The sequence below is a fragment of the Mytilus edulis genome, chromosome 7 (genome assembly GCF_963676685.1).
Source record: "Mytilus edulis chromosome 7, xbMytEdul2.2, whole genome shotgun sequence".
In the NCBI taxonomy this organism is placed as follows: domain Eukaryota; kingdom Metazoa; phylum Mollusca; class Bivalvia; order Mytilida; family Mytilidae; genus Mytilus; species Mytilus edulis.
Genome location: NC_092350.1, coordinates 90466688 through 90610866, shown reverse-complemented (window position 1 = coordinate 90610866; position 144179 = coordinate 90466688). Strand labels below are relative to the sequence as shown.

At 32.4% G+C, this 144179-nt stretch overlaps 1 protein-coding gene and 1 long non-coding RNA gene across 2 annotated transcripts; both read right to left on the bottom strand.

Moving 5' to 3' along the window:
• Positions 1-44192: 44192 nt before the first annotated feature.
• On the bottom strand, positions 44193-46507 carry LOC139529671 (uncharacterized). Its single transcript, XR_011665868.1, has 3 exons — positions 46353-46507; positions 45199-45265; positions 44193-44758 (listed from the first exon to the last, which is right to left on the bottom strand). It is a non-coding gene; the product is annotated as an uncharacterized lncRNA (long non-coding RNA).
• Positions 46508-76392: 29885 nt separating this feature from the next.
• Positions 76393-125149, bottom strand: LOC139482468 (uncharacterized). Its single transcript, XM_071266373.1, has 10 exons — positions 125126-125149; positions 110167-110406; positions 105668-106189; positions 100425-100531; positions 99604-100057; positions 95879-96651; positions 94918-94948; positions 86803-87074; positions 85410-85437; positions 76393-78073 (listed from the first exon to the last, which is right to left on the bottom strand). Exons 1-10 carry the CDS (start codon positions 125142-125144, stop codon positions 77688-77690), a joined length of 2832 nt encoding a protein of 943 aa, XP_071122474.1. The 5' UTR covers positions 125145-125149; the 3' UTR covers positions 76393-77687.
• Between the last annotated feature and the right edge of the window lie 19030 nt (positions 125150-144179).

Sequence of the window (144179 nt, the reverse complement as noted above, 5' to 3'; positions counted from 1 at the left end):
AAGGAGGTGTGGTATGATTGTCAATGAGACAAATAAACAGTACTTAGTTTAAAAATAAGGAGATGTGGTATGATTATCAATGAGACAGATAAACAGTACTTAGTATAAAAATAAGAAGATGGGGTATGATTGTCAATGAGACAGATAAACAGTACTTAGTATAAAAATAAGGAGATGTGGTATGATTGTCAACGAGACAGATACACAGTACTTAGTATAAAAATAAGGAGATGTGGTATGATTGTCAACGAGACAGATACACAGTACTTAGTATAGAAATAAGGAGATGTGGTATGATGGCCAAGGAGACAGATACACAGTTTTTAGTATAATAAAAAGGGATGGGCCAGGGGTATGATTATCAATGAGACAGATAAGCAGTACTTGTTAAAAAATAAGGAGATGTGGTATGATTGTCAAAGAGACAGATACACAGTGCTTAGGACAAAAAAGGGAGATGTAGTATGATTGTCAATAATACAGGGAAACAGTACTTAGTATAAAATAAGGAGATGTGGTATGATTGTCAATAATACAGGGAAACACTACCTAGTATAAAAATAAGGAGATGTGGTATGATTATCAACGAGACAGATAAACAGTACTTAGTATAAAAATAAGGACATTGGGTATGATTGTCAATGAGACAGATAAACAGTTCCTAGTATAAAAATAAGGAGATGTGGTATGATTGTCAATGAGACAGATATACAGTACTTAGTATAAGAATAAGGAGATGTGATATGATTGTCAATGAGACAGATAAACAGTACTTAGTATAAAAATAAGGAGATGTGGTATGATTGTCAATGAGACAAATAAACAGTACTTAGTTTAAAAATAAGGAGATGTGGTATGATTATCAATGAGACAGATAAACAGTACTTAGTTTAAAAATAAGGAGATAAGGTATGATTGTCAATGACACAGATAAACAGTACTTAGTATAAAAATAAGGAGATGTAGTATGATTATCAACGAGACAGATAAACAGTACTTAGTATAAAAATAAGGACATTGGGTATGATTGTCAATGAGACAGATAAACAGTTCCTAGTATAAAAATAAGGAGATGTGGTATGATTGTCAATGAGACAGATATACAGTACTTAGTATAAGAATAAGGAGATGTGATATGATTGTCAATGAGACAGATCAACAGTACTTAGTATCAAAATAAGGAGATGTGGTATGATTGTCAATGAGACAGATAAACAGTACTTAGTATAAAAATAAGGAGATGTGGTATGATTGTCAATGAGACAGATAAACAGTACTTAGTATCAAAATAAGGAGATGTGGTATGATTGTAAATGAGACAAATAAACAGTACTTAGTTTAAAAATAAGGAGATGTGGTATGATTATCAATGAGACAGATAAACAGTACTTAGTTTAAAAATAAGGAGATGGGGTATGATTGTCAATGAGACAGATAAACAGTACTTAGTTTAAAAATAAGGAGGTGTGATATGATGGTCAATGAGACAGATAAACAGTACTTAGTATAAAAATAAGGAGATGTGCTATGATTGTTAATGAGACAAATAAGCAGTACTGAGTATAAAAATAAGGAGATGTGGTATGATTGTTAAAGAGACAGATAAACAGTACTTAGTATAAGAATAAGGAGATGTGGTATGATTGTCAATGAGACAGATATACAGTACTTAGTATAAAAATAAGGAGATGTGGATTGCTTGTCAATGAGACAGATAAACAGTTCTTATTATACAAATAAGGAGATGTGGTATGATTGTCAATAAGCCAGATAAACAGTACTTAGTTTAAAATAAGGAGATGTGATATGATGGTCAATGAGACAGATAAACAGTTCTTATTATACAAATAAGGAGATGTGGTATGATTGTCAATGAGACAGATATACAGTACTTAGTATAAAAATAAGGAGATGTGGATTGATTGTCAATGAGACAGATAAACAGTTCTTATTATACAAATAAGGAGATGCGGTATGATTGTCAATAAGCCAGATAAACAGTACTTAGTTTAAAATAAGGACATGTGATATGATGGTCAATGAGAAAGATAAACAGTACTTAGTATAAGAATAAGGAGATGTAGTATGATTGTCAATGAGAAAGATAAACAGTACTTGGCAAAAAATAAGGAGATGTGGTATGATTGCCAATGAGACAGATAAACAGTACTTGGTATACAAATAAGGAGATGTGGTATGATTGTCAATGAGACAGATAAACAGTACTTAGTATAAGAACAAGGCGATGTGGTATGATTGTCAATGAGACAGATAAACATTACTTAGTATAAAAATAAGGAGATGTGGTACGATTGTCATTGAGAAAGATAAACAGTACTTGGTATACAAATAAGGAGGTGTGGTATGATTGCCAATGAGACAGATAAACAGTACTTAGTATAAAAATAAGGAGATGTGGTATGATTATCAATGAGACAGATAAACAGTACTTGTTAAAAAATAAGGAGATGTGGTATGATTATCAACGAGACAAATAAATAGTACTTAGTATAAAACTAAGGAGATGGGAAATGATTGTCAATGAGACAGATACACAGTTCCTAGTATAAAAATAAGGAGATGGGGTATAATGGCCAATGAAACAAATAAACAGTACTTAGTATAAAAATAAAGAGATGGGGTATGATTATCAATGAGACAGATAAACAGTACTTAGTATAAAAAAGGAGATGTGATATGATGGTCAATGAGACAGATAAACAGTACTTAGTATAAAAATAAGGAGATGGGGTACTATTATCAATGAGACAGATAAACAGTACTTAGTATAAAAAAAGGAGATGTGATATGATGGTCAATGAGAGAGATAAACAGTACTTCGTATAAAAATAAGGAGATGAGGTATGATTGTCAAGGAGACAGGTTAACAGTACTTAGTATAAAAATAAGGAGATGTGATATGATGGTCAATGAGACAGATAAACAGTACTTAGTATAAAAATAAGGAGATGGGGCATGATTATCAATGAGACAGATAAACAGTACTTAGTTTAAAAAAAGGAGATGTGATATGATGGTCAATGAGACAGATAAACAGTACTTAGTATAAAAATAAGGAGATGTGGTATGATTGTCAATAAGCCAGATAAACAGTACTTAGTTTAAAAATAAGGAGATGTGATATGATGGTCAATGAGACAGATAAACAGTACTTAGTATAAAAATAAGGAGATGCGGTATGATTATCAATGAGACAGATAAACAGTACTTAGTATAAAAATAAGGAGATGTGGTATGATCATTAATGAGACAGATAAACAGTACTTAGTATAAAAATAAGGATATGCGGTATGATTATCAATGAGACAGATAAACAGTACTTAGTATAAAAAAAGGAGATGTGATATGATGGTCAATGAGACAGATAAACAGTACTTAGTATAAGAATAAGGAGATGTGGTATGATTGTCAATGAGACAGATATACAGTACTTAGTATAAAAATAAGGAGATGTGGATTGCTTGTCAATGAGACAGATAAACAGTTCTTATTATACAAATAAGGAGATGTGGTATGATTGTCAATAAGCCAGATAAACAGTACTTAGTTTAAAATAAGGAGATGTGATATGATGGTCAATGAGACAGATAAACAGTTCTTATTATACAAATAAGGAGATGTGGTATGATTGTCAATGAGACAGATATACAGTACTTAGTATAAAAATAAGGAGATGTGGATTGATTGTCAATGAGACAGATAAACAGTTCTTATTATACAAATAAGGAGATGCGGTATGATTGTCAATAAGCCAGATAAACAGTACTTAGTTTAAAATAAGGACATGTGATATGATGGTCAATGAGAAAGATAAACAGTACTTAGTATAAGAATAAGGAGATGTAGTATGATTGTCAATGAGAAAGATAAACAGTACTTGGCAAAAAATAAGGAGATGTGGTATGATTGCCAATGAGACAGATAAACAGTACTTGGTATACAAATAAGGAGATGTGGTATGATTGTCAATGAGACAGATAAACAGTACTTAGTATAAGAACAAGGCGATGTGGTATGATTGTCAATGAGACAGATAAACATTACTTAGTATAAAAATAAGGAGATGTGGTACGATTGTCAATGAGAAAGATAAACAGTACTTGGTATACAAATAAGGAGGTGTGGTATGATTGCCAATGAGACAGATAAACAGTACTTAGTATAAAAATAAGGAGATGTGGTATGATTATCAATGAGACAGATAAACAGTACTTGTTAAAAAATAAGGAGATGTGGTATGATTATCAACGAGACAAATAAATAGTACTTAGTATAAAACTAAGGAGATGGGAAATGATTGTCAATGAGACAGATACACAGTTCCTAGTATAAAAATAAGGAGATGGGGTATAATGGCCAATGAAACAAATAAACAGTACTTAGTATAAAAATAAAGAGATGGGGTATGATTATCAATGAGACAGATAAACAGTACTTAGTATAAAAAAGGAGATGTGATATGATGGTCAATGAGACAGATAAACAGTACTTAGTATAAAAATAAGGAGATGGGGTACTATTATCAATGAGACAGATAAACAGTACTTAGTATAAAAAAAGGAGATGTGATATGATGGTCAATGAGAGAGATAAACAGTACTTCGTATAAAAATAAGGAGATGAGGTATGATTGTCAAGGAGACAGGTTAACAGTACTTAGTATAAAAATAAGGATATGTGATATGATGGTCAATGAGACAGATAAACAGTACTTAGTATAAAAATAAGGAGATGGGGCATGATTATCAATGAGACAGATAAACAGTACTTAGTTTAAAAAAAGGAGATGTGATATGATGGTCAATGAGACAGATAAACAGTACTTAGTATAAAAATAAGGAGATGTGGTATGATTGTCAATAAGCCAGATAAACAGTACTTAGTTTAAAAATAAGGAGATGTGATATGATGGTCAATGAGACAGATAAACAGTACTTAGTATAAAAATAAGGAGATGCGGTATGATTATCAATGAGACAGATAAACAGTACTTAGTATAAAAATAAGGAGATGTGGTATGATCATTAATGAGACAGATAAACAGTACTTAGTATAAAAATAAGGATATGCGGTATGATTATCAATGAGACAGATAAACAGTACTTAGTATAAAAAAAGGAGATGTGATATGATGGTCAATGAGACAGATAAACAGTACTTAGTATAAAAATAAGGAGATGTGATATGATGGTCAATGAGACAGATAAACAGTACTTAGTATAAAAATAAGGAGATGGGGTATGATTATCAATGAGCCAGATAAACAGTACTTAGTTTAAAAAAAGGAGATGTGATATGATGGTCAATGAGACAGATAAACAGTACTTAGTATAAAAATAAGGAGATGTGGTATGATTGTCAATAAGCCAGATAAACAGTACTTAGTTTAAAAATAAGGAGATGTGATATGATGGTCAATGAGACAGATAAACAGTACTTAGTATAAAAATAAGGAGATGCGGTATGATTATCAATGAGACAGATAAACAGTACTTAGTATAAAAATAAGGAGATGTGGTATGATCATTAATGAGACAGATAAACAGTACTTAGTATAAAAATAAGGATATGCGGTATGATTATCAATGAGACAGATAAACAGTACTTAGTATAAAAAAAGGAGATGTGATATGATGGTCAATGAAACAAATAAACAGTACTTAGTATACAAATAAGGAGATGTAGTATGATTTTCATGAGACAGATAAACAGTACTTAGTATAAAAATAAGGAGATGCGGTATGATTATCAATGAGACAGATAAACAGAACTTAGTATAAAAATAAGGAGATGCGGTATGATTATCAATGAGACAGATAAACAGTACTTAGTATAAAAATAAGGACATTGGGTATGATTGTCAATGAGACAGATAAACAGTTCCTAGTATAAAAATAAGGAGATGCGGTATGATTATCAATGAGACAGATAAACAGTACTTAGTATAAAAATAAGGAGATGCGGTATGATTATCAATGAGACAGATAAACAGAACTTAGTATAAAAATAAGGAGATGTAATATGATTGTCAATGAGACAGATAAACAGTACTTAGTATAAATTAAGGAGATGTGGTATGATTTTCATGAGACAGATAAACAGGTACTTGGTAAAAAATAATAAGGAGATGTGGTATGATTTTCATGAGACAGATAAACAGGTACTTGGTAAAAAAATAATAAGGAGATGTGGTATGATTGTCAATGAGACAGATAAACAGTACTTAGTGTAAAAATAAGGAGATGTGGTATACTATCCACCCAAGTTAAAATAAAGTGGATGTAAATAGTTATAGGCAACCGCATGGCCTTCACAAATGAGAATACACATACCGTATAGTCGGCTATAAAAGGCCTAGACATAAAGGATGTGATTGAACAATTTAAACGAGCCTAATTTATAACAAAATCATTTAGAAAAAAAAAACAAATATGAAAAACATGACGGAACCAACGACAACCATCAAACTACAGGTTCTTGCCTTTGGATAGGCACACGATGAATCTGGTGCGGTTTAACTTGTTTGTGAGCACTTAACCCCTTGACCTTATATATATAAATAACAGTACTAATTGCATCGAAAACAGACGATTACATGATTCAATCAGTCAAGTGTTTAGATTCAAATTAACACAATGGGATTTTTTTTTTTTTTTAAATGGGTGTATTTAAATTTTCGAACTTATGCTTTCAAAATAACGATTTTTTTGTTTTATGAATGAGTTATTAAAATCCAAAAGAGACCTAATGTACAACTGACCAATGAATATGTAAAAATAAGGAGATGTGATATGATTGGTAATGAAGCAACTATCCACCCTAGCCCAAGTTCAAATGAAGTGGATGTAAGCAATTATAGGCAACCGTACGGCATTCAAGATTTAGAAAAAAATCCTACCGTATATATGAAAAAGAGGATATGGTATGAGACAACTCTTCACAAGAGACCAAATGACATAGACATTAATAACTATATACGACCTTCAACAATGAGCAAAGCCAATACCGTATAGTCGGTTATAAAGGGCCCGATATGATTTTCAATGAGACAGATAAATAGTACCTAATATAAAAATAAGGAGATGGGGTATAATGGCCAATGAGACTGATAACAGTACTTAGTATAAAAATAAGGAGATGTGGTATGATTGTCAATGAGACAGATAAACAGTACTTAGTATAAAAATAAGGAGATGTGATATGATTGTCAATGAGACAGATAAACAGTACTTAGTATAAAATTAAGGAGATGTGATATGATTGTCAATGAGACAGATAAACAGTACTTAGTATAAAAATCAGGAGATTTGGTATGATTGTCAATGAGTCAAATAAACAGTACTTAGTTTAAAAATAAGGAGATGTGGTATGATTATCAATGAGACAGATAAACAGTACTTAGTATAAAAATAAGGAGATGGGGTATGATTGTCAATGAGACAGATAAACAGTACTTAGTATAAAAATAAGGAGATGTAGTATGATTGTCAATGAGACAGATAAACAGTACTTGGTAAAAAATACGGAGATGTGGTATGATTGTCAATGAGACAGATAAACAGTACTTAGTATAAAAATAAGGAGATGTGGTATGATTGTCAATGAGACAAATAAACAGTACTTAATATAAAAAAATAAGGAGATGTGGTATGATTATCAATGAGACAGATAAACCGTACTTGTTAAAAAATAAGGAGATGTGGTATGATTGTAAAAGAGACAGATAAACAGTGCTTAGGACAAAAAAAGAGAGATGTGGTATGATTGTCAATAATACAGGGAAACAGTACTTAGTATAAAATAAGGAAATGTGGTATGATTGTCAATAATACAGGGAAATAGTACCTAGTATAAAAATAAGGAGATGTGGTATGATTATCGACGAGACAGATAAATAGTACTTAGTATAAAAATAAGGAGATGGGGTATGATTGTCAATGAAACAGATAAACAGTTCCTAGTATAAAAATAAGGAGATGGGGTATAATGGCCAATGAGACAAATAAACAGTACTTAGTATAAAAAAAAGAGATGGGGTATGATTATCAATGAGACAGATAAACAGTACTTAGTATAAAAAAAGGAGATGTGATATGAGGGTCAATGAGACAGATAAACAGTACTTAGTATAAAAATAAGGAGATGGGGTACGATTATCAATGAGACAGATAAACAGTACTTAGTATAAAAAAAGGAGATGTGATATGATGGTCAATGAGACAGATAAACAGTACTTAGTATAAAAATAAGGAGATGTGGTATAATTGTCAAGGAGACAGATAAACAGTACTTAGTATAAAAATAAGGAGATGGGTATGATCATTAATGAGAAAGATAAACAGTACTTAGTATAAAAATAAGGATATGTGATATGATGGTCAATGAGACAGATAAACAGTACTTAGTATAAATTAAGGAGATGTGGTATGATTTTCATGAGACAGATAAACAGTACTTAGTATTAAAATAAGGAGTTGTGGTATGATTGTTAATGAGACAGATAAACAGTACTTAGTGTAAAAATAAGGAGATGTGGTATACTATCCACCCAAGTTAAAATAGAGTGGATGTAAGCAGTTATAGGTAACCGTATGGCCTTCACAAATGAGAAAAACACATACCGTATAGTCGGCTATAAAAGGCCTAGACATAAAGGATGTGACTGAACAATTTAAACGAGCCTAATTTATAACAAAATTATATAGAAAAAAAAACAAATGTGAAAAACATGAAGGAACCAACGACAACCATCAAACTACAGGCTCTTGGCTTTGGATAGGTACACGATGAATCTGGTGGGGTTTAACTTTTTTGTGAGCACTTGACCCCTTGACCTTATATATATATAAATAACAGTACTAATTGCATCGATACAGACGATTACATGATTCAATCAGTCAAGTGTTTAGATTCAAATTAACACCGTGGGATTTTTATTTTTTTTTAAAATGGGTGTATTTAAATTTTCGAACTTATGCTTTCAAAATAACGATTTTTTTTGTTTTATAAATGAGTTATTAAAATCCTAAAGAGACCTAATGTACAACTGACCAATGAATATGTAAAAATAAGGAGATGTGATATGATTGGTAATAAAACAACTATCCACCCTGGCCCAAGTTCAAATGAAGTGGATGTAAGCAATTATAGGCAACCGTACGGCATTCAAGATTTAGAAAAAAATCCTACCGTATATATGAAAAAGAGGATATGGTATGAGACAACTCTTCACAAGAGACCAAATGACATAGACATTAATAACTATATACGACCTTCAACAATGAGCAAAGCCCATACCGTATAGTCCGTTATAAAGGGCCCGACATGATGGAAAATATAAAATGTATTTGTACTCGCTACGAAACGGGAGAAAAGCTCGGTGAGCTTCGCTTTTCGTCCTGTTTCTAAAGATCATACAAATAAATTTTATATTTTCCGACAATATACCTTTATTGTATATTTATGGAGTAAATACTTCATCTGTTGATATACACTGTGTAACTTTTGTGTACATTTAAAAATATTGTAAAAAATATATGAACATATATGTTATAAACGTGCATAATGTAAAATAAAATAAAAAAAGCTACAAAGAGTTAATTCTCAAAGAATACTTGTAATACTTCCGCCGCTTTTTTTGCTAAATGGGTGTAAGTATTGTACTCAGTGCAATTTGGGTACTGTGACGGTTCTCAGCAGTAAGTAGGGATTGTCATTTCCAATATACTGGTGCATACATGAAAACTCCACTGGGAAAGGAGGGTATATTGGACATAAACTAAGCCTTGCAACAGGCCACCAGTGGGCCCCTCAAAGAGTTGTTGCAAGGGTTCTTAACGTACACAGGGCATGTCATTTTTCTCTTCAAGAGGCATCAGGTTGACTAGACGTACTTATAGGTGTGTATTTATAAATGCCGGATGGGAAAAGACCAAAAATGAACATTAAAGTGACTTTTGGAGGGAAGAAAATTTAAACAGTCTTGCATCGTAACAGTAATGTCCAAACCGGTGTGAACGTGTACAGATAAGTAAACAAACACAATGTTTAAATGTGTTACAACACACTAGGACAATGACTCAGGAATAAAATTAAAGTGTGGACGTGTACAGAAAAGTAAACAAACACAACGTTTAATTATGTAATACATGTTAATGTGCTGCTAATAACGGGCATATAGTTCCCATTTCGAGTCGTCCCGTCTTTGCTCTAGCTTATGAATAGTGTTTACTTGTTGGTATAGAAGTAGCAAATACCAAAGTAGTTTGTGTTTGAACCAATCAAAGATGGACCTGATATCTCCCTGTACTACGCGGGACGAGCACGACGGCTTTTATGCGGTTGAATATGAAAAAAAGCTGGACTTCAGTTCTTGACCAAAAATCCAGATCTATAGGACAAGGTAGCCGGAGAAACCATGAACAGAAGGTATAGTTACGTAGAAGTTGGGTATACGTCAATACAGCAATCCAACGGCCCGCTTGTGAAAGTTTCTGTACAATAAAAATATTTTTCCCCTTTGCACCGTAGACCCGCGGTCCCCCTTTAAAATTTCTTCCGCTGGTCTCGTAGCATTGTTTTTTCTCCCAGACTTCCACGACCCACCACCCCACCTGTGAAAATTTCATCCCGGTAACATTTTTTTCTTTGCATCGTAGACCCGCGTCGTCCGTTAAAATTTCTTACGATGCACTTCTTGGAAGATTTTGTTCTTGCTGACTTCCACGACCCGTCGCCCGCCAGTGAACATTTCTTCTTGTAAGGTTGGTTAAGACTCTCGTAAGACAGATTAGTCTTAACCCTACTGATGACAAGTCGTTGCATCAGTAATCCTGATCAGTACGAGAGGAACTGCAGGTTCAGACATTTGGTTTATGTGCTTGGCTGATAATCCAATGGTGCGAAGCTACCATCTGAGGGATTATGACTGAACGCCTGTAAGTCAGAATCTCGCCAAAAAATGTAACGATACTTTAAGCATCTCAGCTTTGTGAGACAACGATACACAGGCTAAGAACCTATCTAGACGTCTCCGCTGGTTAAACCAAAGTAAAAGACCTTTGGCCGCGGCTGACGTGAGGGTGATGTGTTGGTGTGTATTGCTAAGATTAGTACGACATGAGAACGGGTGCTTTGGACTTTATTCTTTTTCGAAAAAAATCTTTTTTGGCAGTGGCTTTTTTCACAGAGATACCACATATAGACAATAATAGTGCATTGACTTGACATATATGCACTATTATTGTCTTTATACTGCAATCTAAATAAACACATTTTCAACTGTTGTTTAATATGCTTACCCTTCCGGAGCACTTGAGATCACCCCTAGTTTTTGGTGGGGTTCGTGTTGTTTATTCTTTAGTTTTCTATGTTGTGTCGTGTGTGCTATTGTTTTTCTGTTTGTCTTTTTCATTTTTAGCCATGGCGTTGTCAGTTTGTTTTAGATTTATGAGTTTGACTGTCCCTTTGGTATCTTTCGTCCCTCTTTTAATGTTATCAAAGGACATTATTAGTATCTTAAAGGAAATTTTGTTTAAATTTTGTACCTGTTTATCCGTATTTTACTTATACATGGACTTAGTTTTTCTTCCAGTTAACATTACATACAGTCTACAGTTAAAGATTTAAAACATTTATTTGATTCATACCCTATCCTGGATTTTTACCACACTTGGACAGAAGCTTCTGACAATCAAAAGATAGTATCGAAAGGAATATTGTTATTAATTGTTTTCCTCATTTTTGTTGAGCCTGCGATTAACAACAAGAACAGCAAAAGTAGGCGAGACACTGGGTTCCGCGGAACCCTTGCAATTTTATATACTCATGGCTGACGTGTTACTGAAGAGTCCTAATATTTTTGTTTCCCAAATGTGTCATTGTACCCCTAATGTACTTAATATTTTCATTGAGAATTTAGACACCACAACAGGTGCCACATGTATTGCAGATGATGGTTGCTCTTTCCGGAGCAGTTGATCGTATTCTTTGTTTTATGGACGTCGTGTTTTCCATGCTGTAGTTCAATGTTGATGATGTTTGTTTCTTAGTTACTGCTTAAGACATGTTAGATATACTTCTTTTGCCGTATTAAATATATCCAAAAAAAGTACATAAAAAAGATTTTTACCAAATATTATGATAGTAGCATAATAATAACACCTTTTCCAATACTAGCCTTCGATATTAGACTGATTTAAGTATGAAGTCCGCCATTTTTGATTTTACCGGAAGTTCGACATTTTTTTCAAATGCCTCCCTATCTGAAATAACAAAGTAAAAGTTGAGGAAGGCAAGGACATATTATTATGTTAGTTATACGTTTTTGAGGAAGGTATATGCCAAATTTCATGCTTGTAACAGGCCTAGGATGTGCAAAATTTTTCACAAAGCCGCCGTACTAGTAAGACTAACTCTTGGTTCACTTTCTATTCATTTTACATTTGAAACCCTGTATTTTTTAAACTTCATTTAAGAAAGTTTTCTGACTCTTGTTTATCCGACTTTGTTTGAATGCATTTATTGTACATTTGTGAATAAATATACAGTTTTCATTTGATCTATTGTCTGTTGTTTAGCCATAACCTGATATCAGGTATCCAGATGGTCGAATAGGGACGAAGTACTGGCCACTACACGTCCCGGGAGGTGTCGTCACCGACACCCTTCCATTACATTACATACAGACATTGTTTCTTCGTGAAATAACCGGTTAATTCAACACAATTCATGACAGGATATAAATCAATAAGAATTCCCCCAATAACAGTTTGCCTGTTATTTTCTGAAATAACTTGTTTAAGTTAAATGTATATACCTTTGAATATATACGGAATTTGTTGCAATTAGTGAATAAATTGATTACAACTACTCAGAATTGTTATAAATACATACACATATATAATATATAGGTAAGTGAACAGTTTTTTCTCAGTTAGTAAATGTTCTTAAAATGGAAGAGAGTGAAATTATAACTGTGGGGAAGACATTTCAGACTTATCATGAATTAGAAAAAGCAACCAGGCGTTAAATTTCATACAATTGTATGAAAGAAATTCGGAATCTATAGCAGCCGCAGAGAAAAGAAGAACCGGGAGCACAAAAATTAAAAAAGATTTAAAGTACAACAGAATAAATTTTCCCTGCATTCATGGTGGAAAAAAAACCTAACTAATTCGACAGGAAAAAGGCCTAATACAAGGTATTTGTTTTAAATTGTAGTTTTTAATCGAATTTGCCGCGTATTATTTAAGTTTTTTCTAATGTCGATGACTTCAGGTTTTTGTATTGTAAATCGTTCATAATATTAAAAATATGTCTAATTTCAGTACTTTCCAAATGGAATGTCCTTTCCACATTAAACTTGGCGTAACTAAAGATGAACAAAACCTGATTGTGAGGGAATCACACAGTTCTATTTGAGCATCTGCCCAGACAAAGGAAACTAGACGGTGTCAAACACATGCTTAAAATGAAGACAAGTACAAAAACTCCTCCAATATGATCTATCGTCAATTGGGAAAGTAGTGACGCTAAAAGACCTGCACAATATACACAAGCCTAAGATGCATCAATCAAATGTAGGCACATTAGCAACATTACTGACTGAGATGAGAAACGTGCCTGGTTAGTGTTTTTCCGGGGTTGAAATCTGTGCCAAAACAATCATATTGGATATGTAAAATTTGTTCTAAATCTTAATTAGTTACATGCATGAATCTTTTATAATTGGTTTAAATTGATATTATTATTAACTTCTTTAATTTTCATAAACTCGAGCTTTAATTTTAGTAGTTTTATATATTTTAAAATTTCAGTTTCTGATTTACATTTTACTAAAAGATTATTTTAAAATATCATATGGGTATATTTTTAAATTATTCAAATTTTATTTTTTAAATTTTCATTTCAATTTAATAATAGTATTCATTTCTATCATGTTTTTCTTTTACAGGGACTGTACAGTTTTATTTTCCATCATTGTGCATTTAATTTTGCAATGTTTATTATCTATCATTATTTAACATGTTTAATAAATACAATTTGAAAATATTATTCTTCATACTCTTCACTCGTTCTACATGAAATCCCCATATTATCGATAATTTCCGTATATATTTCACGTTTCATTCTCGATCCGATGGCATTTTGATAGAAAACCGGATGTGGGTACGCGTAGCCAAGACCGGCAAATTTGACTATTCGTACCCGCATGCGGGTACGCGCAGACACTGCCTAATGTAAAACCTCTAATAGTGTCTCATACCTGTGGATGAGTAACCTAACTTGATGTGAATAATCAGTTCTTAATTTTTTTTTTATTTTCAAATACAAAGATTTTATATTGTATGCACACTTTTGATTCTATCCGCATTATAAATGAAGGTTCAGACAAGCATTTTAAAAAACAATCCTTATTAACAAACAAACAAAAATGTGACAAACATCAGCGCCGCCTTGTGTCTAAAAACTCTTTCACGTTTCAAATGCACTTTTTTAATTTACAATTTTGTTTCCATAAACAATTTTACCTTGAAGAAAATAAAATCGCTTAGTCAAATGATAAATTTAACATTTTTTCTGTACTTGTTCAGAACATTTCGTCTTAATGCGAAGAAGAGATATTGAAACCCGGAAACTTAAACATTGCTTTGTCAAAAATGTAAAAAATATTTTTAAAATGAGCTAAAATGAGTATGTTATTTCTTCACATGAGTCAGATAATACAAGAAATATTTAAAACTTACCCCTAAAGAAGACGTCTTCTTGGTTAAAAAGAATTGTTTGCAGTTTGTCGATAGCAGCAACGCGGAAGTTTTGTCAAAACGAGACACTGAATATCGGGATTAAGACGAGTCGGACCTAAAAATCTCGGACCACTTTTAAAGAAACTGGGATTAGATTGAAAGACAAATCGGACCAGTTTGAAACAATGATATGACCCATTAAAGGACGCTTTAAAAAATGACAAAGGCGTAACCAAATACTTTACGTTGTAAGAGTTATCTCCCCTAACACTGTTTTTCTTGTGGCTACTACTCCTTCGCAACTATACAAGATTACGACAAATTTATTTTTCCAAATTGCTCGTTACATCTTCAGAATTCGGAGTTTAATTTTGATCGAAGCTATCCGGAGACTCCATATGAGAGTTATTCCCCCTTATGCATTTGATATAACTGAAATGCTTTTCTAACTGGTAAACTTTAAGTGATAGAGACTTATGGTTTTTTGATTTGAGATCCTTGGTCCAAAAAAAATGAAAATTAGGTCAAGGTCAAAGGTCAAGGTCATATTCCAAATTTTGATTTTGGCTTATTTTCGCTTAATTTCAAACACGGTATAACATATCGACAAATTATTTTTACTAAATTGTTAGTTGCGACATTTCGTTACTTATATATTTTGGTTGAACTGGTATGTAGACAAGTAATGGGAATTTTTACCCATCCTTTAATTAGAATTACGCGTAAAGTGATATAAGTCATTAACCATACATATTAACGACATAGGGTCTTTAGATTTGAGGTCCTTTGTTTGTGGCCTTGAAATCTAGGTCAAGGTCATAGGCTTATTGGACGTTCTAGATTTTGACCTTTGCTTCAAATTCATATTAATATATCATAAAGCCATAAGAACTAACATTTTAAACTGATTTTTCATATTTTAATATCAAAATAAATCTTTCATCATGTAAATGGTGGGAAGACCTTCAATTGTTCTCTGAACAATTGGTTTTTCATTTAATTCTAAATTCCATTTTAAACCGTAGAAAACCATGAAAAAACGTTGATGACGTCACGGTCACATGCCTAAACTATGTCTATCGGCTGATAACAAAATAAGGTCAGCCAAGACGCGTTACATCCCAAATTAAATAATAATGAATAACTGCAAAATTTCAAGAATTGGGTAAAAATATACTGAATACAGAAAAGAACAATGTTCCGTCAGAATACAGTTATCAAGTTATTACAGAATAGCCATTATTGTTAAAGATAAAGAATAACGAGCGAAAAAAAATAAAGAAAACAGAAATGAACCGGGATCCCAATCAACTGTTGACCCACATATAATGACACAGATAAACAAATCAAAAACTTTACAATTACTTGACCAGGTCTTAGCTCGGGCAACTAAATTATAGGGCTCTCAAAATATTAAAAAAGCAATGTCACAAAAAAACTTACGCTGTCACATAAACATATCATTTTACGCTGTCACAGAAATATGTAACTTTACGCTGTTACAGAAATATGTAAATTGAAGCTGTCACAAAAGCATGTAACTTAACGCTGTCACAGAAATATTCAACTGTACCCTGTCGCATAAATATAAACTTTACCCTCTCACAGAAATATCTGATAGTGATGAGGTCTTGTATTATCAATATTAATCCTATCATTGAACTGACTATCAATCTGTCAAAATATCAAGAAAGTTACAGACACAGCAATTGCGTAAGGTTCATTGCCTTAGAAATGACGATTCTAAATCGAATAATAATCATATTATAGATGAACAGTTCATTTTATGAAAATACAGAGATTTATTAATTGCCAACGAGATAAATATTCAGTGTTCAGAAGAAATTAATGTAAGTATAGGCAACAGTATGGCCTCCAACAATAAGAAAAACACCGACCGTATAGTCGGCTATATAGGGTATAAACATAGAAAATATGACAAAATTAAACGAGCAAACTCTCGGCCTAATTTATAAAAAATTAAATAACGAAAAACAAGTGTAAGCAAAATGAACCAACGACAACCAACCAGACTCCTGCTTTGGGACAGGCACATACAGAATGTGACGGGGTTTTACATGTTTGTGACCATTCAACCCTCCCCTAACCTATACATATGAATTACATCACATATTACATCAAAGACAGAACCATAAAGTGATTCGATCAGTCAAGTGTTAAGGTTCAAATCAACATCGGGGAATGGTTTCATAAACTTTTATAACTATATTTTTCATCAAATATGATCAGTTATTGTCATTTTGGTGTTTATCCAATTTTTTGTTTCATGGTTAAACTGAAATAGATAGGGAAAAACAATCAACCAACAGCAAATTAAGATATACTAGAAGATGCCCGCGAATTGCTGTACAAATGGGCAATAGGTAGAACCAATAACAGTGTGGACACAGTAATAAGGTGAACAAGGTAAGTATTTAGACACGGGCAATGCATTTAATTATATTTCTTTAAAGAGATGAACATGAGAATATAGAAAAAAAGATGTGGTATGTTTGCCAATGAGACAACTATCCACAAAAGACCAAAATGACACAGACATTAACAAACTATAGGTCACCGTACGGCCTTTAACAATGAGCAAAGCCCGTACCACATAGTCAGCTATAAAAGGCCCCGATAAGAGACAATGTAAAACAATTCAAACAAGAAAACTAACGGCCTTATTTATGTAAAAAAAATGAGCGAAAAACAAATATGTAACACATAAACAAACGACAACCTCTGAATTACAGGCTCCTGACTTGGAACAGGCACATATATACAGAATGTGGTGGGGTTAAACATGTTAGCGGGATCCCAACCCCCCGTGTCTATTTTACTGTTATGTTAGAATACAAGCAGGAAGTTAAAACTTGATTTCTTCAATTCACAGAAACCTGTGTCTGAAACAGTTTGATACACATTATTGAAGATCCAATAAAATATTAGAGACATGGTTAAAACACAGGTTCGTACAGGTTACCGGAAACACAGATGTATTTTGTGGGGCCCTATTCAATGTTTTGATAAAAGGGTGAAAATTTGTTTACGACAGTGGTTTGATAGAATTCGAAATATTTGTAATGTGTCGTTCTCTGTTTGTTTGCAATCGGGGTTCCAGTCGTTTTTTGGCTAATTGTTTCGTTAAACATTTGGGTAGAGGGAGGATTAATAAAGGCAACCGTGATATACCGCTGTTCAAAACTCATAAATCCATGGACAAAAACAAAATCGGGGTAACAAACTAAAACTGAGGAAAACACATTAAATATAAAAGGAGAACAACGACACAACATTAAAATGTAACACACACAGAAACGGACTAAGCATTAGACAAAAAAAATCCTATGAGAATAACAAATATAACATCAAAACCAAATACATGAATTTGGGATAGATAAGTACGGTGACACGTCTTATAGTATTGTGAATTCACACTCAAAAATAAGAGAAAACAAACGACACAACGGAATCACAACTTTATAATGTAACACGCACAGAAACGAACTATAATATAACAATGGCCATATTACTGACTTGGTACAGGACATTTTTAAAGGAAAAAAATGGTGGGTTGAACCTGGTTTTGTTGCATGCCAAACCTCCCTCTTTTGTGGCCATGTGAAATATAACATTAAAATGACAACACAACATTACAGGACTACAATGTAAATAAATAGGAGAACTCAATTGACAAAGAAACACACGAATAATAGCTAACAAAAGGCAACAAGTTTAAAATTTTAATACGCCAGAAGTGCATTTTGTCCACACAAGACTTACTAGTGACGCCCAGATAAAAAAGGTTGAAAGCCGAAAGAAATACAAAGTTGAACAGCATCGAGGACCAAAAGTTCAAAAAAGTTGTGCCAAAATCGGCCAGGGTTTTCTGTTAGGTACAAGAACATCCCTATTATTTAGAATAATTTATACTTTTGCAAACAGTAAATTTTATAAAATGACCATACAAAATATGTACATGATAAAACTCAAGTATTAACTAATTACAGGAAACAACCGAAATACATGACATAACCCGACAAAATGCATCACAAAAAAGACACATCCGAATAAGTTAAAACCTCAACGCCAAGTGACGTCATATTTGAAATTATAAAAAGTGAGAAAAAAAAATGACGTCACATTTAAATTTGTAAAACAGTTCATCAAAAAAGGAAAAAATGACGTTACATTTGAATGAATAAGATACAATACACATACAGAAGGGAATGGTACTAATATGTCGTTCTCCGTTTGTTTTTAATCGACCATTGCTAATACTTTCGTTATTTTAAATAATTGCATCTTTTAGTAAAACATTGTGTAAAGAGGGGACTAAACATAAAAAGGGGAGATGGTCCAAATATGTCGTTCTCTGTTTGTTGTAATCTACGATCCAGCCGTCTTTTTTGTCAGGACGTCAGGTGCCTGTGTTTACATATTACAAGGAGGAATAGATCATTTCGACACGTTCAACGCCCATTTCATTTTTAGACAGTTCTGCACATGAGTAAAATGGGTAAATGTCGTTTAATTTAGCAAAATTATTCACTTGCAATGGAATACAGGATACTTATTGAACCAAAAGAGCGACGAAAGGTACCAGAGGGAGAGTTAAACTCTTCTTTCTCTTCTTCCAGGTAAGGAACCAAATTCAAATTTTGAATGTATGAGGTCCCGGATATTGATAAAAAATAAACAGTCAACGCCATGGCTAAAAATAAGAAGACAAACAGACAAACAACAGCACAGAAGACACAACATAACACAACCATCACAAACTGGGGCTCCGGACGGGTAAGCAGACCCTGCTCCACGTGTGGCACCCGTCGTGTTGCTTATGTTATTACAAATCCGGTATAAATAGTCTAATTCGGTAGTTTACATTCGTGAAAAGGAAAGGGTATTGTAGTTACGACATAAGGAACATATCCGATATCATCTGTGAAACAAACTGTCTTTTTTTCTATCCTTTCTATATATACTTTCACTTGGATTTCGTGGACAGAACGCCGACTGAACATGCGCGAAAGCGTAAATGACACGGATCGATAACAGTCTCCGAATTTGAAATATGTTCTCAAAAAAATATTTTTTCAAAGACACATTTAGGAATAACACAACACTACATTTATACGTCATATCACAAATATTTCCGACTTTGTTTGATTTTAGAGGAGTTGAGGCTCAAAGAATTTGGTCTCTTTCCTTTAGTAGTATAGATGTAAACAATTATAAATACATATATTGATGTCAACCGATTTATTCGATTATAGACAAGTGTCAACTACGTTTTTTTATAATCATTTGAGAATGAATAAGAACATAAATAAGGAAAACAATAAATTGACGTTAAATTATTTCAGAATGAAATGTAGAATGGAACGTCGATGCGGATTTTCTTGATTATGATCCCATCACTAGGCCTCAAATATCTGATACTAAATCAGTTCTTGTTTCTGTTGAACAGGACGTTATGACGTACATGGAATCTTTACACCATAAGTTCCGACTGTTGAAGTTTAAAATCATCCCGTCTAATATTTTACAGACGGCATTACGAGTTGGTTTACACTTATAGTATATCGATCTGTTTCTCAGATAAAACCGGATACTTGTCGTAACCATAATCTCGTCCTCAATTTTAGGAGTAAAACATACCGAATGAGAATTATCATAGGGTTTGTTCTTACGCGAAGAGGACGTCCATTTTTGGAGCAGGATATACACACCCTTCACGAGTACTACAGAACTCCGCTGTTTGTGGTGGGGTTCACGTTGATTGGTCGTTAGTATTCCATTTGTTAATCGTATGCTTTTGCTTTTTTGTTTTAGCCCACCTATGCTTATGCATATATATTTATGTTCAAATTTGATAAGTATAGACACTTATTCAGGATTATTTATTTGATAGGAAAGTAAGGCATGTTTATGTCATGTGTCTTTAGGCTTATAAAAAGGTTCACACTATAGTGTGTGATAACATTATGTGAGGGAATTCGACGTTTGATGTACCACTGTTCACTCCAGTGCAATTTATGACAATACCACTGTATCAATCAGAATGATTTTTTTTGCAGTGTTTTAAAAAATGATTTTGCTTTGTTGTCGCGTATTTTTTGTGAAACATTCAATGTTTTAAAAAGGCGAATTTTCTGTATAAAGTCAATGATTATGTTGACTTTTGAAGGCCAAACGTTCTACAGCCTTAAATACCCTAATGAAAGATCCAAAAACTATACCAATACATAACGACATGTTTATGAAACAAATCTATTGGTTAACAAATTTTTACTCGTTATTGCAAAATAATGAACTTAATATATCTGACATTTTCTCCCTACCCAGTTTACCCCTATACATTTTTATGATGTGGACTGGTCATTGTTATTGAATCGTAGGCAATTTGATTGGATTAAGTTGTTATTAGTTTACCTTCAAACTTGTTTATGCTTTTCATACATGACTATTGATTAATTAGAACGTGCATGAATGTGTACGGTAACTAAAATGACCTTCAAACTGGACACTGGACGAGTCAATATTATGTTTTATCAATGAAAGTTAAGGTATGAAAGGTAAGAATTGCCACTTATTCGATTTTCACAAAATTTTCGGAATATACAGTTGAAAGGTTATTTTTTAAAAGCCTATTGTGAAGAGTAAAGAGAAAGTTTACAAATAATACGTTTTGTTCCATTAAACAAGTCATTTTCGTAAGAGAAATACCGAAATATATTTTACAAACGACTACGGCAGGTAAAATTATTATTTATCATAATAAAAAAAAAACATTTTTCAGTCTCATTGGAATATGTTGATTACAATTAATCCCAAACTTAATAAGCAAGTAACTAAAGTCAAAATATGTCCGATCGGCCTATTTCTGCACATCAAAAGTCAATACGATCGTTTTAAAGTCAATTTCGTCTACCTCACAAAATCTTGTTAGGCACTATAAACGACATGTATTGTAAGTTTGTTTATAATTAGTTTCATGTGATAGACATTGCCTCAATCTCATTCATGTGGTGGTTTAATTTAAATGAACAATGTAATAACATAACATCTGCTCACATGTCGGCGTTTTATCTAAAAATAAATATTATCATTCAAAATTTATTTCGAAAACATGTTCATAGTGTGAAATACTTGTAAAGACATTTGATTGCGCACGACTAAATATCATTTATTGTATTTTGAATACTGCAATTTTCTACGGCGAACTCTCGTAAAAATTATTCCCTAAACGAAATGATTTTTCTTTTCTTTGTCATGTTCCTTTCGAGAGAAGATGATGGTTCCTTTTTTAGGGGAAAATGAAGCTCCTTACGTTTATAACATAAACAGCACCAATGTATCTGCAACAGATGCGCATTTGGACAATCAATGTTCCTTTCAGTTATGCTCGACGCCAAAATATTTGAAAGTCTAAAGTTTATCTAAAATATATGTGCGATAAACAACACAATAAAAACATAAAAAAGTAAAGTTATGGAAATTCTTTGTTTCCTTTACTATGCTTTGTCTGCAAACCTTTATATAGTTTAATGAACGGATATGTTATATTTATTACCGGGAAATAATTAAATCAGGAATGTCGATATGAAAAAAACTCTAACCTCTTTTATTGAAATAAAGATTTGGTTATTAACTGATGCGTTTTAAACATGCTAGAAAGACTTGCTCTAGCATTATCATATTACAAACAGGATATGACAGCATATATTTTACCATGGTGTTTAAAGACCGAAAATATAAAAACGATATATGCTAACTTATTCATGATTTATTGATTAAACTTATTAATCTATCATTTTGGTATGCTCCTAAAACATTTTCTCATTGGTACAAATACTGATTTTATCTGTGCACGTTCAAGATTTTATAAAACCAGTTGATTGTTGATAGATCCCTTCATTCATAACGCATCATTGTAAATATTACGGAATTTGATGTGACTGTCATCAAAGTGAGCGGGTTAGCGCTATAGGACCAGGTTTAATCCATTTTCTACATTTGAAAATGCCTGTATCAAGTCAGGAATATGACAGTTTTTGTCCATTCGTTTTTGATGCGTTTTGTTTTTTAATTTTTCCATGTCATTATGGACTTTCCGAATTGTTCAGTATTTTTGTGATTTTACTTTTTTTTCAAATGGAAAAAAAATTAAAAAGAATTGGAAACTACTGATTCTATTTTAAACAAATAAAATGCGTGTTGGAAGCTTTGGTCTTTTTCATAACCATATTTGTTTTAACTCGAAAAGTCGGCCATGTATTTCATATAAACGTTTGTTTAAGTTATCATCATATCGCAATATATGTTTATACATTGAATGGTATCAGAAGACGACTTGTACCATTATCTATAAATTTGTTTATATTTGTATATTGTATCGTATTACTGCGTCATCTATTATCTTATTTGTTTTGTAGGTACATTATATGGGTTTATTAAAGTTCATTTTCATATTCCATGTTTATAGGTAGTGTGTGATAAGATACATTTTGTACAGAAGACAGACAGATCATACGATATGTGTCCGAATTATTCAAGGTTTAATTTATATCATTATTTATTTGTCAATTTGATGTGTGTACTAAAGTTTACTTATTAAGTAATCTATACACAAGGGCAAAATAAAATATGCATAAACCACTTCCTACGGATTTAATATAAAGAAAAACTATTTCCAAACACAACCATTCAAATAGCGAAACAAAAACTTGTTTATAACTTGAAATATATGTTTGAAACATTAGAATACAATGTATAACCGATACTATCATGTCACTGATTGGACATTCTGATATTTTAATCAATACCTGATGGGTTGATACTTTACCACGTTATCAAGTTTCAACTTCATATTCTCGTCTGAACATCATATTAGAGTCTTATCATAGCGTGAATTCTCGTGAATGTTCTTTGGGGTTGACGTACACAACGCGTTGAACGTATCTAAAATAACTCTAAAAAAGTAATTGTTATATTCACAAATATTTCAGACGTTCAAACAAAAATAATAAAAACAGTGAAATCTGTTTTGAAATAAGAGCATAACAATGGTCATTTAGACGGATGGTTTTTTAATACAGGTTCAATTTATATGAAATGTACTACAGATGGATCTAAATTGAGTGGTTTTTTTTTAACACGGGGTTTTAATTTATACATTGGTATATTAAGCAGGTTTGACTGTAGTCGTAATTGACACTGGAAATAAATGTATATGCTCAATACTTTGTATTTGCATTGATTGCCTTAAGTATACTGTGTGACAAATCTTTTTGCGTGACTGTGTTCAAGTCAGCACCTATTTGTTGACCTGAAATATGAAGTGTTTATAAATGTCAGACCACCAATTACTCCCTCCTATTTAGCACGTATGTAAATGTAGCCCTTTTTTGACACAAAATAGTGCTTTTGATGTCCCATTACTTCAATTAACCCACAAATTTGCAGAAATGAACTATACTTAGACCATTTTGAGCCAAAATTACTTATCAATGAGTTTGAATTAAAATTGATGATTAATACATTCCATAGTATACTTATTTTCGATTTCCAGAAAACTAGAGGGTTATTTTTGGAGTACGTCTTTTTAAAGGTCAGTTTTTTTTTTTAAGGGGCTTTAAAATTTGTTGAAAATTGGTATTCAGAAACCTGATACATGTACAAATCAGGATAAACCTGGTTTTTATGAAGTTAAACTTCATGTATCATATTTAGAAAGTTGTGAAAATTGCCAAATTTGGTTGAACTGATAGGACTATTTAATTTGTGGTCTGACACCTTATAATTTCATGTCATAAAATAGTGAATTATTCTCGATAAATACGCAGTCCTGAATATCAATCGCTTATTTTTTATATATACTTCATTCATAAGGATATTTTATTATATTCTGGTACATCACTAAAAGTGACTAGTTAGATATTTTTTTCAAGTAAATCATGTTTAATTCATAGTTTTTCACATTCGTTAGTGGATACATGGAATACCGGTACCTTATCCTGGCCTCGTTAACCGTTAGTAGTGTGTATTACATTCTGTTAGTATTTGTTAGTTTAATTAGTCTGTAATACATACATTTATAAATCATAATATATCCAACTAATTGTTAATCAAGATACATGAATAAATGTTTTATAATATTTCAGTTTAAAGACTTTTTTGAAATTTGTAAATTAGATTACCTTCACGTTTTTTAACACATCTGTTCACTTCAAAATACAAATAAGATTTATGTCATTATAATGTCGGTCTTTGTTTTTATATCCAAAGACTATATCTATTAAGTTTTTATCTTACACAAGTTTATGATAATCATTTTTTTTTAATTCTATTCCACATGTCTTTTAAAAATTCACAATCGATAAGAAAATGTTGATAATTGTCTGTTCATATACACAAAGCACACTCTGAGGTATTAGATATTTTCCATTTGAAAAGATTTACTGTGTTCGGTACTACAAAGCTAAATAATTTCCAATTATAAACTTTAATAAAATTGAGAATGGAAATGGGGAATGTGCCAAAGAGACAACAACCCGACCATAGAGCAGACAACAGCAGAGAGTCACCAACAGGTCTTCAATGCAACGAGAAATACCCGCACCCGGAGGTGTCCTTCAGCTGGCCCCTAAACAAATATATATACTAGTTCAGTGATAATGAACGCCATATTAAACTCCAAATTGTACATTAGAAACTAAAAGTTGAAATAATACAAGACTAACAAAGGCCAGAGGCTCCTGACTTGGGACAGGCGCAAACATGTGGCGGGGTTAAACATGTTTGTGAGATCTCAACCCTCCCCCTATACCTCTAGCCAATGCGGAAAAGTAAACACATAAAAATACGCACATTAAAATTCAGTTCGAGAGAAGTCTGAGTCTGATATCAGAAGATGTAACCAAAGAAAATAAACCAAAATGACAATAATACATAAATAACATCAGACTACTATCAGTTAACTGACATGCCAGCTCCAAACTTCAGTTTAACTGATTGAAAAATGATGTCTTCATCATTTGAATATCATGCACAATCCTCCCCGTGAGGGGTTTAATATCATACAATCATAACATATATGAGAAGAACATTACCCGTGTCATGTCAACAACTGGTTAAATAAATGTGTTTAGTTCCTATGCAAATATCCTTTGTATAAGCTTGTTTATGTATATTTCTTTGTTTGTAAAGGATAAGGAGTTTCTAATTTGTAATGGTTTTACGACTAATATTCTTCGCCATTTAATTATTCCAATATTTGGAGTTATTTTGTTTTTTTTATAAAATATTGATAGACGATTTTGTTATCAAGATCTGCTAAATTTATTTCTATTTCATTCATTCTGATTATTTTTTCGTTAATACTCACTCGGGTTTTAACAAATTTATTTGTTTTCAGGATATCTATCCTGCATTTTGGAATAGCTTTTTTAGTATTGATAATTCGGCTATCCTGTTGTGTTTTATTTCCAACTTACGCAGTATTGTCTTTTTGTTGATTTGACCGTTATCGTCAATAAGTTCATTGATATAGATTATATTGCTTCTGATCCAATGGAGCATCAATAATGGTTTATTTTTTAATTTTTTGTTTCGATTTCCCATATAATTTCTTTGCGTATTTTTCTAAAGGTAGTGGGTGATTTAGTTTGACCTCCACCTTTCCGTATCCAGCATTTTACAATATCAAGAAAAAATTCTTACAATTCAGTTGTAAAATTAAGTGGTTTTAATTTTTTTAAGTTCTAAATTCATTTTGGAGATAAAGAAGTTTTCTCCGTATTTATCAAAAAAGAATCTCGGAATAATTGACCAATTTTCATGTTTTGACTTCCATTAATCTTGATACCCATTTCATGTTAAGTGTATTAAAGAAACTGTCGATATCAATCATATCGAGTTCTCTTGTACTGTAATCTGCTGTGAGAGTTTGCCTTTTACTTAGTTTTTCAAGCGTTCCAAATGATCTTAAAAAATTCTTTTTCTAGATTGTCACTAAACGTTTTATTTATGACTGTCATACTTGCTATGTATGTTAATTGTGGAATAATAAGTGATTCGATTATACGAATTGTACCGATGATAGTAAGATGTCATTTTTCCAAAGATTTTATGAGTTTTTTTGGCTTTTTCAAACTTATTTTCTCAATTTAGTTCTGCGCATTCCGCTTTATTTGTGCCAAAATACAATTCTAACACTTTAACCATGTTAACGGGTTCATCTGTGAATTTTATATCATCTTCTTTATCTTTACATGTTTTTTAGTTTTTCTATCCAAATGCCTTCTGTTTTGTTTTTATTTAATTTAACACCAGAAAATGTGCCGAATATTTCAATAACGTTTAACAAATCGAGAACTCTAGATTTCCTGACGTCAGAATATATTTGCATAGTAATTTCCGAAACACAACTCCAATATGGCCTTGAAAAACTGACCAATCGACTCAATAAACTACAATGCATTGTTGGCTTCTACAAGTTTACTTCACTTGAAAACACGTCGAATAAGTGGGAAAAGTGTCAGCTAATATAGTATCTTGGACTCTCAAAATAAATGTTTTTGTTCTGCGAATATGTTTATTGTAAAATATATAACATAATCCTCAATTTGCATGCTCAAATTCAAAAAATATTGATTACTGGCTTCACTTTTCGACTTTCTGTTTCGCCTTGTAAAAGTAGTTGAACAGGTTTGTACCATTGTTATGCATTGAACATGTGCAATCATTTCACGCCGTGAAACAGTGAAAGGAGAAGGTCCGGTAAAGGCCGATTTTGGCCTCAAATTTCAAATTCATCTGACGAAAGATTTTAGACACTTTTTAATCACTTGAGGGTCTATTTCAGTTGCTAAGTTTATGTGAAAGATTTTAACTGATTTACTCATTAAAAATGCTCCGATTCTAGCTTTCATATGCAAAATCTATCAAATATGCCCAAAAATGTCACTTTTCAGATGTTTTTTTTTTTTTATCAAAAATGAAAGTGGCCGCATCCGTGTTCATCCTAAACCTTTATATACGTTATGTATGATCATCAAATACAACTTACATTTCAATATTAAGAATGAACACGAATGCAACCACTTTCATTTAAGACGGAAACCGTCTAAAATTTAACTAAAATGCTAAAATTGTGAAGATTTCATTAATTTAGCATGACTTAATGAAGCTAGTACCCGATATATGTGCATTGTATTGTCAAAACAGCCCATATTTATGTAGCAGAAGCACTTTACTTTCCTATGAATAACTAAAGGAATACATTTTAACATTATTGTAAAACTGCAATATGTTCGGGCCAAAAGGGGGTCTTACTGAACCTACTCCTTTCAGATGAAGTGACCAGTGTCCAGTATGTACATTATTTTTAGCTTTTTAAAGCCGGTATAATGTAATTTTAAAAACATTTCTGCCTCGAAAAACACAAAAACCTGCACTGAAACACTTCTATCAATAGTGGATGTGTAAACTTTTTTATCAGGACCTGAACTAAAAGTAAGAACATCATAATATTTAGTATGCTAAAAATAAGTGTTATAAAAGCGGGAAGAAATTGTACTCGATATTCGAATGATGAAGACATAATCTTTTAATGAGTTAATTAAGGTCTGGAGCTTGTATTTCAGTATAACTGCTAGTAAACTAGTCATTTGTTAATGTATGTATTATTGTCATTTTTGTCTAGTTTATTTTGTGACTTATTATGACATGGGACTCGGACTTCTCTTAAACTGACTTTTATTGTGCATATTGTTGTGTGTTTTTTTTTCTACATTTGCTAGAGGTAAAAAAAACAGCCCATATTTATGTAGCAGAAGCACTTTACTTTCCAATGAATAACTAAACGAATACATTTTAACATGTTTGTAAAACTGCTATATTTTGGGACCAAAAAGGGGTCTAACTGAACCTACTCCTTTCAGATGAAGTGACAAGTGTCCAGTATGTAAATTTTTTTGAGCTTTTTGAAACCTGCAAAATGTCCTTTTAAAAACATTTCTGCCTCGAAAAACACGAAAACCTGCACTGAAACACTTCTATCAATAGTTTATTTTGTGACCTATTCTGACATAGTTCTCGGACTTCTCTTAAAATGACTTTTACTGTGCATATTGTTGTGTGTTTGCTTTTTCTACATTTGCTAGAGGTACATGTATAGGGGAGGGTTGAGAACATGTTTCTCCCCGCCGCATTTTTGCGCCTAGCCCAGGTCAGGAGCCTCTGGCCTTTGTTAGTCTTGTATGATTTCAATTTAGTTTTTTTGTGTTTAATTCGGAGTTTAGTATGACATCCGTTATCACTTAACTAGTTTACCTATTTCTGTTGGGGCCAGCTGAAAGACTCCTCCCGGTGCGTGAGTTTCTCGCTGTATAAGATCCATTGGTGGCCTTAGGCTGTTGTCTGCTCCATATGGTCGGGTTGTTGTTTTTTTACGCCTTCCCCACTTAATTCCATTTCTCAATTTTATACGTTAATAGCTTAACCTATTTTGTAAAGTTTAATTCATCGATAAAGTCCGTATGTTGCTTATTTTATCACAAATTTTTTTATCGTTCGTATGCTGTCCCATTGACGTATGTGCTATATTTCCAATTATTCCTATTAAGTTTTCTAAAACGTGCTTTGTATATAGAAAGAAGAAGATGAGGTATGAATGCCAAATGAGACATCTTTCCATTCCAGACACAATCTAGTATAGTAAGCAATCATGGGTTCAATGCTGAAGCTATGAAGGCACTAAAAATTACTTGTGTAAAACAATCCAAACAAAAATAAAACAATGGACTAATTTCATATACAAAAGGAGAAGAAATTTATCCAATAAATAAAAGAAATATATAAATTGGATGAATTATTAAAGCCGCAATGTTCGATAGTTTTGTACATAAAGGTCCATTTTAAAGTATCAAATGTACTTGAGAAATCTAGAAACAGAATAGCACTTTCAACATTAAATTGTCGGCGTAATCTATGATGTCTTGTATTTATTGTCATTTATTTTTTACTTTGATACTGTTAACATGGTTAATATATTTCCATGATTGGGTAATGTTTGCATTTTCCTTTGAATACAGTTTTTCGTAAAATTTCTTTTCAATTTGAAGTATTTCACTTTGATCTGTAACAATATTTCCATGGTCATCTTTAATATTTTTTTTATATATTTTTTTTCTAGGCCTGAAATGTAAGCTGTATTTTTTCGCCCTTTTCTACTCAATCTTGTTTCGACCTTTTTTGGGCGCCTTTAGCTTTATATTCATAATATTTTTTTAACCGATTTTCAATTTGATTTATTTTTTGCAAAATGTCGTTGTTTTCATTCTTCTGATATTTTTCAGTGAAGCTTGTTTTTCCATTTGCTTTATTTCATTATTTTTATTGTAAGCTCTACTTTTGCAATAATTTATTGTAAACGATTTAATACTAAGTTTACTCGCGTCCCAAAGAAAGATGCACATCCGTAGTTGTGTCTTCTTGCATGATGGTTTTGTATTTTTCATTATTAATTTCTATTTCTTACAGTTATTAAATTTCCAGTATCCTGAAACTCTACTTTCGGCTGTTACGCTTTGTAATTTAAGAGAAACGCCTTGGTGGTCTGTCCTTTTTTTTTTTATTAATGCGGGTATTATGTAGCTTAATTTTCTATTAAGCACAACAATCTGTATTAATTAAAAAGTAATCAATTCGACTTGCTTGACTGAAGTTTTGTCTTTTCCAAGTAAACTGTATTTTTTGGGGATACATATATATAAATACTAGCATCAATCCAACAGATAGGAATTGTTGCACGAATATTCAATATTTATAAATGTGAACGTTGAGTTAATTACAGACATAAACATCACAACAAAATAATTAAAGGAAGACAAATCAAACTTTAAATCATTATTTTAGTACTAGAAAGTAGGGAAATATTACAGCACAAACTTTTCTTCATACTTTTTAAAATTTGATTGCCGTGATAGATTACAAAAAAAGATGAACTAGCATAGTGTCAACCAAAATGCATGTGCCAAAAGTTACCAAAGATATCAGAATTATAATTAAGTCCGCCAGACGCTCGTTAGTCAGGAATATGACAGTTGTTGTCCATTCGTTTGATGTGTTTTATCCTTTGAATTTGCCATTCGATTATGGACTTTCCGTTTGGATTTTTCATTGCAGTTAAGTATTTTTGAGATTTTACTTTTTTCATTGTTCTTGACCTGGAGTGATACTATAAGAAACTAGACACATTGTGTATTATCATATACACTGATAAGAAACACAATCATCTGATTGTTAAGAAATACTTTGCGTCCCTTTATCAGCATGAAATGACAGATTTACAGCTTTAGTTTACAATTTTTTAATTGTAAGAAGATCTGAAATTTTAATTTCAAAGGGATTGGAGGCAAGACTAGAGTCAAATTATAAAAATCAAATGCCCACCTACGAAAGATCCAATTAACCCCCTAAGATCAGTTTTTTTTTTTTAATTTAAATGGACAGCTTTATACATGTTATAAGCAAATTATAGGTGCTGAGATTGGAGCAGTACCGAACCCTAAAATGTGTGATGTTTTATGTACATAATTTTGAAGATGAAAAACATATCTTTTGCTGATATTTTTTCAATTTCTCTGGAAGGTTTTGTTAAGATATTATATTAATAAAACAACGGCAACATTTAGGAAATTCAGGAATTATTAGAGAAAGCAAATAATCAGCACCCGTTTCTACAGAAATTATATTTCTCGAAGGAAGTTAATATTTTCAAAGAAACCAAATTCTAATGAAAACCTACTTGATGTAAAAAGCACACTTTAAATCAACAAAGCATTCATTTATCTTGTCGTACAAGATGCCATAGTCGACACGTGTTTAGAGGTTTTATAAAGAGCGAAGTCATCACAGGCACATCAAAACTACAAATGATGATGATGATTTACAACATAGTTTGTTAGTTCTGATTGAAATTTATCAATGGAGGATATAAGGAGATTGAAATTCAAAAGTACATAAATGAGGCATTAGCAAGTGACAGATCTGATTTAGTAAGAAAAAAGGTCAAAACATACACAAAGAAAATTCCTTAGTATTGGCAAAGAAATTCAATCCGTGCGTTCACATATTCAAACATAGCATTATTAAACATTGGGATCTACTCAAACATGACGAGGTTTGCATTTTTTTCCTATTCAAACCAATAATAGCTTATACAAAGCATTAACATATTGCCAATGTTTTAACGTCGACAAAATTCAAATAATATTATAGGTGAATCACGTATGATGGCGGGCCTAAACAATGCCTAAACCCATTCACAAATGTAATACATTTATTTAAAGTATATAAAAAAAAAACGCAGACACACGAAATTACTGTAGGATTGGTGTAAGCAATTACAAGTCGTGTAATACTGGTATCTTTTTTTAATCGTGATATAGTAATATTATAGTAGTCTTCCGAATAATATTTTTTGTTCATTTGGAATTTTGATGGATGTGGAAATGCGTGGACGTTAGTTGTCATTTATATACCACGACTTTCAATGCAAAGTGAAAGGGAACCCAGAATGATCTATAATTATAAAATACGGACACAACTCATCACATGATGCGAGATCAATCCGAATTCAAATTTTGAATGTATGAGGTCCCGGATATTGATAGAAAAAAAACAGTCAACGCCATGGCTAAAAATAAGAAGACAAACAGACAAACAACAGCACAGAAGACACAACTTAACACAACCATCACAAATTGGGGCTCCGGACGGGTAAGCAGACCCTGCTCCACGTGTGGCACCCGTCGTGTTGCTTATGTTATTACAAATCCGGTATAAATAGTCTAATTCGGTAGTTTACATTCGTGAAAAGGAAAGGGTATTGTAGTTACGACATAAGGAACATATCCGATATCATCTGTGAAACTAACTGTCTTATTTTCTATCCTTTCTATATATACTTTCACTTGGATTTCGTGGACAGAACGCCGACTGAACATGCGCGAAAGCGTAAATGACACGGATCGATAACAGTCTCCGAATTTGAATATTTAAAAAAAAAAATGTTTTCAGTGGAAAAAGATATTTTTTCAAAGACACATTTAGGAATTACACAACACTACATTTATACGTCATATCACAAATATTTCCGACTTTGTTTGATATAAGAGGAGTTGAGGCTCAAAGAAATCGGTCTCTTTCCTATAGTAGTATAGTTGTATTTTAATTTTGCCATGTCATTATGGACTTCACGAATTGATTCAGTATTTTTGTGATTTTACTTTATTTTTAAATGGAAAAAAAAAAAAAAAAAAAAATTTCTTTAAAAAAAAAAGTTTATATAAAATATTAGAGCGATAAAAAAAAATTAAATTTTTTTCCATTTAAAAAAAAAGTAAAATCACAAAAATACTGAATCAATTCGGAAAGTCCATAATGACATGGCAAAATTAAAATACAAAACGCATCAAATTCCGTTCAATTTACAATGATGCGTTATGATTGAAGGCATCTATCAACAATCAACTGGTTTTATAAAATATTGAACGTGCACAGATCAAATCAGTATTTGTACCAATGAGAAAATGTTTAAAGAGCATACCAAAATGATAAATTAATAAGTTTAATCAATAATTTTTTTTTTAAACTATTGATTCTATTTTAAACAAATAAAATGCGTGTTAAAAGCTTTGGTCTTTTTCATAACCATATTTGTTTAAACTCGGCCATGTATTTCATATAAACGTTTGTTTAAGTTATCATCATATCGCAATATATGTTTATACATTGAATGGTATCAGAAGACGACTTGTACCATTATCTATAAATTTGTTTATATTTGTATATTGTATCGTATTACTGCGTCATCTATTATCTTATTTGTTTTGTAGGTACATTATATGGGTTTATTAAAGTTCATTTTCATATTCCATGTTTATAGGTAGTGTGTGATAAGATACATTTTGTACAGAAGACAGACAGATCATACGATATGTGTCCGAATTATTCAAGGTTTAATTATATCATCATTGATTTGTCAATTTGATGTGTGTACTAAAGTTTATGTATTAAGTAATCGATACACAAGGGCAAAATGAAATGTTCATAAACCACTTCTTATGGATTTAATAAAGATAAACTATTTCCAAACACAACCATTCCAATAGCGAAACGAAAACTTGTTTATAACTTGAAATATATATGTTTGAAACATTATAATACAATGTATAACCGATACTATCATGTCACTGATTGGACATTGTGATATTTTAATCAATACTTGATGGATTTATACTTTCCCACGTTATCAAGTTTCAACTTGATATTCTCGTCTAAACATCATATTACAGTCTTATTATAGCGTGAATTTTCGTGCAATGTTCTTCGGAGTTGACGTACACAACGCGTTGAACGTATCTAAAATAACTCTAACAAAGTAATTGTTATATTCACAAATATTTCAGACGTTCAACAAATAACAAAAACAGTGAAATCAGTTTTGAATTAAGATAATAACAATGGTCACTTAAGACGGATGGTCTTTTAATACAGGTTCAATTTTTATGAAATGTACTTCAGATGAATCTAAATTGAGTGGTTTTTTTAAGACAGTGTTTTAATTTATACTTTGGTATATTAAGCAGGTTTGACTGAAGTTGTAATTGACACTCGAAATAAATGTATAATGCTCAATACTTTGTATTTGCATTGATTGTTTTAAGTATACTTTGTGACAACTCCTTTTGCGTGACTGTGTTCAAGTCAGCACCTATTTGTTGACCTGATATATGAAGTGTTTATAGGTGTTAGACCACCAATTACTCCCTCCGATTTAGCACGTATGTAAATGTAGCCCTTCTTTGACACAAAATAGTGTTTTTGATGTCCTATTACTTCAACTAACCAACAAATTTGCAGAAATCAAACTTTTGTGGAAAAAGTATATAAAGCAAACTATATTTAGACCATTTTGAGCCAAAATTAACTTGTCTCTGAGTTTGCATTAAATATTGAGGATTAATACTTTCCACAGTATACTTATTTAAGATTTCCAAAAAACTAGAGGGTTATTTTTGGAGTACGTCTTTTTAGGGGCAATTTTTTTTTCTGAAGGCTTTAATTTTTGTTGAAAATTGGCATTCAGAAAGCTGAGACATGTACAATTCAGGATAAACCTATGAAGTTAAACTTCATGTATTATATTTAGAAAGCAATGAAAATTTCAAAATTTGGTTGAACTGGAAGGAATATTTAATTGGTGGTCTGACACCTTATAGTTTCTTGTCATAAAATAGTGAATTCTTTAAAAGAGGATCGAAATATACCAAAGGGACAGTCAAACTCAGAAATCTAAAATAAACTGACAACGCCATGGCTAAAAATGAAAAAGACAAACAGACAAACAATAGTACACATGACACAACATAGAAAACTATGGAATAAACAACACGTACCCCACCAAAAACTAGGGTTGATCTCAGGTGCTCCGGAAGAGTAAGCAGATCCTGCTCCACATGTGGCACCCGTCGTGTTGCTTATGTGATAAAAAATCCGGTAAATTGTCTAATTCGGTAGGTCACATTCATGAAAGGGAAGGGGATTGTAGTTACGACGTAAGGAACATATCCGATATCATTTGTGAAACGGTTATTCCATAAGGGTCAACCAACTCGTCGATTGCGTCCGTAAAATTTACGAAGGGATGATTTCAACTTCACCATACAATTGAGATAAATTCAATTATTTGCTAAGCCAATATCACGTATAAGTCAAAGATACTGCTATATTTTATTATATCAATGCGATGTTTGTTTTATATCATAGCAATGTTTTTATATCAAAAGTTTATGAATGCGATTCTTTTTTAATATAACTGCTATAGTTTTTTTTTTTATATCAAAAGTTTATGAATGCGATTCTTTTTTAATATAACTGCTATAGTTTTCTAATATAAAATGAATACGATGACACGTCACAATGCATGTCAAGAAAACCGCAAACATAATTCACAGACTTAGTTCATGACCGGCTTAATGTTGGAAGATCAATATCACTTAAAGTTCGTATCTGTAACAAAACTAACGCTTACATGAACTTATCATTTCGAAAATGTTGCTTGACCCTATTGATAGTTAAAAGTGTTAGCAACCTGTTCAGTCTATTGTGATGATGCAATGGCGGAATTTAAATGCGGTTGTAAATAGTCTACCGACCTATAAGATTCTAATATAGGTCCAGTGGCGGATCCAGGTGTTGGGGGTTGGGGGTTGGGGGTTGGAAACCTCTTTTGTTTTTGGCAGATCAATGCATTTGAATGGGGACACATGGTTGGATCCCCCCCCCCTTATCCTTGGTTTGGAACCCCTTTTTGAAAACGACTGGAACCGCTCTTAGCCTATAGCTTAGAACCACACGGGTAATATCGAAATAGACAAAAAAATATCATTATCATTACTTAAAAGAAAACAAAGACAACAAACATTCATTCAAACAATCCAATCCAATACAGCTCCAAATAACAATGAATATTCAAACGATAAAATAGATATTCCAAACAAATTAAAATGTACAAATGCTGATGTCCCGAACTTTGAAGATACCAACTGAGTAGTCTCATACTATAAATTGAATAACTTCAGACACAACGAAATCAAAAATCTTGTCAAACAGAAAATGTAATTTTTTTTTTTTTTTTTTTTTGAAACAATTAAATCATTTTTATTGCACTAAATGCTTTTTAACAATTTACCTAAATTACAGCATTAGGCTAAGTATCCCTGTATATCAATTATTATATATCCAGGGAGAATATATAATAAAATATTAAATTAATGTTAGTATTTTACAATTAAACATAATACATTATATAAATAAACATCAATACTGTTACAAATAGATTCATTCATTTTTTTTTTGTGTGTCTGTTTGCAAATCGGGAAAAGTTACGGATCTACCCGTACCGTTTTGTTATTATATTAGGTGTGTTTACTTTCTCACAGGTTACCTGTGTATTGGAGTTAGCCTAACTTATTCTTTTTATATTATGATATTAAGGATTTATTTTTCCTAGTTTACATGCATGATCGTGTTTATTTATCGAAAAAAAAAACATATAGGTAAGTGAATAATTATGTTAAACTCAAATCATAAGGTTATTTGTGATGCGTTTTTTTTTTTTGGCACCTCGTAACATATTATTTAGACTAGGCCAAGGTAATTAGCATATATGTTGACTTGTCAACCGGTAATACTTTTACTTACAGGTTATAATATGTTGACGTCTTTATTAACATTTTTCCGGTTTCAATGTTTCTTATCGCATTTAATTTTATTATGTCGTATATTTCCTTTTTGAAAATTTTAAAGATTTCTGTCTTTGTTTCTTTTTTGTTTGAAACAAAATGTGCCTTATATATGGAGAAAAATATAACTGTTATCAGGGTGTTTATATCGGAATATTTTATATCTGCTATTTTATAGCCAGTTATTAAATTTTCTATCTTTAGAATGTGTCTATCTATTTGAAGATAAAGCAATAGCTTATATATTTCTTGCCAGTAAGTATTATTATACGGGCATATAATAAAAAAATGTTTATAGTTGTCAATTTCTTTGCAAAAATTACAAGAATTGTTTTCTAATACTTTCCACTAACTAGCAATTCATTGCATGGACGGATGAAGTGGAGTAATTTCCATTTAAACATTTTAAATTTGTTGGTACAGTACAGCCTGTGACTTCCTCTTAGTTATGTCCACCCTCTTGCATGGTCAACATCCAATGGTGAACATTTATTGGGGTATTCAATCTTGAGATGTTGGCCATTTATTGGGGGTCATAAATCATGGGCAGATTTTTTATCTAATTATGTTACCTGTTAAAATCAATCAGGGTTGAAGTTTCAGCTGGTATGTTTCATTAAAATTTACCTGTACAGGTAACTTGGGCATGTTGGGTCTCTTTTAAAATTGACATTTCACCTTTTTTTGAAATTGTAGAATAAAGTATTGTTTTACTCTGTTAATTTATTATTATTTTATGTCTTTAATGTTATTTAATTTTTTTATTTTTTAATTGTTTTTTTTTTTCATTGTTGTTTGTTTTGTTTCTTACTGTTTTGTTTCTTATTCTTTTAATTTCTTCTTAGTAAGAATCTTGAGTCGAAATGGCAAAACTTTTAATAATTGTTTTTTAAATAAAAGGTTTATATAAATGTACATGATGTACATTGTATTCAATTGTTTGTTAACATTATTAAATGAGTTATTACTATTAATAATAACTAATAATCATGCAAGTGATATTTTAAATAAAAAAAATGAAAGTAATTAAACAATTTGGTTTCTTAACAAGATAAGATGATTCAATATCAATCCTTTTACAATAGATTTTGATAACGTCTAATATTATTCAGGAAAACTACAAGTACCATTAAAATGTATATGGTTTAGGAAAAAACTAATTTTGTTTATCTAAATTTTCTTCAAATCTCAAAACAAGAGTTTTGCACAAAGAATCACTGCAAAGACTTATTTTCCAAATGTCCACCTAGTTATCATGAAATTTTGATAAATGTTCATTAAAAAATGCTAATCATAATAAAAAATGTTCTTATATATCTGAATCAAGTGAATCTTATGAAAAGAAATTATTTAAAGAAATTGTCTTGAAACTTATTATATATGTTATCTTCAGTTTGGTTAATTTCTTTCAAAATTTGTCGGACTCTCCAGAAAAAATAAAGTGCACTTCTAAAGATAGTGACACTTTAATGGTCTATTAATTAAATCATTTTTTTTTCAGTGTATTATATTGTCGATAGTGCTGGACTGGCATGATACATATTCTTGGTATACATTTACAAAGAATATTTCAATCAACCTAGGCCTTTTAGACATGTTAGATAAAGTTAATAATTGCAGTGACTTGAATGAATTAAGACTTTTAAAGTCCTTAATAAAAAATGAATTTTAAAGAAAAATCTAAAAATAAAAACTTATGATAAAAACTGTAAAGTTAACTTGATTGTGTCAATTAAGGTAGAGAATTTTTGGTCATAATTTAGAAATAGAAAATAGTGGACAATATAAAATTCATAGAAAGGATAGAATGTGTAAACTGTGTCTCTTGTAGGTCAATGAAGAACAACTATTCCTTGATTGTAAAATTAACAAAACAACTTTGAGATATAAATCTATTTGAAAATTATTTACCTTCTCATTAAAATGTCTCTAACCCAAGAACAAAAAGTAAAAGAAATGCTTAACCTCTAAAACATGAATCATGTTTAAAATATCATATGACAATAAAAATATTATCAAATTTTGCTGTACTGAATATTTCTAATACTTATAAATATTTTATTCAATAAAGATATAATGAATTGCCTAAATTTTATTTAGCGCAAGTCCTAAAGACAATCTTAATCATATGTTAAGATCAGTCTATCTACAATAATAAACAATTTTGATTTTAGAAAATTAATTTGAGAAACACCTTGTCAATAGAAAGGCAGGAATTGTAAATGTTTGCAGTATATTTGAAAATGAGATTCATTTATTCTTCACTACAATGACTACCAAAAAATAGACTTAATATAAAAAATAACTTTAAATTGATCAAAAATTATTTAAAAGGTATAATATCAAAACTAATAGTCAGGAGACAATTATTTTTTAATTAAGCTGTTTGTTCAACTAGTTTTATTGTTTCATTTTATTTTTGAATTTCTTGTCATAATCACAGTTATTAAATTTGACAAACACATACATGTATATTTTACCTGAGACACCTGACCTGTACATGCTGTAAGTTATATAATTTTAACACTTCAATGCATTCAAGATTTCCCTTTATCCTTGACTAGTTTTTGAGTAATACCTTGTGTATTAAAAAAGCAACAGGAGTATGATGATGAACATATAGGGCCACCATGGTGAACATATTTTTTATGGCCACCATTAATAAGATAAAGTCACAGGTAGTACTGTATCTAGGTAATTAAATATAAAATCAAGAGTGCTTTTAAATTCTATATTTAAATTTTCTTCAAAGACTCTTTCCCACTTTAGATAACCTACAGGTTTTTCTTGTTTATGCGGGACAAATAGTATTGAATATATTTCTTTATTAGTCATTTCTGGATGAATATTATGATTGAGTAGTATTTGCAGATGTTTTGAATTCTTTATATTTACTTTGTTTTAAATGAGCTTTCTTGCTTTAAAATATTCTGCCAATGTTTTGGAATAGCTTTCTTTAATAAGGATAATTCTCGAATCCAATTACGTTGATCTTTAATTTTGGTTAATATTTTATTTTCTGATATATAACCTTTTTCATCAAGTATGTCATTTACATACAAAATATTCTGTTCAATCCATTTAGTAAATAATAAGTATTTTCCTTTTGTTTGTATGTTATGATTACCCCATAAAATCTGCTTTCTTATGTCTAGAAATGTGTGTGGGGTCTTTATCTGTCCTCCCTTAACATTAATCCAAGTTTTAATCAATTGCTGATAGAACTCAAGAAGGGATTTAAATATGTTTTTGTCTAACATATTAACATTTTTAATGTTCATTTGAAATATCATTAGGTTTTTAACAAATTTGTTTAAGTAAACTCTGGGTATGATTGACCAATTTTCACCAGAATTTTGTTTAATTTTTAAAATCCAGCGTAATTAAAGTGCTTTGAGATACAAATCTATATCATTTTTAACCCACCTTCTAAATAGTCTTTACAAAGGGTTGCACGTTTAATTTTATCTTTTTTCCCATTCCATATAAAATTATATACTAGAGTTTTAAACTTTTGTAATATTTCCTTTGGGATGTACATGTTTGATGCAATATAGGTCAAATTTGGAAGAATTAATGATTTTACTACTATTATTTTACCTATTAATGTTAAATTTCTTTTCTTCCAGTTTGATATAATTTTTTCACGTTTTTTTTAGCTGTTTATCAGTGTTAAGTTTTTGACAGTCTGATGGTTATAACCAAAGTGAACGCCAAGACTTTTAATGTTATCTGTTTTCCAATTTATGCTTTCAAATTTATCTCTGCTATGTTTTCCTAACCAAAATCCCTCTGTTTTATTTCTGTTAAGTTGTAATCCAGATAAACTTCCAAAAGTTTCAATTATATTCATTGCTAAACTAACATCTTTTGGTGATTTAAGAAATAGTGTTGTATTATCTGCAAGTTGACATATTTTTAATGAGCAGTTTCTACCATCTAATTTCACCTCTAAGCCTTTGAGATTATTATTTTGTCTTAGGTTAATTGCCATAATTTCAACTACTGATACGAAGGCTAACGAAGAAATTAGACATCCTTGTCGAATTCCGCGAAAAATATTAAAACTGCTGGACAACCAACCATTGTTGAGTATACAACCTTTTATGTCTGTGTACATTGTTTGAATCCATCTTATGAAACTACTTTTAAAGCCAAATTTTACCAAGGTTTCTGACATAAAGTTCCATTCAAGGGAGTCAAATGCCTTGGAAAAATCAACAAAAAGTATGGCTCCATCTACTTTAAATTTCTCTGAGTAATCAATTATATCTTGTATTTGTCTAATATTGAAGCCTATGTATCTATTTTTTATATAACCTTTTTGGTCAGTATGAATTAGTTTTGGTAAAACTTGTTTTAATCTTTGAACAAGTGCATAAGCATCATAATTTAACAGAGTTATTGGACGATCATTATTTAAAGAAAGCGGATTTTCTTTTTTATATATTAGTGATATTGCTCCGATTTTTTGTGAAGTTGACAATTCTCCTTTTCGCGGGTATGTTAATGCTGTATTTTCGAAAAAATGAAAAAGTGTGACTTAAATTTCAACTTTTAATAAAAAGACTTTTTGACTCATTTATAGTGTAATTTGTTATATTTTTTTGTCTTGCTAGTATATTGACAATATAAATTTTCGTTTTCACAAATTACATTCTCAAATTATCACGTGGTTATCACGTGACACTCAAAATCTATTTATAAACGTGAAAACAGTAAACTCAAAAGTGCTAGCGTGTAGACACTCTTGTTTTTCTAAATATTGTTATCTGTGGATAGCTTATATACTAAAGTATTAGAAAAGTGCTACTCGCCTATTTGAATAAAAAGATTTATTAAATAAACGGAGATTTTCGACTGAATTGCGCCAAAAATACTATGACCTTCAGATATTACAACGTCTAACACTTAAACGGTATAAACAACATGAACCGAGTAGCAGTTTTCGTTAAATATTAATATTCAGCTTTCTGTACGTTAACTTGAATCGAAAATTCATCATTTCTACACGCTAGCACTTTTGAGTCAAAAGTAACGTGTTTCACAAGTTTTCAGGTCCGTCATTGTTTACAAACGCACAAGTGACTTTCAAAGGGAAGTAATTCTGTAATACGAAATAAAATTCAGTCATCGGGAAATTGTTGAGCGCTGATCTTTATTTAAATGTAATTTTGTTGCATCTTCTCCATAACCAACTTATTTAAAAGAAACAAACTATTCAAATATATATTTTACTCGGTTTATTAATGATTATAATTACACATCGGCTTCAGCCTTGGGGTACCGTATGATGAAGCCCCTTGTCTTTCAGTTTGGTATTTTTTTGGCAAAAAAATTATGTATTGATTTTTTCTACGGACACTGTAGCTTTATCTACCAATAAAACATGACCTCCGTGTGTTCGTACAACAGTGTGGGAAGTGTTGTTAAACACCATTCAATCAATCAGATAGTTCTTTGAATTGTGTTTTGTTCTATTTTATCAGATGAAGTGCCTCTCATGTTTGGGTTTGCCTCTTGTAACAGTGTAAACTGTCAGAGTGTACAATAAAATCTTGAATCTTGCTCATTCTTCATAAATCATACAGACCCATACACTACATCATTCAGTAGTTGGTCTCAGTGGCAATCACACCATATGTATAATGGCAGCTTGGAATATATATTGCTATATTCAATGTCCTGCTTATTTTTTTCTCTCAATAAATTTAATTACCACATACTGATAGAAAACATAGTATAAAGATAGATGTTGATTTCATAAAAAAAAATAAACATGATGGTCATTAATATGGGACTATTAAATCAATTTATACCAAATATGATAGTCCAAGAGCTAAAGGAAATTTAATCATTTTCAAATCATGCAACATTTTTTTCACTCATACCCTTACACCATGTACACATTCAATGAACATTCTGTGTCTCATTCAAGCATACTTAAAACTCCAGAATATGTATTTATTCTACATTGTTCTATGTATGTTTATATGTACCATTATCTCTGTAACTAAAATTTGTATTTAGTTTATGAGAATAAAATATTCTAAAACTGCAGAATATTTTCTTTTACAGCTAATTTCCTACAGCTTGCAGAGTAAAACTTTGGTTGGCTTGCTTGTTTTGTTTGTATAAACATTTACCCAAGCTTAAAGCACTTAAGATTGTCATATATTCAAACAATAAATATAGGCAGACTTAAACCTGTAAATATTATAGTAAAATTCAATTGGATGTTATTTAAATTATTATTGTACATAATATACAAACAAAGCAAGCAAGGTAACCAAAGTCTTGCTCTACATGCATTAGGAAATTAGCTGTAACCTGTGCCTTTTTACTTTGTAAGGTACAGGAAACATAAATATAGGTATATCTTTATAGGGTGTAAAGTTTTTGAAAGAATATATAATAATAATTTTGCAGGGTAAAGAAAAGATGCTATTTGAATAAAAATAATAGATAAAAATTATTTATATCAATATAAGATCATCTATTATAATTGCAATGCTAACCACCAATGAGGTCTTTATTTTTTAAGGATAAACAGCATAAAACTAGCAGACATCAGTTGAAAAGTTAAAGTTATAATATTTATCATCTTTTTAAGCTTCATGTAATTAGATAATTGAGTTAATATTGATAATTGCTCTTCAATTTAAAGCATTATTTGGTACTTTCTGAAAAGGGGGAGTGAATGTTTTTGTAGGGGAATATATGATTAGTGTCTGACAGAAAACACTACAGGGTAATCTCAAAGTTGTTTCATTTAAGCCAAGTAATTTAAAAATATACATTCACTGATTGATTGATTTTAAATTGTGTTTTAAATGTGCCATTGAACATGACTTATTTTACTTCATATGGTATGTTTTCCAATGTGTCACAACTTACCATCATAACCAAATAACATAGAATTTTTTGTTTTTGTTATTAAACATGTTTCACAATCATTGAAATTAGGGAATGGGTGATCCTTTTGATGAATCTATTTGCTAATTTGTATGTGAAAACATTTCATCATTCCAAACACTTTTGCTTTTGTTTCACATTATTATTAATAAACAATATTAATAATTTTGATTTTAATATTCCATGGAGCACAGCTAAATATATACTTTTAATATCTGCTGAATGAAATCACAATTTGTACACAGTGACACATTTATGAAGTAAAAGTTCTGTGAAACATCCTCTCCTCAGTGATCATAACTAGGACACATACTATATATTCCACTTTCTTATAAATTTTTCCTTTGTTTGATCATGAACTAACACATGTTCCAGAATCATTGCAGTTAGTTATTCATTCTTTCAACATATTTCCTCAAAATTTTCCTGTTGTTGAACCTGCTTTTTCATATAGTAATTTTTTTTCTCACTTTTTTTCAAGACAGACAATTATAACTTCTAATTTGTTTTCCTTTTAGCACAGTTAAAACACTCTTGATAGCATTCATTTTGTCACACATATGTATCAGTAAAGAGTTGTCTTTTCAGGAAAATTTAGTTAATCTCATGTACAGCCTTCTAATATAAAATAATATCCTTGTTTGGGTTTCATTTGTTGAAATTCCTCAGAATGACAAGTGCAGTCCTTGTGGTTTATTCAATTGAACAAATGTGCTATTGTATTTGAAATAGCCATTGTTTCTCATTCTTCTTAAAATCCTGCAAAAAAATGATATTATTATACACAATATAATTAATTTATAAGTCCCATTGCTATATATATATAATGCATAATATCTATTACTTCAATCATTGTACTTGATTTATATGCTCTTAATGTGCCCTGTTATTAATATTTTGAACATAAAAATTATCTTATTTTTATTATGATACAAAAAGAGAACTTCAATATAATCAAATTTTAGTAAGCTTTATAGCCTAATTTAAGCCTTGAGTATAAGCAGTGGTTGGTAAAACCAATAGTAAACTAACATGTTTGTAATAAAATTATTGCCATGTTTGTTTACTTTCTTAACACATAAAGATAATAGACAGATTAATCTAAACTCATAAGCAATTAATCTTAAATAGCTTTCATATCACTTCATGTGACTATAAAATAAGTGTCAGTAACAATATTATAATATTTAAATGCTTACATGATAATGCAGACTTCCTACATGTCAAGTCACTTGGAAGCAGTAAAAAAACCATTGAATACAAATTCTGCAAAAGATAAATATAAAATTGCATAATCAAAATTTTAAAAGCAAAAGTTTTTTTAAAAACATGTAGGAAATAGGCAATAAAGGAGATATTTAAAATAAACAAAACTGTTAGGTATTTAATCTGTATGATATTGAAATATTTACATCAATGTAGATTGACAACTTTTAAAGTCACTTATTTGGATTAAAACATTTTAATAGTTATCAAGCAAATCCTACAAGTAATCAATAGTCTTTAGACTATGTCAATTGAATGAAAGTGGTGATCAATTAAACATTTTCATATCTATTACTAAAAATTAAATTGGATAATATATTAACTGAGATGAGCAAATTCTCTCATTTTGTAAAATCTCAGTAGCCTGTTAACTGAAATATGACTTAATAGTACATTTATTTGTTTGTACATGCATTTATAAATTCTTTGTCTTTGTGTGACTGGTATTTTCTCATAAACTTAGAAATGACAATGGATACATAAATACTTTTTGTGAAACAAATCCAAGTTTTATATTTATAAAATTCATGCTTAAATCACAATGAAAAAAAAATGATTCTGAATTGAAACAATGTCATTCTCTGTTTTTAAAACATTTAAAAAACAGCAACACTGTTCATTTGTGTGGATGGTGTATAAAAGAATAAAAAATGACTTAAGCCTAAGGAGAGGTAGACTGGGTATATATATATATATATATATATATATATGATAATTTAGGGGGTGCACCCCTTACTGCCAAAGTTAAGGAGCTATGTATACATAAATGAATAGTTTTAATTCATTGCATACACTAAACCAAGGCCAAGGGTGAATAAAAAAGGGGGGGGGGGTAATTATCATGTAACAGTTAGGTTGGAAAAATCAAGTCTAATATAACTAATATTAAAACAATCTTTCTCCGAGCATCGAATTTTTTTCATTTAGCTAACGTTATTAATTCATTGATTGATTCATAGGTCATCGGTTTTCGTCGTCAGTTATCGATAATAAATGAAGAATTATGAATGTTTTGATTCATTTCAACAAATTCAATAAGAAGAAATGGGTACCGGTGATAAAGAGTTACAATTCATAACGTATTTACCTCAAAATGTATGCAAAATCCACTTTTCCATTGTGATTTCCATGTGCCGACTTCTATGACAAGGTGCTCAACAGCTGATGATAATGAGTGTGACGTGACAAGCTAAACATTGACGTTGATGGATCTTAGTTTTTGGCGTTTTTCTTACTTAAAACTGTAAGTGTTCAAGGGAACAATGGTCATGTATAAAGATATTGTTAATGTCGCAAAGCTCTTGTCGAAAATCAACAAGTTGATAAATCTTTGACTTCGGTGTAGCCAAAAAATCACCACTCCATAGCAAATTCTCCCAACGTCCGATTTAGCCAATCAAAATTCGTATAGTTTCGAAAATGACGTAATAGATGAGATTTCGATGCAATCAACAAAAATCGTCAAAAATGATCTGAAACCGCATTAACCTACCCGCGTTTTTTATGGCAAAAATTGAATACTGATACAATGAAATCTTTTATTTTTTCCGAAATTTTCTGTAAAATTCAACTTCAAGTCCATCTACACCAGGAGCTTTATTTAGTTGCATTTTGAATATTGCATCTGTGCATTCCTGCACTGTGAATTTCCTTCACATTTATCACTTTCACTATCACTTAATTTTGGACCTTTTTTAATATCGTTAAAGTACTTTATGGTATCTTTCCTATCTGGTTTAGTAGAGGAATATAAATTTTTATAATAGTTAACTTCAAGGTTAAGTATTTTTTCTTGATCAGTAATTATATTATTGTTTACATCATATAATCTAGTAATGTTTTTTTTTGCACTGGCTGGTTTTTCAAGACCTAAGAAGTAAGAAGTATTTTTTGCTCCCTCTTCAATCCATTTTACCCTTGATCTTATTTGATTGCCGTTTATTTTTGCATTGTATAAATTTCCTAACTCTTGTTCTACTTTCTCTATTTTTTCAATCAAGTAGGTATTTGTTTCGTTAACTCTGATGTATTTATTATTAACATAGGAAAAAAAAAAGGAAAGCAGTTCTGTTTGGATATCAAATAATTTTCCCGCTGGTAAATCGATATCTCTATGAAAATAATCAGCTCGCCGCGTGAGCGGTCTTTTACATCGCGATGACTGTGAGGGCATTCCGATGCATTGTTGCTACAGAGATTTGACTTTCGTTTTTGACTGGTAATCGATCGTATAAATACGCGACATTTCTTAGTGCAAAATAACAATCCGTATCGCTTGTTAAAAAAATCATTTCTTCAATGAATACTAAAAAAAATGTTTAGAAAACAAATAAACAAGATGTAAATGTCTGTTGACGTAAGAAATGTGTATATATCTTTTCTATATTTATACATTTAGATCATTCAGTGCTGTGTATTTGTTATTTTATTGACTTAATCGTTCTTGTACCATCAAAAATGTCGTCACCGTCAAAGCTTTAGAAGTGTGCTAGTTCATATTGGACTTTACAAAAGATTCAGTACCCAAGTGACATCTTTGGAGAACCGGAAAGCAGTTATTTATAAGGGGAAATGTTAAAGATTTATAGATACTAGAACATACCCGCGAAATCGCGGGCATATACAGCTTGTGAACTGTTGTAGGAGGATTCTTAGTAAAAGATATTATGTATGGATAATTTCACAAAAGGTATCAAAAGCCCTCTCCCTAAAGTCCGATTTTTGATTCCTTTCTGTTAAATTCAATTATTTTCGTGTTTCTGGCCTCAGACAACAATTATTCTAACTTCTCCTTTACTACAATGCTTTTTTGGTAAAAGTCAAATCAAATTAAAAATTTGCACCGTTTCAAACATGAAATAAATGTAACTGCTTATATATAGACCATTATAAGTCTAATAAAATATGCTTCTTGAACAATCAATCGTTGCTTTTTCTTTTGAGAGCCTTATTAACATGCCAATGGTAGGATATGAATCTTGTATATATGACTAAGACCGACTAAGGCTAATTTTAGGGGTGGTCGGAGGGGTCCTGATCCCGAAATCCCGGGCTTAAAACAATGAAATCCCGAGATGCAGAATTGAAAGAAATTCATATCCCGAAATCGAAATATGTATTCCCGGATCCCGTTAGGATCAATCCCCAAATCCCGAGCTTAAAAACATCAAATCCCGACGCCTCGAAAAAGGTCCTGCCTCCCACTAATCTCTACCTTACTTTCATTTTTGTCCAATCACTTTTTTCCCTATCAACAATAAATTTGTGCGCCCCTTTTATGGGCATTATGTTTCTAGTCTGTGCATCTGTGCGTTTGTTCGGTCGGTCGTCTGTCCGTCCGTCCGCCTTTCCCGCTTCAAGTTAAAGTTGTTGGTGGAGGTCGACTTTCTATACTAACATAGAAAGTCCCTGACAGAATACAGAAAATCTATATATTAAAGTATTACAATCGTAGTTTACATATAGAAAAACGCGAAAAATAATTGTCCTCTCTAAGGAGGTATAATAGTTGGGGATCTTGCGATCTAAACACCATGATATAGAAAACGCTCTGAATCGCTTATTTATTTTTCATTTTTGTTATCTATCATACGATTTGTTGTACTTGTGTCACTGACATGTTTTACTTATTTTAATAGATATGCAACTGGTATGACCCCTTAAATAGTAAACATTTCAAAGAAAACGGTAGACAGAATACAGAGAGTCTCTATATATTAAAGTAGTATAATCGTACTTTACATGTAGATAAACGCGATAAATAGTTGGCCTCTATAAGGAGGTATAATAGTTGTGGTTCTTGCGATCTAAACACCATGATATAGAGAACGCTCCAATTGGCTTATTTATTTTTAAATTTTGTAATCTAATGTACGATTGGTTGTATTTGTACATGTTTCAAACCGGAAGTCTTATCTATGACTAAAATTTAGTCTGATGACGGAATCATATCCGGACTCCTTTTTGTCGTTTTTTCTCCCAAAATAATTCAATCTGAATAATCATAAGAATGGATGACAAATGCGACTATGCATGTTACCTATAGGACACGGAGGCATGATGATTGATTTATTGTGGAAGGAAGAGAAGCGACACACAAAATGAGGTCTTCTCGTTTAATAGTATAGATAAGAAGATGGTGCATGAGTTCGAATGAGACAACTTTCCATCAATGTAATAATTTGTTTCAAGTTAACAATTACAGATCAAAGTAGAGCCTTAAACACGGAGCCTTGGCTCACAGCGAACACCACGCTAGATAGGACCCAAAAAATACTAGTGTGAAACCATTCAAACAGGAAAATCAACGGTCTTATTTGTATAAAAAAAAGAAAATTCAAAATTACAGGTCAGATTTACTCGAATCAATCAGAACAAAGACAGTATGATTTATCTCTGTCCCAAGTTAGTTTCATTGTTATCAATAAAGAAAGTCTTCCATGCGTGTGTTGCGAGCGTATCAAGTATATATTATTTCGGTGCGTTCATTATAAAATTTGCTAAATGTTATATATGTGAACAATAATTTTGATACTTAGCTATTTGATTACGACAGTGTTTATTAAACCCCATCGGTACTAGCATTTTCAAATTTTGAAAATGGTGGATTGAACCTGGTTTTATAGCGCTAAACCTCTCACGTGTGTGACAGTCTCGTCAAATTCTGTCATAGATTTAAAACGATGCGTGAAGAAAACAGACATGATAGGTAAAATTGTCAAAATATGGGTACAGCAGTCAAATATTAATACTAATAAGTACTAATATTGATATAACAAAAACACCGCTATAATATTTTAAAAGTATCGCATTGATATTAGAACTAATAGCATTTGTATATTTATGTATATACGAAAAACACCGCACTTCAAATTTTACACGGACATAAACGTTTGCTTCTAACTAACATCTGAATGTATATTTAGACTCAATTGTTGTTTATATTAGAACAATAAGTTTAAAAGTTAGTATTTTCTTAATTTTTCGTTGCCGAAAACAACATTTTCCGCATTAAATTTCTGCATATTTACAATATATATTAGACAATATCGCTATGTGATTTAAGAAAAGTTTTTATCGATTCGCTTCTTCCATAGACTGAGGATGCACAAAATGAAGGAAAAAAAAGTAAAATTGTTAATCCCGCATTGCACGAAAAATGTGTTGCATGTCAGTAAATGACACGTGTCGTCCTTGGTTGATTGTAACCACGTAGTAGTCCATCATGCATTGTTACTCATTTAGTGGATCAGTGAAAAAACAGGTAAAAATAAATTGCATCACACGTAAATAAAAAATTACAATTGCGAGGACATACGTATACTAATTCATGCATTTTCATATAAGGTAGTGTTCCTGACCTGTTTAAGGCTGGTATAATTTAATTTTTTGATTTAAGAAATAAAATGGTATCATCTGCTAACTGAGAAATTTTCAAATTATGTTTTGAATGGTCAAGTTTGAATTCAAAACCTCTTTTGTTATAATCATTCCTAAATTTACATGCCAAGATTTCAACTGCGATCACAAAGATCATATACAGTCCTTGGATGGTGTAAACTCTCAACTAACACCATACGCCATTACACCATACACATTGTACCATTACACCATACACCTTGTACCATTACACCATACACCTTGTACCATTACATCATACACGTTACACCTTTGTACCATACACCTTACACATTACACCATACACCATTCCCCATTCTATCTACATGATCCGAAATTACCCATAATGCAATTAGATTTCAAATATTAAGATTATTATTATTATTTATGTTTACAATTCGAAAAAATGAAATAAAAAGAACTTCTTTTTCAACCAATGAAATTTAGTACGCCATCATTCACACCATTCCCGATCGCACGTTACATAATCACACCATTCCTCAAACACCATTACACCATTCCCCTTACATCATACACCATAGCACCATATGCCATACACCATTAAACAATACACGTTTTTTGGGAAGTTTACACAATCCAAGGCCTGTAAGAGCAGGGGTATTCTTGACGTACCCATATGTTTAGACTAATAGTTGCAGAAATCCATCCATTATAGAACATTGGGCTATTTATATCATACTATAAGGTCTTGATCCAGTTAAAGGATGAATTATTAAAGCCGCAATGTGCGAGAGTTTGGTAAATAAAGGTCCATTTTAAAGTATCAAATGTATTTTAGAAGTCTAGAAATAAATTGTAATTTCAACATTAAATTTGTCGGCGTAATCTATGAAGTCTTGTATTTATTGTATTTTATGTTTTAATACGGTACTGATTACATGGTTAATATATTTCCATGATTGGGTAATGTTTTCATTTTCCTTTGAATATTCTTTTCAATTTGAAATATTCTACTTTGATCTGCAACATTATTTCCATGGTCATCTTTTAGTTTTATTATTATTTTTTTTTCTTCTAGGTTGTATTTTTTCGTTCTTTTATGCTCAATCTTGTTTCGATCTTAATTGGGCGCCTTTAGCTTTATATTCATAGTATTTTTCTAACTGATTTTTAATTTGATTTATTTTTTGAAAAATGTCGTTGTTTTCATTTTTCTGATATTTTTCAGTTAAGCTTGTTAAAAAATTTTCCATTTGCTTTATTTCATTATTTTTATTGTAAGGTCTACTTTTGCAATAATTTATTGTACACAGTTTAATGCCAAGTTAAATCGCGTCCCAAAGAAAGATGCACATCCGTAGTTGTGTCTTGCGTGATGGTTTTGTATTTTGCATTTTTTATTACTATTTCTTACAGTTAATACATTTCCAGTATCCTAAAACTCTACTTTCGACTGTTACGTTTTGTAATTTAAGAGAAACGCCTTGGTGGTCTGTACTTTTTTTATTAATGCGGGTCTTATGTCACCTGATTTTATAGTAAGCACAAAATCTTCATTAATTTAAAAAGTAATCAATTCGACTAGCTTGACTGAAGTTTTGTCTTTTCCAGGTAAACTGCATTTTTTTGGGGATACATATATATAAATACTAGCTGCAATCCAACAGATATGAATTGTTGCACGAATATTCAATATTTATAAAATTTAATGTGAATGTTTAGTTAATTACAGACATAAACATTACAACAAAATAATTGAAGGTAGACAAATTAAACCTTTAATATTTTTTTTAATACTAGAAAGTAGGGAAATATTACAGCACAAACTTTTCTTCATACTTATTAAAATTTGATTGCCGTGATTGATTTAAAAAATGATGAAATTAGCATAGTGTCAATCAAAATGCATGTACCAATAGTTATCAAAGATACCAGGATTATAGTTTAGTCAGCCAGACGCGCGTTAGTCAGGAATATGACAGTTGTTGTCCATTCGTTTGATGTGTTATCCTTTGATTTTGCCATTTGATTAGGGACTTTCCGTTTGGATTTTTCATTATAGTTAAGTATTTTTGAGATTTTACTTTTTATCATTGTTCCTGTCCTGGAGTGATACTATAAGAAACTAGACACATTGTGTATTGTCATCTCTACTGATAAGAAACCCATGTTTTTGTTTAAACATCTGATTGTTAAGTAATATTTTGTGTCCCTTTATTAGCATGATGTGACAGATTTAAGCTTTAACATGTTTAGTTTACAATCTTATAATTGTAAGAAGATCTGTAATTTTAATTTTTACAAGAATAGAAGCAATACTCAATAATAATTTCAAAGGGATTGGAGGCAGGACTAGAGTCAAATTATAAAAATCAAATGCCCACCAACGAAAGATCTAATTAACTCCCTCAGATCAGTTTTTTTTTTATTTTAATGGACAACTTTATATTTGTTATAAGCAAGTTACAGGTGTCGAGATTCGAGCAGTACCGAACCCTACAATGTGTGATATTCTTATATACATAGTTGAACATGGAAAACATATCTTTTGTTGATAATTTTTTATTTCTCTGGAAAGTATCGTTCAGATATTGTACTAATAATACAACGGCGACATTTAGGAAATTAAGGAATCATTAGAGTTAGCAACACACTTTAAATCAATCTACATCGTTCAAGCTGCCATAGTCGACACGTGGTTGAAGGTTTTATAAAGAGCGAGGTCATCACAGATACATCAGAACTACAAAGGATGCTGAGGATTCACAACAAATTTTGTTACAGTTCAGATTGAACTTAATCTAAAGAGGATGCAAGGAGATTGATATCCAACAGTACATAAATAAGGCATAAGCAAGTGACAGGTCTGATGTAATAAGAAGCAAGGTCAAAACATACACACTAGTTTGGCAGCGAAATTCAATCAGAGCATTTACAAATTAAAACAATGCATCATTGGGTTATACTCAAACATGAAGAGGTTTGCATTTTGTTTTATCAGTCAAACCAATAATAGCTTATACAAAGCATACATCTATTGTCAATTTATTAACGTCGACAACTTCAAATTATATTATAGGTGAATCCCTTGTTATGGCAGGCCTAAAAATTACCTAAACCCATTCCCAAATGTAATACATTTAACTAAAGTATATAAAACAAAAACCGCCGACAGACGAAATTACTGTAGGATTGGTGTAGGCTATTACACGTCTTGTAATACTGACATCTTCTTTATGATCATAGTGTTATATTAAACACATGTAATAGTCTTCCGAATAAGTTTTTTTTTCATTCGGAATGCTGATGGATTATTGAATGCGTGGATGTTAGTCGTCACTTATATACAACAATGGCGAATGCATTGTAACACCTGTTTATAAATACAGGTTTAGTTACATTGGTAATTCTGTTTTACTTTGTTGCATTTAAAACATGCGTCTGGTTTCAAAATTTTCATTGCATATTATATCAAATAGTTTCATCTATTATATTTATTGTCATTTTCTGCATCAAAATGCGACTCTAAACACAACGCATAATGCTGTCTCAATATACTCTAATACACAAACGGTTTCAGTACATAATATAAAAAATGGGATTTTTCAACAGATGTTGACAACAACTGAGCATAGCCAATCTTGATATTTAGTTGAATCTTGTTCAAACAACCTTAATCCCAAATATATATGATGAAATCATTCGATTGAAAACGTATGGGTGAAAACAAGTCAATGTCATCTCACTGTTTGGTTGGTTATTGTCTTCTTCATGCTATTAGCGTTTACCTTAAAGTTTAAAGTCGAATACAAGAGAAGATCTACATGAACTTGTTTTGACATTTGTATATAATCACAAAATCAACACAATACGTAGATTTAGATAAGGTATGAACGTGTAGTACAGCAACATTTGCAAATATGCAGATATTTATAAAACTTTTGGGGATTTTATTAAAAACATTGATGACTACATGGAGTATCTACGCTATTTATTTTCTTAAATAACGTTATCAAAATTCTGGAGGGACTTGTGAACAAATGTTAAAAAAAGATATTTATTTACAAATGTCTGTATGACTCGTTGATTTATATCATAGTATTCACTTTCAATACATGTTTAGCACCCTTCTCACGTCAAATACAATAAAAAATAATCTATAAGGAAGTATCATATTGTAAAAATGCAACAGTAGTATACCGCTGTTCAAAACCCATAAATCCATGGACAAAAAACAAAATCGGGGTAACAAACTAAAACTGAGAGAAACGCATTAAATATAAGAGAATAACACCCACACAAAATTAAAATGTAACACACACACACAGAAACGAACTAAACATTAGACAAAATCCTTTGAGAATAACAAATATAACGTCAAAACCAAATAGTTTTACATGAATTTGGAATAGATAGGTACCGTGACACGTCTTATAGTAATGTGAATTCACACTCAAAAATAGGAGAAAACAAAAGACACAACGGAAACACAACGTTAAAATGTAGCACACACAGAAAGAAATGTAACATTTTTAGTATGCTAGATTCAAATGTTAAGCAAATGTTTGAATCGATTTATAAAATGTGTTCTATGCGAGCTAGATGCGAGCTAGATGTTTTGTGTAAAAACATGAAAAAAGTGTTAATATTAATTAAAATAACAATGAACATAACTTTCAAAAGGCACAAAGTTTTCCGAATATTATAGTTGAATCATTCAAATCTTTGAAATATCATTTTTCATCTTTTTATTTCCTAAAAATTCTTATAGATTTAAAAACATAACAAAAGTTTACCTTCTTTATATAACTAATTCGCCATAAAAAGTCAATGTGAATAGCTCAGCAGTCAACAGAAAAATAACTGTTATCGTATATAGTGCATGATATATGGTGTTATCTGTTCGGAAACAAGGACATCTTTCGATAAATGTAACACTGTCAAATTATTGCGCAATGAGTCGTTTAAGATTATTAGTATAATATGTTACTTTATTCTTTGATATCTGATTTGTAAATATCAAAACACTCTAACGCTGCTTAAGCACTTAAAAATAATATCAAATCATTTTTATAACTTTAAGGGATTTTTGTAAAATATGTCGTTTATAAGGCAATGAGACATCAGCCTTATCACAACAACAATCATCGGAAAACTTTTCACATTAAAACTTCTCCCTAATTTATAAACCAAAATATGTTTAAAAATATCCAACAGAAACCAGACACATGCCGATCTCATATCGACTCAAAATAAACACAAAACATTGCCTAGACATGGGTCTACACTGGTAATGTTGTACCGCGTGTGTGCATCCTTTTCGGATTCTACTTATGTATGTATAATCGTTATGATAAGATTACAACAATGGCATAATGAATGTCTAATTGGATGTAAGTACCATAACCGAACGTGCAAGACCCTTGTGGGTAGTCATAGCCAATATTAGAAATGTTCAATATTAATGAATGTCGTTGAATTTTTAGATGATATCATTTATATTTCCTTTAATTTTTACTTGAATAGAGACGGAGAAGTATGGTTCTAAATTCAAACTATAGAATACCACGGGATATGCAGATACTATGCTCGGTGAAAATATGAAAAAAATACATATTCTAATAATTGTTTCTCTGTAAACTTGTATTTAGTTTTTTAGATAATAAAGTATCTATCTATCTATCTAAAAATAGAGAAAAATATCAGTCAGTGGTGTAAGTAAGGTATAAAGGCTCTGATGTTTATTTTCTTTTTATTCTGGTCATCATCAAAACGCACACATTGCTAAATTTGACAATGTCAAGGCTTAAGGTTTGAGTATACCTAGTACTGACATACAATTTCTTACAGATATAATTTAAATATAAGTATCGTTTACCGTATAACAGTGTATGTTTTTTTTTTCTCATTATAATACTGTGTAAAATTAATCTTAATTTAACAATTTCGGACGATTAGACAGGAGTATTATCCACAATTGTACATTTTTAATGTTTGTTACGTCGAATTATACACCTATTTGTTCATTGGATATCAACCCCTTCTTAATAAAATTGAGAAAGGAAATGGTGAATATGTCAAAGCGACAACCACCCGACCATAGAGCAAACAACAGCCGAAGGCAACCAATGGGTCTTCAATGTAGCGAGAATTCCCGCACCCGTAGGTGTCCTTCAGCTGGCCCCTAAAATATGCATAATAGTACAGTGATAATGGACGTCATACTAAACTCCGAATTATACACAAGAAACTAAAATTTAAAATCATACAAGACTAACAAAGGCCAGAGGCTCCTGACTTGGGACAGGCGCAAAATTGCGGCGGGGTTAAACATGTTTATGAGATCTCAACCCTCCCCCTATACCTCTAGCCAATGTAGAAAAGTAAAAGAATAACAATACGCACATTAAAATTCAGTTCAAGAGAAGTCCGAAGCTATCATTGCAATCTTTGTCCAACTATATTCTTTAATTCAATACACATAGAAAATTCAGTGTTTGTACCAAGTCAGGAAAATGTCCATTGTTATATTATAGTTCGTTTCTGTATATGTTACATTATAATGTTGTGTTTCTGTTGTGTCGTTGTTCTCCTCTTATATTTGATGCATTTCCCTCAGTTTTAGTTTGTAACTCGGATTTGGTTTTTTTCTAAATCGATTTATGAGTTTTGAACAGCGGTATACTACTGTTGCTATTACTGTTTTATCCATTGTTTCACTTTGGTTTAAATCACTATGTTATACATGCAATAATGCATGTACATATGAAAGTTGTTTTCTATCTGTTTCAGCTGTTACTTTGCACATTTATTAAAGAATTTTACACACATACTTTTTTTCTTGGCGCTCGGTATTTATGTTGTATTTTCTTCCTCTTTGCATTTTTAGCTAACCAAACTTTTGACATTTTGTAGTATTTATAAAAAGAGTAAAAATCAAGACATCGTCAACTAGTATGATAACCGCTAAACCGCTATATTGAGATAGAGTACCCTCATTGTCGTCCAGACAATGTTAATGCATATACATTGATATATTTATCAAAATGCAGCATCGCTTGATTAACTTTGTATTTGGGGTGTATTTCTAATAAGTATGAAAAGAAATAAAGAAATTTGTGATTGAAGATATTGTACATTTTATGAATTTTATCTAATACAAACATAGTTTGTTAAAATCTAATTACTACTCGTGAATTCAAACTTGAAACATTGTGAAACACATGCGAAGTACAGTTGCATCCATGTGCAGTGCATCATGTCCAGTGCACATTTTGAAATTGTATCGTCTACATCGCAATATCTACATTGGTATTACGATATCTTGTCAACATAGTTGACGTTGTAAAACCAGTTGCATACTATTTACACCGTTGACACTGTTAACACCACGAGGTACACAATGAAGTAACGGTAATATGTTTACATCGTTTTCATCGCGATATTGACAATGTTTAAACGTCGCTTGTATTGTAATGAGTCTTATATACTGTGTACCTCGTTGAGATCTAAATATCGCTATGATGTCAATGCAGTTACGAAGAAATAGGAAGATGTTGTATGTTTTAGACAACCGTTTATTTAATCACAATTTGTAACAAAGTAAACAATAATAGTTCAATGTACGGATTTCAATACGAAGCATTTGCTCACATCCATCAGCAAGCTATAAAGGGGCCAAAAGGACAAGTGTAAAACAATTCAAACAGAAAAACCAACAGTCTTAAAAACTAAAAATCGAGGTACACTTTTAAAGCTACAACAATAAACAACAACCACTGAACAACAAGCTCCAGACTTATAACAAATGCATACACATTTAGCGGCTTTAAAAGTAACGGTATCATGTTATTATCGTTTAAATTATCGTAACTCTTATATAATGTTGATATCGTTAATAGCATGATCCCCTGGATGTATATAATGTAGGATCATTATCCTATTTACATTATTCACATCGCAGGGTGTATGATTTGGTACTAACATCATTTATACTGCACTCGTTCTATTTGAGCAGTCAAAATGCGTTGACCGTATATTTCTTTGTCATATACAGTCATTGACATGATATCCCTTTTCCTCATGAATATTTAAATAGAAATTGCCGAAATTATAACTAATTATTCATACGACCTATCCAACCTGTCCTTGTGGAAGTTTCCAAATAAATAAACCAAATGATAAAATTTACACATTAAACAACAATTGATTTTTTTTTGTAGATTCCAGTATGAAAACAATAATAGTGCATTGACTTGACATATCAACGATATAAGGATTCGGCCCGAAACGGGAAAAAAGCTCTGCAGAGCTTCGGATTTCCCCATTTCTAAGCCTGATCCTTATATCGTTGATATGTCAAGTCAATGCATTATTATTGTCTATATATCTATATGGTGTATACTCTGTTAACATCAATTATTTTGTGACAGTTAAATGTTTTCATGGTTTGTTAAAAATTCCCGCTCGTATGGCTATCAGTGTCCCCTCATTTTCTTTTACACCAGTAATGTTAACCTTTGGTAAATGATTCTTTACAGAGTTTGTCAGAGTTTCCAAAATTTGATAATCACCTATAGACCAGCTACATTCTTCTGGTGAGGAAATAAGTTCCCCAACAGCAAAATGACATTTTTGTGTTATATCATATCAAAATGTGTAGATTTGTATAAAAATATATAGATAAAACGTAACAAATACATAGCAGAAGTTTTACGGTACTTTTCTATCTCAAATTCATGTATTTGGTTTTGATGTTATATTGGTTATTCTAATCGGATTTTGTCTAATGCTTAGTCCGTTGCTATGTGTGTTAAATTTGAATGTTGTGTCGTCGCTCTCCTCTTATATTTAATGCGTTTTCCTCAGCTTTAGTTTGTTTCGCCGATTTTGTTTTTTGTCCATAGATTTACGATTTTTGAACAGCGGTATACTACTGTTGCTTTTATTTTTTACATGTCAAGGTTATTCTAACTTCACAAACTTTAGTTGTCTTCACAGTGAAGATTATCCATAGTAGTAATTACCAAAACATGGATAATAAACTACTGTGTCCCGACATTTTTCCTGCATTAGAGCATTAAAGTATGAATAGAAACCAAAGATTTTATTATCATTTTATGATGTATTCACCATCACCTTTAAAATATATATTGTTTTTTCTCTGATGATTTTTTTTTGAGAAATTGACACCGGCAATTTGCTATATAAGCAGTCAAATTTGCTCAAAATTCAAAATCATTTTTTTACCAATAATAACCCAATTTGACTGCTAATATGGACTTTTCCATGCACAAGAATGATAACTGCTGAAATAGTTGGATCAGACATTCATACAAAGTAACCTTCTCTTGCTATATTGTAACAAGAATAGCAGGAAAAAACAACTCTTACAGAATACATTATAAAATCATATGTGATACAATATCAGGGAAGCTAATATAAAAAAAAATGTAAGGTAAACATATGCTTTTTACTATAAGCCTTCAGTACATTTTAACTTTCTAGCACAAACTAAAAACAGGGCATATGAGAAAAGTATATACATAAGAGAAATGTTAATCACAATTTAACCAAAAGTATATGCAGGTCTGACTGACATTGTTTTATATAACAATGCCTTGCTATGGAATACTTTTAGTTATAGAAGTAAAGTTTAATGAACAATTAGCAGGAAGGTGATGTAGTTGTAGAAACATTGTACATCAGCTCAAAGGAAGATCGTATAGACGAATTATTGATCCTGATGAACAGACAAGACAAAATGGATAATCCATATTTGATGAGAGATTCAAGGGAGATAATAAAATAGAAACTTCATAAATTATTGGCGCTGTTATTTCAGAAACTATGTCAATAGCATACAATTATAATGATTTACTGTAAATCAACAAATTGTAGAGAGTGAACCATTAAAATTACAAATCTAAAAAGACTAAGTAGACAATCGTGTGAATGTAAACAACATGCATAGGCACTGTTAAAACACATATGTAGAAATGAAACTGTTGCTGCAAATGGCCGATCTAAAAAAAAACAATATAAGTTTGTTTACAGTTCAAGCTTTCATTAGGAAACCGAACTCATAAAAGAAATGTTGACAAGTATGACTTGTCTTCTGATTCTTTTTATTTTACTCAGATAACAATGTCAAACTACAAATATTAACCTTTATAAGGAAACCAAACACATACAAGATTTTTAGGAGGGTCTAGAACGAAAAGGTGTCAATTGGGGGGTGAGTGATATACAGAAAAGTTTGACCATTTAAGAAATGATGGTCTATGACAGACATTTGAGTCCCTAATATTTGTACTTTGTCATTTTGTTGTTGTTAGAGATTTTTTAATAACACACAACATCCAATCTGTTTTTTTTTGTTAGATGTGTTCTGTTTTGTATCAGCTGATGTTTATAGTTTGTTCTTATGTTGTACTGTTCAACTCCTATGTGAAACTATTTTCTATTTGATGTATCGTTACATTGAAGCAATAGCTACCAATCCATGCAATCAAAAAAGAAAAAAATAGCCTTATTTCCATATTAATATAATGTTTTATTACCATTTTACCATACATTCAAGTTATCTGCCTTTCATAGACATAGGCTTCAATCACAATTGAATATGTATCAAAAAGTTCAAAGCTCCAGATATAAAGTTCTAGTGAAGGAGATAGTTTATCATCACATTTGATTGCCATATACTTAAATGATTGTTTATAATACTTGTATTTAATTATCATGATTATGTTGATTGCCTAGTAAAAGTGATCTGAGTGCCGTGATATGGGATGCATATCAGGATATGTTATCATTCTGTCTTTGTCCAAAATTGTTATGAGGTCGGGAGGTCTCTAAGGATTTGCTGAAGTACCGCAGCTTTAGCAAGTTCCAAAATGATTGTCAGATGTCAGTATAAAAATAAGTTGTAGTATGATTGCATATGAGACATTTTTCCAATATCCAAATGATGTATCAGTTAACAACAAGAGGTCATCGTTCAGGGTTCAACAATGAGAACATCCATACTGACTATCAAAGTAAACAGGCCTTGACTTAGATCTGTATATACCAGTATAGTTGTCTGATCTGTTAATTTATCGACTGGGTCCTTATCCCGAGTGTGATATATTGAACGATTGAATCCAACTAGCGGGTGATATACGCGTAATGCTTCGTTGATTTTGGAGAAGATATGATTACGTCAGGGCTTGTTTATTAGCGTATCCCTTCTCAAGAATTGAACATCTGTACACTACTGTTGTAGTACAGTGGTGAACGATATCAAAGGAACATTCAAACTCACAAGTCGAAAATAAACTGACAACGCCATGAATAAAAAAGAATGACAGACAAAGAGTAGTACACACAAAACAACATAGAAAACTAATGACTGATCTGCTTACCCATCAGGAGCTCCTGATATGAATCCTAGTAAATAGTGGGGTTCGTGGTGCTTAGTATATAGCCAACTATGTTATGTGTTGTGTTCTGTTGTTATTTGTTTATTCTTTTGCCAGTTGTTGCCAGTCAGTACAGCAATTTCTAGAGATCTCAAAACTGAGAACCGATTTATCCTTGGATTGATGAGACTTTAACATCATTGAAATAAGGCTGCCTCAACATGTAAAACGAAATACCTGAACCAGATGATTTTTCGAAGAACATCATCCATTGAAGAAGAACATGAGACATTAAAGTGTTTTATACACCTGGTCAATGTTTTAAATGGCAGATGAAACGTCGAAAAGAAAATCCAAGGTCCATTTAAATATATTTATGATGCAATTATTTTGTAACAGTGGTTTTTGATGAGACTCATCAAAGTGAGAAGGTTAGCGCTATAAAGTCAGGTTTAATCCACCATTTTCTACATTTGAAATGTACCATTTTCTACGTTTTAAAATGCCTGTACCAAGTCAGGAATATGACAGTTCTTGTCCATTCGTTGTTGATGCGTTTTGTTATTTGATTTTACCATGTGATTATTGACTTTCCGAGTTGATTTTCCTTTAAGTTCAGTATTTTTGTGATTTTACTTTTTGATTATATTACAATAAGCGTTAAATTCACATGTTGCACCTCGCATTATTCTTTTTATCAAGTTTTATAACATTCTGAAATAGATAAGAAGCCATAAAACATTCGATATTATGTTTAATGCCAACACCATACATATGACGTCACATAATCTAGGTCTCAAATAAGATAATAATAAATTGAGGAATGTTTGTTTAATGAACATTTTACACTCAAATAATGATATTTTCACGTGGTTCGTAGTAAAACGGGAAAATATTGTATTGACTGACGTTATGAGTTATGTTTGTATGATACAATCAGAGGGGTTGATTTGATCTCGTTTGTTACTTCCATCGTTAAAGCTTCCAAACGAACCAAAAACATCTAATAAATAGAATCCGGTTTCGGCAGAGATATTAATTGAACTATGTACACATTTTAAAGATTCAAATGATTTATTCATAATTAGAGATTTGACAATTATACTACTTAGTTTTTACTGGTTTTCTGAGATATGATGAAATCAGTTCATTACGATTTGAAAATGTCGTTGTTTATTTGAAAATGTATATCAACAACAGCAAAACCGATCGGTATCGGCAAGAACAAGAAATTCTAATTTCGAATGGTTTATCCATAGCTTCTCCATATGTTATGTTCATTATTTAGTTCTCTATTTTGGCTTTTTAAATATTGTTTGATTCAAGCGTCACTGATGAGTCTTTTTTTATGACCAAACGCAAGTATGACGTATACAATTTTTATCCTGGTATCTATGATAAGTTTATTCATAAGATATATATAATTGGTCAATTTTCATTTCCTCTCAAATGCAGATTTGCAGATCGGGCAAAAATTAAAAACGTATAGATAAAGATAAAAAGCTTAGCTATACGGCTTTATTAGATTGAGTTAAGTGACTTCCACCAGATTGTAATATAGTACAGATTCGGCAAACTGACATTGTTTATCATCTTAATGACGTGGTATATTGTTCTTGTATTTGTGTTTTTCTATTATCATTATTATGACCAAAAAATTTTGATAAACATTTGGTAACCATAGTATGTACCTTTCATGTTAAAAAAAAGGGCTTTCAGCTTCCAGTTTTATGTAGTCTTTGTGCTTTTCCGGTCTATTTTAATGTTGCATTTTGTAAACTGTTGTTTGCCTTTGGGTCGCATTAATTTTTTGCCATGACATTGTCAGCTTGTCTTCGACTTATGAGTTTGAAAGACTTTTGTATCCTTTAACTTGTTTCTGTGGTTCTTAATTGTTGGACTGTGTCGTTGCTTCTTTCATTTCATGACACAATAAATAAGAACAAGAACCTTTGTTTACTTTTGATTTTATCTTTAAAGGTAGTAGAATGCACACACATAGTATAAATATATACAAATATAAGACAGTTCGTACACGCATATAGTGCTGCAATAATCACATGAACAACAAAAAACACAACTGTATCATGTCATATTTAATTTGTAAATAACAAAGTTTATATGCATCTTAAATACAACAGTGGTATTAATGTATAGTATACTGTTTGAAGGCAAAACGTATTAGCATTGAAAAAGGATGACAAAGTGGTGACAAATCTGGCATAAGATTTTATAGTACAGGTTTGGGGTAATTGAGTACAAGGAATAATATATCAAGCATGAAGTCAGAATATTATTATTGTTGCAAAATCATATCCGACAAAAAACGTCCTCATGGGTTTGTTCAGCTGTTTTTATAATGGTTATTTGGTTACCATACCAAATATTTTATGATTATTTAATTATTTGACAATCTAGGACTGTATTTTTGATTATTTGATATCTTTTTTAGAAAAATAATTAATGATTCTGTGATTATATTAGTAATATGATCACTCGAGCACCCCAATGAGGGGCCTAGCAAAATATAATCACCATTGCATATAATTTAATATAGTTAAAATGTTAAAAGGGCAAATCAAACATAACGTTGTATAGCATTGCGCTTAAACACAAACACATATCACATGGTTTAGATAGGCGTACATGGTAGAGGCTCAAAATTTGATTCGTTGTAAGTCTATAAAAAGTAAAATCACAAAAATACTGAACTTAGAGGAAAATCAACAAATAACAAAACGCACCAAAAACGAACGGACAAGAACCGCCACACTCCTGACTTGGTACAGGCATTTTCAAACGTAGAAAAGGGTGGATCAAACCTGGCTCAAATGTTTTCTGATATGTTATCAAACACTTTCAAATGTTTCATTATATAATATAACCAAACAATTATCACTAATCTATTTGGAATTAAAATCATTTTTTCTGATGAATAAAAAAGAATTCCATTTGATAGAACAGATGCATTATGTCAAAACATTGTTTGTTTAGCAATAACTGTATTTACATAATATGATCATATCGTTGCATTTTTGTTCAACACCTTATTGATGAAGAGACATTTTTTTTACAAGTTTAGATCTTGCATTATCTTCTTACAATCATTGGAATACTACTGTTGTGGTTGGCAACAGTGGAAGCCTGGTATCTTTGATGAGCGTTACATGACAAATACCAGTCAATTTTAAGTAACTAAGATCTCAGACAGTTTGGCTTATAAATCAATGGGAATGTATTCCTCATTATATAAGTTTTCAATCATATACAAAGAATACGTTCTTACCCACTTGACGTATCAACATTTTTGTAACTTTGATATCGTTAAAGAGAAATGAAAAAAACAGATTTTAAGCTTACAACAGTTGGAACAATTTTACATTAGAAACGTCTTCGAGTGTAACAAAAACTTTGGAACTTGTAAGCGTTTAACACTGGAAAGGTTTTAACAAATTATGTTCTTTACTGTTCCTACATTGATAACAAATGTATCAATTCATAGATGTTCGAAAGTTATTATGTTTCATTGTAAGTGATACATGTTTGTTAATAAACAGCAAGATCAAATATGATTTTTGATCTAGATGTAGTAAATAGGTTTTTAATGTAAGAACATATTTACGAACAATATATTTCTCATATATATGCAGTCCATGCTGTCATATTTGATATTTTATTGTTTCATAATTTATCAAGTCAAATAAATATAAAAATACGTTCGAGGAACTGTTGCACAACTACACCCCATCAATCAAATGCACTCTGTGTTAAAAGTCAAAAGAACATGCAGAAGTACCACAGTATTATAATTTCAGTAGAAACTTAAAAGTCAAAAGAACATGCAGAAGTACCACAGTATTATAATTTCAGTAGAAACTTTCTCGACTTGTGTTTTAATAAATCATGTAGCCATACCTCCATTTGAAGTAGATACTACTGTTGTACTTGAACTAGTTTCCTGTGAATGATATATCAAATCATTAGCGATATCTTCGTATCCATAATTGCGTAATCCATCAACAAACACACTGTAAGAAGGTTCTCTCCTTTTAATCACTATATCCAGCAATGCTTTGTTCTGATCATCTTGTCGAGGATAATGTTCAATATCACGTCTGTCGTCTGCAGATATCACCAGATGTGTCATCATATGGTCTAAAATCTTGCTGATTTGTATGTCCTGTATGATTTTGTCTGCATTATCTCTGATTCTATCTGTAATTATACAGATTCAATATTCACTAGAACTTAAGCGTATGACTGTTTTACATATGTTACACTTGTCTAGTAAAGGAGGATATATATTCCGTTTAAACTGTCTTTTTATATTGAAGTTATTGTTACCAAAAGTTTTCTTAATTTATTACATGTATTATGAAACCAAATAATAATTAACAAAAACCAGATTTAAAATTTGAAATATAATGCATCTGCATGTAAAGAATGACATGTCTAGGTCTTCTACCTTTTGAAATATACAGCTCTTTACAAATATTTTACTCTGCCACCCCTGCACAATAATCCCTATATATTTTATTATGCACATGTAATCTAGGCGACGAATTGTAAAATATTTATAAACCAAATGAAGACAAAATAAAAATATAGACAAGGTTCTACCTTTCAGTACTTGTGTTGTCTGTTTTTAAAAAAATTATGATTTTTTATTACATTTTTTATTTTTTTCTCTTTTTTATTGAAAAAAAACTAATCATATTGTACTTGGCAAGTTTAAATGGCTGTCTGTGTATGTTTTGTAAAAATCATCGAACAAGTGAAAATGAGAATAAAGTGAATGTCTGGCGATCTACAAATTAGCTGCATCACAGTAACGACTATATTTGGATTTTTTTACCTAAATATTTCCAATTTTAGCCCTTGGGACCTATATATAATTGATGAATATATCCCATACGGTTCTTATAGCTGAAACGGGTTATAAGATACATTAAGCTTTCACAGGCTGCAAAACCTTAAAATATTGCAAGGAACTTGTAGATTTTCGATTGATTATTTAGAGTTTTAATGTTTTGATTTTGTTGTAAGTTTGATACAAAAATGGCAAATCTTCTGTTATTGTCTTCCTAGTTTAATATATGTAACATACACATTTTATTCAAAAGTAGTAACAAAAATACTTTTTATTTGAAATGAGCCTATATTTGAATTTGTAATCACATAAGCAACACATAAGCAACACGACGGGTGCCACATGTGGAGCAAGGTCTGCTTACCCTTCCAGAGCACCTGAGATCACCCCTGGTTTTTGGTGGGGTTCGTGTTGTTTATTCTTTAGTTTTCTATGTTGTGTCATGTGTACTATTGTTTTTCTGTTTGTCTTTTTCATTTTTAGACATGGCGTTGTCAGTTTGTTTTAGATTTATGAGTTTGACTGTCTCTTTGGTATCTTTCGGCTCTCTTTTGTCTCTTTCAAATAACTACAAGACATATACAATGCAGAATAGTTAGAGTTACCTGTAATCATTCTTAACAACTTCCTCTAAACACCGTGAAACTTTTCTACTATTAACCAAAGCTTGTTCAAGGACACGTATTGTAGGTCTTACTAATCTGTCTCTCCTCCACCTAAATAAAACTTCTTTACTTTGGGCGGTCAAGTCACAATTACATTTGTCTATGAGTTCTAAGTCTGTTATGGACAATCCAAGTTCGGTTCCTAATTGAAAGATCATTTTATCAACCTGAGGTGATATGTTATCTAGTATTTCATCCGTAGGAATCAAAACTAAGATATCGCCTGGAATACCTTTAAGAGAAACACATGAATTATGCTTTCAAAAATAGAAATGAGGTAAACATTTGGTTAAACAATTTCTTAACTATATTTATGAACACTGGTACATTGTGGGACTACTGATCACTGAATTGAGACATTATTAACAATGTTAACAAATATTAAAACTTGTGACCAGCTTACCAATGACCATTATATAAATTTGGGTTCAAACTGGACAATAAGTTTCAAAGAAGAAAACATCACTTCTCACAGGTTAGTAAGGCAACATTATGATCCTCTAGTCATCATATTCTTATATCTTAACTTCACAAATGACTGATATGTTGATCGAAAAGTTTAAAATGTGTTTTTTTAAATATGCTAGGTGAGGGGATTACAAATGCTCTAATAATCATGACAAGTAGATAACGTGAAAGCCCTAAGTATGCCAATTGTAAGTATCTGCATAGTTATAACTAGTACTTACTAGATATCATTTGTTTTCTTCTCCTTATCTGAAAAGAAATAATATCAAATATTAAATAGTTGCAGTGACTGAGCATCATCAGCTTTTGAAAATGTTTCACTATACATACATGACAATGATGAGCAGGTCAGTATAACATAAAAGGATTTAAACTTGATACATCTGAAAATTAGTAGTTCCAGGCATGACTAATTCTGATATTTTCTCCATTTCCCTATGCTACACATAAAATCATATTAATCCCTTTGAAATTTAAATTTGATAAAGCAAAAATGACATGTTCTATTTATATCTTACATATGTGTAGTTTCAGTTTCAACCATCATTCTAAATAAAGACTTGACTTTCCCTAAATTGCGGACGGAATAGAAGACACCCGTTTATTTTCTACACCTGTCAGGATAAAAGGTTGAAAAAAAATACTAGAAAGATGTAGTATTTTTTTTTATTCAGATGAATGTGAGAGTGCATAAAAATGTGTTGTGTTTTGTGGACTGAATCGGATGGTTATTTTTCTTCTTTTTGTCTTTGTTCCGTAACATGTAAATGATGCACTGGTGGTTGAGTATCCCCATCGGTATCTCAATCTAACTTTTAACATGAATATAAATCATGTAATAAAATATTCAATTGCACTTTAAAACGAAATCCCGTATATAAATAAATTCAAATCTTGACAACCCGAAATTCGAAAAAAAGAATTCCCAGAGTCCGAAATCCCGAGCTAAAAACACCTGATCCCAGTACACCCCCACCCACCAATGATTACAATTAAAAAAAAATGCAGGACATCATTTTTAATTCCAGTCCTCCCATCCATAAAATCAAATTGTATATCGTTGTACTTTAATTCATTTTATGTAAGATCTAGGCATTGACAAGTGAAAAACGAAAACAGGTCCTTTCTATTTCCCTCCTTTTCTAACGTCCTGGTTTTCTTTTGGTAGATTTATAACACTCTGAAATTTCCCTTTAATTTATGTATCCTTGTAGATTACTTTATGGAAAATTAGTAACTTTAAATGGATTAAAAGATTAAATGAATAACAATCGGTGTACAGCTGCTCTTAGCAATAATGTAAACATTCTGATCATGATTCTTTTAAAAGCTTGCAATGAATCAAACTATGAGTAAGACTTAATGACAGTGTTAATTATAACATTAAAATTACAACATTACAAGGATCAAAAGTTCCAAAAAGTTGAGAGGCCAGGGTTATCCTCCTGGGACAAAACATCATTATTATCAAGATTAATACATAATTTTTCTGTTTTATAAAATGTAAAACATGATTAAACTGAAGTGATGACAAGCTATTGAAAAAAATGCGAATATATTACAAAATCACAGCCCTGTTAGCCATAGTCAATGCAGCGCCCAAAGTGACGTTACATATAAATTTCTAAAGCGTGTTCCGAAAATTAAGAGAATTTGGATGAAATCCAAGATTAAATGTGCATGACTCATCTTACTTATATTAATAACAGTGAAAATTATAATACTAATTAATATGTAATTGAAGTAGTAGTAGTTATCCCCCAATACAACACAAAAATACAACAGAAAAAATACGATTTACAACTACTAACGTTAAAACATTTGGAAAAATTCGATGAACATCAAACACAACATCAAAAACCAACAAATTAGTTTGGGATGGATATGTACCGTGCCACGTCTTAAAGCAATACGAATTCTCACTCAGAAAAAAACAGTCACATTCGGGAAAAAGTCACGTTCGGTAATAAAAAGATCAGACGACGTAATGACAAACCACAAGCTAACACGTGGTACAGATATCCATAGTTAGTTTGGACAAAGATACATCGTATAGATCAACCAATTCGTGATGGTGTCTGTAAAATTTACGTAGTGTGATTTTTAAGCTGTCCTCCTCATAACTTTGTTTCAGCAGTTTCTGCGTTAGGAGCACACTCCTGTATATAAAGTCCGTATGGTGTGAACATGCACGAGAATAACGTATTAATTGAGATCTGTTAACACTATACGAAGGGGCAGATGGTATGTTACTGCTGAGAAACGGGAAATTGATAATTGGGAAGTTGAAATCGTCCCGTTTATCATAGATTTTCGTGTGAAGTCGTCCATTTGTGTCAATATTGAGGAAAAGATCAAGGTATTACACATTCGTTCTAGTATCAGTAGTATCCTTAATTTTAACTTAAGTGGGATAAATGAGATGCAAGTATTGGCTGAAAAAAACAAATCGGCTAGTAGGGTTGCATACTTAGTACCTACTGGAATACCGACTGTCTGTTGAAATATGAATCCTCCAAACTCAACAAATATATTGTCGATCAAAAAGTCCAGCATTTCGATAATATCATCTTCAGTATAATTTCTGGTAGATCAGTATGAATTATTGTAACTCAAAACAAGATTCCCATTTTTATAGAAAAAAACTCTGTTTAATAAGATGGTGGAGTCGATCTTTCAACTGAGCATGGGGAATAGTAGTATAATGCGTCGAAAAAACAAAAGTCTTTATATTGCTGCAAAATTGCAAAGATTATGGTCGAAGATCAAGCAGTAGATCTTTGGAATTTTTGAGAATCCACATCTGGTTAACACCACTGGTAGAATAGATCTCATCACAATATTTTTGAAGCCCATTTTTAACTGTAGAAAGAAAAGTAGTCAGTATTTTAGAAAGATGTTTAGTCGAACATTTTGACGATCCAGCTATGTATCATTCTTTATATGAAGTTTTGTGTAGTTTTGGTATCCAGTATAACGATGGTAAATTTCCTTCGTTTTCTTTGATGTTGATTCCAAAAGAAAGAGGGACAGATTTGTGATTTTGTAAAATCTTGTCCTAACCCTAACCCTAACCCTAACCCTAACCCTAACCCTTGGTAAATGATGTTAAGGAATATGTAGGATATGATAAACTGATAAATGAAATTTTAAGAAAATAATGATGACTGAATGCATATATTCAAGAAAGGACTCACACTTTATCAAAACATTTATTGAATAAACACGATTATAAAAACTTATTGTTTTCCATGTAACTATTTGAATATTTATAATGTATAATTTACGTTCGTTTTACAACCGAGAATAGCAGTATAGTTTATTATAAAATTCATGAAGTATATTGCGGGAGTTTATAAAATACATTTCCTTCCACTGAGCCATTGTTTGCCACCTTCATTTTTCTCTTTACAAAGCATGGTTGGTTCTGAATTTTTTTTAGAATTTCTGGATTTTGTTTCAAAATCAGGTAAACTGAATCAGATAAAAAACACACTTTCCTTTGTCACATACCTAAAACTTGCGAAAAGGCAGGATAGCAACTTGGTAAAAAAGGGATGACGATTTATGTAAAAAAAAAAAAACGGATAAACTAATAAAATAACATTAACGGTACCATTTTTTCTGCACCAGATGCGCATTTCGACAATACATGTCATTTCATAAAAGCTAAAATACAATCATGTATGTGAATACGACGATAGAAGGTTATAACAACCTTGACCAACTACATTTTTTCAATCTAATGAAAAAAGTGTGTATAACTGTGATTTTCAACAATTTAATAAAGTCCATAGCCTGTAATTTCGGCTAAAATTAGCCGAGCGTAACAAAACTTAAACTTGATCTGTAACACATCTTGGTTAACTCACATGCCAAAACTCATCTCAATATCTGAAAGCGTTTAGAAAAAAAATTCCGTATAACTGTGATTTTCAACAATTTTACAAAGTCCAAAGCCCGTAATTTCAGCAACATTTAGCGGAGTAGAACGAAACATACACTTGATCTGTCACTCATTATGGTTAACTCACAAACCAAAAATCAGTCCAATATCTGAAGGCGTTTAGAAAAAACTCTGTATAATGGTTTGTTGCGGAAAGACGGAATGACGGAATTACGGAATTTCGGAAAAGGGTTAAACTATATGGCACCGACAACTTCGTTACGGGCCCATAATAAAAACTTTTTTTTTTATAAAAATGGTGACACTGATTATAAAAAAAATTCCCTACGTTTAATGGTTATAATATGCATGGCAAACAAATAATTTATCAAGGAAATTCATGTCAGATGTTCCTAATCATATACATTTCATATTTGATACAATTGAGGAATTTATAAATACAGGTTTTTCAAAAATATTCTATTTGGCGGCAATGTTATTTGGACTGAGTCGGGTGTGTCTATTCTGTGTTGGTCATTCATTATGTATTCGTGTTTGTTTTATGTAATGAGTTAATACTTCAGTTTCATTATGTATATCTGTTATATTCATTTGATAAAATTTACTGTTTGCAATAGCATTAATTGTTCTAAATAATTAGGATGTTCTTATCCCAAGCATACAAACTTAGCCGTATTTGACACAACCTTTTTCAACTTTTGATCTTCAGTGCTGTACTTTTTTTCGCTTTCGGTCTTTAATATCTGGGCGTCACTGGTGAGTCTTGTGTGGACGAGGCGCGTATTTGGCGTATTAAATTTTAAACCTGATGCTTTTTGTTATTCCTTAATCATGTGTTTCTTTGTCTAATACGTTTTCCTATTTATTTGTATTGTAGTCCTGTAATATTATATTGTCATTTCTATGTTATATTTAACATTGCCATTAAAGTGCGAGGTTTGGCATGCCATAAAACCAGGTTCAACCCACCATTTTTTCCTTTAAAAATGTCCTTTACCAAGTCAGGAATATGGCCATTGTTATATTATAGTTCGTTTCTGTGTGTGTTACAATTTAACGTTGCGTCGTCTGTTTTCTCTTATTTTTGAGTGTAAATTGACATTGCGATAAGACGTGTTACGGTACTTGTCTATCCCAAATTCATGTATTTGGTTTTGATGTTATATTTGTTATTCTCGTGGGATTTTGTCCGTTCTGTGTGTGTTAGTTACATTGTAGTGTTTTGTCGTTGTTCTCCTCTTATATTTATGCGTTTCCCTCAGTTTTAGTTTGTTACCCCGATGATGTTTTTTGTCCATGGATTTATGAGTTTGAACAGCGGTATACTACTGTTGCCTTTATTTATTTGTTCTTGGTTTTTGTAAGCCGGATTTGTTTTTTTTCTCAATCGATTTATGAATTTTTAACAGCGGTATACTACTGATGCCTTTATTTATGGTTTACGTTCTGTTGTAATAGTTCACCGCTGTATACTATTGTTGCCTATATGTTTACCTCTTGCTTTAGTGATTTTGTATTTACATTGTGTCATTGATCAATCTTATTGGTTAAGTTCGCTTGTGTTCATATGTCTTTTGATTGAGTTAAGCCATTTCAATTGATATCTTATAGTGGGTCTTTATATGTTGTGATTCTACACTATTGTTTCGGGTAAGGATGAAAGTTGGTACTTATTTAAACGTTTAAATCTGCTGCATTTGATAGCATCTAAAGTCAGGAATCTGATGTTCAGTAGCTGTCCTTTGTTAAGGTGGCTCATAAGTGTTATTATCGTTGGTTTTTCCGTTTGAATGGTTTTACACTAGTTAGATTTTGGGCCATTTATAGCTTTCTGTTCGGAGTGCGCCAATGGTCTGTTTTGAATACCGTACTTTGAGCTATAAAATGAAGATGATAACACAATGTTGATTGCTGTACCCCTATTTTTGACATTTTTACCTATTATGTTTGTTTTTTTTTTGTTCCCACTTCAGTGTCATGGAATTGTATACGATTGTCATACAAGTGAGAGGCTTAGCTATAAAACCAGGTTCACCCAACGATCTTCTACATTAGACAATGCCGGTACCATGTCAGGAATATGGCGGGTGTTATCCATTCGATTGATGTGTTTGAGCTGTGGGTTTTGTCCTTTGGTTGGGGATTTTTGCTTTGAATTGTCCTCGGAGTTCAGTTTTCTTTGTGATTTTATTTTTCATCAACTTTCTACTCAGACAGACATTTCTACTAAGGTGGGGGGAAATTGATAATTTCAAAATAAAAATCGTCTCGTTTGTCATTGATTCTGATTATGAGATAGAAAAAGAAGCCGTGTCTGTTGTTTCTTTAATTTCTAGTTCTGCAGGATATATTAATGGAACACATTAAAAAAAAAATTGGAGTGTTGATAGAAAAGAACATCATCTATATATCTGAATGTGAAATGAAATGACCTGGCTTCTTTGATCTTCTTGTGAAGACAAGTGTCTGAAGGAACTCCTACTCATATGAAAGCAAGAAAGGTCGACAAGGAGAGGCAAACAGTACGTTCATATAGGAATGCCGACAATTTGTTGAAAAAGTAGACCTCCAAGTTCAACAAATATGTTGACAATAAGAAACTCGATCATACCGATCACTTGTTCCTCTGTGTACCATATTTTATATGTTTGTTCGCTATTAACCAAATATGCCGTATGGTATACCAAAGTAATGAATTTATAGCGTATGCTACAATTTTTATGTTGAAAAGCTTTGTGTATGTTTTCTTTAAGACACGTTATATTAATTTCACATGAGGAAATGTGGTATAGGTGCTATCGATTTTGCCACTTGATTAAGGACTTTCCTTTTTAAATTATCCTGTGAGTTTAGTATTTTTGTGATTTAACATGTTAGAAAGGATTGAAAAATAAAGTTTGATAGAACAAATTTCAGAAAAAGATTAAGATTTAAAATTATACCGAAGTTCTTTAGAGTTTTTTAGAATCCACATATGGTTATTGCCACTTCGAGAAGAAACAGTTTCTTAAGGTCAGACGTGCTTTCCGTTTACAACAGATCCATCAGTGACACTCAAATTAAATAAGATTTCAAAGGCAAAACAAAGTACGAAACTGAAGAGCATTATAGATCGAAAATTTCGAAAAGTTTTCAATACCTGGCTTGAAATCCTCAACATAACGATAAATTCGGAATTTATAAACAGTTACTATAACAAGCATTCTGTGAGAATAGCATGACAATACATTGTCCCCTTATGGTTAAAAATTCATTGTATTGGAACAAAATTCTAACTTGAACAACTGGTCATGGTGTACTCTATAACACATATCAAGCATTACAAAACAAAAAATATTTAAGTCAATTTTGTAAGTCCATAGACCATAACTCTGTACTAAATCATCAGACCAGAACAAATTTCAAACTTAAACGGTAACTTTTCATGATAAAACAATACACCAAATATCAAATCAATATTTTCAAGCATGAAGAAAAAATGTGGATTACGGACTGGCTGGACTAACTGATGGACAGACAGACAGACAGATGGATAGAATGCAAACCTGATTAAACCCCTTAAAATTATTCGGTAGGGGACTAATTATGACTATATCAATGACAAAATGATAACATTAGAACCATGTTCGGTTCCGTTCGAACTTTTTGTGTTTAGAGAAGAAAGTTCATGCTGCGCAATCTTTATTTTGTTTTGTAATTTGTAGATTGTTTTCTGTTGTTTGTTTTTGCCATGGCGTTGCCATTTTGTATATGACTTATAAGTTCTACTCTTTCTTCTTCATTACAATAAATTTCAATTGGTCATTATCAAATTATTGTTAATTTTCTTTTATGTATATCTTAATTGAAAAGTTTACCAATAATTTTAGAAAATGTGATAATTTGCTTTTAATTCTCGTTATCAATAAGTGTCTTATACTCATTGACACATATATGTTTTTATAATGATTAAGATTATAACAGAATGTTGACTGCTGTACCCATATCTTTTGATATTTCTACCCATTATGTCTGGGTTTTTTTCACACATCGTTGTAAATATAACGCAATGTTAACGACTGTCATACAAGTGAGAGGTTTAGCTAGCTATTTAACCTCATTTCCTACATAAAAAATGCCTGTACCAAGTCAGGAATATTACATTTGTTGTCCATTCGCTTTATATGTCTGTGCTTTTGATTTTGCCATTTGATTAGGGACTTTCTGTGTTGAAATTTCAACGGAGTTTATTTTTTTCATTTTTAGCCATTGTGTTGTCAGTTTTTTTTCGATTTAAGAGTTTGACTGTCCCTCTGGTGTCTTTTCTCCCTCTTGTATATATTCTGGTGGTGTTTTTCATATTTTGTTTTCTTTTCGACTTGTTATAGTCTGTTTTTCTTCAAGTTATATATTTTGATTGCAACATAGTATCGTTTTACTAAAACTTTAGATGTAAAACAAACACCAGTCATGTGTAGTGTAACGAAAAGCTTTTATTTACAAGAAACAATTTGTCAAAAATATGGATCAATGACACAATCTACATCATTTGTGCATGCGGTTTGTACAATCAAAAAAGAAACAATTCAGCAAGCTTTTATTTACATGGTAAAACTTGTCAATTGGTTGAAATAATAACACGATCTACAACAATAAGGCCAACTAAGTGTATAATCAGGTACAGTGTAACACAATGATATCATCTTTATGGTACAATTTGATAGATAGATGTAATGACACAATCTACAACATTACTACAATAAACATGATTGTTTATCAAAACTACAATCCAATAAACTTCAACAAGTACTAAAAAATGAATGAGCTTGCGATCAACAATTACAGAATGAAATATTATGTAAACAATTTTGGATTAGGACTTTGTCTTTTTCACAAAGTTACTATGATTGGATCATCATCCAGTCTAAGTGTTACTACAGTATACAGTTCCGTTACTAAATGAAGGGATATAAAAAACAACAATTACCCATTTGGTATGAGTGTTATGTTGGTTTTACTATAATTGTCAAGGGCATTTTTTTTCGTGTTTTTATTTTTGTCAATACATGGCTGGATATTTTTGGAAAAAAAAACACCTTGCAGGTTAGATTTTTTATATAGCATTATTTGTATGTAAAATTCCATGAAAACCTCAGTAATTAACCCACATTTCTGTACATTTCCTACAATTGAAATAATAAATCACATTAAGGAGAAGGTACGACACGGTAACCATGGTAATGGGTAGATTTGGCCAAAAACATCAAAGTACATCTGATGAAAGATTTTTGTCTTTTAAACACTAAAGTGTCTTTTTCATTCGGTTCAACTATGCTATGTACACGATTTTGAACTACACTGGTCATTAAGGACGCTCAAGTTCAAGTTTAAATATAAAAAAAATCTATTAAATATGCTATAACACATTACTTACAGATGTTGGTGGCTGCATTCGTGTGCAGTCTCAAACTTTAAATATGGTATGCTTTATAATTAAATACACCATATATTTATAAATAATGACTGAACACAAGTGCAGACACTTCCAACAATTTTCTTTCTTGACCTACTCCATTCTGATATGTCTGTATATAACAACAGTCTAATCAACCATGTTTAATCTTCATCATTCTGTTGAATCTGAATATTACCAGCCAGAAGACAATATCAGGGGCAATTTAAATCGTTCCCTTGAATTTATACACAGGAATTAGCCAAGCGAAGGGAATGATATAATGTTCAGTTATATAAAATCAACTTAAAAGTATTGTAACTAATTTTTCTTCTGAAAAAGTTTTTTAAAGAGTGTTGTAACTTTTCCTTGTTTCTGCTCTTCAACTTCCTCATGTTGAATGTATGTTTTCACTCCGACCGTTTTAATAATTTCCTCCAAACATCTAGTGCCTCTTCCAACATTTACCAGAGCTTGGACCAATACACGTATTGTTGGCCTAACTTGTTTATCTATTCTCCACTGGAATAATATTTCTTTACATTGAGCCACTAAATTTCTCCCATTGTTGTACTGAATGGCGTCTAATGATGTTATAGGTAATCCTAATTCTATACCCAGTTGAAAGGATAAAACACCAAGTACTTGTGCTAGCTCATCTAGTATTTCATCTGTTGGAATTAAATCCAAGTTTTCTTCACTAATATCTGTAAACATAACACTCATTAGACACAAACACATTAATACTTAAGAGGCAATGTCAGAGAGCATAACTTTTTGGAAAAATATATACAAATATATGTGTAAATAAACTGTACCTTGACCTCTAATGATTTACTTTAATAAATTGTTACTTGGATGGAGTGTTCTCTCATTGAAACTCATACCACATCTTCTTATGTCTATCATCTTTGATACAAAGAATGACAATTTATTATGAACCTGACGTGCGTTCCACCTCCGTCTACAATGACTCACCAGTGACGCTCGTAAATAACCAAAAATGGCAAAATTTCTTTAAAAATTACCAATTCAGGGTCAACAACCCAACAAAAGGTTGTCTGATTCGTCTGAAAATTTCAGGTCAGATAGATCTTGACTTAATAAACAATCTAACCCCATGGTAGATTTGCTCTAAATGATTCGGTTTCAGAGTTATAAGCCAAAATCTACATTTTACCCCTATTTTCTTTTTTTAGCCATGGCGGCCATCTTGGTTGGTTGGCCGAGTCATGCCACACATTTTTTAAACTAGATACCCCAATGATGATTATGGCTAAGTTTGATTAAATTTGGCCCAGTTGTTTCAGAGGAGAATATTTTTGTAAAAGTTAACGACGACAGACGACGGACGACGGACGCCAAGTGATAAGAAAAGCCCAATTGGCCTTTTAGGCCAGGTGAGCAAAAAATACTGGTTAAACCACAGCATTACGTGACAGGAATAAAGCACAAAAAAAAAACACAAGAAAACCCAGGATATAGAAACGCATGAATAAACAATACAATAGAACATTTCTACAAATAAACCACATAATAACAACAAACACGTAAAATTAATTTACGACAGCACACACATACAGCTAAATAGAAATATCAACTGTGCGTCACACGAATGTATCAACATAAACCGTCTATAAAGGACAACTCAAGTCAACATTGACCGTCTATAAAGACCACTCAAGTCAACATGGACCATTTATAAAATACCACTCAAGTAAACATGGACTGTCTATAAAAGACCACTCAAGTTAACATGGACTGTCTATAAAAGACCCCTCAAGTAAACATGGACTGTCTATAAAAAACCACTCAAGTTAACATGGATCGTCTATAAAAGACCACTGGAGTCAACATGAACCGTCTATAAAAGTTTCACTCAAGTCAACATGGATCATCTATCAGGACCACTCAAGTCAACCTGGACCATCTTTAAAGACCTTTCAAGTCAACATAGACCATCTATATAAGACCACTCAATTCAACATGAACAGTCTATAAAAATCCACTTAAGCCAACATGGACCATCTATAAAAGACAACTCAAGTCAACATGGACCATCTATAAAAAAAACACTGATGTCAACATGGACCGTCTATAAAGACCACTCAAGTCAACATGAGCTGTCTACAAAAGACCACTAAAGTAAAAAAGAACCATCTATAAAGACCACTCAAGTCAACATGGACCGTCTATAAAAGACCACTCAAGTAAACATGGACCATCTATAAATACCACTCAAGTCAACATGGACCGTCTATAAAAGACCACTGAAGTCAACATGAATCGTCTATAAAAGATTACTCAAGTTAACATGGACCATCTATAAAAGACAACTCAAGTCAATATGAACCGTCTATTGAAGACCACTCAAGTCAATATGAACCGTCTATTGAAGACCACTCAAGTCAACATGGACCATCTAGAAACGATCACTGAAGTCAACATGAACTGTCTATAAAAGACCACACAAATTAACATGGACCATCTATAAAAGAGAACTCAAGTCAACAAGAACCGTCTATAATAGACCACTCAAGTCAACATGGACCATCTATAAAAGACAACTCAAGTCAACATGGACTGTCTATAAAAGACCACTCAAGTCAACATGGACCATCTATAAAGACCTCTCAAGTCAACATGGACCGTCTAAATAAGACCACTGAAGTCAATATGAACCGTCTATAAAAATCCACTCAAGCCAACATGGACCATCTATAAAAGACAACTCAAGTCAACATGGATCATCTATAAAAACACTCATGTCAACATTGACCGTCTATAAAGACCACTGAAGTCAACATGAACCATCTACAAAAGACCACTTAAGTCAACATGGACCATCTATAAAGACCGCTCAAGTCAACATGGACCGTCTATAAAAGATCACTCAAGTCAACATGGACCATCTATAAAGACCACACAAGTCAACATGGACCGTCTATTAAAGACCACTCAAGTCAACATGGACCATCTAGAATAGATCGCTCAAGTCAACATGGTTCATCTATTATCACCACCTTAACTGTACAAAAAGTCAACCCAGTCCATCTATACCGTCTATTTGAACTGTCCACACTAATTTACGCTGGGAAGAATAAGGTTTTGAAATTAGAAAAAGCAAAAGAGTTAGAAGAGGAGTTTAGAGTTGACAAAAGCACAAAGATTGCAGAAATCTCGAAATATGGTCAGAAAGGGAACAGAAAAATACACATCGATCTCAGATATATAAATAACTTTCTTTTTTTTTAATGGAAAATTAATAAAGGACACTATACGACTTGCACAGCAAATAGTTATCAAAGGTACCAGGATTATCATTTAGTACGCCAGACGCGCGTTTCGTCTACATAAGACTCATCAGTGACGCTCATATCGAAATAGTTATAAACCAAACAAATACAAAGTTGAAGAGCATTGAGGATCCAAAATTCCAAAATATTGTGCCAAATACGGCTAAGGTAATCTATGCCTGGGATAAGAAAATCCTTAGTTTTTCGAAAAATTCAAAGTTTTGTAAACAGGAAATTTATAAAAATGACCACATAATTGATATTCATGTCAACACCGAAGTGCTGACTACTGGGCTGGTGATACCCTCGGGGACGAAACGTCCACCAGCAGAGGCATCGACCCAGTGGTGTAAATAGTTATCAAAGGTACCAGGATTATAATTTAGTACGCCAGACGCGCGTTTCGTCTACATAAGACTCATCAGTGACGCTCATATCGAAATAGTTATAAACCAAACAAATACAAAGTTGAAGAGCATTGAGGATCCAAAATTCCAAAATATTGTGCCAAATACGGCTAAGGTAATCTATGCCTGGGATAAGAAAATCCTTAGTTTTTCGAAAAATTCAAAGTTTTGTAAACAGGAAATTTATAAAAATGACCACATAATTGATATTCATGTCAACACCGAAGTGCTGACTACTGGGCTGGTGATACCCTCGGGGACGAAACGTCCACCAGCAGAGGCATCGACCCAGTGGTGTAAATAGTTATCAAAGGTACCAGGATTATAATTTAGTACGCCAGACGCGCGTTTCGTCTACATAAGACTCATCAGTGACGCTCATATCGAAATAGTTATAAACCAAACAAATACAAAGTTGAAGAGCATTGAGGATCCAAAATTCCAAAATATTGTGCCAAATACGGCTAAGGTAATCTATGCCTGGGATAAGAAAATCCTTAGTTTTTCGAAAAATTAAAAGTTTTGTAAACAGGAAATTTATAAAAATGACCACATAATTGATATTCATGTCAACACCGAAGTGCTGACTACTGGGCTGGTGATACCCTCGGGGACGAAACGTCCACCAGCAGAGGCATCGACCCAGTGGTGTAAATAGTTATCAAAGGTACCAGGATTATAATTTAGTACGCCAGACGCGCGTTTCGTCTACATAAGACTCATCAGTGACGCTCATATCGAAATAGTTATAAACCAAACAAATACAAAGTTGAAGAGCATTGAGGATCCAAAATTCCAAAATATTGTGCCAAATACGGCTAAGGTAATCTATGCCTGGGATAAGAAAATCCTTAGTTTTTCGAAAAATTCAAAGTTTTGTAAACAGGAAATTTATAAAAATGACCACATAATTGATATTCATGTCAACACCGAAGTGCTGACTACTGGGCTGGTGATACTAGTTATCAAAGGTACCAGGATTATAATTTAGTACGCCAGACGCGCGTTTCGTCTACATAAGACTCATCAGTGACGCTCATATCAAAAGAGTTATAAAGCCAAGCAAGTACAAAGTTGAAGAGCATTGAGGATCCAAAATTCCAAAAAGTTGTGCCAAATACGGCTAAGGTAATCTATTCCTGGGGTAAGAAAATCCTTAGTTTTACGATAAATTCAAAGTTTTGTATACAGGAAATTTATAAAAATGATACCCTCGGGGACGAAACGTCCACCAGCAGAGGCATCAACCCAGTGGTGTAAATAGTTATCAAAGGTACCAGGATTATAATTTAGTACGCCAGACGCGCGTTTCGTCTACATAAGACTCATCAGTGACGCTCATATCGAAATATTTATAAACCAAACAAATACAAAGTTGAAGAGCATTGAGGATCCAAAATTCCAAAATATTGTGCCAAATACGGCTAAGGTAATCTATGCCTGGGATAAGAAAATCCTTAGTTTTTCGAAAAATTCAAAGTTTTGTAAACAGGAAATTTATAAAAATGACCACATAATTGATATTCATGTCAACACCGAAGTGCTGACTACTGGGCTGGTGATACCCTCGGGGACGAAACGTCCACCAGCAGAGGCATCAACCCAGTGGTGTAAATAGTTATCAAAGGTACCAGGATTATAATTTAGTACGCCAGACGCGCGTTTCGTCTACATAAGACTCATCAGTGACGCTCATATCGAAATAGTTATAAACCAAACAAATACAAAGTTGAAGAGCATTGAGGATCCAAAATTCCAAAATATTGTGCCAAATACGGCTAAGGTAATCTATGCCTGGGATAAGAAAATCCTTAGTTTTTCGAAAAATTCAAAGTTTTGTAAACAGGAAATTTATAAAAATGACCACATAATTGATATTCATGTCAACACCGAAGTGCTGACTACTGGGCTGGTGATACCCTCGGGGACGAAACGTCCACCAGCAGAGGCATCGACCCAGTGGTGTAAATAGTTATCAAAGGTACCAGGATTATAATTTAGTACGCCAGACGCGCGTTTCGTCTACATAAGACTCATCAGTGACGCTCATATCGAAATATTTATAAACCAAACAAATACAAAGTTGAAGAGCATTGAGGATCCAAAATTCCAAAATATTGTGCCAAATACGGCTAAGGTAATCTATGCCTGGGATAAGAAAATCCTTAGTTTTTCGAAAAATTCAAAGTTTTGTAAACAGGAAATTTATAAAAATGACCACATAATTGATATTCATGTCAACACCGAAGTGCTGACTACTGGGCTGGTGATACCCTCGGGGACGAAACGTCCACCAGCAGAGGCATCGACCCAGTGGTGTAAATAGTTATCAAAGGTACCAGGATTATAATTTAGTAACAGTTAACATGGACTGTCTATAAAAGACCACTCAAGTCAATATGGACCGTATATAAAGACCACTCAAGTCAACATGGACCATCTATAAAGACCACTCAAGTCAACATGAACCGTCTATAAAGACCACTCAAGTTAACATGGACAGTCTATAAAAGACCACTCAAGTCAACATGAACTGTCTATAAAGACCACTCATGTCAACATGAACCGTCTACAAAAGACCACTCAAGTCGGCATGGACCATCTATAAAAGACCACTAAAGTCAACATGGACCATCTATACAGACCACTCAAGTCAACATGGACTGTCTATAAAGACCACTCAAGTCAACATGAACCGTATATGAAAGACCACTCAAGTCAACATGGACCATCTTTAAAGACCTCTCAAGTCAACATGAACCATCTATATATGACCACTGAATTCAACATGAACAGTCTATAAAAATCCTTTCAAGCCAACATGGACCATCAATAAAAGACAACTAAAGTCAACATGGACCATCTATAAAAAACACTGAAGTCAACATGGACCGTTTATAAAGACCATTCAAGTCAACATTAACCGTCTACAAAAGACCACTAAAGTCAACATGGACCATCTAAAAAAGATCACTGAAGGCAACATGGTTCATCTATTATGACCACCTTTACTGCACAAAAAGTCAGCCCAGTCTATCTATACCGTCTATTTGAACTGTCCACACTAATTTACGATGGGAAGAATAAGGTTTTGAAATTAGAAAAAGCAAAAGAGTTAGAAGAGGAGTATAGAGTTGACAAAAGCACAAAGATTGCACAAATCTCAAAATATGGTGAGAGAGGGCAACAGAAAAATACACATCGATCTCAGATATATGGATATCTTTCTTTTTTAATGGAAAATTGATAAAGGACACTATACGACTTGCACAGCAAACCATGTAGACCAAAATTTTTTCTCACTTTACCGTTTGATTTAACATTTTTTATTACATTTTCCTTCATAATTGTGATGTACAATGTATATAGATTTTTTCGTAGTCATCAAATTTAATATTGCCAAAAAAATAAGAAGATGATTGCCATATGTTATAAGTGATCTTATAAGTTAATTTTCAAAATTGACATATATGTGAATGTTAATCAAAGATTCATTTATGCGATATAAGGTCTGTTTGTCACATGATAAAACATGTTTGTCACATGATATAACATCTGTTTGTAACATGATATAACATCTGTTTGTCACAATATATAACATCTCTTTGTCACGTGATATAACATCTGTTTGTCACGTGATATAACATCTGTTTGTCACGTAATATAACATATGTTTGTCACGTGATATAATGTCCGTTCGTAATATGCTATACGACCTATTTGTCACATGATATAATATCTATTTGTCTCATGATATAACATCTGTTTGTCACTTTATATAACATGTTTGTCTCATGATATAACATATGTTTGTCACATTATATAACATGTTTGTCTCATGATATAACATATGTTTGTCACATTATATAACATGTTTGTCTCATGATATAACATATGTTTGTCACATTATATAACATGTTTTTCTCATGATATAACATCTGTTTGTCACATTATATAACATATAACAGTTTGTCACATGATATAACATCTGTTTTTCACGTAATATAACATCTGTTTTTCACGTGATATAACATCTGTTCGTCCCTTGATTTAAGGATTGTTAGTGCCATGATATCAGTTTGTCACATGATAAAAGGAATGCGTGTCACAGGATATAATGTCTTTTTGTCACATGATATTACATCTGTTCGTCACATGATATAACATTTGTTTGTCACATGATGAAGCCAAAAACTTATATTTAATTGTTTAGATTTCATCCTCTTTATTGTTAGTTTGAGTCTTGAGGAGGAAGACAGCTATTAGTTAATGCATAATTAATAAGGTAACATATATCTTGCATTGATAACAATTTAAAAAAATATCTTTGAAATACATACCACATTGAACTTTTCTGATTCGTTTGACCTACAAAATTAGATTATAATCAAATAGATACTGCAAATTCATTGAATATATTTGATAAGCAGTTATTTTCGAAAGTGTCAACAGACATTACTTATTTACAGAATAAGTTGTCTGGGAAAGCTAATCTTCTCTATCAAGCAATACTAATTTTGTATCTAAAAAAAATCTGATTCACGAAGATTAATAATACGCAACTGTTCTTTTCGTCTTGTGTAATGGCATGTCTGTGAAGTGAATTTCAACAGGTTTAGCTGCTGGATCAAATTTATTATCACAATAACTTATTTTGTCTGTTTGGGTTGCTTACCCAATTTCTGTGAATATAACAGAACGATAAACGCTTATCATAAAATTTGGAGGTTTATCGAGATATCAAACATGTTTTTTCTATCGTTTCCTGTAGACAATGACTGTGCCAAGTCAGGAATATGGCAGTTCTGTTACTTTTTCTGACAAAGCTACTTTACCTGACATAACATATGTGTACATGTAGCTAGTTTCATTTTTGCTTCTTTTCCTAAAGAAACATATTATGTAGTTGATTTCATCTCTGCTACGTTACCTTCAATGAGTACATGTAGCTTGTTTTACCCTGTTAATTTAAATGACACAACGATATGTAGTTAGTTTCATCTCTGCTACTTTACCTGACACAACATATGTGTAGTACGTTTCATCTCTGCTTCTCGACCTGATATAACATATGTGTAGTAAGTTTCATCTCTGCTTCTTACCTGACACAACATATGTAAAGTTGGTTTTTATATCTTTTACTTTACCCAACACATATGTCATATGTGTTAATAGTTTAACATTCACTACTTTACCTAACACAACATATGTGAAGTTAGTTTTATCTCTGCTTCTTACATTTTGTGTACTTGACACACCATATATGGAGTTGGTTTTTATCTCTTTTACTTTACCTGACACAACATATGTGTTGTTAGTTTTACTCTCTGCTACTTTACCTGACATAACATATATGTAGTTAGTTTCATCCCTGTACATTATCTGACACAACATATGTGTAATAAGTTTCATCTCTGCTTCTTACCTGACACAACATAAGTGTTGTTAGTTTTATCTCTGTTACTTTACCTGACACAACATATGTGTTGTTAGTTTTATCTCTGTTACTTCACCTGACACAACATATGTGTAATTAATTTTATCTCTGTTACTTTACATGACACAACATATGTGTAGTTAATTTTATCTCTGTTACTTTACCTGACATAACATATGTGTTGTTAGTTTCATATCTGCTTCTTACCTGACACATCCCTATGTGTAGCTAGTTTTATCTCTGTTACTTTATCTGACACAACACATGTGTAGTTAGTTTTATCTCTGTAACTTTACCTGACACAGCTTATGTGTAGTTATTTTCATCTCTGTTAAAGCTTGTGCTATGTTGCTGAATTTTCCTGACCATTTTTCTCTCCAGTTGACCAGTATTCTATACTTGACAATCTGAATATAATCAGGATTATTCCTTTCAAGTTCATCCCATTCTTGGAAACTCATACCAAGACGTATGGCTAACTCTTTTATGGTGATATCATCACATCCTGATGCAAATCTTTGAAGTTCAATGTCACTCGGTACCTGATTCAAGGCACCTTCTTGTAAACCTGTTTGTGTAAAAGAAATAATGGTTATACAGTGTATCCAACATTTAAAGGATACTTGATTATTGTTAAACATAATACGAGTTTGCTTACTCAATTCAGATTTTCTGAGATGAGAGTTCATTTAACAAAGAATAAATAATAACAGACTATGTTTTGTACTGCCCATTACAATAGAAGTTGATGTTCAGCATTTTCATAAAGTACACCATGATTTTAGTATTTACATGCACTAAGACGTATTTGAACTATTGGAATACTCTTAAATTCTAATAAATGATCTACAATTCCGTCATGCACTGTATGTAATAATTTTCTGCTATTTCATAAACTATTTGGATGGCAGGTTTTATTAAAGAAATAATTCATGAAGGCTTGAATTTAAACTGATTTTATTAGTAAGAATGGCAAATATTTGCCTTCACTTAGACGCGTTGATCCCCCCCCAAGAAAGACTGTATGATTGACCCATTAGAATAAAAATAATGTATAGGGGGTTGAATTTATACTGATGTCACCATGGATTGGCCCTTTATGATAAATATTTCATCACGAGCGCACAGAGGGGTTAAATACCGTCATAAAAGTCAAATCCGTGGTAAAATCAATATAAAGTATAGCACCCATGTATTATTTCTATTCTAATGGGTCAATTACGGCACTTTATTTTGGATTGAAGCGTTTAGGTGGAGGCAAATGTTTGCCATTCCCACTAATAAACTCACTTTTAAATTGACGTAAAAGAACGGAGCAAACTGAATTAGTGATAGAGGTACTAAAGATACCAGAGGGACAGTCAAACTCAAAAATCGAAAATAAACTGACAACGCCATGGCTAAAAATGAAAAAGACAAACAGACAAACAATAGTACACATGACACAACATATAAAACTAAAGAATAAGCAACACGAACCCCACCACCAAAAACTGGGGTGATATCAGGTGCTCCGGAAGGGTAAGCAGATCCTGCTCCACATATGGCAGCCGTCGTGATGTTCATGTTATAACAAATCCGGGTAATAGTCAATTCGGTAGGTCACATTCATGATTGCTGATGGAATAGATGTTAATGATTTGGAAAGAGTTTTCGTGGAGCACTTGGAATATCCAGCAATATACCGTTGTTTGTAAGGATACTTATGTAGTTTAGGTATCCAATACCGTTATGGAAGAACCAGTTCTTTAGTTAAAATTCTAAAGAAACATAGAACAGACTTATGATTATCCAGGATTTCCTCTATGGTTAGTGTCGTTAGGGTATATGCTGAGTTTCCAAGTGAATTCTCAATACCTAATTCGTTTATCAAGCAGTTAATGTTAAGAGTTTTACACACAAAAACGATGTTGTCTGGGGCTTTATCTGCGAGGACAACACCATATTTTTCATGGATGTAGGATAAGTGTTTTGCAACATTTGGGTCTTTAAAGATTGTAGTAGCAGTGACATTGATAGACCCATTCAGTTTCCTAATTTTGATTTGTATCAACGTTCTCACTGCTTTAATCCATTCGGAAAGAGTGTCTTCGTCTTCCTTCGTGCGCTAAGCCCATTGCCTGGCATAATCCTCGACTCAATCCATCAAAATTATGAAATTTTATTTCCAATTGGGACAAAATCCCTAATGCACCTCGAAATGAGGAACTCACGTGTAAAGAAAAAATCTTTGTGTAGTGATATTTGACATGTTTCTATTTTTTACAATTAACTGAGCTTAACCATTTGTGGTGATTAGGAAAGTAGAGGAACATAGAATAAATGTGTAAAAACTATGGAGCTATTAAATGTGTTCAAAGTATTAAATTTTCAAAGAACTTATTGTGTTAACCAGATGCTCCGCAGGGCGCAGCTTTATACGCCCGCAGAGTTCGAACCCTGAACATTGGGGCAAGTATCAACACAACATTCAAGCTTGATACAGCTCTGAATTTGGATTGGGATTAAATAGTTGACACAACACAGGTTTCTGACACAGAATGAATGTGGTCTTAGAACTTAAACTTACTTTAAATTTTAAATTGAACATTACCTATTATGGTCAAATACCCAAAATCTAAATACATAGTTAGATTCAGCATATCAGAGAACCCCAAGAATTCAAGTTTTGATGAAATCAAATAAAGTTCAATTTTGGACCCTTTTGACCTCAATGTGGACCGATCTGATAACCGGGCCCAAACTACAAAAATCTAAATACATGGTTAGATTAAGCATATTTCAAAGAACCCCATATATACAATTTTTGTTGAAATCAAACAAAGTTTAATTTTGGACCAACCTGAAGACTGGGCCCATAATAAAAATTATAATTACATGTTTAGATTCAGCATATCAAAGAACCCCAAGGATTCAATTTTTGTTGAAATCAAACAAAGTTTAATTTTGGACCCCAATTTGGACCAACTTGAAAACTGGGCTATGATCAAAAATCTAAGTTCATGTTAAGATTCAATATAGCAAAGAGCCCCAAGAATTCATTTTTTGTTGATATCAACCAAATTTTAATTTTGGGCCACGATTTGAACCAACTTGAAAACTGGGCCGATAATACAAAATTATAAGTACATGTTTAGATTCAGCATATCAAACAACCCCAAGGATTCAGTTTTTGTTGAAATCAAACAAAGTTTAATTTTGGACCCCAATTTGAAAACTGGTCCAATAATAGAAAAATCTAAGTTCATGTTTAGATTCAGCATATCGAAGAACCCAAATTATTCAATTTTTGATGAATTCAAACAAAGTTTAATTTTGGAGCCTTTGGGCCCCTTATTCCTAAACTGTTAGGACTAAAACTCCTAAAATCAATCCAAACCTTCCTTTGATGGTTATAAACCTTGTGTTTAAATTTCATAGATTTCTATTTACTTATACTTAAGTTATGGTGCGAAAACCAAGAAAAATACTTAATTGGGCCCCTTTTTGGTGCCTAATTCCTAAACTGTTGGGACTTCAACTCCCAAAATCAATCCAAACCTTCCTTTTTGTGTTCAAAAACCTTGTGTTTAAATTTCATTGATTTCTATTTACTTATACTACTCAAGAACTACTTATTAGAAATACACAATTCTTTCACAGAGTTAAGTTTGATTATGATAATTATCAAATTCATTGCTATTTTCCACTTATATCACATGTTTTGCACAAGTGCAATCAGGAGGTTTAGACTTGAAGTCGTCAATATTGAGATCCTGAAAACATGTTTGTAATTGAAAAGGTTTGTTACCATATGTTTGGTATAGGTATAAGAAATGATTGGTCAGACTGATCTTTGAAATAAGGAGGTATTTTTGACCGAATTAATTTAGATGAAGGATATTGCTTAAGTTGACGCCATCGAGACGTTTAATTTGTTAGCAAAGGAAAGATTAAGAAAATGTCTTTTCTCTTTTTCACATTTTCCATTACGAACTGGTTTGAAAAGTCTGTGATTTGCAATATCCGAAATGATAGCTGTAAGTTTGTATTGGTTTAAATGAGGGTTCGTAGCAGTGGTTTCCAAACTTTAATTGAACAGAGAATGAAGTTTTGAAAGGGGTAATAAATCAAGTTTTGTGCGAATGTGATGAATACCTAACGGTTTTTGTATAAATGACAGCAAGTCATTATTAGAGACATCATACAGAGTAGATTATGCATAATGATGATGACCATGACTGCGTCTACGTCGAGGAGTACAGTTGAAAATATTCATGACATTCACCGAGCTACACGAAGGAATATATATAATACCTGTACCATCAATTTTGTCATTGTAACCATATGGTGTCGCAGTTCCCAACTGTCTAATCCAGTTGTCCTCTTTTTGTCTATCGAGAGACGTTGCAAGATGAGGATTGTTAGAGTTGTGGTATATATTTTTCGATAATGCGAACTGTCATAGTAACGATGGAATGCTCAGACTTATTAAAATGCTGATGAAATATGTCGTTTGCATTGAGGTATATTTCTGATAGTATGACCGCACATACGTTTGTTTAGCCTTCATTCCGTTTCACCGAAGTATACCAATCCGCAAAAGTTACACTCTTATCCGTAGACGACATTTATCGATTTACAATTCAAATCATCGTAACTTCTGGTAAAATATGATTTCTTAGTAAAATTGCTATATTGAATTGAGCATCTGTTATTAAATTGTCACAAGTTTGGCTGCCTTTGGTCTCACATTTCCAAACAGTGTTGTTCAGAGTCATCAAAATCCAAAATATCTTAAAGGAGAACTGAACATGGCTGTATATGTGTTATATTGCTATTGTCACTATAATGATGATTTGAATGAGTCATGTTTGAGATATTAGACATGTCTGGTGATGAGGGGACACCTGCCGTATCAGACGACCCTGTGTCCATGGTGACGTCTGTTTCTGACCTTTTTTTTACTGGGCGACGTCCGAACAAGTATCCTGTTAGATCTTCGTAAATTCATGCAATTTTGTTACTGGGAGGATGATGTCTTCGCGAAACAAAATTTTCACCAGCAGAGATACCGACCAGAAGATACCAGAAGGGCAACTCATAAATCGAAAATAAACTGACAACTCTATGGATTAATATGAAAAAAAACCCAAACAGACAAACAATTGTACACACGACACAACATAGAAAACTAAAGAATAAGCAACAGGAACCCCACCGAAAACTCGAGGTGATCTCATGTGCTCAGCGTGTTGACGCACTGGGTCTGGTTTCTAAGGTAATTGCATTATGTTAGTCTTTGTTGACCTTGGTCTTGGTTGATTTCCAAAATATTCACATCAATACACTACTGACATTTTTATTCGTCAGATTATAAAGACAAAACAAATCCTTTCCAGAAGTAACACGAAGATACTCTTTAATTACTATACATCACAACCAAGACATGGCCTCTTATGATGAAACCCATGCTAAACGGGTGGATGGGAGCTGTGTGTTTGTGCAAGACAAATATACATATATTTCTTTTTTTGAAAAGAGACATTACTTATATTTTATGAGAGGGCTACGTTCTCTGCATGACTTGATTGTTCCTATGGTTGCCTATTGCAAGGCAACATCTCTGTTCTTATCAAACAAACCACAGTCAAAATCCGTGTCCTTTATATGGGTCAATCAATTGCAGACATACTTATTTGATTTATAATCTATATGTTCTCGTCCTAAATACGCATGAAACATTTGCTACTAAACACAAACAAACAACAAGCGTACTATGTAAACAATTTCCACGTTCTTAATGTGCAAGAAGTCTCTACATCCCTACGATTATATCTAGTGACAATTTGAATGTTTTTAATCAACTTATAGAAGTTCCTGTGTATGTTTCCTGCACACATACATGAAGTCAACGGATATTTTCGTTTTCTGCTTTACCAAGTGTTTAGTATCTAGACGCTACCGTGTTTTTACCTTAAAATTGAAGAGTTCAAGTGCAACCATTGGTCAAGAATAATGTATTCGGAATGAGTGTGACTTTAATCTACCGATTGATCGCGCAACATTTTTATCACAAATGTTGGCTTAATCTGCCAAGGGTGGATCGTAACCCTTTGCTAGCGAAGATGTGTTCCATATTACAAACTTCTGTTTTGAATCTAGATTTTCTAAAACTCATTTTGTAAATTTTGTTCTATCAGAATATCTTGTCATTTTACCATCATATCAACATGGACAAGAAATTCAAAAACTTACAATCTGAAATACAGAGTGAGTACATACTCAGCATAGTTTGAACGCAAGAAAAGAACATATAATAGACGTACACTCACAAACCTGAAGCATATCATTAATTTTAACAAAGTTTTTCGGGAGGGGGGGGGGGGGAGGGGAAGATATATTCGTTTTAATTATGTGTATCATAAAATAGTTTTTTTCATCAATTTGCACCAGAAAGTTAACAGGCAGTTTTTTTTTCATTTTAAAATTTCAGTGATTTGAAAAAATGACAATAAAATTGAGAATGGAAATAACAACCCGACCATAGAACAAACAACAGCAGAAGGTCGCCAATAGGTCTTCAATGCGAGAAAATCCTGCACCTGGAGGCGTCCTTCAGGTGGCCCCTTAACAAATATATATACTAGTTCAGTGATAATGAACGCTATACTAGACTCCAAATTTTACACAAGAAACTAAATTTAAAAATAAAACAAGACTAACAGAGGTCAGATGCTCCTAACTTTGGACAGGCGCAAAAATTAATGCGGCGGGGTTAAACATGTTTATGAGATCTCAACCCTCTAGCCAATGTAGAAGTCCGAGTCTGATGTTAAAAAATGTAACAAATGAAAATAAACAAAATGACAATTATACATAAAAACCAACAGACTACTATCAGTTAATTGACATGCCAGCTCCAGACCTCAATTAAACTGACTTAAGATTATGTCTTCATCATATGAATGTCAGGCACAATCCCTCCCGTTAGAGGTTTAGTATCATACCATTCTTACATATATGAGAAAAACAAAACCCATGTCATGCCAATAACTGGTTTTTGAATAAATGTGCTTAGTTCCGATGCAAAGACCCTATAAGATAATCAATATTAAAGCCAAAATATGTTATCTTTAATGACCTGACAACAGTATCGTAACTATATCCCTTCTTAATAAGTCTATTTAAAGGTTTTGTTAGCTTATGAGGTGAATACTGACATTTTTGTGCTTAATAAAGAATATTACCATAAAGGATTGGATGTGAAATACCTGAAGGTATAAAAAGTCTGTATGTTGAGTTATATTAACGATAAGAAATGAAAAATTATCTCTTATATCATAAATTTTAGTACTAAGCTTTCCGTTAATGATATAGATATATATGAAGATCGAGGAAAGGGCAGTGGTCATTGTTAGCATTAGCTTTATTTAAAGTAAGTTCAACAGGAAACATTTCTTTAGTAAACCTACTGAAGTCGTCATTATTGAGAGCCAATATATCATCCACATATCTAAAAGTATTATTAAATTTTTGCATCAGATGTTGTTTCGATGGGTCTTTGCTGATTTTTGTCATAAATTATAACTTGTAGCAATACAAAATCAGGGTCGCAATAAGTGGTGCACAGATAGGTCCCATTGGAATTCTGATAACCTGACGATATACAGAATCTCCAAAGCGAACAAAAATGTTATCAGTAAAAATTCAAGTGCATATGTATAGTATCAAAGCATGTCCAATTGACAAAGTTCTTTTGTTTATTGCTACTAAAAATGACCCAAAAAGAGTTTGAATATATTCACATTTTGACTTTTTAAATAGGTGTGTGAATTGTTTCTTAATGAAAATGTGAGGCAGTGTGGTATATAGGGTAGAAAATTAAAACTTTGAACAGATTCAAAATCACCAATATAAGCATGTAATTTATCAATAACTTCCAACGAGTTTTTGACACTCCAAAAGTAATTCTTAATAATTATATAAAATCCTTTGCAACAGGTGCAAGGTTCGAAATTTACAAATTGACTTATTAATTAATCATTTTACAAAATGCTTAATTTTTAAATTTGATGAGAGATAAGAATCCAAATAGTCAGGGTTGCAAAAAAAAGTTTGTGATGGTAATAGTTCAGAATTACATTTATAGATATCTGCTGGTGCTTAATGTTGTTCTGATCTAATCATAAACTTAGCCTAATGGTGTCTCATTGACACTTATATCACATCTTCCTATATCTATATAGCTGTTTTATATTATTGTTTCTTATCTTATAGTATTTATCTTAAAATATGTCTGACCCACTAGAAAACCTTACATTTGAGAAATTTGAAATATAGAATGAATTTATATATCTATTATTCAAAAATGTTTTGAATTGAATAACTATAATGCTCAGTTTGGTAATATTTACTATATGTTTTTTTACCTGGACAGTTCACTTCACATTGTTCTTTTGTCTGAAATAAAATCGTGGTTGTTATAAATTAATCAATAAACAATCAAGGATTGTATTTTTAAAGCAAATCCTGGAGAACTCAGCGGTGAAACACTCAATGTTTAATGTATTTACAAAATTTTATACATGATTACACCTCATGTATGAATCCTGGGTATTGGTTGGTTGATAGCCAATGTATTTTTACCAATTTACTGTTATCAAATGAATATCATTAATTTTTTAATGCCAACGGGGTATAGACAAAAAGGATATGCCCCTTTTACCCTCTCTGCCGTGGTATTTGCCAAATCCGACTGAACGCTTGTAACATCATGATCATCAATGTGTTTTTGAAAGTTAACATTCGGTGTAATTAAACAGATATAGCATGTTCTTGAGGGGTATTTGCGAAAAATACCAGTCTTGAGAATGAATTTCCCTCACCTTACTGCTCGCAAAATTTAACATTCTCTTGACTGGTATTCTTCGCAAATACCCCTCCTTAACATGATACATTGTATATCTGTTTAATATTTTATTCCCTACAACACTTTTGCATAAAATTCACGACAAGGCTTCAAAGGATGTATTGAGCCATATGTTTGATAATGTCGAAAAGGAGTATTTACCCTGAAATGTTAGGTATTCTGGTGTGGCTGTTTTGAATAAAAAGTACAAAATACTAAGATTTAAAGATTGCAGACCAATCTAATATACAAGAAAGAGATGAAAAAAAAAACAAATTCAGAGAATAAATCCCTGTTTCATTTAGTCTACATACTGTACTTACCTGATCTTACATTATATAAGTTAAATAAGAAATTGATCTGGTGAGTTTGTTTGATTTAACCTGTTGTTTTCTTTTTTATGGAGATTACATAAGCAAACCACAAGTCAGCTCTGTGTGAATTGATTAGAGATTTTATTTTAAAATATCAACTTAATTTACCTGGTCTTGATTCCAAATATTCCACTTGTCTTTAGTATGTACAATCTTATGTTCCTCACAGATCCATTCATCAGTTGTCAATGCTGCCTCTTCAGTGACATGGCATTCTAACCTGGAGCATGCATATTCTATGTGGAAGGGTAGTTTTTGCCTGCTAGAGGAGACTGTGGACTTATAGAAATCTGAGATTCTCTCTAATGTTGTAAACATGCATTCCTTGATACCAGTGGCTATATCTGGCACGATCAGTCCATTGGAGGTTTCGTGGACTATGTAGAGCAATATCTTGTTACCTTCAACACACACTACAATATCATGTGCTGTATCGAATGATAAACCAACGAATCCTGAAAACAGGAGTTGTTTTTCTTCAAATGTCTTCACAGCCCACATACTTAGACATGCGCTAATGAGACGATTCGGTAAGGCTGGTGGTATTATTGTCCCTTTGAATACAAATGCTAGACTGATGGCTTTCTCTGGTGTGCATTCGTGGGTCATGAATCGTGTGTCATTTCTCTGAATGAGCATACAGGGAACAAAGAAGTTTTCCACTGGTAACCGACTTCCCGTATTAATATCATACCTTTGCTGCTCTGATAGAATATCAAGGTGGATGAGCATATCAAATATGAACTCTTTGTAGGGTGATAGTTTCTTGAAGTGCTTTTGTTCCCAAATAAGATACAGCTCTTTTCTTTGTACTATTCCACTTTCTGACATCCTTTCAAAAGTTTTTCGTATGAGACCTTTCTTCGGCCAAAAGGCAATATCTGTTAAGTGAAAATTATAAATTGATAATTGAAAATAGTATTAAAAGTATCTTACAATAACAAAAATAGCCTATAACACAAAACGGTAAAATGAATCGTTTCAGGTCACTATACTTCCTTGGCCTTTATAAAGAATTAACTAACGATTTCGGAAAAATGGTACTTATTTGAAGATCTTGTATTGCTGATCAAGTCAGGTTTTTACATTTCCATCTTTTTTTTAACGTTTTTAACTGAGTAGGAAAAAAAAATAAAACAAAAGACTTGTAGCATTCGTAATTAAAGGTCAATAACTTCTATCAGAAGTTGCCTGACAGTGTTGCTGCTAACAAACAGCTTATTAATAGATCTCAACCTTTTGATATTTCATGGCCCTGTCAGATTTTCTGTATTTTATTATGTTCATGACAATAAACAAACATTTGCATTTCACCCCTATGTTCTATCTTCCATATTGAATGATTGACAAGGTTATTATACCTGTTTTAAACTAGATACCCTTATGATGACTATGAAGTTTGGTTAAGCTTTGTGAGAAGTTTCATAGTCGAAAATGTTTTGTAAAAGTTAAATGATGACGATTGACTATGAAGACAACAAACAACAGAACAGTTTGAAAACGGGAGACAAAAATCTACTAAACAGATCTACAAATTAGTAAACATAACAGATTACAATCAAGGTGAAAATGAATATCAAAGAATTTATTATCAAGAAATATAAAACGCAAAGTCGTGGATTATGTAATTTACAGTATAATGAAATGGTATGCGACTGTCAAGCAAATGAGACGTTTAGATAGGTGACACTAAGTTTAATCAACCATTTCACAACTAAAAAATGCCTGTACCTAGTCATGAATATTACAGTCGATTTTCATTCGTTTAATGTGTATATGATTTTTATTTCGCCATTTTATAAAAGATTTCAAATTTGAATTTCGTTGAAGTTCGGTAATTTAGTTATTTAACATTTTAGTTTATGAAAGCAATTTATCAATGATATTTGATTTACTGTGAAAGTACTTTTATTCGTGGGGTACCAATACTCGTGGTTTTCGTGGATGGCTTTATCCACGAATTTAAGTGTTCAAAGAAATAAAACAACCATTGTCCAAATCAAGACATGGAAAAATCCCCATCGGTAGGTTTGACTACTGATATGATCTTAGTTTATGAAAGCAATTTATCAATGATATTTGATTTACTGTGAAAGTACTTTCATTCGTGGGGTACCAATATTCGTGGTTTTCGTGGATGGCTTTATCCACGAATTTAATGTTCAAAGAAATAAAACAACCATTGTCCAAATCAAGACATGGAAAAATCCCTATCAGTAGGTTTGACTACTGATATGATCTAGAGAATATATTGGATAACGCCAAATCTGAGAATACTTTTATAGCAGTCACAGAATTACAACCGCATGCAGGATTATACCCATTTAATCTTTAATAACCTAAACTGTACAACTTTTGATCTTTTAATTCTTATAAAAAATATTTTTGATCGATGAGAGTCAGATTTCCGGTATTGATATGCTGGTATGATAAAGTGTTCATTTTATATCCTCATAGTTCTCGTTAATATGGGAAATAATAATTTCATGCTGGGCTTGATTTTGATAAAAATTATTTGACAATTCTAGATACGTTTATACCATTTATTTATTTATTTAGGTGATATGTTTATGGCCTAATCAACACCTTTGATGATCTTTAATCTATTGATCACTTTATCATGGGTTAATTAGTGTTATCACTAAGATTTACACAGTCAATGTTTACTTTGCAATTTCCTTCAATCCAGATTTCAAAAGGCTTTAATTTTTTTAATTATTATTTTTTTAAATAAAATCCACGAATTTAAAAACCTACAAACATGTAAATATTGCTCAAACCACGAAAATGGATACCCACGAATTAAAGTACTTTCACAGTACGCGTTCTGTTTTAATTTACAAATTGTGTGGTTCATTTCATAAGAGAAATTGTATTTTTCAAAGACATTGATTTAAAAGTTAAGAGTCAACTTAGCCCGATATTTATTCTAAATCGGAGCCGATTAGACATAGCTCATAACCCTAAAATGTTGCGTATTTAGCAGAGACATAGCAAATATATCAATGTTTATGAATTTGGTTTGACTGAAGCGAGGGTAAAAATCTATGTCCACGCCACATATAGTGTGTAGATTTTTTTTCTACGTAGCTATCATAATAAGTTTCCGAGATAACAGGACTGGCATAAAGTTATTGTTGGTCTTATATTGAAGATCTTTTATATTGCAATATGCAGTAAAAACATACTTTTACTAAAAACTTTTTTTTTCATGGAAAAAAAGCACAACAAATTGTTCTATGAGAGTCCTGATCTTAACGTTCTGATCATGTTTGATCTTCTTATATTTTCCCTATCTACAGTATAATACTTCAAGATATTGAGGCCATTTACACATTTATTACTTATGATAAATTCTTAGACATGGCAGCTTCTGTACATTGATTTACTGACAGGAATGGAAAAAAAAACCACCCACACACAATCAAGAAGAGATACCTCACTGACCATTTATTTCAAATTTGGTTGCAACTGTTTGTGTAGTTTCATAGAAGAACATGTTTGACATCAAGTAGTGGCAATTGCCATCAGGTGAACGTGTCGTCATTTTCTTTCTTTCTTTTTTTTTGATTGTGGGAAAAAGTGTTAATTTCAGGCATTTCAGTCATAAAAAACTTTCCTTGATTAGATGATTTCTGAGTTTAAGTACGATAATTGTTTTAACAAGTTGTATGACTGTAAGTATTTATTTTTTATAGTTAATATGGAATTGTTTGGACATATATTTTGCGTCCGACGATATAAAGATTAAGAGATTATTGACATGTACTATGGCCATCTGGCAGTGTTTGATGACCACGCAGTATAAATGTTGATATTATATCATATAGTACCTGTAACAAATGATCTCATAACTTCGACCAGCAGTAGCGGACTTATGATCACATAACCTCTCAACTGTGGGGTATCAAAATAGATCATCTTTCCAAGTGAGTGCTGGAAGTGAAGGAAATCCCTGAGCTCTTCATAAGACAAGACGGACACCTTGCTGATGGCATTTAATTCTTCAACTTCCAACAATGACAATACTTGTTTCCCGTTTGCTACCAAATTAGCAATCTCAAGTTCAAGGGGAACAGAGGCATTGGGCATTGCCTCTCCCCAACATGGATGTTGAAAGGTAAGATCTGTGATTGCCTTCTTTAGTACATCGATCTCTGGATCTGTTTGGTCTGTGGCATTGACAAATATTTGGTTGTCGATGACCAGATGTTCTCGTCCTTCGTGGTCTTTAAATAACTCTTCTACTCCGCTATATAACTCTTTACGCCGTGTTTCAATATCCTCCTATAAAGAAATTCAGAAGTACACGAGAGTGATAAGATTTTGCGAAGAAATGCAATGTTTGAAATACTTAAATTCATGTAAAACGAATTTACCACTATACCATTAATCTAAAAAAGTTCTGAAGAACAATCATTGATGAGAACAGGCAAATTAACAGCAAGCTGTTTACTGATTATAACTTAATTTAATCATTCAAGGGTCATAACTTATGAATGCCAAACTTAAAAATATCTAATGAAATAACATTATATTGAGATTTATAGAACTATAGTTGAACTATTGCATATAGTATTAGAAAAAAAGACCAATATATCAGCTAACCTTATCTAACGTATGCTTTTAAATTAGCTAACATTAGTTCTATTACCTTTGGTACTCTGTCTTTATGAGTTGCAACAAACAAAATTTTTGGAATTCCTGTATATACTGCTTTACAATAGGTAAGGATACAGTTGACCCAGTGTTGTAAAAATACTGAAAATAAAACAAATGAAAATTATGTGAAGATTTGCTTTCCCTGATCATCTCTAACGCAGACATATATCGTTATTTAGACGTGTCGTGCCCAAATGGTATCACCAGTCCAGTAGTCAGTATTTCGGATGACAAGAATATCAATGATATGGTCATTTTTATAAATTATCTGTTACGAAGCTCTGAATGTTTCGAAACAACTAAGGGTGATAATATCCCAGGAATAGATTACCTTAGCCGTATTTAGAACAACGTTTTTGAATTTTAGGTCCTTAATGCTCTTCAACTTTGTACTTGTTTGACTTTATAACTTTTTTGACCTGAACGTCACTGGTGAGTCTTATGTTAACGAAACGCGCATCTGGCTTATTAAATTATAATCCTGGTACATTTAATAACTATTAATGCTGTTTTCAGTTTGCCATATCAAGCATTAAGTTGATTAATCTTGCAAGTAGTTAGATAAATAATAAAAACATAGTTAATTGGTTCAATATGAATTTGAACCCAGCTTTTTAATAAAACACGCATATGTCTAAGGTCATCATAAATTAAAGACTGCATTGCAGAATTAAAACTGTTATTTTGACGTGATTCTGAGGTTTGTAACATACAGGTCTAAGATCTGATCATCAATGAAAGACTACTTTGATGAATTAAATCTGTCAGTTTACCGTGATTCTGAGGTTTGTCAGGTACAGGTTAAGGTCAACATCAATGAAAGACATATATCGTTATTCAGACGTTTCGTCCCCGAGGGTATCACCAGCCTAGTAGTCAACACTTTGGTGTTGACATGAATATCAATGATATGGTCATTTTTAGAAATTTTCTGTAACAAAACTCTAAATGTTGCAAAAACAAAGAATTTTCTTATCCGTGGAATAGATTACCGTAGCCGTATTTGGCACAACTTTTTTGAATTTTGGGTCCTCAATGCTCTTCAACTTTCTACTTGTTGATCTTAGCGTCACTAATGAGTCTTATGTAGACGAAACAGGCGCCTGGCTAAATTATAATCCTGGTACCTTTAATAACTATTTATGCTGTTTTCAGTTTACCATATCAAGCATTAAATATAAATTAATGAGAGAATGAAGAAATGACAGAATGACAACATGACAAAATAAGTGAATGATGGAGAAGGGTAAAGCTATATGGCCCAACAACTTTGTAACGGGTCATAAAAGCGACAAAGCAGTCAATTTCCAATGACCCTAATGATTATGATAAAAATACTATGGTGAAGAAATATTTCCAACATGTTATTTATACAAAATGATTACAAGTGGTGCATTTTGATTAGTGCAATTATTTGTTTTTACTGTTGCATATATTATAACCTGACATTTTGACATTAAGAGGCAAAGTTTGTAGGTTTAGTTTATTTTTTAATGGCTGAGTAAAACAAATCCGGTAAATAGTCTAACTCATGAAAAGGAATGGGACTGTAGTTACAACGTAAAGACCATATCCGATATCCTTTGTGAAACTGATATACCATAATGGTCAACCAACTCGTGATGGTATCCGTAAAATTTACATAGGAATGATTTTGACTTCACCATTTGGAACTCTATGTTTGATAGCTTCATTGCGACTTTCAACCCTCTATCAAGAAAATCATGATAGGAAATGCAAGCACGGGAATATCATATCAATTGGGAGATATATACACCGTATGCAGGTACTGCTGGAATGCTGCTACTTGGAAATGAAAAGTTCACAATTGGAAAGCTGAAATCATCTCTTTTGTCGGGTAAAGTTTTGTTTTCAATGGACCCTCCTTGCCAATATATAGATGTAGGTCACAAGATAATATGCGCAGTCATACCTTGGGCTTTTATGTTACATAGTAGTGATAATAGTGAAAAATAAAATTGACGGTACTAATTTTCTTGCACCAGATGCGCATTTCGACAATACATGTCTCTTCAGTGATGCTCGTGGCCAACATATTTGAAATCCAAAGCTTATATAAAAGATGAAGAGCTTTAATCTAAAAGGTCCAAAAAGTATAGCCAAATCCGTGAAAGGAATCAGAGCTTTGCATGAGGGAGATTCATTCCTTCATTTATAATAATTTCTAATATTTTGCAACAGGAAATTTTAATAACACAAAAAAATCCGTTTTTCAAGCCAGTACCGAAGTACTGGCTACTGGGCTGGTGATACCCTCGGGGACTAATAGTCCATCAGCAGAGGCATCGACCCAGTGGTAGTAATAAAATTGACGGTACTAATTTTTTTGCACCAGATGCGCATTTCGACAATACATGTCTCTTCAGTGATGCTCGTGGCCAACATATTTGAAATCCAAAGCTTATATAAAAGATGAAGAGCTATAATCCAAAAGGTCCAAAAAGTATAGCCAAATCCGTGAAAGGAATCAGAGCTTTGCATGAGGGAGATTCATTCCTTAATTTATAATAATTTCTAATATTTTGTAACAGGAAATTTTAATAACACAAAAAATCCGTTTTTCATGCCAGTACCGAAGTACTGGTGAAGTAGTAATAAAGTGTGTTCTAGGTTTATCACTTGATAGAAAACCTTCCGTCAGTCAGCATGTTTTATCATTGATGCCTACCCTTCATTATACCCCTGTATTTCGAGCATTAATTTAGAGCAATACAAAAATAGTTCATGTTTTAGGGGTTTGTAATTAGTCTTGAAAGTTTTATGTTTTTAATCAATGATTTTTCACTTGTCTCGTCGAACATTTTATATGATGATTCTACGTGTCCGACTTCATCTCCACTTGTCCCATACAATCGGAAAAAAAAACTACTGTTTAGTAAAAAATGTGATTTTGATCATTAACATTGTCATTTACATGTTCTCCTTATGTAGTGCATCCAACTTTTTGGACTTTGGACTCTAAAAACTAGAGGCTCTAAAGAGCCTGTGTCGCTCACCTTGGTCTATGTGAATATTACACAAAGGAAGCAGATGGATTCATGACAAAATTGTGTTTTGGTGATGGTGATGTGTGTGTACATCTTACTTTACTGAACATTCTTGCTGCTTACAATTATCTCTATCTATAATGAACTTGGCCCAGTAGTTTCAGTGGAAAATGTAAGTAAAAATTTACAAATTTTATGAAAATTGTTAAAAATTGACTATAAAGGACAATAACTCCTTAGGGGGTCAATTGACCATTTCAGTCAAGTTGACTTATTTGTAAATCTTACTTTGCTGTTTACAGTTTATCTCTATCTATAATAATATTCAAGATTATAACCCAAAACAGTAAAGTTTCCTTCAAATTACCAATTTAGGGGCAGCAACCCAACAACGGGCTGTCCGATTCTTCTGACAATTTCAGGGCAGATAGATCTTGACCTGATAAACTATTTTACTCCCTGTCAGATTTGCTCTTAATGCTTTGGTTTTTGAGTTATAAGCCAAAAACTGCATTTTACCTCTATCTTCTATTTTTAGCCGTGGCGGCCATCTTGGTTGGTTGACCGGGTCACGCCACACATTTTTTAAACTTGATACCCCAATGATGATTGTGGCCAAGTTTGGATTAATTTGGCCCAGTAGTTTCAGAGGAGAAGATTTTTGTAAAAGATTACTTAGATTTATGAACTAGAAGGTCCAAGGACCCTGTGTCGCTCACCTGATATTTTTATTTACAATTGATGCATGATAAATGCAACTGTTGTACTGTCGTTTAGTTTCAGAGATATAATACTAGAAAGTGCGTTTGAAACCTATGTTTTATTTCAGCCATGTGGGCAGACAGGGTCATCATACACAGTGGTACCTGGATATCCTAGTGGTGATTTAAACCAAGTTTGTTTAAATTTAACAGTTGTTTCAGGGGAGAAATTTGTAAAATTTATCTAACGAGAAATGCAAAGTCATGAAAAAGTTGTGAAGTTGTTTTGTTGTTGCGCACCCCCCCCCCCCTCCAGCTCCCCCTTTGCCAAAAAAAACCAAAAAGGTAATACAAAATTATCATATAAGGGCAATCTATCCTATTAATGATTTCTGCAAAATTCAGTTGATTGTGCAAGGGTTGTATAGCCATCTGAGGTCGTTAAAAACTCTCTTTTGTTGTTGCAGATGGATCTTGACCTGATAAACAATTTTACCACATGTCAGATTTGCTCTAAATGCTTTGGTTTTTGTGTGATAAGCCAAAAACTGCATTTTACCCTTATGTTCTATTTTTAACCATGGCGGCCATCTTGGTTGGTTGGCCAGGTCACCGGACACAGTTTTTAAACTAGATACCCAAATGATGATTGTGGCCAAGTTTGGTTTAATTTGGCCCATTAGTTTCAAAGAAGATTTTTGTAAAAGATAACTAAGATTTACGAAAAATGGTTAAAAATTGACTATAAAGGGCAATAACTCCTAAAGGGGTCAACAGACCATTTTGGTTCTGTTGACTTATTTGTAGATCTTACTTTGCTGAACATTTTTGCTGTATACAGTTTATCTCTATCTATAATAATATTCAAGATAATAACCAAAAACTGCAAAATTTCCTTAAAATTACCAATTCAGGGGCAGCAACCTATCAACGGGTTGTCCAATTCATTTAAAAATTTCAGGGCAGATAGATCTTGACCTGATAAACAATTTTACTCCACGTCAGATTTGCTCTAAATGCTTTGGTTTTTGAGTGATAAGCCAAAAACTGCATTTTACACCTATGTTCTATTTTTAGCCATGGCGGCCATCTTGGTTGGTTGGCCGGGTCACCGGACACAATTTTAAACTAGATACCCCAATGATGATTGTGGCTAAGTTTGGTTTAATTTGGCCAAGTAGTTTCAGAGGAGAAGATTTTTGTAAAAGATAACTAAGATTTACGAAAAATGGTTAAACATTGACTATAAAGAGCAATAACTCCTTCGGGCCAGGTGAGCTAAACAAGAATTATCCATCCATCGGATCTTTACATGTTAAGTCCGTGAAAGATGTAAGATGGGTTTTAGAATGATTTTAAATTCAACAATACTGATAAATAATAGGCACTTTACTGAATGATATTTTCTGATTTATCTCGATATCATATGCAAGTGTCTCAAATAGGACTGTATAAAGACATTTATGCAGACGGAAGTAAAACTTCTGAATATGTCAATCATGTAATGAACACTTTTACTGTATTACCTGCTGGAGTTGGTATCATATGCTGCCCAGGAAAACACAATACATCAGGAACCTGTTCATGTAATCCTTTGCTTCCATCAAATACAACCAGAAACAACGCTCTGTAGGTCATGAAGGTCTGATGTGTTGTATAATAGACATACTGTCCACCAAAGTCCCAGAAGATGAGTCTTCCAACTTTCATTTTGTATTTTCCACTTTCATCTTTAGTCATCTTTGCTTTCATTTTCTGTTTTAGCTGATGTCTTGAAAGAGGTACAACGGAGGACGACTGAGGTGATAACGTCGGGGCTGCTGGGGTTTGGTTGGAGAGATTACCTGATGTGTTTGATGGTAGAGGCCATGAAATAGCTTGTGACTGCTGTTGAAGACCTGGATTATCCATGTCATCATATTTACTTCTAGAAGGACTAATATCTGATGCTTGTGGTTGGTCTAACTTTTTGTTTGGATTGGGTTCCTTTCCTTCTCTTGATGTCATTAATACCTTATTGTATACACCGTCCATTGCATTATGAGTTCCTGTATGAAAAAACCAACACCACTGTATAGAATTATAAGAAGATATAAATATATGATAATGCTTATATGATGTGCTAGCCAATTACACTGAGACAAAAATGAAACTAAAAACAAGGGTACACATGCTAAAATGTTTTGACTGCTTCACTAACCACGATGGATGAATTGGTGTTGACAGTCTTGAAAATAAGGCTTACACCAAAAATCAATTCAAGACGCCCAACCCATGCAAAAATGTGTAACAAATCTCTGGCTTGTATGTACATAACTTATACATATTTCTGATACAAAAGTTATGATAAAAAAACCCAATCCCCTCCCACTCCAAAAAATAAACAATAAAACAACTAGTAAAATCAAAGTATGTAAGGAACATAGAACTATGTGTTCCGCCTGCAGCTTCTGTGTTTATTGAAATATTGTTTAAAAAACTAAGTCCATGTATTGGTAAAATACAGAAAAAAGAAGAAAACAAAAGTTCCATGTGCTATTTCTTGATTCTGTGAAATTTTGTCGTAATTGCCATTAATATAAAAAGTAAAGAACTTTTGTAAGCACGCTCTCATACCGTTTTTTGTCACTGGCAAACAGAATCTCATCAAAAACCATAGTTCAAAGACTGATAACTTAAACAAAAGTAAGCTCATAATGTTTTTGGTGGATTTGTATATCTACATATTAAGTCCCCGTCAACTACAAAGTTTAATGAAATTCTGCTATGCGGTTTCAGAGGAGTTGTGGTGACAATCTGTAGCAGGAGTGTATTTAGGTCAAAATACTAAGTTAAAAGGGACTTATGTCTCAGAGAAAAAAAAATGTAGCCTAACTTGCTGTTGACATGGTTGATATGAATATCTACATATTATTATATTACTATTATCTACAAAGTTTTATGAATTTATGTTTTGTGGTTTCAGATGAGTTGCGATGACAAGAACAGGAATGAAAGACAAACTGATGACCTAAAACGGGTAAAAAATTGAGACCTTTCTATCAGAGACAAATTGAAGTTCTATAAATAAAGGGGAAATGTGTCGATGGCACATGGAAGGTGACCCCGTTTCCATATAATGTTATAAATGAACATAACTCAAAAACGGTAGAAGTGACGCTACCCAAATTTGAAATTGATCAGCTTTGTAGTAATAAGTATTAATCAATAAAGGGCTGCGCTGTAGCGCATGATATGCCCGTTGTTTGAAATACGACGGGCGTATAAAAATGGCAAAAAAGACTACAATGACAATGAGGAGCAGGAAAAAGATAACAGGGAAAGCGAAGATGGTGAAAGTGACTCTACTGAAAGTTAAGATCTAAATGAGGAAGTAGGTGATGAAAGTAAGGATTTCATTGATGATGAAGATAAAGATTTCATTGATGATGGAGATGGGGATCTCATTGATGATGAGGATGAGGATTTCATTGATGATGAGGAGGCCTCTTCTGAGAATGAAAATGAGGATTTTTCTGATGATGAGGACAGTGATTACAGTGACACTGATGATTAAACCTAGTTCAGCTTTTCAATATTTAGCATAAAAAACAAATATCATTAACATCGGCATATAACATAGAAGTCTTCAATGCAATATAAGGAAAGTGATATATGATTATAGGTTTTAGTAATTCTATGGCTGATTTCCAAATTTTATAGTAGTTTGAAAGAAGGTAATTTTCTTGGGGTATATTGCTCATAGTTAGATTCTGTTGAACACAGTAAGGAATCCATACTAAATTATACAAAGATGTATGCAAAAGTTGTTCAAATGGTGCTTAATATGGTGGATAATGATTATTACCTTTTTATTGTTTAGAATATTCACAAGATGATCATATTGATAAATGTTTAGGAGACTTGATTCCCTTATTTTTTTCATAAAATGACACCCTTTAACATTTAAGGAATATTTAGTCACATGTTAGGATTTTCATGTTGTCACTTGTTCACTTATTATGTGCTATTGTAGACTAGTTATGTTTTATAACATTTTTTATTGCGCTCAACCCTTCCACCGAAACCGAACTCTATAAAAAAGCTGCAATGCTAGGAATATTTAGTCACATGTTAGGATTTTCATGTTGTCACTTGTTCACTTATTATGTGCATGCCTTAAAACCAGGTTCAACCCACCACTTTTATTCCCCTTTAAAAGTGTCCTGTACCAAGTCAGGAAGATGGTCATTGTTATATATTGTTCGTTTCTCTTTGTGTTGCATTTTAACGTTGAGTCGTTTGTGTTTTCTCTTATTTTTGAGATATTGAGATAAGACGTGGCACGGTACTTGTCTATCCCAAATTCATGTATTTGGTTTTCATGTTACATTTGTTATTCTCGTGGTGTTTTGTCTGATGATTGGTCTGTTTCTGTGTGTGTTGCGTTTCGATGTTGTGTCGTTGTTCTCCTCTTATATTTAATGCGTTTCGCTCGGTTTTGGTTTGTTACCCCGATTTTGTTTTTTGTCCATGGATTTATGAGTTTTGAACAGCGGTATACTACTGTTGCCTTTATCTATTGTAGACTAGTTATGTTTTATAACATTTTTTATTGCGCTAAACCCTTCCACCGAAACCGAACTCTATAAAAAATCTTCAATGCTAAGGTATCATTTGTGATTTCAATTGAAACCAATTTTAACAAGAGTAAAACATCCTATATGCAAAAACAGTATTTGATTTTTATCCATAGCTTAGATAGTAAAAATGTTATCATAAAATGATATATCCTCAGGGAACAGTTAGTATCTCAGGGACTGCTAATGTGCTTTCATCCTTGCAACCATTCAATAATAGTACAAACGTATGACATTCATGGAACCTATTTTTTACAAGAAATTTAATGTTTTAAATTGAACTAAAGATTTTACAAATTTTATGTTTTCATCAGATTTTATTAAGTATTATTTGTTACATCAATAGATATAAACAATTCACCAAAGTTTCATGGACATTGGTGAAAGCCTTTTTGAGTTATTGTCCGAAGTGTTAAAAATCCCCCTTTTTTATGAATAAAGCCCCATAAATCTAAAACTTAAAATCTGAAATTTATAAAAATTGAAAGGGAGCTTACATCAATAGATATAAACAATTCACCAAAGTTTCATGGCCATTGGTGAAAGCCTTTTTGAGTTATTGTCCGAAGTGTTGAAAATCCCCCCTTTTTTATGAATAAAGCCCCATAAATCCAAAACTTAAAATCTGAAATTAAAAAAAAAACGAAAGGGAGCTTACATCAATAGATATAAACAATTCACCAAAGTTTCATGGACATTGGTGAAAGCCTTTTTGAGTTATTGTCCGAAGTGTTGAAAATTCCCCCTTTTTTATGAATAAAGCCCCATAAATCCAAAACTTAAAATCTGAAATTAAAAACAAAAAACGAAAGGGAGCTTACGTCAATAGATATAAACAATTCACTTGAGTTTCATGGAAATTGGTGAAAGTGTTTTTGAGTTATTGTCCGAAGTGTGGACGACGGATGGACGGACGGACAACGGTATATCATAATACGTCCCGTCTAAAAGACGGGCGTATAAAAATTATTTATAGTTATTATTTGTAAAGGACATAACATTAGAATGGTATAAGTGACACACCTAAAATTCAAACTTGATCAGTATTTTAAGGTTATAAGCATTGTGCATAAGTTACGTAACATTTGGTTGAGGCAAACTAAGAGAATGGAAACAAAAAAATCAGGAATTTTTACATTTGTTTAGGGCATAAATGTAAAAAGCAAAAGAGTTGCCATCAACATTCAATCTTGATCTCCATGATCTGTGTTATGTGGTAATAAACATTGTGTGTAAGTTTCATAACATTTAAGTGAGGCAAACTAAATTAAAAGTACTTTAACTTATTTTGGATATACCTCTGAACTTCAAATAATCTACGGACGGACGAAAAGACGGACAACGCTTAATGCTCCCTCCAATGAGACAGGACAAAAACAAAACATTTTGTGTATTTCAACTCTTACCTGGATTTATAAGAACCCATTTTCTTGTCTGGACATCAATACCACATCGACCTTCAAGGAGAGAGATTCCATCTGTAGGATGTCTTCCTTCGGGAATGACGTCCCCAACTAATAGCTTCACCAGTGTCGATTTTCCGACGGCGAACTGGCCAGTTACCATACAGCGCATGTCATACGATTCGTAGGTACCTTCACCCGTTAAACGATTAAGCTTTTTCCTCTTCATCATGTTGTTGTATTCTGAAAAAAAAAATGAATATTTTGTACTTAAATTATAGAAAAACTACTGGTGTCAGGGGAAAAGAGGATAACATAAATGGGGAATATGTCAATGGAACATAGACAATGACCTTGCTCATATTAAAGTTAACATATAAAGACACATAACACAAGAATTAGAATGGTAAAAGTTACGCTTCCCAATTCTTACCTGATGTGAATTTTGGGGTAATAAGATTCATTACATTTGATTGAGGCAAACCATAGTTATAGAACTATATAACCAATTTCGGACGTACGCACGGACTGACGGACAAACACGATGGTAAAACTAAATGCCTCTCTACTACGTCGGGGTCATTAAAACGATATATTGCATTACAATGTACAAATACACAAATGGGCAATACAACTGATCACATCAACATAAATCAATTATAAATAGAAGATTGACAGGCATTACCTAAAAAGGTATTTACTTTTCTACATTGGTTAGAGGTATAGGGGGAGGGTTGAGATCTCAGAAACATGTTAACCCCGCCGCATTTTTGCGCCTGTCCCAAGTCAGGAGCCTCTGGCCTTTGTTAGTCTTGTATTATTTTAATTTTAGTTTCTTGTGTACAATTTGGAAATTAGTATGGCGTTCATTATCACTGAACTAGTATATATTTGTTTAGGGGCCAGCTGAAGGACGCCTCCGGGTGTGGGAATTTCTCGCTACATTGAAGACCTGTTGGTGACCTTCTGCTGTTGTTTTTTTATTTGGTCGGGTTGTTGTCTCTTTGACACATTCCCCATTTCCATTCTCAATTTTTTAAGTTGTATTTGTGGTAATAAGTATTGTGTATAAGTTTCATACCATTTTTTTTAAATCATCTAAAGTTATAGAACGATACATACGTACGGACCGACCGACAAACAAGGCTGAAACTAAATGCCTCTCTACTACGTCAGGGTAATAAAACAAGAGGCTCTCAAGAGCCTGAATCGCTCACCTTAAATTTTTTGCTTAAATCTTCCATCAATGATTATTTTGGGTTTTCAATTTATATAAATGGTTCTTCGATTCTGTCATATCTTCTTCAAAAGCAAAAACAAGAGTGGACACACTGAAATGTCTCGTTTGTTTCGTGTTCATAATATAATTTATGATGAAAGTATAAAAAAAACATTGTGGCGCGCGCGCTGGACCTAAAATAAAATAAAAACTTTCCAAACTAAACATGAAACTTCCCCCGAATAATATAGACCCCTTACAGAAAGAAACAAACAAACCTGTTTTGCTTCAACTCCTTTAGTTTTTGAGATTTTTAAAGCCCAACACTGTATATATTATCCCTATGTTCTCCTTAGCCATGGCGGCCATGTTTTAAAAAAAATAGATATATACTAAACACAATATGGATCCTTTAGCCTTAGTTTAGCTCAAATTGGTTTATTAGTTTCAGAGGAGAATATTTTAAAAGTTAAACAACATGATGAACTAGTTGTGTAAAATTGAGTTAAAAGGCCAATATTCTAAGGGGTCAAAAGCCAAATTGGTTATTATGCTTTGCTAATTGTTGAAGGCTGTACAGTAACCTATAGTTGTTAATTTCTGTGTCAGCCATATTCACACCTGTCAAATTTGCTATAAAAGCTTTAGTTTTTGAGATATAAGCCCAAAACTGCATTTTACCGCTAAGCTCTATTTTTAGCTATGGCAACCATATTTTTTGACAAAACAGAAAATAAAACACAAACTTTATTCTAGACACCTTAATGATAATTCAGCTTAAGTTTGTTGGAAATTGGTTCAGTAGTTTCAGAGGAGAAGATTTTTTAAAGTTAGCAAATATGATGAACAAATTGTGTAAAATTGTCATTAAAGGACAATAACTCATTAAGGGGTCAATTGACAATTTTGGTCATGTTGACTTATTTGTAAATCTTACTTTGCTGAACATTTTTGCTGTTTACAGTTTCTCTGTATCTATAATAATATTCAAGATAATGACCAAAAACTGCAAAATTTCCTTAAAATTACCAATTAAGTGGCAGCAACCCAACAATGGGTTGTTTGATTCTTCTAAAAATTTCAGGGATGATAGATCTTGACCTAATGAGCATTTTTATCCCCATGTCAGATTTGCTCTAAATGCTTTACTTTTTGAGATATAAGCCAAAAACTGCATTTTACACCTATATTCTATTTTTAGCCATGGCGGCCATGTTTTTTTTATGAAATGGGAATTAAAACACAAACTTTATTCTAGATACCCTAGGAATCAATCAGATGAAGTTTGGTTTGAATTGGTTCAGTAGTTTCAGAGGAGAAGATCTTTGAAATAGTTTACGACGACGACGGACGGACGACGACGGACGACGACGGACGACGACGGACGCCAAGTGATGGCAAAAGCTCACATTTCCTTTTAGGAAAGGTGAGCTTAAAACATATATTGTATTTCAATGTATAAGTACGTAAATGGACAATACAACTGATCACATGATGATATGTGGATGTTTAGAGTCCGACTATCCTGTCTGGATATCGCGGACTGTAGCAACCTATTCTATAGACTGTCTGTCTTTTTGCCTTAATTTTACTCCGACTGCGTTGGTGTTGCTAGTACGGAGTATCAGGTCGTGCTGCTTGTATGGCTGATTGTATTGCCTCTTTGGATTCTTCTGTGATGACGGACATACGCACACCACCACAACTGATCACATAAACTTAAATCAATTATAAATAGAATATTGACAGGCATTTCATACAAAGGTATAAGTTGTCAAATTCCTGTTATCAAATTTGATTTATAAATTCCTGTTATCAAATTTGATTTATAACATTATCAAACGTATATCCAAATTGCAAAAATAAATAATGCATGGACTCGATCATTACACTTTACCAGCATTGTACCCATATTTTAAACTATATGTCTTAAAATTATCTAACGAAAAAACCATAAGAAGAATATAAATTAAGACAACAGTAGTATATCGCTGTTCAAAGTCTTAAATCGGTTGAGCGAAAACAAATCCAGGTTACAAAGTAAAACCGAGGGAAACATATCAATTATAATAGGAAAACAAAGGAACAACTAAAGTGCAACAAAAACAAACGCCAACAAACATAGAAACGAACAACTGCCATATTCCAGACTTGGTACAATACATTAAAAAAAACATTGGTGGGTTGAAAGTAACTGTTTATTTGTTTACATCTCTCAATTTGAATAATAAAATGTATAAAACAATTATGTAGTCAATGCTTCTTTTGATATCATAATAAATTCATCGTCTTTAAAAAGAAATAACTTCATGTATTTTAAGATAAATAACTCATTTGATCGATCAATGTTTCTTTTTTCATTTACGTTGCTAATTTCAACATAAAGAAAATCTTATGTCTTCACCATTGCAGATCAAGCCAAGAAAAATAAAATAACCTTTGTGAGCATGCTCACTCACTCCATACCCCTTAATTGTCTGTGAACACAAAATCCCACATGATTACGTGGTAAAACGTTGCAATTTTCCTCAGAAATTAATATTTCCAAAGGGTATTTCTCTATAAAAAATAATTGATCGGTACTGCTACTAAAACCAATAGTATAAGTTTCTTACTAATCTGGCAAGAATTGTACACAAGAGAGTGCTGACGATGCAATTATCCATATAATCAATATTTTTAAGGGGCATAACTCTTTCATAAATAAGTGAACAACCCTGTTTTTTTCGAATTCTTTCAAGTCATGGCGGCTAGAAATCAATCATATGAGTTTCATACGAATCTGACAGGAACTGTTCACGTGAGAGCACTAACGATGCAATTTTCAATATAATTAATGTATCAAAGGGGCATATCTATTTTTAATTACAGATAATTGATCGGCACTGTATTTTTTCGAATTCTTCCAAGACATTTGTTAAGGGGCCAGCTGAAGGACGCCTCCGGTTTGGGAATTTCTCGCTGCATAGAAGACCTGTTGGTGACCTTCTGCTGTTGTCTGCTTTATGGTCGGGTTGTTGTCTCTTTGACACATTCCCCATTTCCATTCTCAATTTTATTGCTGATATAAACCATTGATATGTTCATAAAAATTTGGCAAGAACAGTATACGTGACAGAGGGACAGACTGACATAACGTGGGACAGAATTTGATTGTAGATATGCACATCTACATAAAGTAATTATTATCTACAGTTTATGCAATTCCGCTATGCGGTTTCAGAGAAGCCTACTTTCAAGGGGTTTAACTCCTACAAATAAAATGCTTTGCTGAGCGAGGCCTGATACGACCGCAGAGGTCGGACATTGAACAGTTAGGGCAAATGTTAATACAACATATAAGCTCGATACTGTCGGAGGATTATGATCAAGTTTCTATTTTTACCTATTGTGTCTGTTTGTTTTGTTCACGCATCGTTGTCAATATAGATTTAATGCGACTGACAAACAAGTGAGCAGTTTAGCTAGCTATAAAACCAGGTTCAATCCATCATTTTCTGACAAAAGTCAGGAATATGACCCAAAAAACAATTGCTCTTAATTTATTGTCAATTTGCACACCTATAATGTATATCCTTATTATTTACAAAATAATTTATAATGACTGATTTCAGAAGAGGTGTGCGGCAAAATTCTACAGTAGATTCTGACTGTAAAAATTAAAAATTCAAAGAGGAATAACTATTTGAAAAGCATTGAATCGTATTTTGCTATTGTTATGCACATGAACATTATTATCTACAAAGTTTCATAGAATTATTATAATTAAAATTATGTTGTTTAGTTCAAATTTTTAAGAGGATCGTCGCTGAAAAACTGTGACAGTAGTATACAATGGCTAAATCTACGTGCATAGTGTCAACTTCTACAAAAAACATTGAATAATAGTTTCCTGTCAATAAGCACATCTAGAAACTATGTCTGTATTTTCGAAAACGTTTGATGAAATTCTTATAAAATTAAGAATGGAAATAGGAAATGTGTCAAAGATACAACAACCCGACCAAAGAGCAGATAACAGCCGAAGGCCAACAATGGGTCTTCAATGCAGCGAGAAAACCTCGCTACCAGAGGCGTGGATCGGATGGCCCCTACACAAAAATGTATAATAGTTCAGTGATAACGGACGTCATACTAAACTCCGAAATATATAAAAGAAACTAAAATTAAAAAGCATACAAGACTAACAAAGGCCAGGCGCCCTGACTTGAATCTTAAGTATGGTTAAGAGTAGTGATAATACATTGTTGCAGCAGTATATGGTGGCCACATTGTTTTGTCAAAGGGTCATATCTTCCTAAAACAAGTTAAATCATTATTTCTGGTCAAAATGCACACCTACATAGTATGACCTTCTTATAAACAAAGTTTCATTAAATTCTGTTGTGCGGTTTCAGAGGCGTTGCGAAGACAAGAATAGGACTGACAGATGGATCAAAAACATTATATCCTATCGCAAAAAAGTTCTTATCATTATGAATTAAACTAGATTTATTACAATAATCTACTTGGTTATTCGATTTTGATAAGCACCCATAATAAATACATATTACTGTCAGTTTTCCTATCTAATGTTAGTCATCCATCAACAACAAATCACTACCATGATATAGCCGGTGTGCTGAAAGTGATGTTTAACACTACCATCAATCAATCAACAAGGTACTGCTATAAATAAGGGAATGTGGCAGTCAGTTTTATCAAATGAATTGTACTACATATGTCATTTCGGGGCTTTTGATAGCTTACTATGCGATATTTGTTTAGTTCATTGTTAAAGGCTGTACGGTGACAATTGTTGTTAATATCTACGTCATATTGTCTCTGATGGAGATTATAGGATAATGTTTGAGTTTTCCAAAGCATGTGTGTCGACTACTCTCTCTTTCAAAACTAGATGAAGAACGAATTTGATACAAAAATTAATAGTAAGTTTTCAGATATCCAAGTAAATATAAAAGAAATAATAAATATTATTCAGATATTAAATCCAAACAAGGTATCTGGTCCTGATGTGATCTGTCATAAGATTTTAAAGCTGTGTCTAAAAAAGAGGGACGAAAGATACCAAAGGAACAGTCAAACTCATAAATCTAAAATAAACTGACAACGCAATGGCTAAAAACGAAAAGACAAACAGGCAAACAGTAGTACACATGACACAACATAGAAAACTAAAGAATAAACAACACGAACCCCAAATTTAGGGTGATCTCAGGTGCTCCGGAAGGGTAAGCAGATCCTGCTCCTCATGTGTCACCCGTCGTGTTGCTTATGTGATAACAAATCCGGTAAATGATCTAATTCGGTAGGTCACATTCATGAAAGGGAAGGGGATTGTAGCTACGACGTAAGGAACATATCCAATATCATTTGTGAAACGGTTATTCAATAAAGGTCAACCAACTCGTGATGGCGTCGGGAATATCGTATCAATTGGGAGATATATACCCCGTATGCAGGTGCTGCTGGAATGTTGCTACTTAGAAATGGAAAGTTCACAATCGGAAAGCTGAAATCATCTCTTTTGTCGTTAAGTTTTGTTTTCAACCTACCCTCATTGTCAATTTCTAGATGTAAGTCAAGATATGAGGCCGACTTAACTGTTTCTGTAGTATCTTTTATCTCTAGTTCGATGGCATAGATGCGTTCCACATAGTCACCAAATTTTGAATTATTTAGTGAAAGAACACCATCTATATAGCGGAAAGTAGAGTTAAAGGATATTGCTAACTTCTTATCTTTCTTCCTAAGAAGTTCCTGCATGAAGACAGCCTCATAATAATAAACAATTTGGCAAGAAGAGGGGCACAGTTTGTTCCCATTGGAATGCCGACAGTCTGTTGAAAAACATGTAACACAGGTAACAGTTCCGTTCCAAATTATATTCAATAAATCCTTAAGAGAGGGGATATACCCAACTATCTAGAATATAGCAAATCTGATATCCTTGATTAGTTGTGTCGGAAAAGTTATGGAAATATGTGTTTAAGCACTTATACAATCATTTAAAAGCTAATAAATTAATTTATGAGTATCAATCAGGTTTTCTCCCTAAAAATGCAACTGTCCATCAACTCTTAGAACTATGTAACTGCACAATAAACTCCTTGGAAAAAAAATATAGAAAATTGTTTTGTTTTCTGTGACTTCTCTAAAGCTTTCAACAAAGTTTGGCATAGGGGCATTATATGTAAAATGAAAGCTTATGGTATTGACAGAAACGTATTGAATTTGTTTCAGGAATATCTACACGACAGAAAACAGAGAGTAGTATTACATAACTCGTCTTCTTCCTTCTGTAATGTTTCAGCTAATGGTCCCCAGGGATCAGTTCTTGGCCAACTTCTCTTTGTTTTTTATATTAATGATATTGCTGATAAGCTTACTTCACAGTGTCGGCTATTTGCTGACGACACATCATTCAATTATTCTGGTATCAGAGAACAGATTAAATCTGTTATCGTTCGCGACCTGAAAGAACTGGATGTTTGGTCTTCTAAATGGCAAATGTCATTTAATTCAGATAAAACCAAAATTATGATTTTTTCAAATATTGAGACTCCAGACCTTAGCTTTTCCTTAAATAGTAAAAATATACCTTTAAGTACATCTGGGAGTTTAAATTTCAGTAGTGACGCAAAATGGATCAACCATAATTATTGAAAGTATAATTACAAGTGTAAAGAAACACTTAAATGTTTTACATAAACTTAAATACCGATTATCTCCAAACAATTTAAAAAAAAATGTACTTAGTTTGTATTCGACCCATTTTTGAATATGCCACGGAAGTGTGGGATAGTTGTGGAATAGGCTACTCACATAAATTAGAAAATATGCAGTTAGAAGCAGCATGAATAGTAACAGGTCTACCAATATTTACTGAAACTTTATATTCTGAGGTTGGCTGGGAATCTCTTTTTGAAAGAATAAGGAGAAGAAAATTGTTTTATAACATGAACCAAAAGCATGCACCAGAGTACCTATGTAATGTTTGTGTACAAAGTACAACCAGCTATCCGTTGCGAAAAGGTCATGATATTATTGTTTCATTTTGTAGACTTTCCCTTACTGCTGAATCGTGTATTCCCTCTACAATACGTGAATGGAATAAACTTGATCCAAAAATTCGCAATGTGGACTCTATTTCTAAATTTAAGAAAGAATTAAAAAGCGATAGTATATTATGTAAAAGTGAAACGTTTTATTTGTACAGCCCAAGAAAATTAAATATTATCTTAACGCAATTGCGATGTTCCGCTTCATCTTTAAACAATGACCTATTTAGAGCGAATATTATAAATGTTCCTTCTTGCCATTGTGGGTCCGATATTGAGGATGTCTACCATTAATTCTTCGTTTGTCAAAAATACAAATTATGTAGAAAGACCTTATTCAATAACTTTAACTGGCTATCTGAAAACTTTGTTTTAGATACAATACTATTAATTTGTGGACACTTGGAACTGGCTACAAAAACTAATAATCATTATTCATTTCATTTAATTCTTTTATAACAAAGACTGTTTCCATTGTTACATTACGACCTCAGAATAGCACCTCTGAAAGGAATTAGCATACAGTGGTTGCTTCTTATTTATCATACAGTGGTTGCTTCTTATTTATTATAATGTAATGTTATCATTCGGACTCGACTGAGGTATGAGAGAGAGAGAATGTATTTCTTAACAAGAAAAAAATGCACAACATAGACCACTAGTTTAATTAAGAATACATGTCAGTTTATCTACATAAAGAAATAAGGTAAAAGCATGCCTCGTAAACAAATATATGATCTTCAATTCCAAACAGGCATTCAGGTTCACGATTGCATTTTTTTTTAAAGCAAAATGTACTGTAATGTTTGCCACAAATACAAAAAAGAAGCTCCACCATGGAAGCATGCTTCACTGTTATTGTGCGTATTAGAATTTTTTCAAAATTAAATACGAATATTTAAACAGCATTTCATCCGAAGCACACAAAATGGCTCTGTCGAAAAAATGCATAATACTCTTAGACATAAAATAGTTATCAAAGGTACCAGGATTATAAGTATTGCAAAAATATGACTGTAAAAAGTCTGTAATGACAAACTAGAAAATTCAAAAATCAAACAGAGTCTGCATCCACCATTCTTACCAGCGTAAATGTAGTCATTTGATCCAAGCATACATTTTTAAAAAGTGCCTTTTATGTATATATATAATAATCAAAGTCCCAAAACTTTCGAATGACGTTTTTTAATTAAACATTGTGTTATGGTCACTTATTTCAACATTTGTACAAAGTTTATAATACAGCAATTAAAACAAACTCAAGCTTTGGTTCTACATGGGAAACATTTATTTATGTATTATTGGTATTTTATTTATTTTCTTTTGTTACATCTTTTGACATCAGACTCGGACTTCTCTTGAACTGAATTTTAATGTGCGTATTGTTATGCATTTACTTTTCTACATTGGCTAGAGGTATAGGGGAGGGTTGAGATCTCATAAACATGTTTAAAAGAGGGACGAAAGATACCAAAGGGACAGTCAAACTCATAAATCTAAAACAAACCGACAACGCCATGGCTAAAAATGAAAAAGACAAACAGAAAAACAATAGTACACATGACACAACATAGAAACTAAAGAATAAACAACACGAACCCCACCAAAAACTAGGGGTGATATCAGGTGCTCCGGAAGGGTAAGCAGATCCTGCTCCACATGTGGCACCCGTCGTGTTGCTTATGTGATTACAAATCCGGTAAATAGTCTAATTCGGTAGGTCACATTCATGAAAGGGAAGGGGATTGTAGTTACGACGTACGGAACATATCCGATATCATTTGTGAAACGGTTATTCCACAACGGTCAACCAACTCGTGATGGCGTCCGTAAAATTTACGAAGGGATGATTTCAACTTCACCATTTGGAACTCTTGGTTTAATAGCTTCCTTGTGAGCAGTAACCCTCTATCAAGAAAATCATGATAGGAAATGCAAGCACGGGAATATCGTATCAACTGGGAGATACTTTAACCCCGCCGCAATTTTGCGCCTGTCCCAACTGAGGAGCCTCTTGCCTTTGTTAGTCTTGTATGATTTTTGATTTTAGTTTCTTGTGTATAATTCGGAGTTTAGTATCACGTTTATTATCACTGTACTAGTATACATATTTTTAGGGGCCAGCTGAAGGACACCTACGGGTGCGGGAATTCTCGCTACATTGAAGACTCATTGGTGGCCTTCGGCTGTTGTCGGCTCTATGGTCGGGTTGTTTTCGCTTTGACACATTCCCCATTTCCTTTCTCAATTTTACTTAAATCTGACAAATTAAATTTTGTTTATCATGTTCATGGAACAACGAATCAGAAAATAAGAAAAAATTGAAGAGAAGCTTCCATTTATCAATCCCAAAAATAATATAAAGTTTTGAAAAGATCAATCCAACCATACTGAAGAATCTTTTTATTTTTTATACTTCATTTTCAAAGGTTTGCAGAAAGTTGTGTTCTTTATATGCGACGTCATCAGTCATGGATGCATTTTTCATGACGTCACAATATGAGATTAAGAAGAAATCAAGTAAATTTGACGTCATAATTAAATGTTGACCAATTATTTGCAAAGAACAGTTATTTAAATAGCGAGGAGAACAACTTTTTTCACAATCGATCGGGAAATGAGAAAACAGTGAAAAAAATAGAGAAAGTCCTGTAAATCTCAAATCTCAAATCCATCAAATTTTAAATTCGAAAAGGAACTTTCTTCTGTCTGTCACAATGGTGTGTTAAAATAACATGATGATTGATAAAACCAAATTTGAGTTATCATATGAAGTATTTATGGACAGATGGATCGAGATAAACGAACACACAATGTTGTACCATAATTTGTCTTCGAGGTTAATATAATTATGGGTAAACAATTGCCATTTCAGGGTATTAACTCTTATAAGGAAAGATCTGAAGATTTTGCTATGTTGACTTATAATAAAATCTAGTAAAGCTAATAATGTTTTGCTATTTCTAGTTCTTTTATATTTATCATAGTTTACATGGTAATAAAACGGTGTAGCATCACTTATTACCCCGAAAACTGAAAAATAAATAAAAAATGCAAAGTCTGCTTCAGTAAATTCTTCTTACACTTATTCGTCATAAGGTAGCTTGTAACTATTAAGGGCTGATTTTTGTAAAAGTTAACAGCGAAAGAAGACGGACTCGAAGTGATGAGAGAATCTCACTTAGCCTTTCAGTCAGGTGAGTAAACAATGTTTACAGGAAAGTGCTTAGGTTGCATGAACTATATAACGTATTGTTTTCATTTTTACCGCACTGTGTGGATACCTCTTCAGTTGGACTATCAGTCCCCAAGGCAAGGATATCATTAGGTCAGTAGTCAGTATTCCGGTACAGACAAGATTTATAACATACCTTTCTAAAATGTTCTGCTAATGAATTTAGAGATTGTAAGAAACTAAAAACTCCCTCAGGCAAAGTTGACCTCAGATGGATTTCGCTATTTTAAGGTCCTTTTTGACAAGTTATATAGCTCTTCAAAAGATTTCCAATATAATGCTCTGAGTGTTCCTGATGAAGGTAAATCCATAAAAAACGTTTATGACGCATGACATTTATATATAATGTGTTCTTTTCATTTTCTAAAGCACTTTTGGTGGACTATCAGTCCCCGAGGATATCATTAGGCCAGTAGTCAGTACTTCACTTCATCACTGTTATGATTATAACAAACCTTCCTAAAATTGTCCGTTAATATTTTTTGAAATTGTTAGAAACTTTAGTTTCAAGTCCCTTAAGCAGAGTTGACCTTCAATGAATTTGGCTATTTTTAAGTCCTTTTATGATAATATAGCTTCAACTTTTTAGGTTCTTATACATACTTGGTTTTAAAAAGTCTGCTATGAGCGTTCCTGTGGAAGGTTTATACAGAAAATCGCTTTTGACACATGGAATTTAAAGCGTGTTGTTTATATTTTTTACAATAGATGTTTAACAGTTCTTAATTGTACATAGTTATCACCAGCCCAGTAGTCAACACTTCGGTGTTGACATGAATATCAATAATGTGGTCATTTTTTTTATGAATTTCCTGTATAAAAAACTTTGAACTTTTGGAAAAACTAAGGATTTTCTTATCCCAGGCATAGATTACCTTAGCCGTATTTGGCAAAACTTTTTGGAATTTTGGATCCTCAATGCTCTTCAACTTTGTACTAGTTTGGGTTTATAAATATTTTTGATTTGAGCGTCACTGATGAGTCTTATGTAGACGAAACGCGCGTCTGGCGTACTAAATTATAATCCTGGTACCTTTGATAACTGTTAAGCAAATGGTCTTTAAAGTAGGACAACTGTATAGGTTTCTTATAACTTCAATCTTTTGTGTGATTTAAATAATGAAACATTCTTAAAACTGATAAAAGAACAACTAAATTGATGGAAACATTCAAAGCATATCAAGTTAACTTAGCCCTTGAGATTTTATGTTCTGATGCAGGAGAACCTTATTTCCAAGTTTCATATCATTCCATTTAGTTTTACCATGTTACACATAATAAAAGAAGTAATAAAAGGGCTAAAACTCCTATAAGGGATAGTCCATTCGAAATTTTCAACATCAAAATTGTTCAAAATTGTTCAGCAAACTAAGATATATCATTAAATCAGGACTAGATTATGTCTTATAATGCTTGAAATTTCTATATATTTATTATAATTATGAAGATAATAGGCAAATATGCAAAACAATCGTCAGTGAAGGGCAATCACTTCAATAAGCAGTGGATTAACGATTTCCATCATGCTAACTTATTTATAGTAGTTTTATCAATAACACATCGAAATATAAAAAAAAATACTGTTTAAAATTTGGCTGCAGAAACTGTATTATGATCATAGGCAGAAGTCCAGTTCAAGTTTCATAAATTTCCCTGAAGGTATGACAAATTTATCAAAGGGGCATTAGCTAAGAGATATACAAAAAAAAATAAAAAAAATGAAAGAGAAATTTCGTCAAAATAAGCTAAGAAACATCACTGAAGAATTAATGCTTGCAAGTGAATAATTCAACATCATTGGATCCGTATTCATGTGACCTTAATCCCTTAGCTAGAAATAGGTTACGCAGGAATAAGGCGTACTCAATTATTAAAAGGAAAAACATGTGACCATTGAAATCATACAAGGGTAAACCATTTGATTGACTGGTTTAATCCACAAAAACTCATTATTATACAGATAAAATTATGATAAACATATATTTTAACCTATACCATAAAATCAGACAGACTGAGACAAATCCAACTGCAAGAGTTTGCTATCTTCTTATATCTATATTTTTGTTTATATCGGTTTATATTTACCGTCCACAGTCTTCGGAGGTCACGGCCAGGACCATTGCTAAGAAGATTGGGTCAAGAAATAATGCTACATATTATTGAACCCATGCCTTTTAAATTGTTTATTTCATACTTTTTATAATTTAGATATACGTTTAAGCATGTTATAAATCAAATATGATAATTTGGATCAAATCAGTGAACATGAATTTGACAAGCAATGAAGACTGATTGTGCATATTTTTCTGGTATTTTTTTGCAATGTTTTCGGGGGTTTATAAGTCAGTAAAAGCTAATTGGTTGTTAAAATACCTCCTCACAGTTTCCTGTTGCTCAAATTATGAAAATCGAGTAGGAAGAGACAGCTTAAGGTAACAAACAAAAATTGAGAGAACTCTATGAACTTTAAACGAAGCAAGACCTGGTGCGTCGATGTGGTAGGCATTTCCTGCTATGCATACATCACATTTAGTATAAAACATTCGAAAATAGGACTCAATCAATAAATAACAGATCAGAGGACTATATATTCACAAAAAAATTTCGCTACCAAATAAAAACACAGGCACATCGTAAAGCAGTCAACCAATGATGACTGTAAAACTACGGTAGTGTTAATTTCAGTCTTTTGTTCTCCAATTGCTGTGTTAGAGCAGTTTTTGGCAACAGTCTTAACAAAGATGTATAAAATTGAGGAACTTTTTTGAGTATTACATGACAGCTTCTAATGTATCTGAGGGAGAACAGACAAGGACATTACTGTTATATTTCAATAGTCAGGGAGCACAAGATGATTTTGAAATATTTAACAATACAGGAGATCAGTTTGAAGAAGCCATGGCAAAATTCGACCAATATTAGATTTCGAAAAATATGTCAATCTGTAGAAAGGCACATGTTTAGTAAATGTAAATAAAGATTGAAAAACAATCAAATGAAGTCTGTATATTGCACGAGCATAACATATTTACGGTAATAATTTCACTTTTTTTTCATTTACATTCTGTTGCATTTTTTTTAATTGGCCAAACATATCAGTGAAAGAAATTTAATGTTGACATCCGTATCTGGTGCAGAAAAATTAGTACAAAAGATGTTTCAGTGCAAGATCTGCCATTAACATTAAATTCTTAAATTAACAAAAAGGCATAGCATAAATACAACTCATTTCAGGATTTCTGATTTGGGACAGCACAAGCATATACAAAATGTATGGATTTTTTAAGTGTATTGAAATCTCAACCTTCAACCTTCTTTTATTCACGATTAGAAGTTTAACAAAGCAGACATACAAAAACGTAATAGCAATAATAGTACAGGAAAACACTTTGTTCTTAAATAACGGGATGATAGACAAGAATACTGGCAGATCATAACAAGACTTACCTTCTGGAGTCTCTAACATGACAGTCTACAAAAGAATAAACAATCTGATATCACATAACAATTCATAAACTTGGTGTGTCCACGGTTAAATGTTAAGCCATTAAGACGAGAAAATCAACAGTCTGATGTCGAGCAATCAATAAAAGAAATACAAATATATCAGACAGCAACCAAAAACAACAGGCTTCAGACTTGGAACGTGTACATACATAATGTGTTGGTTAAACAGGTTTGTGAGTGCAGGACAGGTCAGTTAGAAATCATGAAATACATGTAAACATGACTATAACAATAAAATATTCAAAATGACATCTTTAATTTTTTTAAAACACCACAAAAAAGGTCTAATTACATTATGGGGGTTATGCATCTTCTTGTTTTAATACTGTTATATTTCATTTATTAGCATACAAATAAATCCAAGACGAGTCATGATGTATTCATCATTTGTAAATAACTTGCTTTATTTGTGCGCCAGGTTCAAACTGAAAATACCGCCCTTTTTTAAATCAAACTTGGAGTAATTAATCAAATTATTAAAATTGAGGTTACATTCATAACTTATAAAAACTTATTTAACATCATTACTATAGCTACCGATAATGTCTCAAATATTTGTATTTGCACGCAGTGAAACCAAATTTGTAAGTGTTCCGCGTAACCCAGTGTCTCGCCTACTTTCGCTGTTGTCTATATCTTCAGTTTAAAATATTATATACATATTGCATACAACGTTATAAAGGGACATAACTATAACTCAAGAACTGTTAAAGTGACACAACCCTAATGTGTACTTGATCTGAGTTTTGTGTTATTCAGCATTGCTTTTTAATAAGTTTCATAACATTTAGTTGAAGCAAACTTAAGTTAGAGAACGAAAATGAAAATATTCAACTTTTTTTTCATTTGAAAAAGGACATAATTCTAGAACAATACAAGTGACGCCACCAAAATTCAAACTTGATCTGTGTTTTGTAGTTATAAGCATTGTGCTCAAGTTTCAGAACATTTGGTTGAGGCAAACTAAAGTAACAGAACTGAAACAAAACTAGAGGCTCTAAATAGCCTGTGTCGCTCACCTTGGTCTTGTGCATATTAAACAATGGACACGGATAAATTCATGACATAATTGTGTTTTGGTGATAGTGATGTGTTTGTAGATCTTACTTTACTGAACATTCTTGTTGCTACAATTATCTCTATCTATAATGAACTTGGCCCAGTAATTACAGTGGAAAATATTTTCTAAAAATTTACAGAAATTTATGAAAATGTTAAAAATAAACTATAAAGGGCAATAACTCCTTAAGGGGTCAATTGACTATTTTGGTCATGTAAACTTATTTGTAGATCTTATTTTGCTGAACGTTATTGCTGTATACAGTTTATCTCTATCTATAATAATATTCAAGATAATAACAAACAAGAATGTGTCCAAAGTACACGGATGCCCCACTTGCACTATCCTTTTCCTTGTTCCATGAACTGTAAAAATTGGGTAACAATCTAATTTGGCATTAAATTAGAAAGATTATACTATAGGGAACATCTGTACTAAGTTTCAAGTTGATTGGACTTCAATTTCATCAAAAACTACCTTGACCAAAAACTTTAACCTGAAACTCCCACTTTCATTTTCTATGTTTAGTGAACCATGAAATTGGGGTCAAAAGTATAATTTGGCTTTAAAATTAGAAAGATCATACCATAAGCAACAAGTGTACTAAGTTTCAAATTGATTGGACATCAGCTTCATCAAAAACTACCTTGACCACAAACTTTAACCTGAAACTCCCACTTTCATTTTCTATGTTCAGTGGACCGTGAAATTGGGGTCAAAAGTCTGATTTGGCTTTAAAATTTGAAAGATCATATCATAAGCAGCAAGTGTACTAAGTTTCAAGTTGATTGGACTTCAGCTTCATCAAAAACTACCTTGACCAAAAACTTTAACCTGAACGGACGAACGGATGCACGGACGCACAGACGGACGGAGGCACAGACCAGAAAACATAATGCCCCTCTACTATCGTAGGTGGGGCAATCGTAGATGGGGCATAAAAACGGCAAAATTTCCTTCAAACTACCAATTCAAGACAGTAACCTAACAACGGGTTGTCCGATCCATGTGAAAACATCAGGGCAGATAGATCTTGACCTGATAAACAATTAAACCCTGTCAGATTTTCTCTTAATGTTTCGGTTTTTTAGTTATAAGCCAAAAACTGCATTTTACCCCTATGATCTATTTTAAGCCGTGGCAGCCATTTTGGTTGATTGGCCAGGTCACGCCACACATTTTTTAAACAAGTTACCCCAATGATGATTGTGGCCAAGTTTAGTTTAATTTGGCCCAGTAGTTTCAGAGAAGAAGATTTTTGTAAAAGATTACTAAGATTTACGAAAAAATGGTTAAAAATTGACTATAAAGGGCAATAACTCCTTCAGGGGTCAACTGACTATTTTTTTCATGCTGACTTATTTGTAAATCTTACTTTGCTGAACATTATTGCTGTTTACAGTTTATCTCTATCTATAATAATATTCAAGATAATAACCAAAAACAGCAAAATTTCCTTAAAATTACCAATTCAGGGGCAGCAACCTAACAACAGGTTGTCCGATTCATCTGAAAATATCAGGACAGATAGATCTTGACCTGATAAACACTTTTACCACTCACAGATTTGCTCTAAATGCTTTGGTTTTTGAGTTATAAGCCAAAAACTGCATTTTACCCCTATGTTCTATTTTTAGCCATGGCGGCCATCTTGGTTGGTTGTCCGGGTCACGCCACATATTTTTTAAACTACATACCCCAATGATGATTGTGGCCAAGTTTGGATTAATTTGGTCCAGTAGTTTCAGAGCAGAAGATTTTTGTAAAAGATTACTAAGATTTATGAAAAATGGTTAAAAATTGACTATAAAGGTCAATAACTCCTAAAGGGGTCAACTGACCATTTTGGTCATGTTAATTTATTTGTAAATCTAAGTTTGCTGAACATTATTGCTGTTTACAGTTTATCTCTATCTATAATACTATTCAAGATAATAGCCAAAAACAGCAAAAATTCCCTAAAATTACAAGTTAAAGGGCAGCAATCCAATAACGGGTTGTCGGATTCATCTGAAAATTTGAGGGCAGATAGATCTTGACCTGATAAACAATTTTAACCTGTCAGATTTGCTCTTAATGCTTTGATTTTTGAGTTATAGGCAAAAAACTGCATTTTACCCCTATGTTCTATTTTTAGCCATGACGGCCATCCTGGTTGAATGTCCTGGTCACGCCACATATTTTTTAAACTAGATACCCCAATGATGATTGTGGCCAAGTTTGGTTTAATTTGGCCCAGTAGTTTCAGAGGAGAAGATTTTTGTAAAAGTTAACGTCGACGGACGACGACGGACGACGGACGATGACGGACGATGACGGACGACGGACGATGACGGACGACGACGGACGACGGACGATGACGGACGACGACGGACGACGGACGACGACGGACGCCAAGTGATGGAAAAAGCTCACTTGGCCCTTCGGGCCAGGTGAGTTAAAAGTCAGAATTTTTCCCATCTGTAAAGGGCCACAACTCTAGAAAGGTAAAGGTGAAGCAACCAAAATTTAAAGTTGATCTGTGTTTTGTGGTTTTAAGAATTGTGTATAAGTTTAATAACATTTGGTTGAGACAAACTAAAGTTACAGGAAAGAATCAATATTTCAGTAGTTTTTCAATTTGTAAAGGGGCATAATTCTAGAAAGGCAAAATTGACGCCGCCAAAATTCGAACTTGATCTGTGTTTTTTGGTTATAAGCATTGTGTAGAAATTTCATAACAATTGGTTGAGGCAAATTGAAAGTTAGAGATCGGAAACAAACAAATCAGCATTTTTTTTCATTTGTAAATAGGCACTTTTCTAGAAAGGTAAAAGTGACGCTACCAAAATTTGAACTTGAACTGTGTTTTGTGGATACAAACATTGTATATAAGTTTCATAATATTTGTTTGAGGCAAACTAAAATTAGAGAACGGAAACAAAAATACAGCAATTTTTTTTTCCATTTGTAAAGGGGAATAACTCTAGAAAGGTTAAAGGGACGCCACCAACATTTAAACTTGATCTGTGTTTTGTGGTTATAAGCATTGTTTATAAATTTCATAACATTTGGTTGAGGCAAATTAAAGTTACAGAACAGAAACCAATATTTCAGCAATTTTTCAATTTGTAAAAGGGCATCAGTCTCAGAACAATAAAAGAGACCCCACCAAAAATTGAACTTGATCTGTGTTTTTTAATTATAAGCAATGTGTATAAATTTCATATCATTTGGTTGAGGCAAACTAAAGTTAGATAACGGAAACAAAAAAATCAGCATGATCTTTTGCATTTGTAAAGAGGCACTACTCTAGAAAGGTTAAAGGGACACCACCAACATTTAAACTTGATCTGTGTGTTTTGTGGTGATAAACATTGTGTATAAGTTTCATAACATTTGGTTGAGGCAAACTAAAGATAGAGAACGGAAACCAATTTTAGGACCTACAGACGTACGTACGTATAGACAGACAATAGTAAAACATAATGCCTCCTCCACTTGAGCGGGGGCATACATAAACACGAAAAATTCAGCAATTTTCCATTTGTAACGGTGCATAACTTAATAACAGTAAAAGTGAGGTCACCAAAATTCAAACTTGATCTGTGGTTTTTCTGGTAATAGACATTGTGTATAAGTGTCATAACATTTGGTTGAGGCAAACTTAAGTTAGAGAACAGGGGGAAAAAATCAGGAATTTTTCCATTTGAAAGGGGCATAGCTCTATAACAGTAAAAGTAATGCCACCAAAATTCAAACTTGATATGTGTTATATGGTAATAATATAATAAAGAAGATGTGGTATGGTTGCCAGTGACACAACTGTCCACAAGATACCAAAATGACACAGACATTAACAACTATAGGTCACCGTACGGCCTTCAACAATGAATAAAACCCATACCGCATAGTCAGCTATAAAAGGCCCTGATAAGACAATGTAAAACAATTCAAACGTGAAAACTAACGGCCTTATTTATATAAAAAATGAACAAAAAACAAATATGTAACACATAAAACAAACGACAACCACTGAATAAAAGGCTCCTGACTTGGGACAGGCACATATTTAAATAATGTGACGGAGTTAAAAATGTTAGCAGGATCCCAACCCTCCCTCTAACCTGGGACAGTGGTATAACAGTACATAAGAACAAACTATAAAAATCAGTTTAAAAAGGCTTAACTCATCAGATGGACAAAAATACAAGTTGAAGTGGCCGGGTACTTATACATCCCGACAACAAAAGGACACTAGGAACAGATCTGACAGTACTCGCAGTTATCTGACAGCTAGATAAAAGCCACTAACAACTAATAAAATCAAAGTGATGGATATCACTCATTATGCTCATGGAAAGATTGGAAGAGTAGTTTGAATAATTTCATATCAAGGTATGGTGGGGACGAAAAAAGAACATTAATAAAGCACTAATGCTGAAAATTACATAAACAGCAGGTCTTAAGAAGGAAAAGTGCTTTTCCAGTATGAAGATAAAATGAGCTCAAATTGAATAACATGGGTCTCAAAACAATTGCAGATCTAAAATTATCCTAGTAAATTTCACCATCAATCCTTGTAAGACATAATATTAACAGATAAACCTAAAGCTAAGAACTTTAAAGTGTCAACAAAAGTAATCTAAAAATGTAGTTTTGGGGCATTTCATAAGTTAAAACATAGGTTATATGACAGTAAAGATTAACAGTTATAGAGTTCCTTCTGATCAATTTATAAAAGAGGGACGAAAGATACCAAAGGAACAGTCAAACTCATAAATCTAAAACAAACTGACAACGCCATGGCTAAAAATGAAAAAGACAAATAGAAAAACAATAGTACACACGACACAACATAGAAAACTAAAGAATAAACAACACGAACCCCACCAAAAACTAGGAGTGATCTCAGGTGCTCCTTAAGTATTGTCCAGCACAGAACATTGAAAACACCTAATGTTTATACATGTATTTGTGTATTCAATTATGAGGTCAAATATTTGTATATTGAGATGTATATTGTTCTGCATAATTATGTAAGACTGAGGTTGATAAGTAATGTGGTCAATTTGATTGGCAGTCAAGGAGGTGGGGCATTGTAATTAAAGGTACACCTTGTCTCTCATTGTTTAGTAATAATGACAGTTGTCAGTCATACTAGTGTTGTTTAAATACTCAATTACTTAATCAAACTCATTAAAAAAAGCATGCACATGCACACATCGTAATGACATACATTCTTGAATGAACTGCTCCAAAAATATATCCATTTTTCCCCAGTTTATATGTGTATTATGTGCACACACATGAGAACTATAGGGAACTTATGATATTTCAGTGCAGTGAATACATAATCATTTAGTAGCTAACCTGTCGTGTTGTTAGGGAGGCCAGTGCCTTAAGAAGTTTAGAACAAGTTCTAATCTTTCCAAAAATCATGCTTTTTAGACTAAACTATCAATCTGTATACATCCAACATCCAATGGATTTAGTGTAAAGACGTCATAAACAGCCAGAGAAAAACATGACCTTGTGCAATGCAAAGTTACAGGTATCGACAGATTGTAGATCCATGAATGTGTATTTGTATATAACATACTAGTAATATTTAGTTTGCTTTTAATTTACTGATAACAAACTCAATATGTATACCAATAAAAACAATATTCAATGATCTTATTACAGTATTGAATTGGAAACCTTTTAGAATAAGTTTATTTAAAGGAGCGATAAGTTTACATGGATCATTTCTAAATTTCCGGGCACGGTTAACAACATTTCCGTAAAAATGAGGATGTGCTATCCCGTTTGAAATAAGTTTTCTACAGGTACAACCAAACTTCAAAACCAAATCTTTATATCTATGGAAAAATTTAGTAAAGGTTTTTAATAATTAATGGTAACGATATCCCTGGTTTAATAAATTGCGTCCGTTAAAATCAAAAACATCACAACAGACACTGGCGTAGCGAACTAGATGTGAAATATAAACATCGTAAGATGGTGCAAAAGGAACATCACCATCTAAAAATGAAAAATTAACAATAGGGAACGAAAAATCGTCCCTTTTGTTGTAAATTTTTGTGTAGAGTTTCCAGTTGAAAATCGAAATATCTAAATCAAGGAAAGGACAGTTATTACCAAATAAACTTGATTTATTTAAAGTAAGTCTCTTGGGGTAAATATCAGCAGTATATTGAGAAAACTCTAGAAACTATCTTTTGATTGTAAGCAGCTTCTGTCCAAGTTTGGTAAAAATCAAGGATGGTTTATGAATCTAATAAATTAAAAAAAAAACTTAAAATGCAGACTATGTAATGTTAACTGGAACAAAAACTTATTCAATTCATAAGTAATATATAGAAAAACAGGAAATAAATGTTTACAAAATGTCCTTCTAGATACTAGCTTTTGATCATTAACAAGCTGCTGTCCATGTTTGGGACAAATCCAGGATAGTTTAAAGGGGCACTAGCTAGGAGATGTATAAACTAGAGGCTCTCAAGAGCCTGTGTCGCTCACCTTGGTCTATGTGCATATTAAACAATGGACACAGATAAATTCATGACAAAATTGTGCTTTGGTGATCATGATGTGTTTGTAGATCTTACTTTACTGGACATTCTTCTTGCTACAGTTATCTCTATCAGTAATTACAGTGGAAAATATATTCTAAAAATTTACAAAAAATTACAAAAATTTATGAAAATTGTTAAAAAATACCTATAAGAGCAATAACTCCTTAAGGGGTAACTTGACAATTTTGGTTATGTTGACTTATTTGTAGATCTTACTTTGCTGAACATTATCGCTGTTTACAGTTTATCTCTATCTATAATAATATTCAAGAAAATAACCAAAAACGGCAAAATTTCCTTAAACAATTAACTGTAAAACAGATTGTTGAATTATCATAAAAATAACTTTATTTTTTTTTAGTTTGTGTGGCGTTAATGTAATATTTTACATACTATAATTTCTTTAACAGTAAACTCTCAAATATTATTCATTGATCTCGTTTCTGTTGAGAATGTAATTAACTTGTAATAAGTTACACCAGAGTGTTAGGGATTTTATTAACTCTACATATTTTTCACATATGAAAAATCTCATATTTTCGGTACAACTTTTATTTTAAAATACATTTTGCAAAATACAGCTGGGATTCTTTCTTTTTTCATACATATCTCTGATTATTTATTGAAAAAAAAAATGGGAATGGGTCCATTGAACGCTTATTAGCGCCATATTCACAAGTTTAATAGCACATGAGTTAAAGGCTGATACATGTTACTGTGTACTGTCGTTATTTGTGTCTTATGTTCGATTCACATGGACAATGAGTGTATTTTTATTCTATTTCATGCTTTATTGCCAACCAATATTGACACAGGAGTAAAAGGCTGACATATGCTACTGTGAATTGTCGTTATTTGTGTTTTTGTTTGATTCACATGGACAATGAGGGTATTATTATTCTATGAAACATGAGTTAAAGGCTGACATATGTTACTGTGGAGTGTCATTATTTGTGCCTTGTGTTCGATTCACATGGACAATGAGAGTATTATTATTCTATTTCAGGCTTTATTGCCAACCACTATTGCCACAGGGGTAAAAGGCTGACATATGTTACTGTGGAGTGTCATTATTTGTGTTTTTTTGTTCGATTCACATGTACGATGAGAGTATTTTAATTCTAGTACATGGGATTGTTTCTTTCTTCATACATGTCTTTGATTATTTCTTGAAAAAAAACTCCTTAAATATATACGTGCTCAAACCATATGCTTGTTATTCTTGTTTGTGCTATATTCACAAGTTTAATAGCACATGAGTAAAAGGCTGATATGTTACTGTGGAGTGTCATTATTCGTGTTATGTGTTCGATTCACATGGACAATGAGTGTATTATTATTCTAGTATATGCTTCATTGACAACCACTATGACACATGAGTAAAAGGCTGACACATGTGACTGTAGTGTCACTATTCTTGTTTGTGCTCTTTTCACTAGCATAATGACACATACAGAAAATTGTGATATATGTGACTGTGGAGTATCATTTTTCTTGTTTGTGCTCTATTTACAAGCAAAATGACACTTGCATAAAAGACTAAAATATGTGGTGTAACATTGTTCTTGTTTTATACTCTTTATATCGGCTAATTGATTTGTCAGTGAATGCTTGGTATCAAGTGCATTGGTAAAGTATGATAAGATTGTAGTTGTATTGGTCGTGTATGATGTGTTGCTGGAGTATGATTAGATCAAAGCTTTGTTACTAGTACATGTATATGATTGGTGTAAGGTGTGTTGGTGGAATATGATTAGATGGTAGTTATGATGGTAAGGTCTAATTGGATGGTTGATGTGCTGGTGGTGCAAGATTGATGTTAGCTGTGTAATTGGAGTATGATTTGATGGTTGATGTGCTGGTGGTGTAGGATTGATGTTAGATGTGTAATTGGAGTGTGATTAGATGGTTGATGTGCTGACAGTGTATTATTGGTGTTAGATATGTAATTGGAGTGTGTTTAGATCGTTGATGTGCTGACAGTGTATTATTGGTGGTAGATGCGTAATTGGAGTGTGATTAGATGGTTGATGTGCTGACAGTGTATTATTGGTGTAAGATGTGTGATTGGAGTGTGATTAGATGGTTTATGTGCTGACATTGTATTATTGGTGTTAGATGTGTAATTGGAGTGTGATTAGATGGTTGATGTGTAGGTAGTGTATTATTGGTGTCAGATGCGTAATTGGAGTGTGACTAGATGGTTGATGTCCTGACAGTATATTATTGGTGTTAGATGTGTAGTTGGAGTGTGATTAGATGATTGATGTGCTGACAGTGTATTATTGGTGTTAAATGTGTAATTGGAGTGTGATGAGATGGTTGATGTGCTGACAGTGTATTATTGGTGTTAAATGTGTAATTAGAGTGTGATTATATGGTTGATGTGCTGACAGTGTATTATTGGTTTCAGATACGTAATTGGAGTGTGATTACATGGTTGATGTGCTGACAGTGTATTATTGGTGTTAGATGTGTAATTGAAGTGTGATTAGATGGTTGATGTGCTGACAGTGTATTATTGGTGTCAGATGTGTAATTGGAGTGTGATTAGATGGTTGATGTGCTGACAGTGTATTATTGGTGTTAGATTTGTAATTGGAGTGTGATTAGATGGTTGATGTGCTGACAGTGTATTATTGGTGTTAGATGTGTAGTTGGAGTGTGATTAGATGATTGATGTGCTGACAGTGTATTATTGGTGTCAGATGTGTAATTGGAGTGTGATTAGATATAATAACTCCTAGTTTTTCTAGTCTTTGAAGTTCTGTCTTTAACTTCGGCTTAAGTGCAGTAGGTATGCGTCTTAACGGAGACTTAACAGGAGGTATGGACTCATCAATTTCTAATTTTAGGGCTCCCTTAAATGTTCCTTCTCCCTCAAATACGTCAGAGTATTCAGAAATAATGCTTTCCATAGACGCAATGCCTGTTGCATTCTGGCTATCGCATACCATAATGTTTTGAAATTGTATCTTAATTAGATTCATAGCTTGAATGGCCTTTGCTCCTAGTAGAGGTGTGTATTTATCATCAACAACAATAAACTTGACCTTGTAACGTTTGTGTGTTTTTGGATTCTTTACACGCAGCATGCATGTGCCATACGATTTCATAGTAGACTGATTATACATCGTTAACTTGTCATTTCCACTCTCAATTTGTGAATGAATGAGATAAGATCTCGGAATTAGGTTAGCAGTCGCACCGCTATCTAATTGAAACTTAACCTCTTTGTTCTCATCTATTAATAGCATCCTTGCAAATATTTTATTCTGTATCATGGTTACGTTTACATCGTCTGTTTCTACAGCCATTATCTCATATTCGCTATCGCTGTCGTCTGTTGATAATGTGTTAAATTGCCTTACATCTGATCTTTTACCTCTAGGTTTCATTTTTTGTCTGCATTGCGAAGCAAAATGGTTTTGTTAACCACAATTGTCGCAGTTTTTTCCATATGCTGGACATTTTCCTTTAGTGCAATGTTTTCCACAGTATGAACAATTTCTTTTGCTTTGCTTTTGTGTAAATGTTTTATGCGAGGTTTTATGCTAGTTAAAAGATGATTTACTTCTTACCGCCTTAATGTCTTCTCCTATATCTAAGTTATTAGATGCTCCTGTCATGGTTTTCATTTTTGCTGAAGTAGATTCTAAAGCACGGCAAATATCTATGCACTTATTCAAAGTCAATTTGTCTTCTTGCAAAAGTCTTTTTTTTGCCGTGTTGTCCCGTATTCCACAGACAATCCTATCACGGATGAGGCTTTCTATTAAATCCTGGTAGTTGCATGTTTTTGCAAGTTTCCTTAGCTTTGAGACGTAAGGGTCAATGTTTTCGGCTTCACTTTGATTACATATGTTGAAAGTGTATCTTTCAAATGTTTCGTTTGTTTTGCCTATACAAAACGCTTCAAACTTTTCGATCACTTTTGCTATGTCCTTCTTGTCTTCTTCATTTTCGAAAACTAGTCCATCAAAAATATCCATTGCTTCTGGGCCAATGCAAGTAAGCAATGTTGCAGTACGTAGTTTTGCATCTTTTGTAGATAAACCTGATGCGATTTCATAATTGTCCCATGTCCGCTTGAATTTTTTCCAGTTTGTTGAGATATTTCCATCCAAGTCCAGTTTCCCAAGGAATGGAATGTTAAACAATGGTGGGATGGCTGCCATTTCAATCGCTGGTTCTGCTTGTGGTTCTATCGCTTGTTCCTCTGGGATGATCTCTTCTTCCGGCTCACTTATGTTTTCGTTTTCCTCGTTGTCTGACATCGTGTTTTAACATCTGACACCATGTTTATATCCCATAGTATATCTTTAAGAGAGAACCAAGTTATAGTGAACTACGTTTAATATACAGCATGGTTAATCTACATTGTTTACAAGAAGAACATGTGTAGCACAGTTGGGCGGAAGTGCTAGTGCGCATGAGTTATTACACGTGCATTATCAAAGTACTGACATACTATACATGTTACAGACTAAATCATCAGAATGAATTTGAACTTGATCTATAACTTGTCATGATAAAACCATTTAAAAAATATTAAATCAATATCTTTAAGAACGAAGAAAAAAAATGTGGGAAAGCTGATTTGCCCGACTGATGGATAGACAGACAGACAGACACACAGAGTGCAAACCTAAAGTCCGCTTCGACTTCGTCGGTAGGGGACTAATAAAACAGCAACGTGAAACCGAGCGACTGTTTAAGCTATCTCATTTATGATGATTTTCTTCATCAGAATGTTGCGTAATGACTCAGATGATTTGTTTTATTTTCATTTATTACGAGCCGACCAGTTGTACTAATAGTAGGTTAAGGAGTATGAATCGGAGGCTTTTTTCTATTTCTTGGATTAAAATTGAAATGTAAAGTGTAAGGCTGAACAAAAATATATGCGTGGTTCCAGTTACATCCTGCAAAAATAGGGTCCATAAGTGGGCATTTTTTTTTTTGGTTTTTCAAAATCCAGAAAAAAATTGTGTGATCACCAAGTCCGATTATGGTAATATACACGCCCCTACTAAAAGTTCACTATTTTCTATATGTTTGGTTGTAAAATAAACAGACTTTTGTTTTAAGGTAACTTTGTTGCATTCTGTTAAGAATTTGCTGCATTTTTGGCAATAGTGGATATTTCTAATGGAAATTCAGATGACCGCAGTCTGTGAATTCAATAATTGAAATTCTCCTTCCACTAAATGGGATCGTTCAAAATTTATTTTTTCAGTATTTATTTTTTGCTTGTGTATGATGAGATGGTAGTTGTGTTGGTAGTGTATAATTGGTCTTAGTTGTGTTGGTGGTGTATGATGAGATGGTAGTTGTGTTGGTGGTGTATAATTGGTCTTAGTTGTGTTGGTGGTGTATGATGAGATGGTAGTTGTGTTGGTAGTGTATAATTGGTATTTGTTGTGTTGGTGGTGTATGATGAGATGATAGATGTGATGGTAATGTATAATTGGTCTTAGTTGTGTTGCTGGTGTACGATGTGATGGTAGTTGTGTCAGTAGTGTATAATTGGTCTTAGATGTAATGGTGGTGCATGATGAGATGGTAGTTGTGTTGGTGGTGCATGATAAGATGGTAGTTGTGTCAGTAGTGTATAATTGGTCTTAGTTGTGTTGGTGGTGTCTGATAAGATGGTAGTTGTGATAGTGATGCATGATGAGATGGTATTTGTGTTGGTGGTGTATGATGAGATGGTTATTGTGTTGGTAGTGTATAATTGGTCTTAGTTGTGTTGGTGATGTATGATGAGATGGTAGTTGTTGGTGGTGTATAATTGGTCTTAGTTGTGTTGGTGTCGCATGATGAGATGGTAGTTGTGTTGGTAGTGTATAATTGATTTTAGTTCTTTGGTGGTGTATGATGAGATGGTAGTTGTGTTGGTGGTGTATTATTGGTCTTAGTTATGTTGGTGGTGTATGATGAGATGGTCGTTGTGTTGGTAGTGTATAATTGGTCTTAGTTGTGTTGGTGATGTATGATGGGATGGTAGTTGTGATGGTTGTGCATGATGAGATGGTAGTTGTGTTGGTGGTGTATGATGAGATGGTAGTTGTAATGGTGGTGTATGATGAGATGGTAGTTGTGTTGGTGGTGTATGATGAGATGGTAGTTGTATTGGTGGTGTATAATTGGTCTTAGTTGTGTTGGTGGTGTATGATGAGACGGTAGTTCTGTTGGTGGTGTATGATGAGATGGTAGTTGTGTTGGTAGTGTATAATTGGTCTTAGTTGTGTTGGCTGTGTATGATGGTATGGTAGTAGTGTCAGTAGTGTATAATTGGTCTTAGTTGTGTTGGTGGTGTATGATGAGAAGGTAGTTGTGATGGTGGTGTATAATTGGTCTTAGTTGTGTTGGTGGTGTATGATGAGATGGTAGTTGTGTTGGTGGTGTATGATTGGTCTTAGTTGTGTTGGTGGTGTATGATGAGATATTAGTTGTGTTGGTAGTGTATAAATGGTTATCATTCAGTTGAAAAAAAAATCATCATAGATACCAGGACTAAATTCAGTATATACGCCGGATGCGCGTTTCGTCTACAAAAGACTCATCAGTGACGCTCGAATCCAAAAAAGTTAAAAAGGCCAAATGAATTACGAAGTTGAAGAGTATTGAGGACCAAAATTCCTCAAAGTTTTGCCAAATACAGCTAAGGTAATATATGCCTGAGGTAGTAAAGCCTTAGTTTTTGAAAAAATTCAAAAATTTCTAAACAGTTAATATATAAATACTGTATTAGTTATCTTTGTGTTGATATTGTTTGAAATGTGGTTTATCAGTTTTTTTTACTTATAATATGTTAATAATTGATAATCCCTACACCATTTTAAAATTTTTCGTTGTATATATGAATTCAAAATGTATACATTTTTGTGTTAATAAAGATAGTCCATCCATGTAAACGTAAAGCACCAGACTGATTTCTTCATATTTAGTTTAACCATTTATTATATAGGTATGTCATCATAAAGTTGTACTACATTTTACATTATTGCACTGCATCTGTTTACACTCAACTATTGTATTTGTATATACATTGTGCTTTCTCAGTTGGCTTGTATTTATATTTATATTCATTTGTAATTCTACTTTCTCTGTTGACTGGTATTTATTCTTTAGAGAATAAAGTGTCTGTCTAATAAGAAGAAAAATGAATGTTACCTGTTTTGATTTCACCCAAGGACTGCATCCTTGATCTATTAACCATTGTGTTACACCAACCTGTCCATTCCAAGCAGCATGATGTAAAGCTGTTTGTCCATACTATAACAATATAACAATATAAACATGTTAATGGTGTGTGATAATAAATCAAGAGAGGAGTCAAACAATTTATCAATATGTAAGTAATATAACATTGGCTAAAATAATATCCAATTATACTTGTGTATAAACTGATAAATGGTAGATTAAGATATATAAACTAAATATATATTTCCTTATTCAGTTCAACAAAAATTAGTATTATTATGGTATATAATTGGAACAAGCTAAATAATAGCAAACCTCAGGTTATATAATTCTAACAAGTATTTGTTGCACATTTTATATGTCTGATTAACAACATGATTTTATGCTGATTCTGTATAAAGATCAATGTTGAAAAAAAATAATTCTCAAAAAACATAAAAACAAGTTATATTTTCTGACTGAGCTCGACAAGAATTAAACAAGAGTGCACACGCTGAAATGTCTCGCCTTCTATACTAATCATTGATATTATGTTGATAGTCCTAAGTAAAAAGCTAAGCTTTATAACAACTGTACCATAAACTTAACATTAACCAAGATAACTAAACAAAGACCAATGAACCTTGAAAATGAGGTCAAGGTCAGATGAACCATGCCAGGCAGACATGTACAGCTAACAATGCTTCTATACAACATATTTAGTTGACCTATTACTTATAGTTTAAGAAAAATAGACCAAAACACAAAAACTTAACACTGTGCAATGAATTGTGAAAATGAGGTCACGGTCAAATAAAACCTGCTCGACTGACATAAAGATCATAAAATATTTCCATACACCAAATATAGTTGACCTATGGCATATAGTATTAGATAAAAAGACCAAAACTCAAAAACTTAACTTTGACCACTGAACCATGAAAATGAGGTCAAGGTCACATGACATCTGCCCGCTAGACATGTACACCTTACAATCATTCCATACAACAAATATAGTAGACCTATTGCATATAGTATGAGAACAACAGACCAAAACACAAAAATTTAACTATAACCACTGAACCATGAAAATTAGAGCAAGGTCAGATGACACCTGCCAGTTGGACATGTACACCTTACAGTCCTTCCATACACCGAATATACTAACCTTATTGCTTATAGTATCTGAGATATGGACTTGACCACCAAAACTTAACCTTGTTCACTGATCCATGAAATGAGGTTGAGGTCAAGTGAAAACTGTCTGACAGACATGAGGACCTTGCAAGGTACGCACATATCAAATATAGTTATCCTATTACTTATAATAAGAGAGAATTCAACATTACAAAAAATTTGAACTTTTTTTTCAAGTGGTCACTGAACCATGAAAATGAGGTCAAGGACATTGGACATGTGACTGACGGAAACTTCGTAACATGAGGCATCTATATACAAAGTATGGAGCATCAAGTTCTTCCACCTTCTAAAATATAAAGCTTTTAAGAAGTTAGCTAACGCCGCCGCCGTAGCCGCCGCCGCCGGATCACTATCCCTATGTCAAGCTTTCTGCAACAAAAGTTGCAGGCTCGACGAAATGAGACCCCACTTTATATAATTCTGTCAAGTATTTTTAAAAGCTATTTTCTAATTCAGTTCTACATAGGCAAAATTGCAACATATGTTTTTCATATTGGTCCTAAATACATGTATGTTCATTTTTTATGGTTTTTTTTAATTTTTTAAATGCATTTATTTTCTCATGTAAATGTATTTTTGTTGGGATTTGTTTTTAAGGGTAATTTTTTATGTTTTTCTTCTTATCTTTTTTTCTCTGTCAGGATCTCATTTTGAGCGTAAATACTACAATGTGATGAGTTGTTGTTGAAAAAACTACCGAATTCCACAGAAAACACATGGCAAAATCAAAAGTTCAAACAAATAAAAAACAACTGTATACATTAGCATTCCTTTATGCAGAAAAATAATAATCACAGGCATTGCTCCATAATTTATATATATATTCTAGTTTCATATGTCTCTTTGACATGTCCCATTTCTATTGTCTCTATTATATTTTCATATGTATGTCTCTTTGACATATCTCATTTATATTGTCTATATTCTGTTTTCATATTTTTTGTCTCTTTGACATGTTTGACATACCCCATTTTTATTGTCTATAATCTATTTTCTATGTTTGCCTCTTTGGCATACCCTAATTCTATTGTCTATATTCTATTTTCACATGTTTGTCTCTATGACATATCACATTTGTCTATATTTTTTTTCTCTGTGACTTACACCAATTCTATTGTCTTTATTCTATTTTCCTCTGATGTATGTGATATTTCTAATGTCTATATTATATTTCCCTCTGATGCATGTGTAATATCTATTGCTATATCACCATACACAGATGTTAATGGTCTACTGTCACTGCTAGCTATTACAGGTGCAATTGTATGCAGCTGCTTTTATGGCTTGCTGTTTGGTGTGAGCAGATGCTCTGTTTTGAAGACCGTACTTTGACCTATAATGGTAAACCTTTACAAATTGTGATTTGGAGGGAGAGTTGTCTAATTGGCACTAACACCACATCTTCTTATATCATATGATTAAGAAAGACAACTAGATTGACTTTTGAGTTCAATATTGTATTAATCTAAAATGAATGTTCTTTGATTCTGTTTCTTTACTGTTCAGTTCCTGCAAGTAAAAATAAAAGAATAGAGTTTTAATGTCCACTGAGTTGCAAATACTTTATCTATCAAGGGGCAATAACTAAAAACGGCACTTGAAAAAAATTATGAATAAAAAGTGTGCTTGGAAAAAAAATCTTTTTCTCAACAGACCTTCAAGGGCATTACTAATAGTATACTATATGTTTGATAAAAAAATTGTACTGTTGAGACCACTTATTAGGCAATTTTCCACTATTTTAAATTTAATATTTTCAAGGAGCATAACTCTTTTGAAAATAGTAAATTGGTCAAAATTCGTGAAGATATTGCTGATATTAAAGTACAGTATAAGTTTTTAAAAAATCTGTCAAGTTTGGTACATTGTACCTGCAAGACAAATATAAACCCTTTACAATCATTCCATAAATATAATGTAGTTTAACTTTGCTTTAAGTATCGATAAAAGACCAAATCAAGAAAGAAAAAATAATGCTGACCAATGGATGATTGACAAAGTTATTGATGTTCAAAAAAACTGTAACCACAGACTGAACCTAAATTTTGAGGATACAGACAACACCGACAGATCCAGCATAATCTAGGGTCTAGGACCAATGTTTTGCTTTTGAAAGCTCAACAAAAACAGAACATGTATAATTGTGCAATTATTAATTAATATTAATTATTAATATTACGCTGTTGTGGTCCTACATCTTTTTGTGTGTTCAATATTTTTGCATTACACAAAGTCACGCTTTCTTAGACTGCTTAAAATGAAAAATGTTTTGTTGTTACATTGAATCCATTGAAGGTGAACTGATAGATATTTTTGCATCTATTATTATTTTGCTATTTCTTTTTAAAGTAATTGTTAATTAGTCAACCCCTTTGTGGCTGATTTTAACATGGTTCTTATGTTGGGTGCCGTCTACCATACTGTATGTATTTTTAATTTTTCAATGGTTCACATTTTGCATCCTTATACAAGTGGAAGGTTACTTTATGGTATGGATTTTGATTATTGTTCATTGCTGTACAGTGACCAGTAAATGTTTTATCTTCATCATGGGTTTTTTTAATTGATAGTTGTCACATTGAGAATCATACCACATCTCCTCATATCTGTATCCTAGTTCCTAAAAAAATACTTTACATTTACAATAAAATTATTAAATTGATGTTTGAAAACTCTTTCCAATAATGCAAAAAGATTAATTTATAGATTTGTTTGGCTTATTTTAATGTCCAGTGGCAAATATTTTATGCATATTCAAGACGAGAACAACTTTTGAACATGTTAAAAATACATTTCATAATATAAGGTCTGTGATGCAAATGCTTGAACTATTTGAGCTTCTCACATCTCATGCCTGTGCAGCAGAAGAAGAGGAGACAGGTAAGGATTCCTTGGTGCATATTTGACATCAGAAAGACAGAAAAATAATTACACTTGAAAAAGTTAAAAATAGATAACATTAAACTATTTAAATTAACTGCAATGC

What these genes read in the sequence shown, in the direction of transcription:
- LOC139482468 (XM_071266373.1), bottom strand. An exon ending in ATGGGTTCTTATAAATCCAG is followed by an intron (nt 106,190 to 110,166) that starts GTAAGAGTTGAA and finishes TTTTTCATACAG; the next exon opens with GAACTCATAATGCAATGGAC. An exon ending in CTACACATAAGCTGTGTCAG is followed by an intron (nt 85,438 to 86,802) that starts GTAAAGTTACAG and finishes CTAATTTTGTAG; the next exon opens with GTCAAACGAATCAGAAAAGT.